The sequence below is a fragment of the Tenrec ecaudatus genome, chromosome 16 (assembly GCF_050624435.1).
Source record: "Tenrec ecaudatus isolate mTenEca1 chromosome 16, mTenEca1.hap1, whole genome shotgun sequence".
In the NCBI taxonomy this organism is placed as follows: Eukaryota; Metazoa; Chordata; class Mammalia; order Afrosoricida; family Tenrecidae; genus Tenrec; species Tenrec ecaudatus.
The window spans coordinates 50,534,658-50,646,819 of NC_134545.1; the positions used below are offsets into that span (position 1 = coordinate 50,534,658).

At 54.3% G+C, this 112,162-nt stretch overlaps 1 protein-coding gene across 1 annotated transcript; it reads right to left on the reverse strand.

Annotated features, from left to right (window-relative positions):
* Positions 1-292: 292 nt before the first annotated feature.
* PALD1 (phosphatase domain containing paladin 1) lies at positions 293-79,569 on the reverse strand. The gene is made up of 20 exons (XM_075534450.1): positions 79,333-79,569; positions 42,684-42,897; positions 36,483-36,585; positions 34,872-35,051; positions 33,744-33,908; positions 30,553-30,713; positions 30,296-30,371; positions 29,137-29,288; positions 28,878-28,977; positions 28,661-28,765; positions 26,147-26,242; positions 25,680-25,808; positions 25,169-25,285; positions 24,916-25,071; positions 24,483-24,665; positions 23,467-23,607; positions 23,173-23,244; positions 22,400-22,540; positions 3,701-3,856; positions 293-1,920 (listed from the first exon to the last, which is right to left on the reverse strand). Exons 2-20 carry the CDS (start codon positions 42,866-42,868, stop codon positions 1,771-1,773), a joined length of 2,568 nt encoding a protein of 855 aa, XP_075390565.1. The 5' UTR covers positions 42,869-42,897; positions 79,333-79,569; the 3' UTR covers positions 293-1,770.
* Positions 79,570-112,162: the final 32,593 nt, after the last annotated feature.

The following is a 112,162-nucleotide window of genomic DNA, read 5'->3' on the forward strand; positions in this document are numbered from 1 at the left end:
GGCTGCATCAGCCCCTCACACTCTAGGGTGAATTACATTGCTTTCCTCACCCGGCATGGCGCATGCGAAGGCCCGAGACTGAGGACGTGAGGAGGAGGAGGATGGCGATACCTGGAGAATCTCACCTTCTCAGAGAATGGAGAGCCTGTGTGAATCACGTGTTCTTGACCCACCCTTACTCTGAAGGAGCAGGGACCCACAGCTCGGGTCAGGTCTACAGCATCTGTGCCGCCCCTCTCCTCCCCGCCCGGCCCCAACAAAGACCAAACCAGCAATCAGCTCCAGTGCACGTATAGCCATTTTTTATGTTCAAAAGCTCTGTACAAAAACAACACAAACATAAAGGCATCCTCACAACAGCCCTGTGAGGTGGACAAGTACTAGCCTCCCATGTTGCAGATGGGAAACTGAAGCAGAGAAGAGCAGAGACCTGCCATGGGGCTCAGCACACTGGAAACTTAAGAACCTGCCCACCCTCGCCCTGCTCCCAGCCCCTCCTGGAGACCTTGTCTGTGAAGACTTACACCTGTTTAACACACCCATACCTGGCCACAGCGAGTCTGAAAAAGGACGTGAATACACAGTAGTTTTGCAGAACAGATTTGGCCAAGATTGGTCAAATATTGCCCAAGCATTGGTTGATGTGAACAACTTCTGCCCTCTCAAACACCTCCGTTTCTCTGCAGACGTGTGTGCCGAAGACAGGCTCCATTGGCTCCGTTGGCTCCGTGGGCCAGGTGACATAGGCAGCCTGCCACTCAACTCCTGTATTTCAGCTGGCACCAACCCTTGCCAAGCTGCAAGGGGGCAGGCTGCCGCAGTTGCTTGCTGCCTGGTGAGTGCAGCACCACCGCCTGGCCCTGTGGCCGCTGCCCGTGGAGGCAGCTCAGTGGTTCTCCCTCCTGCGACCCTGCGCCGACCCTCACCCTCCATCCACTCAAAGCCGCCCATCAACACCTCAGCAATCTTGGGGGCTGCAGTGGATGCGGCCTGACACCGACCGGTCTGGCCTGTAGGGGCAGGGCGGAGGTGCAGGCGACCCTGCAGTCTGAGGCTCTGGCTTCCCCAGCACCTGCTTCACAGACACCCAGCCAAGTGGGCAGGTGCCTTTACCAGAGCACCCCCATCCGCCTCTGGACATTCTTTCCTGCCCCACGTTTCCAGCTCCCCGAGAGACCCTCCCTGGTCCTGCCCGTCCCGGCAGGGAAAGGGAGGTAGGGAGGAAGGAGAAGACACAAAGGCCTTAAAGGCTGTCCCCATCAGGTCACGCAGCTGTCCATCCAGAAGTCTCCAGGTTGCAGATGAAGCAAGAACTGCGTCAAGCCGCCTTTCCAGTAACCCGGCCGGGATGCAGAGGGGAGAGGGTGAGGCAGCAGAGAGCAAGGCGCCTTGAGAGATTGGCACCCAGTCCGGGGGTGAGGGGAACGGGATCAAACGGAAGTGTAGGTTAACTCTACTAGGCCACACATGCAGTGAGGTCCCGGGAGGCCTGGTGCCCAGCCATCTGTGGGGTGCACGGACCTGACCATCCTGGAAGACCACCCATGTGTCCCTCCTGTCATTTACAAGGAATGACTGTGTGGGAGCAAAAGTTCCTACAAAGGCTCTTTCAAAAAAAGGGTTCCAACCCTATCCTGCTTTCTCTCCGGGAAGCTTGGAAGTGTCCTCCTCAAGTCCGGGCCCCCTTGGGCTCATTCCTGGGAGAAGCACCCGGGGCTCTGGGCAAGTGGGTGTGGGGGCTTGTGAGGAGAGGGAGGCGGGGGGCGCCTCCTACAGGGAGTCCTCAGAGGGGGGCTCGGGCCCCCAGCTCCATTCCTGCCACCGGTAGCGGAGCCTCGATAAGGGCTGGCCTTCTGTGTCCTCCAGCTCAGGGAAGCCCAGCTGGTTAAGGATCTCATACACTCCAGCCTTCGACGCCACCTGGGGGAAGAGCAGAGATGGGCAGCATTACACGAGGGTGGGTGCTGGCGGGCCCTCTCTGGCTGCACACCAGGTGGTGGGTTAACTCCTGTTTAACTCTGCGTCCTGATGGTGCCACCAGGAGGGTTACACAGCCCGGAGCACGGGCCTAGCCTGTCTGGGACGGGAACAAGCAAACAGCGGTGACACTGGGCAGCACAGCCCCTGAACTGGAGACTAGTTTATCTGATGTGTGGCACGTGGGTTAGGACGTGTTGGGCTGCTAGCCGCGGGTCAGCAGTTCAAAGCCACCAGCCGCTCCGAAGGAGAAAGAGCTTTCTGTTCTTGTAGAAGCTGTTGCCTCGGAAACCCAGGGGCAGTTCCACTCTGCCTTCGGGCGTCCCTGAGAACCAGAAGTGACCAGAGGGCAGCGAGTTTATTTTTCGGGTTTTGTTTGTTTGAGATCTGGGAGTCACAGCCCTCAGCAAGCGGGAAGAACTAGATGCATGTACTTAAACAACACTGTTGGGAAGGGCGAGGAGCATGGGCGGGCCCCTGCCAGGACACTCAGAGCATAGGCCAGCTCCCTCTCTAGGATGTTGGAAAAGACTACATGACTGCAGAAGCCAACAGAGCCCCTGGGGCGTGGGGAGGATGTGGGGGCACTCAGAACTGGCCCTGCTCCCCCATGGCACAGGCTCTCAAGCCATTCAGCCATGATTCCCCACCCCCAAGCAGAAACTGCCCCAGTTCCCTACCACGCCCAGCCCTGGCCGGGACTTGAGGATGGAGCTGAGCCTGGGTCTGCTCAGGAAGGGGGCCCTGATTGGACTTGGTGTGACCTCCCAGGTCTCTGTCTCCTCACTCCTCCACGCTCGTGCGGGATCATGTCAAACGCTGCCCCCTCCTAATGTCCCGGCCACTACCGCTTACAGCTGCACTGCAGTGGCAGCCCTGACTGCCACCTCATGGCCCGGGGTCCACCCCACCCCTGCCCTGGCCGTGCCCTCTCTTGGGTTGCTGGCCTCCCCACCACCTGTGGTCTGCCCACGGCCCCGAGGGGGCTAATTCTGGCCTGGCGAAGTCAGGACGGGCAGCTTCCTGGCGCATGGGTAATTACACAGGGCTCTGCTGAGAGCAGAAGGTGGCCTCTCTCTTGACCTGGAGGGACCAGGCGACAGTTGCCTCCAAGACAGAGCCCGGCCAGGCAGGGCAGCATCTTCAACAAGAGCAAGGGAGCAGTGGGGCGCCCAACCAGCTCTACCCTGGACCTGGCCAGGCGTCTGCCCGCTCGGCTCTCGGCCTGCTCCTCTGTAACAGGGGAGCATGATGTCGACACCCCCAAAGACATACCACTCAGCATGGGGCCCGCAGACAGCACCCTGCGAGTCTCCCAATGAAGCCCCCACAGCCATTTGTACTGGGGGCAGCATCACCGATGGGATTCCTATTGTAAAGCTGAGGACAGTGGGGTCGCAGGACTTCACCAGCTTGACTGCAGTGTTGCCCCCCTTCTCACAGGGTGCTGGCAAGGGCTCAGCTCCCTAACAAGCCTACAGCGCTCAGGGAAGGCCACCCCCTTTCTCCCCGTGCCCTGCCCCAGAGGGACCGGTCTGGCACTCCGCCAGCATGGCTCCATCCCAGTAGGCCGGTGTCTCCTCCCCCACATCGTCATTGACTCGCTCTTCACCCTCTGATGCTCAGCAGGGCAGATGGTTCCAGTGTACCAGGAGGCAGGAGCTCCCCCGGTCAGGAGGGAGGCCCCGCTCCACGTGAACCTACAAACCAGGGCCCCTCTCACCTCCTGCATCCAGGTACTGAAGGGCCTCTGCCAGGAGGCAGCCTTCTCCAGGTGGAGGTAGGCATTGAAGAGAATCAGGTAGATGTAGCGCTCCAGGTACTGCAGGCTCCTCAAATGCAGCCTCCGTGCCGCCTGCTCCTCTTTGGCTGCCTTCCCCTGCAAGAGCGGGCAGTGGGAGTGAGTGTGGGGCAGGCTGAATGGGACAGAGAGATGTCACGCTGACACCTGCCCCCACACCACACACGAGAGGGCACTTCAAAAAGCTCGCGGAGAAGTGGAATGGAGATAGAATGGACTTGATGCCATGCAGAATGCATTAGAAAGTAGATTCTTGCAGACACAGTGAAAATGTAGCACCGATCATTTGCTCTCCCTTATGATTCATTCAAATTTGTTCGAGTTTTTAGTATTTTCTGCTTTCTTTTTTGACTGAGGTTTTTATCTGTTTTACTTTGGTATTGCTGCTGGGGTTTCGGGTTTTTTTAATCATTTTATTGGGGGCTCTTACAGTTCTTATCACATGCTATACATACGTCCATTGTATCAAGCACATTTGCACATATGTTGCCATCCTCATTCTCAAAACACTTTCTTTCTACTTGAGCCCTTGGTATCAGCTCTCCCTCCCCCCACCCTGGTTTTCAGTTCTCATTACTGTTTTTCTCTATGTAAAATTCGGGAGAGGTAAACCGACCGGTAAGGACAGGCACTGGACTAATGCTCCCTGGGGCTGTGTCGAGGGAAAGCTGTGGGACAATGGAGAGCTAGAGATGACAAGTACAAGAAGGGGACGCTCTAAAACCGACTGGCGATGACGGTACAAGTCTATGTGATGTGACCGAACTATTGAATCGTATGATATGTGAAGTATATCCCAATGAAACTGTGGAGACTAGGAAACTAAATCAAGAGTGGAATTTCCCGCACACCCCATACATATCGCACTCTCCCACACCACACTGCCCTAGGCACAGACAGAGGTGGGTGGGAGGCAAGCGATTCAGACAGCAAGGCCAGGGTGTCGCCCTTCCCTGGGTGCCTGGATGTCAGAAACCCACCCCCGCCGGTGAGGCACAGGCTGGCCAGATGTTCTGCCTCCCTGTGCTCACCATGGGACTGTAGCCACCACCCTGGTACCCCACCCTGAGGGCGGCTGCTACACAGGAAGGCTCTGTGCAGAGGAGGTGTGGAGCGTGGCAGGACCTGGGACAGAAGGTTCTGCCAGGTTCTGACCCTGAGGGACGACCAAAACTGCCACCTCACCATCCGGGGAGGAGACACTGCCCTCATCCCAACCTCCCAAGGCTCCTCTCTCTCCAGCTCCTTCAGCTGCCCCCAGGGAGGGCGTGAGGGGTCTCCGTGGTGCTTGGAGGAGGCAGCAGGTTGAGCTCTGCCCCTGGCAGGGCACCATATCCCCTCCGCCTCATCTGTGGCCTTGAGCCACTTAGCCTGGGCTCCACTTGGCTCTGACCCATCAGTCTCGGCTTCTCACGTGGCTCAGGGCTCAGAGGCAGAGGGGCACTGTCCAGCCTGGTGACAGCCCCAAGCTAGGAACATGACAGAAAGGCCCTGAGGGCCAAGGGCCAGCTGGCGTGAGAGGAAACTGCTGGGGGGAGGTATCTCAGGTGTGAGGGGGACGGGGATGTGCAAAGGGCGGTCTTGTTAACAAACAAGCTTAGCAAATACTGTGAAGATAGACTGAACAATCCATCTCTCCACCTCTATGGGGCGGGCGGAGGGTGGCACATGGGGATTCCTGAAAGTCCCCGCATAGTCACTGAACATTCTGAGCAAGAATTCTACAAAAGAATCCTGGTTGGAAAGGGGGTGGGCTGGGGGTGGGGATGCAGTACAGAATTTCCAGTTCTCATGGAATCCAGATTTTTCTGCAGTCACTGAGGAAGGATGAACCCCAAAACGCCTGCCCTGAAACCAAGCAATAGATCAAACCAAACTCACTGCTGCCAAGTCGATTCTGACTCACAGGGACCCTCCGGTCAGGGCAGAGTTTCCCTGAGTTTCCAAGGCTGTAACGCTTTACAAGAGTAAAAAGCCCTGCATTTCTCAGCGGAGCGGCTGGTGATCTCAAACTGCGGACCTTGCAGTTAGTAGTCACCAGGGCTCCTGAAACCAAACAGCTGAGCTTCATTAATCAAGAATGCCCACCTGTGCATGTCTCAGTTTTCCCTCCATGAGATCAAAGGGACTCGGGTGCAGGGCATTTCCACAACAGGGAAGGGACTACTGGGAGGTGGTGCCTGAGCACACACAGCCTGCTGGGCTGCAGTGGGATGGGGGGGTGGGGGAGTGAGGGGCTCTGGGAAAGTTCTCAGCCACTGCCACAGAGAAGATACTTTGTCTCGGGGAAGAGAAAGCACAACACCACCCGTGGCTCTCCCTGTCTCTTCGTAACACCTCAGTGGCAAAGCCAAAACGTCGCCCAGCTCACCCCCGTGTGAAGCTAGCTCACACCGACCTAAGCGGGTCCCCATCACTCTCGAACTCAGTTGTGCAGGTCTGTGTCCCCGGTGGACGCCACGCTTCCTGAGGGCAGGGGGCGCTTCTCTCCTGTCATCACTGCCTCCCAGGGCCTGCCGTACCAAAGCCACCAGATCCGTGCACGAAACGGGACAGTCCATGTAGAAGGCATTGCGGCTCTCCGGGGGAGTGACTGCCTTCTATGCGAGTAGATATTGGATTAAAAAAAATTTTCTATTAAAAGATCATTGTATTTGGGGCTCTGACAGCTCTTTTAACAATCCACACATCAACTGTATCAAGCACATTTGTACATTTGTTGCCATCAGTATTTTCAAAACAGGTTCTTTCTACTTGAGCCCTTGGTATCAGCCCCTCTCCCCATATTGGATTTGTAAGAGTTTTTAAATTAGTTTTTCTTCTTAGCTGGTTAAAAACAAAAATAAGCTCTCGTGGTCATCTGGGTAGCCAGGCTGAGCAGCCCGGGAGCCACTGCAGGTTTGGGGGATAAGAGGAGGCTGGGGGAAGATTATGCTCCGTGGTGCTCCTCTGTGGGCCTGGGGACAGACAGCCAGGCTCTTGGTATGGGCTTCTCTGCCACCATGACCGATGCTCCCCCCGTGCTGGCACCCCACACCCCATGGAGGGGGAGTGTGATGTAGGAATCCCCCTAGCCTGGTGCGAACTGCCTCCTCACTCCTGCCCCCGTGCCTCTGGGAGCCAGGCAGCTCATCTCCACAGCAGGGCCACGGCTGGAAGCCTTCCACATGGACCTACACATCTGCCCACGTGTCTTCTGCTCAGCTGCTGCGGGAGGGGCTCCGGGTGGGCCCCGCCACCCAAATGGGTCATCACCGACCGCCCCATGTCAGGGCCCTGTCCCTGTCTGCCCCAAACAGCACTCCTTTCTCCCCAGAGTTCTATGAGTGACCAGGAAGTGGCGACGCCAGCCACCACGCCACGGGAAGGGACTCTGGGGGCCTTGGAGATGGAGGGGGCCTGGGCAGTGCGCAAGCACCCATCTCAGGGCGACAGGGTCCCGCAGCTGGGTCTGGTGCTGGTGCGGCCTCGTGGGCTGGCAGCCCCCAATTAGGGTGGTAGGACGGCTCAGGTCAGGGAGAGTGGTCACCACATACTGCCACCGACACACGGGGCAGCTCAGGCTGCCTGCTCAGAGGCAACTGCAGAGCAGTGCACCACAGCCTGGAGCAGGGGTCCTCAAACTGCGGCCCACGGGCCACATGCGGCCTGCTGAGGACATTTATCCAGCCTACTGTGTGTTTTTGCCCCATTTGTTTTTTACTTCAAAATTAAGATCTGTGCAGTGTGCATAGGAGTTTGTTCATAGTTGGTTTTTTTTTTTAACTATAGTCTGGCCCTCCAACGGTTCTGAGGGACAGTGAACTGTCCCCCTGTTTAAAAAGTTTGAGGACCCCTGGCCTGGAGGGATGCTGGAGAGGGCAAGCGTGGGGACAGGTGGTGGTTGGGGAAAAGGGGAGGAGGCCTGGTGGCATAGCATAAGCACCCGGCTGCCACACAAAACCCTGAGTTGGGAATCCAGGGGCCTGACAATGGCTCTGGTTAAGCTCACAGGCCAGGAGGGCTGGGGGGGCGGGGTCTCCAACACATCACACGGAGTGTGGGGAAGATACTCCTCTGACATGACACACAGGGTCGGGGAGATACACAGGATCGGGGGCTTCAACATGTCACACAGGGTGGGTAGGGGAATACTCTTAACACGTCACACGGGGTCAGAGGGGAATTTTAATACGTCACAGGCCTCTGCTGGCAGAGGGAGACCCGCAGGCAGGAAAGGGACCAGAGCTGAGGACCAGGCAGACAGAGCTGAGGGCAAAACGGGGCTGAAGGAAGGTCTGCGGACAAGGGACTGGGGGCCTGAGGTTGAGGACAGCCCTGCTGGGGGCTAACAGAGAGGATGGGGGGTGGCTTCAAGACCTATCAAGGAAGTGCTCAAAAAGACGAGAAAGAAGCCACACTCTTGTTTGCGCATCAGTCCGCAGACTAAACTGGATCTATTTCCGACTTGGGTCCTACTGTTTGCCTCATACACAAGTGTTGACCAGGCAGGGCGGGAGGTCACGTGCCTGCCCTGGAGCTGTCCCCGCACCCCTGCCGTGCGTGAACAGCACGGTGCTCCCAGGGATTTCAGCAGCGGTGGTCCGTGGTCTTTCAGAGGGAGACTGCCAAGCTTTGCTTCAGAGGCACCTCGGCGGGGACTCGAACCAGCATCAGCAGCTAAGCGGGTTATGCCTTTGTACCACCGAGAGGCCAGCCCATCCCTTAGAGGGCTTGCCCAGTCTCCATCCAAAGGCCTGGGGCCGTCTCTAAAGATGGCTTCTTAGGGAAAACACAAGGAGACCAGTGGCACTCCCAGCCTCACTGGTAAGAAAAGCTCTCTGCTCTGTGACCTCTTCCCCCTCCCCAGAAACGCTGGTGGGGACTCGTGGGCACAGGCTGACCGTTTCCTTCCGAGTCCTACCGGCAAGGGTAGAATTATCTCTAAATCCAGGCTGCTATAGCAAGGGGCCACCTGCCACTCCCTACAAGGTCCCATGGACACATCCTGCCTGATCACAGGTCTGCGACACGGGACAACGGCCCATCTTCCTAGCAAGGCCCTGGTTTCCCAAAATCATCCCATGTCGACACCGCGGGGAAGACCAGTCAGCCCGCTGCCCCGCCGGCAAAATAAAAAATAGCAGAGCTGTTTTTAAATGGCCTGGCAGGCCAGACTGTCATTAGCTGTGGTGTGGCTGAACAGAGCTTCCTCGCGCACGGGTGCTGAGCCCTAAAATAGAAGGGCCCCGGAGAGGTGGCCAGGTTCCTGAGCCTCGCAAGCCTCTCAACTCTCCAGGTTTCCCAACGAGGGACAGCAACACTGTCCATGCAGCTCTCCAACCTCTGACCTTGGCTGGGCACCTCAAGGAGGCCCTGGAGGTGGGCAGACTGTGCAGAGAGGACCTCCTGGGAGCCATGTGCTGGCCCCTGAGGATCAACTGTTAGGCTCTCATGCACCCCCAGCATCCCTGGTGGCACAGTAACCACAAGGTCTGTGGTTCAAACCCACTAGTCACTCTGCAGAAGAACGAGGATAGCCTTCTCTTGAAAACTGACAGCGCTGCTGGAAGCTCGATACAGGGTGGGAATCAACTCCCTGGCAGTGGGTGGGCTGTGGTGAGCAACCCCGCGAAGCAGTCCCACAGCAGAGCAGCAGACAACAGACGTGCAGGCTCACCTGGCCTGTCTCACCTGCTCTGCTCCTCCACGCAGAATCACCCTTCCCACCCTGCCCTCCTTGGCCTGGCCATGCGCAGCGTGTCCCTCCAAGCCTGGGACAAGGGTCCTACTGCAGCCCACACCCATACCCTTGCTCAGGTGCCTCTGCTCCCAGGCTGAGCCATCCAACTGAAAGGGCCTGACATTCCTCACTGCCGTGCCATGGCGGATGCTGTCTCACGGGGAAATAACACATTGGGGTAGACACATGCTTCTAGCTTTACGCTCCCCTCCCTTTCCAGTCCCCAGGGTCTGGAATGGGAACCCAGTACCTAGCAGGTGTGCAGCCAGGGAGCACTGACCCCCTAAGACACCTCATCTGCTTGAAGTATCAGCTCGATCCCAGATTCTATGCAGGTGCTGAGAACTTATGCTAAGCCCCAGACTCCGGTTTCCACGGCGGTGTCTCCCAAACTGTCTGCCTGATCGTCCTCCACCTGCCCCACCCACAATGTCCTCACCTCAGTGGCAACTCCAGCCTTCCCGCCACTCAGGTGAAACCCCAAGGCTCCTTTTTCAAAGAAGCCCACCCCACCCTGGCCACCCCACCCCGGCCACCGGCCAAGCCATCAGGCCATCCCAAGGGCAGTACTTCCAGCACCCACCCACCTCCCACCACCCTTACTTACCTCCCCCAGGTGCAGCCCACCATCCTCTCAGCTACGGCCCTGCTGTCAGCTCACCTACTACCCGTTCTCAGCACAGCAGACTCGGCTAACCGTTCCATCTGCTCAGCTGGTCAACGTGCCGCACTGGCTCCCATCTCACAGAGGACGGGCAGATGAACGCAGAGGCCCAGGGGTTCCAGCACAGCCTCACAGGCTGCCTCCCACCCCCACCCCTTCCTGCCCTTATCTCCTTTGTGATTCCCTGCTCACAAAGGCCCCTTGAAGACACACACGACAGTGCCTGCCTTAGGACCTCTGCACTCGCTGTATCCTCGGCTGGAAACATTCGTCCCAGATATCAGCCTGGCTTACTCTTCATACCTCCAACACTGAGCTCAGGTGCCCTCGCCCATCTTCTCAACAGGACCCTTCCTGACCACCCTTGTTAATTCCAAAAGCAAACCTCTTCAAGAAATGGTACTGAGGGCGGTGGGGGGCAGATAGAAAAAAAAATGGTACTAGAAAAAAATGGATTTGAATTTCCACAGGCAAAAGAATGAAGTTAGACCCCTACCTCACACCATATACAAAAAATTACCTCAAAATGGATCAATAACCATACTGAGGTTACTGAGCGAAAACCCTCAAATTCTTGGAAGAAAACAATACTGCCATCGAATGGACTCAACGCAGAGCGCAGAACTGCCCAGCTGAGCTTCCCGGGCGTGCTCTTTACGAAGCAGTGCATCTTTCTCCTACGGAGCGACTGGTGAGTTCGAACTACGGACCTTGCAGCTACCAGCCAAGCTCTAACCCATGCTCCTTCGTAAAAGAACATGGGGTAAATCTTCATGATCCTGGGTTTGGCAATGGTTTCTTGGACATGACAACAAAAAGGTGGACAAATAAAGATCCAGGAGACTTTACAAGAGCAAAGACTTGGGGGGAGGGGGACCCAAACACAAAACTTCTGTACACCAAAGGACATTATTAAGAAAATGACAAGACAAGGGGATAAAGTATTTTCAAGGCATGTATATAATAAAGACACCAACAGTCCCCGAGGGAGCCATACAAATACCCGCAAGCGCAGGGAAAGACACATCAGTCACACGGTCCACGCAGACACACGGGGCCACCGTGCATCCCCGTCCTGGGCTCCTCAGTCAACTGTCTCGTACGAACGGAACGGTGGTGGCAACCCTGCAGCAGGGCAGCCTCAAACACTCACTGCCACCGAGTCGATGCCCACTCAGAGCAACCCCTCACGACAGGGGAGCCCTGCCCCGTGAGGTTCCGAGACTGCGCCTCTTGATGGGAGGGGAAAGCCTCATCTTTCTCCTGGGGAGCGGCTGGTGGTTTCGAACGCCTGAGCTTCTGGTTAGCAGCCCAATGCATAACCACCACACCACCACGGCTCCTCAGCAAGCCGACTGGCGCCATTTTCCCAGCATCATGTGCTCGCTTTGTGTCTGTCACATCTGCTAATTCTCGCAGAAGTTCAACCTTCTCCATAATGCTGTTGCATGCCTAGTAGGCTGCGCGACTGTGGAAACCCAACTCACGTATGCCGCAAACATCACGCGACTCATCTGATTGCAATATTAGCTTTGGGCAGTCTGGAACGGAAGCTGAGGCGTGGGCAGGCCTGGGTGCCTGCGTACCAGTGCTTACGGCACCGCTGTTCACAACAGCCAGGCGGTGGAGCCGAGCTAAGTGTCCGTTAACAGACAAATGTGTGAGCTGTGGCCCAGTCGGGCAATGGAAGATGAGTCAGCCGTATGAAACTGGAGGAGCAAGGGACAGACGCCAGACACGGCGGAGTGGTACGTCTGATCCCACTCATGTGAATTATCTTGAGGCCAAGCAAAACGCGGGGAAACAGAACGCCCCTTCGTGGTGCCCTGGGGCTCTGAAAGAGAGGGACTGGGCAGTCACTGCTGGACACAGACGGCCCGTCTGGAGGAGAAACACCGCTCGGCGACAGCAATGGCGCAGGCACAACGCTCAGCGCAAGGGCAGAGTTCGTCACATGGTAACATGTATGGTTTCTGCTTGATACATTTTTACAACAAAAACATTACCACCTCTCATGCCAGGCCCACCCCACCCCCTTCTGTCCTCCACACCCACCCATTCTGACATGCCAACATCTTGACTTTCATGTATCTGCACATATCCCTGCAAAGACAAATCTCTCCAAGATAAACTCTCCAGAATGCAGGTAAGAACTCCTTCGGCCAATGACAAGAAGTGCGTCCGTCCACAAGGACAGGACAGGGCTTTTGTGTGTTGTTCCGCATCTCGGCACCCCGTGTAGGGCGGGCACTTAGTAGGTGTGCCCTGAGACAACACCCTGTACTTGGACTGACCCCACCATCGGGGAATGCAGGGTTCGCTGGAACTCCTGAGCTTCCCAAAAGGGGGAGGCTGAGGTCAAAGGGGTACCCATCTGCCAGGGTCACACTGACAGCTGTCAGCCGAGCAGAACAAGGTGTCTCCGGTCCACTCCTGCTAGGAACTGACCACTGTGCTTAAAGGCCTGGAAGCAGCCCAGACTCGGGGTGCGGGGACGATGGAGACTGAGAGAGAAACAAGAGGAACAACAGGACAGGCGCAGGGTCTGCATCAATCCACTCCAGACACCTCCTGTGGCCGACCCCCTACCCTTGGTCTGGTGACCCCTGGCCTCCTGCTGACCTAAGTCCCTGTGTGTGGGCAATGAAGGCCCTCGGAAGAGAGCCAGTTGCTAAATTCGGAGTCCCCTTGATCCCAGAGCTCAGGCCCCACTCTTCCCACCACTCCTCCCTGACAGAAAGTGGCCCCTAAGCCACTGGGGCCAGCTGCTGGGGGCAGTTTCCCAAGTCCCCACGAGCACCCTCCCAGGCCTTCCCGGAGCGCAAGGGTGCTCTCTGCGCCGAACCCTGCAAAGGAGCAAACGGCCCTCGGTCCACTGCAAAGACGGAATATTTGGTCATGTTTGTAAAGCCAGCACCAGGGCTTCTCTGCACACCGCTCTTCAACGGCTGGCATCGGTGGGCAGACGTGGGGGGCAGGGTCCCAGCCCTTCCAGGAGCCATCCCGCTGTCCCCCACTGGCACGCAGCCATGGACCAAGGCTACCTGTAGACAGTGCTTTCCTTTAAAGAGCCCGCTTTCCACCGCCCAGGCTGGCATGCACTGATGCCGGCAGCTCCTTGGCCACCTCTTCCTTTTCCTCCACCACAAAACCGCCCCTGGCACTGTGGCCACCGTGGCGGGAGGGAAGGAACAGGCCAAGAAGCTGGGAGTCGGGTCTGGTCCTGCCTCTGGCCAATCACAGGACTGCAGTGGGTCTCAGTTTCTCCCTATGCCAATCGGGTCTAACGGAACCTACCCTGAGCTCGCCAGAAAGACAAAAACAAGAACGCTGCTAGACGAATCACCGCTCAAAGCATGATAGTCTTTAGGAAATAAACCCCAATTTGACACCGGAGAAGGTTTTACATCTGTGTGGCGACTGTCCCCTCTGCTTTTCCTCAAACTCCAGGAGGGACAAAGCGGGGCACACTGGGCAGCTCGACACACAGGGCACTAAGAATCATCGTCAGCAGCCAAGGCCGAAGGAAAGTGCCGCTGGCATTAATGAGTCCAGCAGAGCTTCCTTCAGGAACTGGGACCTCGGTTTCGGTCCCAAATAGTTTCCCTTTCGAAGCACAACAGGAAACACCTAATCTACCACATGGTGCTGCCACCGGGGGCTGGCAGCCATCCTGGACGATCCTCAGCCTGGGCTCCGCTGCTCACCTCCAGCCCGACATAATGGAACGGCCGAGTTTAAAGCTGCTTCCTTGGTCCTTAGGGCAGTGGAGCAGACACGGCCTGTCCCCTCACACCCCGACGTAAGCCGGCTCGCGCTCAATCTTACGGGCACCCGGGCACACACTCCAGACTACAGCCCCAGAGGCTGAGCCCCTGGAGAGAGAGGCCTACACAGAGGGGGGCTCAAAACGTAACACACCAGGGTGCATCCGTCCCGGGGGGAAATGTGCCTGCAGCCTGGGTCCTCTCCCCCGCCCAAGGCACCAGCTGCGGTATCCAAGCCCTATCTGAGGCCCCATTCCCTGCCCTTCTCCAGTCAGCCTAAAAGTACTTCAAGGGCAAGGCCATGGCCTCAAGTTCTTATGTCTCGCACAGCAGGGCTGGAGGTGGGCAGCAGGATTGGAACTTGCCTCCTCCTCGCCTGGAAGCGCAGGCCACGTCAAAGCCTGAATCCCTCACACCCAGGCTGGGGTCCAGACTGAGCAGGTCCGTGCATCTAAGCGGACGGTCAGCCGGGGCTGGACGGTCTCTCAGGAAATGGTGCCCCAGCCCCTGGTCTCCAAGCAACTCCTTCCCTGAGGGACCCAAACCTCCACTCGCCACCACTTCGCCCTCAACCCAAGCTTCATCCGAACCCCAGAAACTGCCTCCAGTCCACCGGCCATCTGGCCAAGTCTGACTCCTGCTGGTCCACGTCTGCGGCAGGAGACCGTGCCCTCGGACGTCCACGGCCTGCTTGTTGGCAAGCAGGTCACCGGGGCTCTCTGCTGAGTCACGTCTGGCAGACCCAGAGCATAGCTACCAGGCGAGGACCCTTGCTGGTGAGAGCAGCTGGCGGCAAAGGCGAGGTAGGGACCTGGGAGGGAAACCAGGTTACTCAGCACCACGAGGGAGGCGGATCAACAGATACGGGTGCTCATGACTTGCATGTTGGCGCAGAGTGTGACCCATCCACCGTCCTGAGTCACGGCCCGGATCATAGACGTTCAGCAGTTACAGTTCACCTGCTGTACAGGCTCAGTCCCTCGGAGCCTGGCTTATGTCACCCAGCCTAGTGCTTTCAAGGTCGCATCACAACGCTGTCTCTCTTTATGCCTGCAGTCCTCTTCCGTGACTTAATCAGGGATATTGCGCTTAGAGGCAATGACGGTGAGGGTATGCTGGATCCTCGGCAAACATGACCGAAGGGCCCGTGAGCTCAAGCAACCTACGAACTTGCTGTTTCCTGCTCTACTCCGCTTGCTGGAAACACAAGCTAAACTGCAAAACCAACCCCCTACAGTCAATGCCATGTGTTACAGCGCAGAACGGCTCCAACGGGTCTTCCCGGGCCTCTCTCTTATGGGGTGTATGGGGTGGAGGACTTTGAACCACCAACCACTAGGTTACCCATGGAATAGAAACCATCTGTACCACCCAGAGACCTGACCATAACCATGGAGAAGCTGGCTTTACTCACTGGACTAGCCCCAGCCGAGGCCTGGTAGGACAGGGCAGGCACGCGGGAAGCATCTGTCGGAGCCACCGTGGTTTAAAGCACATGAACCTATCTCACTTGGGCGCCAGGGATACAACCCTGTGCACACACCAGGCTCCATCTACAGCGGGCACCACGCAAGCAGGCGCACCAAGTCCAGAAAGAAGAACGCCAACAAGAAAGCCTCACTGGGCTTCGAGGGCTTCTGGCAGACTCCTTCCTCCCCAGGGGTGAGCTTGGGGGATGGCCTAACGCTGTCTTCATTAACAACAAATGAGCCACAGGCGGACCCTGTCATGAGACCTGAAAAGCCCCTTCCGATCCCAACAGAGAAGTCCTCCCGCTCCTCCCTGCTGAAGACACACAGATCCATCATGGCCCATTATGGATGTGCAAGGTGCCGGCCAATCCCACAGGGGCCAGCAGGAGGAGGTGCACTATTGGGGGGATTTCAGGGCCGAGGGGCAGGAAGTCAGAAGCCATGTGCTGCATGCGGTTTCAGAACCCCATAGCAGCGGTTCGCAGGGGGAACATCAGCTGGTGGAATGTGGACAGGACCTGGAATGTCCCACCCACAAGCGCCCACCTGGTTCCCGCCCCGAGGCTCACCAGTTGTCACCTATGCGCGCAGGCAGCACCCTGCCCAGCTCGGCAGGACAGAGTGCAGGCTGCGCTAGAGGCTGCTGGGACCAGGCGCCGGCAAGTCAAGTCCACTCACAGGCTCTTCTTGACTGCAGCCTGCACAGCAGCAGGTCCTCCAAAAGCCCCTGGCTGGGTTTGGTTAGGGCTGTGTGCTTAAGTATGGTGGCATGGGGCTCCTTGGTAGTAGATGAGCTCCAGCCTTTCCCCAGGGAGTCCACTGGAGGGGCACCCTGCAGCCCATGCAGGCAGCTTGGAGGGGCCCCCAGATGAACTGCAGGGACACCCCACACTGGAGCCGGTGTGCGGCTCATGGTCGGCCTGCCCCAGCACATGTGGTCACTGCCCCCTGTAGACAGCATGACACGCCAGACCTAAACCCAGGTGTGCTTCTAGAAAAGTCAGGGACCTTCTTTTCCCTGCCAGGCAGAAGCACAGCCAGGTCCCCAGGCAGAGGGCTGGGTGCCTGCCTCTCAGTCCTGCTCTGCCACCCAGCCAGGCTGCCGAGGACTCCGCTTCCCTCGCTAGGCCTGCTCAGAGGGCTCAGTACTCTCCGATGGGGGTGGAGGGCGAGGGTAAAGCTACAGGGTCAGAACAGGACAGGACACTCTCCCCCACAACGGGGGGGGGGGGGTCCTCTGAGCAGCAGCCGTGTCAACCAAGGCGGTTTCTGTCTCTCAGTACACATGCCACTGTCCCCACCTGCACGCAGCCTGGCCCCACACAGCCCAGCACTGCCCACCAGCACCATCTGCTTGGGCGGGGAGTGTGGGACAACGTCCGTGTAGGGAAACGGGGTCTTCATGAAGTGAATGCTCCATACACACCTGAAACCCCTTCTCCTGTGACCTCAGGGGCAGCGCACCTGGCTGGGAGGGCCAGGCTGGGGTGAGCAGAGTGACTTTCTAGGTCAGTGGCCACAAGCTGGGTGGGCCACCATCACGTGCAGCAGAACTAGGTCAAGGACACCTCTACACTCTGAGCACTCAAGGGTTTGGGTCTTCTGTATCGGGCAGAATGGAAGCTGGGCTTTAATTAAAGGTGGGCTCTCTCCTCCCTTCCTTTCTTTCAGACAGACACCCAAAACCAACAGCCCAAGTCGATCCTGACCCACAGCGACCTATCCCGGGTTTGAGACCGTCACCTGACAGAGCGTCCAGCTTCCTCTTTCCAAACGTGACGCGCTGCCAACCCGGGAGACCCCTTCACCTTTCCCGGCACTGTGAGGGCGTCCCGCCGAGGCTGGTGGGCCCTGGGGCTCTACCCTGGCTCTGTGGCCTCAGGGGCCTCGTTCATGCCGCTTCAAAGTTCTAGGACCAGCACTTTACGATGGGGTTCCCATCACCCCCGTCACGTGTTGGCACAGGGCCCTAATTCCCCAGGCCCAGTGGTACAGCTGCCCTCCCAACCCCACTGCCTCGTGGCCTCATGCGGGCCTTCTGGGGCGGTAAGTCTTTACGGGAACAAGCAGCCTCACTGTTCGCACATGGAGCTGGTGGGTTTGAGTTACTCACCTTGAGGTTAGCAGTCCAAGGCTTAACCACATCTAAAGAGGCCTGGTGGTGCAGTAGTTTTGAGCTGAGCTGTTTGAAACCACCAGCTGCCTGTGGCAGAAAGATATGGCTTTCTACTCTGGTAACGAGTTGCCGCCTGGGAAAGCCACAGGGCAGGGCAGAATTTGGGGTTTTTCAGGAAGCGGACATACACCTGAGGAGAGGGCTCAGGGAGGAGGCCAGGGCCTTGTCCCCGTCAGCCCTGCCCAGCCCCCCAGGGAAGTGCCGGCAAAGCCCTGGCTGGACCACAGGGCTTCCTGCTCTATCCTGAGACTGCAGCCCTGCCCCCAGGCCCCGAGGCCTGAGAAAACAAAGCACTGACTGCTCAAGCCTGGTTCCTGACTCGGCCACTTCCTGCCGGCAGAGTCCAGCTGGGCCTGTGATGCCAACCAGGGCCTTGGCACACCGAGGGGCAGGGCCACATGCTGACCCGCAGCACAGGCGGGAGCACGGGCCACACGCTCTGAGCCGGCCCCGGCATCCCAGCCCAGCTCTGCTCACCATGGCAGGCCGAGCTTTGGGACAGAACCATGGGCATCACAGGCGCCATCAGAATCACAGCGTCGGAGCCAAGCGGTCAAAACCCTCAGGGCATACTGTCACCCTTGGCTGCCGCGTCCTACGGATCTGTGCGGCCTCCAGAGGCTGTCCATGCCCACTCACGGTGACCCCAGGGGACAGCAGAGGTCATAAAAACCACAGATGGTTTTCCAGGCTGATTCTCGGTGGAAGCAGGGCACCAGGCCACTGTCCCCAGAGCTCCCCCTCGGTGAGTGGCTCAGCACTCACCCACCGTATGTGCCACGTGCTGTGCAGCCAGGGCACCCCCCAGGAATGCAATGTGGAGGGTGGCGCCCCCAGCGGCCCTGTTGTCACCAGTCCCCGTCACGAGGTCCCGGGTCCGTGTGAAGCCCCCAGAGCAGGGGACTCCTTTGCCGGCTCCACACATGCTTCCTGGTAGATGTTCCAACCATGCTCTCAAGCCCCCTCCTGAGGTCCCTCGCTTGCCTGCCTGAGAAGGGCTGGGGCAGGGGCGGTGGGGGTGGGAGTCTGACTCTTCAGGGGCACCTGGCTCCTTGCCCAGCAGTCCTCCCCCAGCCCCTGCACCTAGACAGACCCCAGCTATGGATGCTGCACATGGGCACATTATACTGTGGACGCAGCCCAGTGAAGCGGCTGATCCCCTACCAAGCAAGCGGGTGAGATGGGGAGGGGGGTATCGGCCCCCCAGTGCCGTCAGCCCCTGCAGCCTCAGGGTCTTCCTAGACCTCCTGACCGTGGAGCCCAGGCCTGCAGAGCTCTGAGAGATGCCCTCCTGGGCGAGCTCACTCTTCTGGCACATGCTTCCCCCAGTCTCTTTTCCAAGTGCCCTTCCACTTGGTGTGTGTGACAAAGTCCCATCCCATCCTGGCCTCAGCATCCACTGTGGGCAATGGGTGGGGACCAAGGTCTCATCCAGGCCTGAGAAACTGCCCGGGGCCTGCACCTAGCTTCCAGTCGCAATGCCCTCTCCCCAGGGTCAGGGAGGTGTCGCCCAGCTGAGCCTCAAGCCTCTCAGCCCATTTACACACCCCCACTCCCACCCAAGACATATTATCCATGCACAATCAAAGCCCCTGCGTGGCAGGCGGTGCTGTGTATGAAGGTGTGCCAGGCCTCAGTGGCAGGTGGGGGTCCTCTGAGGTGGAGACAGACTGGAGCAGGGGGTGCTAGGCCTTCGGTGTAAATATTCATGACGCTGCATTAGGATGACATTGCAAATACACAGGCAGCAAAGGAAAGATTCTAAACTTCTGTGCTTTCGGCCCGGAACCCTGGCGGCATAGTGGCTACATGTCAGGCTGCAGGCACCAGCCGCTCGCGCCTCAGGAGGAAGAGGAGGTTTCTGCTCCATAAAGATTTACAGCCTTGGAACCTTAGAGGCGGTTCTGCTCTGTCCTAGGGTCACTATGGGCCAGAATTAACTCATGGCAGTGTGTTTTCCGGTGTGATCACAGAGGGCCACCCAGTAGAAATTCCTTTGGTCTCGAATGTACAGAATATTCGGGTCTCTAAAGACAGAAAGATTCATGGTCAACCCAGGACTGGAGAGGTTGGGGGTGGGGGGAGTTACTACGGCTGGATGGGATGGTTTCAAATACAACAGGGCAATGAGGCACCATCCTGAATGCATTAAAAGTGGCTGAGTATGCACTTCAGATGGGTGGGTTACACGGTATTCGAATGTGGCTCAGCAAAGCTGCTGTCTCTCTACCAAGCAAGTGGGTAAGGTGCTGAGGTCAGGTGGCCCCAGCAGCCTCGGGGTCTTCTTAGACAGCTAGGAGCTAGTGAGGTGGAAAGACCCAGGGGCCTGCCGACTCAGAACCATTGCGGGCAGGGCCCAGCCTTCTGGGTGGTTCTGAGTCGCTCCAGAGAGGGACCCTGCTTAGAGCACATGGTTCTCAGCCCTGGCTAGATATTGGCACCCCCTGCTTTGTAACATACCCATACCCCACCCCACCCCAGCACACTGCACCACCCTCCCCCAAAACCCAATGTCATGGGGCTAATTCCAACTCAAAGCGAGGCAGTGGAGGGGTTCAAGGCTGTATATCTTATGGAAGCAGACAGCCCCCTCTCTCTCTCCCAAGGAGGGGCTGGTGGGCTTGACCTTGCAGTGAGTGAGCCAGCGCTTACCAACAGTACCACCAGGCCTCCTATGCCTCACATCTGACCAGGAAAATCAGTCTTTGGGGGGATAGAGACCAGGAATCAAATCCAATGCCATATGATTGATTCAGACTCATACAGATCCTAGAGGACAGGGTAGAACTGTGGGTTTGTCCCTAGGGGGTTCTGGAACTCATGAAGCAGTTAGTTTCCAACTACTCACTTGGCCCACTCAGGCTCCTCTAAGCCGAGGCACAGAGGTGCTTAAAAAGCTCCCACTTGGATCTATTGTGCAGCCACACAAGGGCCACTAGATTTTGAGGCTTTCTTGGGCCCAGACTCTTCAGCTGCTTTAGGATTTTGGTTCAAACTCAGCTCACTGTAGCCACCTGGCGGCCTTATTGGGGAATAACGGCATCCTGTCTCTAGCCTGCACAGAAAGGGCCTAGGCTCTGAGCTGGGGCTCAGAGATCATCTGGCCACTGCAGAGATGAGCGCCACCGTGGCCTTTGAGATTCGGATGGGTGGGCCTTGTGGGCATCGTGAAACCACCCACACCCCAAAGATAGCCAGAGAAACCACTGTGGAGCAGATGCCCGGCCACACTCCACTGCACTTTGCACTCGTAAGGGAAGAGAGCCCAACTTGCCACCCAGCCTCCTCTCTGACAGCTGCCAACTCACCATGGAGCCACCAGACCACCAGCACTGCCCCCCTTCTCACTCTGCACCTCCTGCCTCCTGGCCTGAGCCCATACAGCCCCTCCGACTGCTCCCAACTGGGATTGCTGTAGGCCACTCCCTGCTCCCAGCTCCATGTGCCTCACGCAGAGAGCCTCCGCTGAGGGGGGTGGCTGTCAGCCCTGGAAGGGCTGGGAAGCAGTGTGAGGCTAACAGGGCTGAGTGTGTGGAGGGCTCTGGCCCGCGCAGTGCCGGCTGGGAGTCCAGAGTGCTTGGAAGCAGGGTTCGGCAGGGGCGCTGGGAGCCCTGATGACATAGTGGTTAAACCCTGGACTGCTACGTGCAAAGTCAGCAGTCTGGAAGCACCAGCCGCTCCACGGGAGAAAGACGGGACTTTCTGCTCCAGTAAACAACTGCAGCCTCACAAGCTCCCGGGGCAGTTCTACCCTGTCATATAGGGTCTCTATGAGTCAGCATCCTCTCGATGGCAGTGAGATTGGTTTTTGGAGTTCAAGAGTTAGTCTTGGAAGCCCACAGAGGAAGTTCGATCCTCTCCCACGGGGCTGCTTGGAGTCGGAATAAGCCCACAGGCAGGACTGAGTTAGGTTTAGACACAGCCGTGGAAACACTCAGGAGAAGTGGCTCAGCCTCAGCTCACTGCTGCCACCTTGAGGCAGCATGCAAGACAAGTCTATCTAACCACCTCCTTCCCATGCGGCATCTTCCTTATCTCTGAAAAACCCCCACCTCCCACCTCCCCCCCACCCCCACTTCCCCCCCCTCCCAAGTGACCTCTGACCTAAGACACAACCTGCCTCAACCTTCAGCCAATCAGCCATTGTCCCTGGCCATTGCTCAGCAGAGTATTCCACCCATGAGGCTTGGCCGAGGGTGATCGGGGTTCAGGTTCTGGACAGAGAGGGCCCAGAGCAAGGGTGGCAGCGCAAGCCCATAGGGAGTAGGGCCATTGAAGACACGTGCCCCTTGCCGGGCAGGGAAGAATAACCCAGTCTGCCAGACTGCCCGTGTTTTTCTAGATAGGCTGAAAATCCATTACATGAGGGCGTTTATGAAAGTCACAGGACTTTTGAGATTCAAACAAGCTATTTATTTGGCAACACATTCACTAGGGCAAAGTCCACCTGGTACTTATCTCCCCTCCCGGGGCAGCAGACACCCCGAGATTCTGAGCTGCCAGTCTGGCTGGTTATCCAGAACAGCCTATCCCCAAGGTGCCCACCTGAAGCAGAGAGCTAGTGCCTGGCCCACAGGGCTCTGGAGTCGGGTGTCCACTCAAAGTGGCCCCCACAACTCCTAACTGCTTTAAACACTGCCCCTCCGACCACACATGCCAGAACCAAGAGGGCTGGACTGGCCTGGGGGGTAGAGGGGTCATCTCCATTCAGGGGCCACCTGAACCTCTACTTCTGGAAGGTGAAGAGTGACTGAGAGCCGGCGACAGGGGCAGGACCTGCAGCGATCCCCGAAGTGGGGCTAAGGGCCCGTTGGGCTCACCTGGCGGTAGGTGCTGATGATGATCTCCCGAAGGTGGTAGTGCATAGGTGTCATGGTCTCGCTGACCGTGTCCAGTGCCATGTCCACCTCCTTCTTCACACAGTGCCCATCGGGCAGCAGCTGCACCACCTTCAAAACCACCTGGGACCCGAGTGGGGAGGATGAACAGTCAGAAAGCCAGCAGGGGTGGGGGACAGTGGTGACCGCCCCAGGGTACACAGGGCCTGGAGGACCAGCCCTGACCAGCACCCTGCCTGTCCCTCAGTCTGACAGCTTGAGGTAGTGGGGTGTGTGTGGGGGGGGGAGGGTGTCCTGGGCTTCTCGAGGCCAGGCTCACTGGGTGTTTCACTTCGTGCAAGAAAATCTATGTGGACTCAAATCTAGGAACATCCGCATCCCAGACGAGGGATGTGGGAGTGAGGAGAGGGCAGGGACAGTCCAGCTCGGGTCCCCCTGGGGGACCCCCTCTATGGAGTCCTCTGTAGACATGCTCACTGATACCAGCGCCCCCTCTCTTCGGGCACTCAGCCTGTGAAGGTCAGACTGGCCGCCCACCTGCTCCCAGCCCTGGCGGGTGGCAAACAGGGCTTACTGCAGACAAAGTGCAAGAAGCCATCTTTCACAGCCCCCTCGTACGGGGAGTGCTACCTGAGCCCAGGTCCCTGAGGCCCGCACAGCCTGACCCCTGCTCATAACCCCCTAAAACAACTTAACTCAGCCCTTCATCCCCTCGGACACCTGAGCCCCTGACTGGCCCGATAGGGAGCGCTCACCTCAAACTCGCCCTTGGTGAACTTGGCATCCGGCACGCTTACGAGCTCCTCCTCACCCACCTCGGGAAAGCCCTGTGGGAGACAGCAGCTGGCACAGGGTCTCCCACCCTAGCCTCAGCCCTCCCCTGCCACCAGGAGCCCCTGGCTGCGGGTCTGCCAACGCCAAATGCTCTCTGCCCAGGGGTGACGGGAGGCCCCAGGGCTGCACCAAGCACCCTCCTGCCATAGCCACTGTGCCAGGGGGCTGGACCGCCCCTGCCTGGGGGCCCCCCACCCGACTCGAGGCCACCATACCCGGGTGTGCCAGATGGCCAGCACGGCCAGCACCATGGCGGTCGTGGTCCGGCCCTGGCCACTCAGGCAGCTGAACACGAAGCCAGAGCCCGGGTCCTCGGTGAGGGCAGCCCGCAGCACCTGGAGCAGCCGGTCAAAGTCCTGGAGGAGGAGCCCAAGGCTGGGTGAGGGGCTGCACTGCAGACACTGCCCGGCCGCCCACCCAAATCAAACAGCAGCACCAGCAGCTGCCCGAGCTTCCCCGGAGGGGCCCCTGCTGGCCGCACTGCCGTGTACACCCAGCTGTACATGCCACCACAGGTGTGCGACACTGCCTCCCTGACCCGGGCACCGGGAGCCAGGCGGGGCACTCACCTGGCACAGCTGAGAGCATCCCCCACCCACCCCCGATCAAGCAGGTCAGACAGCAGTGCGCCACACTGGGGGGCTGCACCAGGACCCAGCGCAGAACCTGTAGGCACAGCCCCGCACCCACAGCCTCAGCTGCCCCCACTAGCCACCCACTTCACACAACCCAACCCAGGTCTCACCCAGCCTCGGGTCAGGGATCTCCGCAATCACTGTGCCAAAGAGCTACGAAGGCACACAGGCTACAAAGGGCACCAAACCATGGGCATGGAGACCCACCAGGCAAAGTGGCAGGAGATACAGGGCCCTGTCAGTCACGACCTCGTACAGGGCGCACTGCAGACTGAGATGCACACACACACAGAGCACCACCTCCCCAGATACACACACATACTGAGATACACACACACCACAGACCCAGATTCACACACACACACAGCACCACATACACACACACACAGAGCACCACACACCCAGATTCATATTCACACACACACATGTACAGCACTGCAGACCCAGATATACACGCACGCACGCGTGCGCATGAGCGCATACAAGCAAACACTAAGCCCGGCCAGGATGTGAAAGAACTTCTTAGGCAGGTGAGTTTGGCTGTTCTCCGCCTCCCCGAACCATGTCCGGGGGCAGAGGGGAGAAAGGACTCTCACCTCCTCTCGGGGGGCACAAAAGTCCGGGATGGGGACGCGGTGGTAAACGAGGCCAGGGCAAGCCGTGCGGTGCTGGCTGAAAGCCTCCTGCATGGTGAGGCACACCTGGAAGCGGGGGGTCCACGTGCCCGCTGTGCCCTGGGGAGGCAGGCTCAGGTGGGCCTTCAACTGGGTCTCCAAGTTCTGGGGGAGATCAGCACAGAGTCCTCAGCCACACGGAAGCCTCTGGGCCACCCCTGACCACTCACAGCCCATGATGGTCAAGGCCAGGCTCGGCTTCCGGTGCAGCCCTGCCCCTCCCTGAGCCTCAGGGTCACATCCTAAACCGGTCGCTCCCTGAGCCTGCACTTCTCAGGCCTGTCTCCCCATTTTTACATGAGGAACATGCAAACGCTTCAAGACCTTCCCAGGCCAATTCCCCAGAAGGCCTCACCTCCAGCTGGTCAGGGGCTGTGGGCGGCCCAGGCCAGTGCAGCCTGTGTGTCTGTCCGTCACACTCCAGCACAGCCTCCTCCCTCAGGTTGACCCACACGACCCGCTGCAGCTTCCTCTTGGCATCTGTCAGGTAGGCCAGGATGCTCCCCAGGGCCTGAGGGGATTGCAGGGCACCCAGTGAGACCGACGGGCTCGGCCCAGCCCTCCCCATTCTCCTGCAGAGTGACCCGGGCGCCGGGGCGGGGGGTCACCTTGGCGCTGGGCTGGGCTGTGCCATAGATGGGCATGCGGGACACACGTCGGAAGTTGGCCACATCCATCTCTCGGATGGTGCTGAGTGCGTCCGGGGAGACAAGATCGTCCACTCCCTGTGGGAGACCACCGAGTCTGGAAGCCAGCGCCTCCCATCGCAGCCTCGGAGGGGCCCAGAGGACCCAGCTTGGAGCTTGGGACCCAGCCCAGAGGAGGAGCAGAACCAGCCGGCCCTACTGCAGGCTTGGTGCCACACCACTGCCCTGGGGGACTGAGTGAGGTGCCCGCTCCAGGTAAGGAGGCTGTGGGCAGACACCGGAAGACCACAGGGCCAGGACTCCTTCCCCACAGCTCTCGGGTTTGAGGCTGAAGCAGAAGGTACTGGAAAAGCTTCTGAGACCTGAGGATACTCTCCCCTCCCTTGTGGAGACGCCATCTCCCCTTTGCCTCAGATGTCCTCAGGGTCCAGCCCCCCACGACACACTGCCCCAGGAGGGCCAGCACACTCACCAGGGAGCCCTTGGCCAGTAGGTCCCCAGGGGTCAGTGGCCCCACTGGGCTCAGAGTCAGAGGTAGGCGGTACAGCTCCGGGTGGGCACACAGCCAGCGGCTGAAACTGAGGGCAAAGGCCAGCGGGTACTGCAGCCCGAGGCAAGAGAGAAGCGGAGTTCAGGGGCAGAGGGCCACCCTGGACCTGCCAGGCTTGCCCGCAGCGGGGGGACCCCTGGAGGGAGAAGAGGCAGGAGGAGGGGACCATGGTAGTTGAAGGCCCCAAAGCCCAGGCCAAGAACAGAGACAGGGTCAGGAGCAAAGAGGGAGGCAGCTCCGGGACACCCCTCCATCTCAGCCTCTGGTGGCTTGTCCCCAAATCACCCATACCACCTCCCTGGGGGGCCAGCACACACATGCACCCTCTCTCCTCCTGGGTCCATAGGGAGTGGGAAGGGGGTCATGAGGCTGCTCACTCAGAGCCTGACCTGCTCGTGGAGATAGTAGTTAAAGAGGATCAGGTAGAAATATCGCTCTAGGCTCCGCAGTGTCCTCTGCCGGAGACCCTGCTGGCCACAGCTCCCCTGGAAGGAGTGGAACAGCATTCAAGATGGGGGCCCTAGACTGCCCGGTCCCCACCTCTGGAAGCCAGGAATTAAGCCTTAGAAGTCCCCCAAAGATGCTTTCTTTCTCTGTGACAACCCAGCTGTGCCTGGGTGAGGTTCTCCCACCCATCTAATCCCACTCTGTCCTCATTAGAGGTGACCTTCAGGTGTCTCCCTCAGGGTGCTTCCCCAAGGCTGGGAATCCAGTGCAGGCCCAGGCCCCCGACCTTATCCCACTGCCACCGGTCATCTTGGGGCTGGGCCCCCTCAGTGGGGCGGGAGCAGATGATGAACGCCCCTCCCCAGATGGGAGAATTACAGACCCGCCTGCCCTACCAGAAAGGAATGGGGGACACGGAATGGCTTGCTCCCAGCCAGAGTCGCTGACAAACAGCTGCAAGCCTCCCCAGACGATGTCCTCACCCCAGCCCACCACCCTCTGGGCTGGGGGCTGGTCAGCGCACAAATGCTCCTGCCTGCTGGATCACAGCCACCCTCTGGGGTCAACCAAGAAGGGTGCAGCGTCCCATGGGAGGCCAGGCCCTTGGGGATGCCTTACCCCACCTTTGGACTCTAGACCAGAGATGGGCAAACACCAGTAAAGGCCAGAGAGCGACTTGGAATCCCCCAGACCACTCACTCCTCAGCGGTAGCAGGATGCGCAGCCAGAGGCCAGTCTTAACAAATGGGCCAAACTGCCTGCCAATGAAACTTCAATGGGGTGAGTGGGACTTAGGCTGCAGTTTGCTGACCCCTAGTGGTGATCCCTTGTGCTGCGATCTGCATGGGCGGCAGTTCAAAACCACCAGCCGCTCCTCGGGAGAAAGACGGCACTTTCTACTCCGGTGAACAGTTACCGTCTCGGAAACCCGCAGGGGGGTCTCTGTGAGTCAGCATCGACCCGATGGCAGTGAGTTCTGAGTTCTAGGCTAGACTGAAGGGGAAAAAACAAACCCAAGCCACCTGTCTCCCTGCATGACGATGCTCATCGCGCGAGTACAGACCCTGGTGAGCAAGCAATTCAAGCGGCCGACAACAGAAGGCCGGCTGGGGAGCGCCCAGCGGGCAGCGCCCTGGGACACCCGCTCGGAGCCAGCTGTTCTTGGGGTAGCATTCGCTGGGCACCACACGGACTGAAAGCACTGCAGCTGTCCCTCAGAACCAGCCTGTGCAGGTGTGACTGCTCCCGCCCCCTCTGACAACTGGGGAGACCGAGGCCCACATGCTCACACCTGCCAGGCCAGTGATGGCTGGCCTATCCACACGGCCACTAAAAGGGCCCAGGGCAAAACCCGGCAGCGGCGATGTGGGGAGGACTGCCCCTGCAAAGCTGTATGACAGCTGGCCCTTGGGGTGTTGTCACGAAATGCCTAAACCGTTTGAGGGATGAGGACAGGCAGGACGCTCCTGCTTAGAGGGGTGCTCAGAGGGCAGGGCTTTCCCTTTGCTGGGCCTCCCCTCCCAATGTCCCCTCAGATAATATGGCTTCAACCTTCTCTTTGAAAAAGAAACAACTGCAAAGGAAGTAAGAGGCTTAGAAGACTCAGGAGCAGGATTCCAAAATCTCCAGGAATCCAGACTTTCTGGAGCCACCGAGGGCAGAGGAGCCCAGGGAAACCACCACCCTGGGATCATCTTAAATCGCAAACCAAAGATGCCCCCTGGAGTGGATCTAAAACCAAAGACCGGTGTAGCTCAATGAGTGGAACCCTGTGTGGGATCCAATTCACTGAGCAGATGGAGCCAGAGCCGGGGCTGTGGCCTGTCCATGGGGGAAGGGAAGGGGGAGGAGAGGGGAGGGGAGCATGTGACCCCCGAACGCTGGATTGTACGAGCAGGTACTGCTGAGCTGGGGTGTGTTCTGCTGTGAACCCCCAATAAAGAAGGTAAAAGGACCAGCAGTTATTTAAAATGGCAGGCTGCAGGCATATCATCCTTCCTAGGTGCTGTGAACCAACAAAGCCCCTCTCCTCCCCACAGCGAGGGGGCAGGGTCTGCTGGGAACACCGAGAACCCACTGGGAGCAGCGGCAGGGCCAACCACTGGTCTGCCTTCCCAGAGACAACAGGTTTATGTTGGAGACCGCCCTGAGCAGTCTGGGAAATATCTACAACCAGGGGTCCCCAGGAGGACCCCAGCCAGCACCGGACTCCCGCCAGTCTAACCTGCTGCTAAGGCGACTGCCCGGTCTAAGTACACTTTGTTCTACCTTGTCCGTCCTTCCTGCAAGCCCAGCTCCCTCCTGTCCCTGAAGTCATGGAAGCCACCGCTGCCGCCAGGGAGAGGCAGTCTGAAAGGACCTAATAAAACGCGGAGTTGGCGGCAGCACTGCCCACAGGAGCGGAGGTGCCAGTATGCCCCCTCACACACACACTCCTCCCCCGCCGGTGCCCTCACCTGGGCTGGGCTCTGCAGCTGGGCATCTTCAAGCTTCTTCCGGTTCCCCAAGACCACTTCTTTCAGATCATGCAAGTCAGCACAGGTGGTGAGGGCTCTGTCCACCTGGGACCCGGCCAGCCAGGGGAGAGAGGAGAGACAGCCCAGAGGACAGTGGGCGGTGAGAAGGTGGCGAGGGTAGGGGTCAGGACACGCCCCCTCCCAGCCCCTCACTCACCTCCTCCACCACCCTCCTTCCCTGGGGCACTGTGCAGAGAAAGCTCTGGATCAGCTGGAACTGCCCCAGAGACAGGCATTTGGTCTGCGCAGGCACGGCCCTGAAGAGGAAAGGGCTCAGTGCCAGGGGGCAGGGCTCCACACTGCCCACTGCCTCCTGCTCCTGTGACCACCGAGAGACATCCAACCCATCGCCCCCAGGGCATCCCGCCCCTCTGTCCCCAGCCCCCTTGAAATGCTCCAGGGTCCCAGGCACTCACTCTAGTCGCAAGGCAGACCCACTGCGGTGAAACAGGACCAGGGTCCCCAGGACCATGCCCAGGTTTGTCCGGCCCACGCCTGTCTGGCAGCTGAACAGGAGGGCGGGAGGAGGCCCAGGGGCACCAGGGAGCAGCAGCAGGCTGGGGGTCTCCTGAGGAAAGACCATGAGTATCAGGCCACACTGGGGACTAAGTTGGAGAGGCATCATGCCATCCAAACCACAGCGGGGGGTGGGGGGTGTCAGAAACATGGGACAGTGGGCATGTCATCAGACCCCACAGCCCCATCTGCCCACCTGCCCCCTGAGCACAGCCACAGTCCAGTTCTCTAGATGGCTGTGCTGGCCTCACAGCTACACCAGACTCAGGAGCCGTGGGGGGGCTAGGGAGGGGAAGATGAGGCAGGGGCAGGGTCTCTACCCACCAGGCACTTCACGGAGACAGGGGAGGCTTCCTGCTCCCGGAAAACGATGGTGTCTGAAACCGACACCCCTTTGCCCCCCAGGGTCACCCTGAGTCAGAAGGGACCCGCTGGCAGTGAGCCGAGTTGCAATACAGACACACTGATGCGCACACACATGTAGATGTGTCGGTACTCTCCCCGCAGACACGCAGTGCACATGCACGCCTGTATCCTTCCCGTTCACTGGTCTGACGTGCACACCTGTTCACCTCCCTAACTAACCCCTTCAGCATCAGCATGGTCTGCGGGCTCTGTGTGGCCAAGGCAGTAAGTGATCAGCCCCAGCACAGATGCAGAGAGGCGTGGCGGGCACAGCTGCTGTCAGAGCAGGTGTGAAGGGGTCTGCTTCAGATACGCCACCCACTGCCATCACTGTTGACCGCACACCCCCGACAGACACCCAGCCGTGCACACACGTGCCTCACACAGACAGACATGCAGACACACGAGCAGACACACAGAGCCACACAGACACCCAGACGTGCACATACACGCCTTACAGAGACAAGCACGCACGCGTGCGCGCGCGCACACACACACACACAGAGGAACAAGGCCTTCCTGTGAGGAAACCCCATGGCCTGCCAATAAAGAGTGTTGTCATGGAGAGAGTCCCTGGACAGACTGACTTTCAGAGGCACCTGCCCCACTCCACCCCCCTCATTCCCCACCCCCACCCTCCGAGCCCTGACTTACCCGGATGACATTGACAAAGGCATCAAACTGGGTTTCCAGGGGGGCCCCCTCCTCTGGTAGAGGCAGGCGATGGTACCTGCCAGGTGAGGGGGGAGGCTGCCCATCAGGCCGGCCACTGCCCCTGGGCACCCAATCCACCCCCATGCTACCAAGCAAAGTTCCCACTTCCACCCCTAGGGAGAGGGACAGTATGGGGGATTCGATCCAGCCTGCAGGAGGGAACAGAGCCCGCAGCAGGGGGCCGGAGCACGGATTACCTGTAGGTGGGCTGCAGGAAGATCGGTCGTTTGTACACCTCCTCAGTCACGTGCACGTCATCCTCACCTCGGATGGCCAGCGCATGGGGCTCCCCCCGCAGGTCGGCCGTGTTGTGGTACACGTGATACGTGTTTCCACTCAGCTGGGCGAAATCGTGGATCTAGACGGAGGTGTAGGGGCCAATGGGCCATGACAAACCTGCCTGGTGCCCCCTTGTCCCCTCCCTGACTGTCCCGATCCCCACAGTGACACGAGGACACAGGCAGGCTTCTGTCCCTTCCAGAAAGCTCCACATGCCCTGGATAACCTAAAGGGGTCAACTGACCACTGGTCTGAGGGCAGCAGGAATTAGCCAAGCACCTGTCTATAGAACAGGGATAACCGGAGGCTGGAGGATGGAGCAAAGGGCACATGAGGTCTAGAAGGGCCTCACCCCTGCCTGCTGGGCTCTGGGGCACCGTGGCCCCATGCCCCCATGCTGTGTCAGCAGGCTCAGTCACCCTGACAAGCCTCTGTGTTGTGGCTAAGAGGAGGAGGAGGACACAATGCAGAGTAACGCTGAGCATGTGAAACACTCGAAATCTGCCCTTCACGCGACAAACAGCCCAGGGAGCACCCCTGCGAGTGTCCGCGGACGGAAACGTCCTCTGCAGGTTCCCGGGACACTCAGGCCACTGGGACACACACACACACACACACACACACACACACATTCTCTACAGGTTCCCGGGACACTCGGGCCACTGGGACACACACACATACACACACACACACACACACATTCTCTACAGGTTCCCGGGCCACTGGGACACACACAAACACACACACACACACATTCTCTACAGGTTCCTGGGACACTCGGGACACTGGGACACACACACACACACACACACACTCACACACACACACACATTCTCTACAGGTTCCTGGGACACTCGGGACACTGGGACACACACACACACACACACAACACACATGCCTAATCACCAACAAAACTCTTCTGAACTCTCCAGGCTGGTGCCTCCAGCTGTCCCCTGATCTCCTTTAACTTCGTGACTTTAGTATGCCCACCTACTATATCACACACACACACACACACACACACACACACACACACACATTCTCTGCAGGTTCCCGGGGAGGGGAGCCGAGGGGAGGCCACAGGCTGGATTGGAGGGCAGACTCGGGACACTGGGACACACACACACACACACACACACACATTCTCTGCAGGTTCCCGGGGAGGGGAGCCGAGGGGAGACCACAGGCTGGATTGGAGGGCAGACTCAGGACACTGGGACACACACACACACATACACACACACACACACACACACACACACACACGGGCAACAGAGGTTTAAAAAATAGACATTTTTGGCAACACTATGCATTTAATTTTTTTACAAGACAACCTTCTCCCCTTCAGAGTACTCTCCATGACACTTCATACATTTGTCAAGTCTGCGATTCCATTCTTAGAAACATTTCTCAAACTCATCTGTTTAGATGACTGAAAGCACCTCCCTCATTTTTTCCTTTACCTCGTCTACACCATCAAATCGCTGTACTTTCATGTCCCTCTTCATTCACGGAAACACAAGGAAGTCAGGATGCACGGAGCAAGGTCAGGTGAGTAAGGTGTGTGGGGCAAGAGAGACATGCTGTTTTGTGTCCCCAAACTGGGACACTGAGATGGCCGCGTGAGCAGGTGCACAGCCCTGGTGGCAAAACCAGCCCCCCGGTCTGCCACAAATCAGGCCTTTTTTTTTTTTAATCAGACCTTTTTTGTCGCACAGTTACACAATCTCTTCAGAGCCGCTAAATGGAAAGCTTGATGAACAGCCTGACCTAGCAGAACCAACTCCAAATGGCTGTCCTGTATCCTTCAAGCAAAGCTCCCAGGTCCCTCTGGGGATCCTGAGTGACCACTGCCATCACCGTCTGGGCTGACTTCTCTGCCCAGAATACAGCTGGCCCAGCAGATCCCCTCAGAAGACACTGTGCTGACTGGACCTTGCTCTCTGGGTCCCCTGACAAATCCAAGTCCAACCCCCAGGGGCAAGCTAGTCCATAAGACTACCTTTGTTCGCTTTCGTTTGGCTTTGAAGCTGGCTGACTGTCAGGAGGGTTTGTGGAGCCGGAACCTAGCTGAGGCCAAGACATATGCTGAAAACCCAAACGGCCAAGCCACGCAGCTCCCCTCCGCCTCTACTGCACCCCTGCGTGCGTTTCTCTAGTCTCCCTCACTGCGGCCAGGCCCCTCCTTCACCGAGGCCGGCAGTCTTCCCTGTCTTGGCTCACTGTTGAGGTCTTCCTCAGCCTTCCTTAAAATGCCCTCCCCCTACACACTTCCATGGGGGAAAGCATTCCCACAAACATGCTGCCAAAACACCAGTGACCTGGGGAAACGGCCCCTTGAGTTTTATTTTAAAACTTGGTCTTAGCGCTGACCTCAATTTTATCTTTCATGGCACAAAAAACCCCAAAAAAAAACCCTTTTATGTGTGTGGGAAGGCCCCTGAACGAGACAGGGAGCAGCGTAGTCTGGAGAGAACCATACGTGGCCGCCCACTGATGGCGACACAAATGTCAACACGCTCCGTTTGGAACATGCCCACGTATATCTGGATGGGCGCTAGCGGTAACACCTCCTGACGGTGCGTTTCCATGCGCTGCCAATGCTTCCGTGAACACAGCAGCACACACGCAGCCAAGCTGCGAAAAGTTCCCAGACATCTAACAAACAGGGGCCCAGAAAGAACGACTCCGCCAAGACCCCCTTCATGAACTTCAGTCTTGGGACCTAGTGCTCCTTTAACCCCTTCAGAGCCGTTGGGAAAGGGGCAGAGGCAAAGGGAGCCGGGAACAGGAAGTGCTACTCCTGGCTGTCCAGTGAGCCCACCCTGTAGCCAGCTACTGACCAAGGTCGGGAAGGTGGGCGCCTGTGGGCTGGTTTTGGAAACCAGCCTACCAGTTCCACGCTGCCCAGCAGGGTTGCCGTGAGCCAGAACTGAGACAATGACCCTGAGTTTGGGTTTTTTTGGTTTTGCTTTTTGGTTTTGTGTTGCTTTGGTGGGCTGGTGAGGGCCACCTGGGCTGGCCCCAGGAACAGGTCTACAAAGCAGAGTTGGGGTTTGAGGCCCAATGAGAGCCGGGGTTCCTGCCCACCTTGCCAGGACCACCTCACCTCCTTTCGGATGGCCAGCTCCACGCTCTCCGCCCGGAGCCCGGGCCCGAGGGCCTGCAGGTTGGCCTGCAGGTCCTGCTTGTCCCTCGGCGTGTAGGGCGTGAAGTCCTCGCCGGTGCGCAGAAACAGCACGGGCTCCTCCCTCACACAGAGGATGAGGCACTCCTGCGGGGCCGGGGACAAGCAAGTCATCAGGGCTGGCCCCCAAGCCTCTTCATGGGTGGTCCTCCTCTCTCCAAGGCCCATCGCCCACAGTCTTTGAATCTTCCCCCAGGACAGAGCTCCACGCAGCTCCGCCCTCTCTGTCCATCGCCCATTCCAGAGCCCTACTTCATGCTAACATGCACATGCGTGTCCCATAAAGGACGAGCTCCCCGCAGGCTCACATGCATATACCCATAATTCTTAGTAGGGAGCTGAGTGCCCACTGAGTGCTGAAGAGATGAAAACCGCCACCACGGGGCGACCATTCATTCGTTCAGCAGTGCCCAAGCAGTGGGAGGTGAGGGGGCAGACCTGGCTCTCAAGGACCTCGCTGGAGAGAGGGGACCCGGGCACACTCCCACTCCCAGCTGGTTGCACCAAGAGCCTTCCACCCTCGCTACCATGACCGCAGGAGACTCTCAGCCTCTGGCCTGGGGACACAAACCAGCCTCGGCACCTGGCCGGGAACAGGGGCAGCTGCGAGCGGCACTGAGAGGCCAGCTCGCTGGGTCTGGGCGCCGAGCTACCATGCACAGATCTGTGGCCTCAGGCCCAAGTTAGTTATCTTCTCTGGACCCCGGTCTCCTCCTCTGCGAGAGGCGGGTGGCTGCTCCTAACTCACACAGGGGGCAGGAGGACGCGGCAAGCTGAAGCCAGGTGACAATTGAAAACTGTAAACAGGCTCAGCCTCTGGGGTCTCACCCACCCCAACCTGGCCCTTCGCTCACCCTCCTCCCCGCCCCCAAGGCCAGTGAAGCTGACTGGGTGGGTATGAGCTTCCTGACCACAGGGACTCCATGTCCACACAATACAGTACTGTCAACGTCCACCCAGAACTTCCCCGCCAGGCTGACCACCCTGCCATCCTAGGCTGAACACTGGCAGGATGGGCAGTAGCTAACCCGGGAGACAACTCACGCTTACCCTGTGTCCGTCCTTCCGCAGTGTCTGGAGGACCCGCTGGAAGCCCAAGAGGCTGGGCTGTCCCATGCCAAACACGGGAAGCCCACCCCGAGCCTGCCGGAAATTGGGAGCCCCACAGCTGCCCACTGTGCCCAGCACGTCCATCTTCTCAGCAACGTCCTGTACCAGGAAGTACCGGCCCTGGCAGGGAGGAGAGCCACAGGGTCACTCAGATGGCTGGGCAGTGTCTCAGTGCCCGGGACAGGGGGGTAGACATCCAGCTGCCTGCAGTCTCATGGAGTAAACAAGACAAAATATTGACCATCTGCGACCAGTGGAAGGGTGTCAGAAAGCACCGAGGAAGCAAAGGAAACCCCTGCTGAGGAAATCAGAGGAGGCTTCTTGTAGGAGGGGGTCCTCCCACAGAGGCGCCGGGCCCAGGAAAGAAAGCCAAGTGGGCTACTGCAGTGGAAGGAAGCCAGAGCTGGCTCAAGGGAGGGCCCACAGGCTCCCACTGGGGAAGCAAATGTCTCTTCCCCTGGAGGAGGCTCATGTAGAAGAGGCCCGACTGGGGATCCTAACTGGGCACCAGGAATGAACCGGGAAAACCGGCAGCTCTTTCCTCGGGGACCATTAGGAAGACAAGGGTGAAGCTTGGGTGAAGGGTCCCCAGAGAGGAAAGTGCTGGGCAGACAGCTGGGCAAGAGCCAAGGGAACCCAAAGAGTTCACTCCTGGGTGAAAGGCAACCCCAAGACCATCTCGTCCGTGCCCCTGCCCCCAGCGGGACCCACACCTACACTGCCTGGCAGGCCGGGCAGGGGACCCGTTCTTCCAGGACAAAACAGATGCCCAAGTAGGAGCTCATCACCATGACTACTCACTGAGCCAGTGGTCACTGGCTACCTTTTGAGCACCCACACGGTATCTCAGCCCCAGGTCCTGGGACTCCAGCCCTAAACATGGCAGATTAAAAACATCTGTCCTCCTCTGGGATGCGGTCACTCCAGACGGAACTCACCTCCTTGTTAGAATCAGCAGCCACGTCAGACCGAAAGGGCAGCATGTCCCCAAGGACGGATGAAGCTCAGCGGGATTGGAAAGCGGGAGGGATGGGAACAGGAGGCAGGAAGAAGCAGGATCAGGAGGGGACAAGAGGACTGGACATGGCGAGTCAGAGTGTGTATGGTTTGTTGAATGCAAAACTCTGGTCTGCTTGTAAACCTTCCCCTAGTTCACAGTAAACGGTTAAAAACCCCAAACTCTGCCCTCCCAGGTTTACTCTCTAGTGGACATTTGAGATAAAACAAACACACAATCCGCTAACTGTGGCAAGTGGTGCCCCAAGACAGACCGAGGCCGGGGAAGCAGAGGCTGGGGTTCCTGGGGCTGCAAGTGGGAGGGAGGGCCGTCTCTGTCCTCCCAGGTGTTCTGAAGTGGAAGTGGGGGCACGCTGAGGGCAGGCAGTGGACAGACGAGAAAGGAGCAGGTAGAAGGAGATCCAGAAATGCAGGGCTGAGAGGAAGTGGGCAGAGAGGTGAGGTGGTTATCCGGGGGACAGCGGGAGAGATGGGCAGAGCAGGAGGGAGGGAAGGGAGGAGAGCACCGGAGGGGTGCAGGGAACTGGACCTCACCTGTACCAGGTAGTGCTCCGGGGTGGCATCCGAGAGCCGGCCCAGCGTGTAATGGGCCTTCAGCGGCTCCTCGTGGACCTGGAACTCCTCCTTGCAATTGTACCTGCATGGGCGGGGAGGGCGGCAGACAGAGGTCCAATCAGGGAGGTCCCAGCCAGCGCTCCGTCTATCACAGAGACGTCACCCCACCATGCCACCACTGCCTACCAATACCCAGTCGACTCTCTTCAACCTGAGGAATTAGAAAAGCCCAAATCAATTGCCATCAAGTGCATTCCAACTCACGGAGACCTTGGTGGGGCTGCTTGGCAGGTGCCTTCTAACTCCTGTGAGTCTCTTCTAACTCCCATCGCCCCACGCTCCACAGAACAGAACACTGCCCAGTCCTGCGCCATCCTCACGGTCCCCGCAGTATTTGGCCCGCGGTGGCAGCCACTGGGTCAGTCCATCTCCCTGGGGTTTCCTGTTTTCATTGACCCTCTAATTTACCAAGCATGCTGTCTTTTCCCAGGCGGTGGTCTCTGCTGCTAGCGTGCCCAAAGTACGTGAGACACATGCTCAATGCATTCTTGCTTCTAAGCAGCATTCTCACTGTGTTTCTTCAAAAAAACACATTTTTGTTTGGTTTTGGGTTTTTGGCAGTCTGTGGTGATTTCAATACTCTTTGCCAACTCTTTGCCAATTCAAATAAATGCATCATTTCTTTGCCAGTCTTCTCTGTTCATTACCCAGTTTTCACATGCATCTGAGGCAACTGAAAACACGTTGGCTTGAGTCAGGCATACTGTGTCAGTCTGGGTGGACTAGAGAAACAAATTCAGGGAGACTCGTGTGTATAAGAAAGAGGTTTATATACCAGAGCAATTGAATATTGAGAAAACGTCCAGCCCAGTCCAGATCAAGTCCTTAAGTCCAACATTAGCCCATATGTCTGGTACCAATCTATAAATTCCTCTTCAGACGCACGCAACATATGCAATGATGTCAAGCAGGAAGATCACAGGCCAGCGGGTGGAAAGTCTTGTGGATCCAGTGGCGGTAGAAGCAGCTCAACACTGAGGTTGGTCTCCACGTGGCTCCTCCAGCTCCCAGGGCTCTGGCTGCATCAGCATAGTTCCATCAGGTTCACTGTCAGTCATGTCTCACAGTGAGTGAGTGAATCTGGCCTCCTGTGAGCTATTTATTCTGCAGAGCCTCCAAACGAGGTCATCAAGCTGCGACCTGATTGACAGGCTGGACTTGTCCCCTTCACAAGTTGTGTAACTGCCACACGTACCTTCATCCTCAAAGTGAACTTCTTTGTGCCCTAATACTTTAAAGAGGTCTTTTGTAGCAGATGTGCCCAGTGCACTAAATCATTTGATCTGCTGACCGCTGCTTCCATGAGCATTGATTGCGGGTCTTGGTAAAATGAAATTCTTGACGTCAATCTTTTATTGCGATGTTCTTTACTGGTTTACTTATGAGGATCTTTGCTCTCTTATTACTGAACTGTTCTCCATACTGAAAGCTGTAGTCTCTGATTATTGTCAGGAAATGCTCCAAGTCCTCTTGGCTTCCAGAAAGCAAAGAGGTGTCCTCTGCCTCTCTCAAGGTGTTAATGTGACGCCAGGCCCTTCTCCGTAGTGTCCTCCTTTGGGGGTACTTTTCAGTACACACACATGGTGAAATGATACAACTCTGATACACATCTCTCCCTTGTGTCGGAACGACGGTCTCTTGATCTGTGTCCAGGTTTCCCACGAGTACAATGAAGTGCTTTGGAAGCCCCATTCTGCCCAACCCCCATTACGCGGTGTGCTATGATCCACACAGGACAATGCATTTGCATAGTCAAAACGCAAATACGCATTTGCATAGTCAAAACGCAAATACGCATCACCCTGGCATGTTCCGCCTTCAGCCTAGATCCACCTAAACACCGGAAATGATATGGCTGTGCCACAGACTCTTCTGAATCTGGCTTGCGTCTCTGGCAGCTCCTTGTCAAAGTACTGCCACAACTATTTAAAATTAGATGCAGCAAAAGTTTATTTGCACCTATTAGTGATAGTGCTCTATGGATGAGCACTCTGTCGGGTCACCTCTCTTTGGGGCGGGCACAAACGTGTGCCTCTTCTACTCAGTTGGCCAGGTAGCTGTCTGCCAAATCTCTTAGCACAGACGAGCGAGAGCTTCCCAGGCTTGAAACATTTCAGTTGGTCTGCCACGGTCCCTGAAGCCTGGTGTGCGGCTAACGCCTCAGTGCCCCTGGGTCTGGATCCTGTGCTGCTCTTGTAATGTTGAATGTCGCGGTTCGTCTGGGCCAATGTAACTAAATTTCCAGGTTCTTCGTGAGTGCTTCTAGCACTGCATCGGGGTGTTTGGTTAAACAGTTTAATTTTTTTAGACAAAGCCTTCAGGGCAGCCCGGGTGTCTCCCTTCAATGGACCACCAGCTCTTGATCACACGCTACATCGTGAAATGGTTGTCAACCACTTCTTGCTGGTTCCACGGCTCACAGGGATTCCAGGGCTGTAATCTGTACAGAAGCAGACGGCCGCCTCTACCTCAAGCACTTAGTCAGAATGCCACTCCTTTCCAGTGGCACCACCACCCTGCGAGTGGCTACTAGCCGGCTGGGGACTACCAGTCAGACTCCCTTGCAGCCAGATGCCATCGTGTGGGTGAAGCGCTGGCCAGGGGGACAGGAGAGAGTGCCAGCCACAACTTCTAGACCAGTCCCTCAAGAGGAAAGTGCATACTCCGTATCTTGTATCATTCCCTCCCTGATTTGAATCTGGAAGTCACGGTGGGATGTCGAGCAGTTATTGTGGACCACAACATGAAAGCCACATGTTGGTGACAATGGGACAAGCAGCAGCTGCCAGGGTCCCTGGTGACCACAGAGCAGTCATAGCAACCTCTGGCCTGCCTCCTAGATTTCTACGTGAGAAAGATAATCAATCCCAGTCTTGTGTCAGATGCTATCGTGGGGGGTTCAAGTCCAGCCGGCGTCAGAGCCTCATGATCTAATTCCCAAAGAGCCAGAGGCAGAGCTGTGGGGCACAGGTCTACCACAACACACATGGTCGGCAGGAGTCAGTGGAGACCCGACGGCAACCGGCTCGTTGGAGGGTTACTTGGTTACAGCGGCTCAACCTATGAACTCCAAACCCGCTGCCATCCGGTCGATTCTGACTCACGGCGACCGAGTAGAACTGTCCCCGTGGGTTTCCGAAACGGTAACCCTCTGCACCTCGGTCCCTCTATCTCTGAGGGCTGTGGTCGTAGGTGTAAAGTCTACTCACAGCACCTCTTCCACCACACAGGGCCATTTCAAAGACGCCGCCTGAAGTAAAGCCGGGATTTCGGGAGAGGCTAAAGCAGAGGAAGCTTCAAACACTCGATTAAGCCTCAGCGTGCACTCCAGACCCAGACGCTACCGGGACTGAGACACATGGCCCAGCTGATGAGCTGGGGTCTGATCTTTACGAAAAGAAGGGCCGTTGAGACTGGTATCTAAGGACATAAACTTCCTCGGAAAATATTCAGCCAAAACAGACCTCAGAAACGGCCTCCTTCCAGCTGGCTCCTCTGCCGACACCTCACTGCGCAAACCCCCCTCAACTGCCGCAAAATTCGGCTATCTAAGGTGTGCGCTGAGGACACCGCATCAGACCAGGGGCCAGCCAGCCTTTTCTAAGAAGGACGGCGCAGTCATATTTTAGACTCTGTGGGCCACACGGCTGTCAAAAGGACTCAGCTCCACCTGGAAGCACTAGGCCACCAGAGAGATGTGTCGATGACCGGGAGTTCATGTATGTTCCAATGAAACTCCATCTACGAAAAATACATGTATGTACACTGAAAGTACCACGGACTGCTAAACGGATAAGCAAATCTCTCTTGGAAGACTGGCCAGAGGACTGCTTAGAGCCTGGGATGCAGACTCCACCTTCCAGACTTTGGGCATGTGGTCCCGAGAGACCAGTCCCTGCAGCAGGACACCTTGCTTGGGAAAGTAAAGGAGCAAGAAGCAAAAGAGCCTCAAGGACACGGATGGACATCATGGCTGCGGCAATGGGCTCAAGCACAGGAACAATTTCTGAGGATGACTCGGGACTGGGCAGGGTTTCGTTCTGTTGTGCACAAGGTCGCTGTGGGCTGGAAGCGGCTCCAGCACACCTAACCACACGATGCCGAGGACCAAGTCAGGCGGCTGTTTGCCAACTGCTACACACGTGTTCTCAAATTCTCTCAGGAGGAGCACAAACGGTGACCGTGTATAACTGCTAACCCAGAGGTTCCAGGGTGAGGTTCACCTAGAGCAGCGGTTCTCAGCCTGTGCTTTGGGGGTCGAACGACCCTTTGGGGGTCGAACGACCCGATTCATAACAGTAGCAAAATGACAGTGATAAAGTAGCAATGAAAATACTTTATGGTTGGGGGGGTCACCATCACATGAGGAACTGTATGAAAGGGTTACTGCATTGGGAAGGGTGAGAACCCGTGGTCTAAGCTCTCTCCGGCCTGAAACACCACAGCCCAAGGGGGCTGCACACCCAGGGGACGCCCCGCAGGATGCAGCGCGAGTTTGTAGGCGGTCAGCGATGGTCTGTCTGCAGCCACACCAAAATGGGAAGCCAAACTCCCAGTCATCCAGGCGAGTCTGATTCGGGGTCCCACAGAGCAGAACGGCCCCCAGAGGTCCCGAGACCCCATTCTCTACGGAAGCAGACTGACACGTCTTTCTCCCATGGAGGAGTGAACAGGTCTGATCCCCTGGCTTTGGGGCGTGCAGTCTGGTGCCTTACCCACAGTGCCACCGGACCTCTGTGAGCAGCACCACTCGGTGATGAATCCCTGACGTCATCCCTGATGGCGCTGATAAGGTAACTGAGCAGCCCAGGGAGGGAAAGACTTACCCACCCAAGGGCGCAAAGCAAGTCAGAGACAGAGCCAGGCCCACACCCTGTGTCCCCCAACACTCTCCCGGTCACCAAGCCTGGTTTGCTCGTGTGCCATTGCGGTGACTGGGTGCTGTCCAAGCTGATTTCAACTCCAGCAGGCAGAACTGCTGCTCGGAATTTTCCGGGCCGTAACCTCTGTGGGAGCAAAGTCAGTTCTTTCTCCCGTGGAGCTGCTGCGTGGATTCGGTCAACCTTCTGTCCAACGTCTGAACATTTATTTAACCGCTGTGTCCCGCTCCAGCGACCACATCTCAGCCTCTCGTGTGCACCTCTTCTGTCCCTGACCTCAGTCACTCCTGCTGGTTACCACTGTCCTGTCACCGCGGGGTCTCCCTGCCAAGCTTCTCCGTGGGGAACACAGTTCATGCTGAGCTCCCGTGTCCTGCTTCCTGCTGCCCTGGAAGGGCCCGGGGGGAGTGGGGGACTTCCCATAGATGTGATGTCACTAGCAAGGCTCCCGACTCACCGGGAGACGGGTACCCAATGTCCTTGTCATCTTCCTGCCCAGCACTGCTCTTCCAGCCAGGCCCTCCGTGTGGTTTCCGGGCCCACTTCCTCTAGACAGACACCCAGAGTGTCCAGGCCTCTCGGAAATGTGCTGCTGAACCAACCCGGAGACTCCTCCTTTGGGGAGGGCCCTCCCTGAAGGGCTGGGTGGTAGCCTCAATTCTGACACTAAGTTTCCCGGGGTCCGGTTCACAGTGGGAGCCCTTAATCCGGTTTTGAGTCTCTGCACGGATTCAGCCTCCAGTGAGTTCTCTCTGACCAGTGACTGACAGGCAACGTGGAAAGCCCTGCTCTCGCACAGGGTGTGTGTGCAAGTGGCTCCTCTACCACTCTCCCAGCCCATCTGGTACCTTTCTCATCTGACGTGGGATGCCTGTCCCGATCCTGGTCCCCTGTCCTCTGCACAGTCCCCCTGAGGACTGCCAAGAATTGATCTGCCATCAGCCGTGACTTATCAACATGGGATTCATCTAAACATATGGATTCTCTTGTCAAATGTTCACCCAGTGAGTCTTTTCACCAAGGACCCCCTCCAGCCCACTGCTCCTTCTCCACACACCCTGGCTCGGGAGACAGAGACCCCCCAACCAGTTTTGGTCAGCCCGTTGCTCAGGGCTCAAGCTCTGGGGTCTCCGTTTCTCCATCTAGGAAAGTGAAACCATATGAGGTGCTGTATGCTGCCCTCCCCCAGCCTGCCTTCCAGGGGACCCCAGGCCTGGCCCGCTCCCCGCTCCCCACTCACGTGATCACAACGGGCGCCACCTTGTTGGGGATGATGGACTTGGCCTTGCTGTTGTGCAAGCTCGTGTTCTGGAAGGAGTGGACGCTCAGCGAGTGCCGCCCATCCATCGTGCCACCACCTTGGAGGCCCTCGAAGGGAGTGCCCGCCGAGACCGTCTGCTGGGCGGTGCTGGCCGTTGTACCCATAGTCCGCGGGCAGCCTCAGGACCCAAGACCTGTGGGGGGAGAGGGCGAGTGGTGAAGGAGGTGGTAGAGGAAGCCCTTAGAAGATGCCGCCGCAGGAGGAGGCCTCGCTTACCCTCCCTCACTGACTCTGGACGCCCGCCTACCAAAGTAAGAGGCTGCCGTGCACAACAAGAAAATGGCACATTCATGACATCCTTAGATGTTCGGATATGTGCCTGGATGATAGATGACAGCACCAACACTGCCACTGGACTGGCGTCTGGGAAACCAGTGTTGCAAACATTCCATTAGCAGCGAAGCCTTTGACTTGAGCAATCTTTTTAAGTTAATAAATTTGATAAGTCACTCAACAGGCTTTCTATCTATTGACGGTACGCATCTTAAAACGATCCTCCGCTGTATTGTTTCAGAAAGATCAGGAGGGATTGACAAACTGAAATATCAAGTTCTTTCGCTCAGAAGAGGCGATGAAAATCACGCATTAGTGTTCCTTAATTCTTCATACATTCAGACACACACGACGGGTTGCCCTTTTCCTGTGTCACCCTATTTTGAGCTGAGACCCATTAAGAATGGATCCAGCTGAGAAATCAGTTCAAGTAAACCCCGAAATGCCCATTTTGTGGAGACCCAAACCCTGACTGTCTCCTTCAAGTTGACGTCTACATTTTCATCACGAGAGCAACAAGACATTGCTGAATGGTTTTCCAATCAATGGCTGATGTTGTTCATACAGTTAGCATTTCCTGGTCAGAACCAGGTCTCTAATTTAAACAGACAACATACAGGCTCGGACACTTAACTGTTTTCATGTTCACCAATCCTAACTGGAATGTGCCAACGGCTAAATCCATCCACAGCAAATCAAGAATTAAATTATTCTGTACCGAAAAACTTGCAAGCAAAATATAGAGTGCTGACTCCTTCCTGTGATTTTTACCAATAGCTTTGTACCCTAGAAATAAATTCTGGCTACAGAACCCGTTTACCTGTCAGAAGTTTTATCAAATGGTTCGCTGTGATGTTGACAATCGCTTGGCCCGTTTTCTATCTACTACTTTAAATCCTTAGAAACCATTCCACAAACCAGGATCTGTATTTTCTGTTATCTGTGAGGGTCAACACATTTGTGGGGGTCTGACAATTTCAGATTCTAATGTAGCCTCATTTTCTACACCATTATTGATTTCTTTATGACAGCGAGGAACAGATAGGGAACACGTTCTGTTTTACTTGTATTGCTTTTAGTAAGTTTACAAATAGCAAGGATTCCTGCCCTTTAAACGTGAGTGTCCCACGGAAGTCTCTTCGGGTTCTCTTACATCTAAAGAAGGAAGTTAACTTTACAGCTGTCTTTGGGGATTCGCAAATCCTCTTCTTTAAACTCTGGGTAGCTTTCCTTTTATGCTCCCGAGTTACTGCCATTTCATCTTCTCTCGACACCAAGTCATGTCATCTTTTAAACTAAGCTTTACCATAGCAAATACATCTGAATGACAAAGTAAATGTAGGCATTAATATAAAAGTTACATCTGAAAATTCGTACTAGAAATTTTGTTATTTTAGAATGTCATTTTGTCCTTGGGGTAGAGATCGCCTAAAGCAGCCGCACTAACGGGGCTCCCGTGTGCGGCACAGTGTTTCTTCGCGGGCCCAAACAAAGCTCCACAAATGGTTTTCGCCTTAAAATAAGTCTTTAAAACTTGCATGTGCACTTTCCGTCCTCTGATGCCACCCCTTCACAGTGCAGTGGGGTTTGCTGGCACCCAACGGGGCGGAGAGCAATCAAAGAGCAGGAGATGTACAAGGGCATGCTCAGGCTGAAGAGGGGCTTGGTTGTTCCTTGGTCCTCGAAGGACTGTGTGGGTCCAGATTTCCTTAGCGTCAGCCCTAAGGAAATGCAACACTGTGACCAAACAGAGCATAAGATGCGCATTTCGGTTCTTTGTGGAGCTGCTCAAAGCAAACCCCTCCTGGAGAGATGTCTGACAATAGGACCACCTCTCTACCCCCCTTCCCCTCCCCCCCGTTTGTTTTGTGAGTCATAACAAGGAACGTTGATTTTCTTTTTTAAAGACGGTCTGAAGGCAAATGGAAAATAAATGCATTTATAAAATCTGTATTAACTACACATTTTATTTATTTCCTTGAGGAATTGTTCAATTTCCTTTTACAGCAATAGGTAGATATTTTGATATAATGCCACTGTTTTCATAAAAAGCCCCTTGTTGCTTTCTTGGAAGTCTAGTTTAGAAAGGTACTCATTGTTGCCAAAAAAAACATGTTTTGCTAGATATACTGAATTTCACATCCTCTTAAAGTGCCCAATACCTGATTCTACAGAGTCATATCGAGCACCAAATAAAACAAAAAACTCACTTCAAGTGAAACTTTGTGTGTTGATAAATAATAATATTTCCAGTAGTGTAGGGTGCTTGCCATGTTATTATGCTACTATTATAAATAGTATTTTTATAGAATTTATAGCATAATTCTGTACATAATTGCTTTAGTCAAAAAACAACTTGACTAATTCATTGTGCTAATTGACTTGAGTTCCCTCACTTTTGCAGAGGGACTGGGTTCCCCGTGGACGTCCACTGAGACACGTGCACGAGCAAAGCCCTGTGTGGGTGTCGTGGCAAAGAGCCCCGCTGGTTGGCCCGGATGCAGATGCTGCACCAACCGGCTGATGCAGATTCCAACAGGGGGCTCTCGAAATGGATCAGAGACTGGCCCCCATGAATATAATCTGCCTGTGCTCAGTACCAACGGGGTTGTACATTGGGTGGGTTTTAAGCTGCAGATTGGGTGAAAGTAGCCAGAGTTAGACAAGGCCCTTCCACTCCCAGCTCCTGCTTATTCGAAAGAGACCTGCCCAGAGAAGGAGTTTCAATTACATGGGAGAGGGCCACGGGAAACAGAGGTCAGGGGAGGTGCTGACAACCTTGCCCGTGGGTGCCCTTGTGACCCTGTGTGAATTTTATTTCCCACCAGCAGTCTCAAACTGGAGCTGCCATCAATGTCACTTAGCGTCTGCCGAACGGCTCCCTCCTTCCGGTGCACCATTTTCCTTGTCCTTCGCGGTTTGGGATCTATACTGGTCTTTGCTCTGCACGACGGGTGCCCCGTCCTGCTGCTGGGCTGTCCTAAGCACGTGCTTATCTTGCTCGGTGGGTAATCCGTCCCTAACTGACAGACATGGAGAGCCACCCGGGCAACGGGAGGTGGCAGACGCAGGTGGCAGCGCAGACATGTGCCACGGTCTCATGGGAAGGCACTGAAAGGCCCCGGAGTAAAGTCCGGAGCTTATACGTCAGGATGTTACCTCTGAGGGATGCAGCCATTGACCATTTTTATCACTTCCTTTAGGCTCGTTTGTTGATGGTTAAGGTTTATTGTGCCAACCTGGCCAATACATGCATGTGGGATTCATTGAAGAGTGGAGAGATAAATGACTTGGTGAGCCTCGCCTTTCTAGTTCTCCGGTATCTTGCTTTCTGATGGTCGGACCAGGGTGCAGCTGCCTTAGCCAGTTCCTGCTTCAGCTGGCAAGGCTCACTTCCTGCAAGGCATCCCTGAGAAGCCACATGGACCTGCCCTGATGCAGCTCTGGGTGCTGGAGCAGCCATGTGGAGACCCCTGCCAGCGCTGAGATGCTTACACGCTCACTGATTCAGCTTTCCTCCTGCAGTCAGCATCACTGTGTGTGTTTTATGAGACTGAGGACTTTGTAGATCGGTGTTGGACCTATGGGCTAATGTTGGACTTATGGGCTTGGGCAGTACTGGGTTGGGATGCTTTCTTAATGTACACTTACTCTTTATATAAAACTCTCTTATATGCAGATGATTTTCTGTGGATTTGTTTCTCTAATGTACCCAGGCTAACACATTGTTTTCTGGTTTTTCTCATCTGAAGATGGTGTTAATACAATAAAACTAGTGTCAGAACGGTCGGGAAAGGAGGGGCCAGGACACATTTTAAAAGCCAGCCTCGGGTCTGACAGCTGGGAAGGGAATTGGCTGGGCATTCCACAGACCCACATGGAAGGTGAGGGACACAGGAGCCAGGCTTTTGGAACTTTCCAGGAGCTTAGACACTACTGGCCTCCTTAGTGCTGATGGCTCAGGAGCAGGAGGGAGAGGGGCCAATCTGTCCGGCCAACCTCCACCTGGACTTGCAGCCTCGCTCACTCCCGCTACCAGAACCGCAAAAACAAGACAACGTTCCATCCACCAGGCAGGTGTGAGCTGCTCCCCCCGGGGGACTTTCTGCTCCCACCATCCACAGTCCACAGCCACCGGCAGGAGCCAAGGCAGCGGGCAGTGGAGTCAGTGGGTAAGTAGGAAGCCAGGGTCACCCTGAATCAGAGTTCCCCAAACCCAGGCAGGTGCTGCCAGCCTCAGCTTCCCCTTCTTCGCGGCCAGCTTCTGATGTGGGCACTCGATCCAGAACCTTCCCAAAGCACCGGTAGTCCATCTCTCTCTGGTCTGGAAAGGGCGTTCTCTCATCTGCCCTGCCTTGACATCCCTGAAAACCCCCAGGAGCCAGTGCGACCACTTCACTGACCAGCACATATTTGTCTCCAAGGCCCCGTCCATCTCTACCACCCGCCATGCACTCTCTCTCTTGCAGGCCGAAGATGAGAGAAATGAGCCTCGGTTTTCCCAGACAGACAAATGGGAGGCCTGGAGAGGGAGCAGCACCCTCAGCCGGTCAGGAACGGGGCGAGAATGTTCTCTCCACTTCGCCAGCTGGGGCCTTCCCGAACTCGTTCCCCAAGGCTGTCCAGGCACCCCCAGCAGCCCAGAGCACGGAAGCCTGTGTGGGAACAGCCTGCAAGGAAAGGGGGCTGCGGGCCCCAGAGGCGGACGCACGAAGGATGCTAACAACTGGCCCCAGCTGCCTGGCCAAAGGGCGAGGCAGGCCCGACACCTTAGTCTCTCCTCCCCCGTGTGGCTCCCACGTGGCTGCTCTGCCTCTCTCAGTTCCACAGGCCACGACAGGCTCCAGCTGGCGTCCCCTAAGACAATACAGATGTGCACAGCTGCAGGGGCAGAAACAACGGGCTGGAAGGGGGCGGGGGGGATGGGGGAGACAGTGATGTTTTGAAAGTGGAGTCCTTAGGCCCCTCACTCAACAGCTCTCACCTGAGACCCCTCTCCACTACACCCAGCCTCAAGGGCCTTCATCCTGTTGACCCCATGCAGTGTGGGAGGCGCCTTCCATCTTCCAGTGGAGCTGGAGCCTAAGATCGGCAATTCTCATGGGCACCCTCCACAGGCCACTTACTACAAGGGGCCGTAATCAGCAAGGACACGGGTTGGGTGGGGTCCCTTGTGCTCAAGCCTGTGCCAGGGAGATACTGTGTCTGCACGGGGGATTGTGGTGAGAGGAGACTGGAAATATTGGGTGTCCTGAACTGTAAGGCAAACCCGCATCTCTTCCATTATGAGGGGTTCCCATCCTGGGAATGGCAGTTGTTGTCACCAGGCCCCCTGGGGACCAAACACACCTGCCAGCACCCATCTACAGCTGCTGGAGTGAGGGGCCTGGGCAGCTTCTGGGTGAGTCTGCACCAGATGGTCAAGAGGCCCCAGCTGCCAGAACAGGCTCGTACAATTGCATTGAACTGAACCAGCATGGAGACCTCCAGAGAACGCACCAAGAAAACGAGTTCACCTTGCACAGCGTGCTACGAGGAAGCCGTCTGTCCTTCCATCAAAACAGAAACCCTCGAAGGCCTGGCTGTCCAGCACGACCTCCACGACCCGCCCCCTTGATGCTCTCGGGCTCGGCACCACCAGCTTCATGGAGATGTCTTTAAAACGCAAAATGAACTTGAATTTGCCTACAGAATTGTCTTTTTAATGCCATAATCACTAAGGACAGGTAAGGAAGACTTCTAAAGGCTTGTGGGTAAATGGAATTGAAAGATAATGGCGTTTCCCCATGAACTTTGTGAAGGCCCTCGGAGTACTCAATCTCCTCATGGCTGGGAGTGGCTGTGGCACTGAATCCGACTTGTGGCAACCCACTATGTTACAGAACAAATCCGCTCCGTAGAAGCTGCCCTGTGGAATTCCCAAGGAGGGGTGGCCTTATTTCTTTAAGAAGGATCGAACTTCAAAGACTGACATGCTTGTTGCAACTCGTCTACCGACTGCCTGTTGCTGCGGCTGGAAGTCCACTGGGGTGGCCTGCCCTCGTGGTCTGTGCTCGGGCAAAGGGCTGCTGGAGCTGCTCCTTCAAGTACCGGACGGGGGACAGGTAGGAGGTCTGGGAGCAACCAGCTCCTTAGGCCCAGCACCAGTTAGCTACAGGTCCACGTCCCTTGCTTGGTAGAAATGAATCACCACCATCCTGGCCACAGGGTCCCCAGCTTTAATCCAAAGACCACAGAGCCACATCGTCCTTGTCCCTGTCCTGACGCATCCTGGCTTGCCACACCCTGCAGGTCTGGGTAGATGAAAGAATGGTGGCATTCCTGAGTCAGAATGTGGCTCTTGAGATCTGCTACTGAACGAGCTCTCCCCTCTAGCCTTTCCCCTTCTCCTGCTCTGTCCCTGCCTGCCTCGATCCCAGACTCTCGTGTCCTGCCGTGGAGAAGGCTGTGACCACAGGGACCTCGATGACAGCTGTCATCACAGCTCCCCAGGATGCAGAGGGCTAACCACTGAACACACATCAATGACGTCCAAGAGGAACAGCAATTTAGAGCTGGCCGCACACCTGGAGGTCAGCTGGTCCAGCCACTTTAGTTGAGGAGGGCTCAGAGAAGGGAAACTGAGACACAAGCAAATGGTCACTGGATAGAGCTGGCATTACAATGACTGAGTCGCAATGACTCTAGGCTGAGACTCTAAGAAGACTCTGCTCAGAGCACCCGAATCTTGAATTCATTGGACATTGCGTGAGTATGTCATTTCATTGACTAGTGCTGTCAAGAGGGTGTGATTCACATGCGCACCAGGTAGGACCCACTGGAGGACCCTCCCTGTCTAGTCTGAGGTCAAAAGAACTAGATGGCCCCCGCTACCTCTGCAGACTGTCCTGAGCAGTGGCACAAGAGAAGGTTGCAATGGGAGGAAAATGGGGAACCAAACTCAGATTCATTTAAAAAAAAGGGGCACACTTACTAAACTGATGGATCCACCCTGAGGCTGATCCTGACACTGAACCTGGAACTGAAGCCACTCCCAGAGTGGCCTTTGAACCAAATAACAGACAGTCGATAAAATAAACAGTAACACCAGTGGGAAATAGGCTCCTTAGAACAATCAACCAGACAGACCACAATGACGTGAAGGCAAAGGCGAGGCAGCAGGAGGGGCGGGGAAACTGGTGGCAGAATGCTGACACGGTGTCGGGACAGCAACCAATGTCCCCAAACCGTTGGTGTAGAAGTTGCTGATAATGGGGAAAGTGACTTGCTACGTAAACTTGCACCTAATACACAAAACATGTTCCAAAGTTTATATATAAAATCCAATAGACTGTATAAATTTCACAGAAGCTGTCAGGGCAGAAGACAGATGGGGAGCCACGAGGACAGGGGTAAGGGCAGGATGGACCTCATCGGGGCCCAGGGTACCGTTAGGGTGTTGCAAGTGGGCTGCACTTTGATCCTGGCAGTCGCCAGTCGGATGCCTTGCCAATGTTCACTGAGCGGTACACACAGAGAGGGTGAGTTTGAGAGTCTGAAATGTGCTTCAAGACGTGCGCCCCTCTCCGCTGCCCCAGTGTGCGCACCCCTCCAGCCACATCTCTGTGCTCTATAACTCGCCACTGGGCGGCCATGGCCAAGCCACCTCTGTGAAAAGGGGCAGCGGCAGTACTCCCCTCCGATGGCTGTCATAAGGCTTCAACAACACAAGCCCTTTCCCACCAACGAGCCCTGCTTTACTCACATCAGCCCAAAGGTGGAGGCGACCAAAGTGCCCACCAACAGATGAACAGAAAAGGTGATCTCTCCATACACAACAGAGCAAAATTCAACCAGAACATTCAACAGAGCAGAAAATGATGAGTGCTGGGGAGGAAGCCGAGAGACGGGAGCGCTTTGCCATTGCTGGTGGGACTGCGGCATTGGGCAGCCACAGTGGAAATCAGTATGGCGGCACCTCCATAAAGAACAGCGGATCCAAGACCGTATGTTCCAGCATCTCTCTCCCGGACGTGTACCTTGAGGAAGTCAAGAACAGAACACAAATACAAGCGCACCTGTGTTTACTGGAGCAATTTCCGTAATGGAAAAACCATGGAAATAACCAATACCTCCAATGATAGCTCAAGGGACAAGCCAGCTCTGGTACATTCCTAATAGGGGCTACTATGAATCAGGACAACTCTCTTAAACGCCACAAGACACAGACAAAGCTAGAGAACATTAGGCTTAGCAAACTTAGTCAATCTCACAAAAATAAATATTTAAGAACACCAAGAAAAAGAAATGTGGTTTATACACCAAAAGGTAAGTCTTGGATGACTGCAGGAAGGCCAGGGACTGGGGTGGGAACAAGGAGGGAGGAGGGGAGGAGGAAGGATGGGGAGGAGAGAAAGAGAGTCACCCCTCTGGATTGTCTAACAGGACCCGGTCCTGGGTTTCATTTCTTGAGATGGGCTGTAGAAATAGATAGTGTGTTTCCTTAAAAATTAAAAAATCCCTCCGGACTCCTTACCCCTCAAAACTACACAGTGGTCTGATTGGTTAGAAAAAATGAGGAAAACAAAAACTGAAATGGACGTGGAATCTTGAAAGACAAAAAAGTTACCCTCAAAAAAAACCATAAAGCAAAATGGCATTCTGTTTATTACACACCACATAATGAACCTGGAAAACTTTCTGCTGAGTGAAGTCAGGCACAAAGGGCAAATAGCACATCGTCCCACCTACAGAAAACATCTAAAAACACAAATACACAGACACCAAGAGATTTCGTGGTCACCAGGGGCTGGGGGTGGGAGCAACAAGGAGGCGTCGCTTAATGGACACTGAGTTCACAACCAGTGGTCCTCTTGCTGCCGAGATGACAAAGAAAAGGCGTTCACGACGGGCGCGCGCGCTACGCAAGCCCATTCGCTGCACGATCTGCAGGTGCTGCCCGCCCAAAGACAAGGCCATTGTGAAGTTCGTAATAAGAAACACAGTGGCAGACATAGCGGAGACATTTCCGAAGCAAGTATCTTTGACGCATTGCTTCCCACGCTGTGCGTGAAGCCACGCGATTGTGAGTTGTGCCATTCACAACAGGCTGGTCAGGAGCCACATGGTGGTCAGGAACTGGTCCACCCCCAGCCCCCTTTAGACCTGCAGGTGCTGCCCCACGACCTTCTCCAAAACCCATGTAAAGACTAGAAGCTGAAGAAAAACAAAACCTGAAGTGGAAATAAAACAAACGGTTCTTTAAAAGAAAAGTAAAGCCTTGGAGGGGAGGAATGAGGAGCTGATACCAAGGGCTCAAGTAGAAAGAAAATGTTTTGAAGATGATGATGGCAATGGGTGTACAAATGTGCTCAACACAATGGATGGATGGATGGATGGATGGATGGATGGATGGATGGATGATGGATGGATGGATTGTGACAAGGGTTGTACGAGCCCCCAATAAAATGATTTTAAAAAACCCAGAAACTAGTGATGATGGTTGCTCACCATTATAAACATAATTAATATCAATGACTTATGTAATATATATATAGATGCATACATACATGTGAAATAAACACATTTTTAAAGAGGTTAGAACAATACGCGGGGGGGGGAACCTTGGGGCACGCATCTCCGTGGCAGGAGAGAAACTCTGCTGGAGGAACATCTCACAGGGCCAGTTGAGGAACACACTCTGAAGGTCGGCTCAGTGCACAGTGAGGAGCGGTGGACCTGGACAGGGCGGATGGGACACAGGGAGAGAGTACCTTCTGGACCAATCAACACCCTGCAACTTTCCACCTTGGGGGTTTTTTAAATCTTGCTTCTTTTCTGTCTTTTTTCCTTCTTGCTTTTTATCTCAGATTGTTAAACTCCAACTATTAAAAGCCATTATTTTAATAGTTTTATTGGAATATGAATTCACATACCATAATTCAATGGCTTAAATATCATGAGTTGTGCAGTATCACCACAATCAATTTTAGAACATATTTTTCATTCTTGTACCCATTATTATTAATCCTATAACACCTGAAATTTTAATTTCAGGGGAAAAATTTTGTTTATATTCTTTACTTTCATAATTATTAATATATATACATTAATATATACATTTAATTAAATGTTACAAAAAGGTCACGCTCGGCGTTATAGGGTTAACTCCCCAAAACCTACCAACCACCCCTATAATAACCCTAAGGAACTATTAATCTAGTTGCTATCTCTATGGATTATTTATCCTAGATTTCTTATAAAGAAAATTATACTTAAAAAAATGACAAAATAAAACATAAAAACCTCAATCCAAAGAAAGTAGAAGATAATAAAAACTAGAACAAATTAAAAATGGATAGGAAACCAAATGATAGGATGTTACATTTTAACTTATCATCTGCAGGAAACCACATTCCAAAGCATTCTGTCTGAGGGCAGACTATTCACATCTTTAGTCAATGGTCTGAAGTTCAAATGTAAGATTAATCCACATAGGGACCCTACAATTGGATTTGGGGTTTTCACTGCCATCCCTAGTCTTCTGCAAACCAGGTGCACAGAATTTAAGCTGTAATACAATTCCTTCCTCTGATCTTAGATTTTAGTACTTATAATCCTTGGATCACATGAGCTAGTGGGCTCCTTTCATGTGTACTTAGCTGACACCTGACTTGACTGCTTGTTTTAAGACACGCCATTATGGCCCTAGATGCCATTCTTCCCCACAGCTGGACGCCATCTGATTTCTTCACTACACTTTGCTACAGCACCCGTATCTACAGCGATCACTTCATGAGCTCAAGTTACGAGAACGTTTCTGGCTCTTTGTCTGAACTTTGAGAAACTGCTTCCCTGATCCCTGCCTCAGTTTGTCTGCTGGAAAAATGGGCTGATAAAGCTGAAAGAACAGTAAAAGGGTTGATATTTTCATACATATATGTACCATATACAAAGCCCTGACCACAGGACCTGGCCAGCAAATGCTCAATCAATGTCAGCAGTGTATCAGAAGCTTCAGGAGCAAGGATTATGATAAATTGGACCCTGGCCCTGAAGGCGGTGTTCAAAAGGGAGGCATCCTGATGTCTACAGGTCTCACCCATTTGAGAGCGAGCATCGAGTGAGAAAGCAAATGGAGCAAAATACTAACAAGTGGTGAGGGCGTGTGCAGCTGTTCCCTGATTCTTTCTACTCTTCTGTGGGTTTCAAACTTTTCAAATAAGACGCTTGTGTGTAAAAATATTTTAATGACATTTCAAAGGAAAAAATAAACCACCACAACCCCCCTGTCATATAAAAAGCTGGTTTCCCACGTATTTCTCCTGGCTCTACCCCTTAAAGACTCAGAGAATTCATCCATCTGGAGGGAAAGCGCTTAGCACCCTCCCGGCCCTCAAGGACCAAAGGGGTCCAGGTCCCAGGAGCTGTTTGCTTGATCAGCCCAGGCTTGTGGTTTCTACTTTAATGAGCACCAAAACGCCCAGAGACTTCAAATACGCACCCAGAGACCTGGTTTCCCTAGATGAACGCAAAGGTGGCAACAGCAGGGCACCACCAGGGGAGCGGGGAGGGGCAAATGGCTGTCCTTCTGGAAAGGTGCCCTGCAGTTTCCTTAAGTTCTGCCTCCCTGCCCCCAGCCCTCTCCCAGCCTCTGGAAGCTGGGAGGGCGCCCTGGTGCCCTAACCCTTCTCCTGGGGCAGTCCTTCAATTTCTGGCTGTCTTGTCGTTCCCCCCCACCCACCCCCCCGTCTTGCCTAAGTCCTTGCAGCCTGTCCTCAATTCTCTCAAGTCTCCCAGCAGCAGACACAGAGCAGCTGCTTATTCTGACTGCTTGCCCAGAGCTGTCTCCCACTACCTCTGAGGTCTCTGCTCTGCTTCTCTGCTGTTCTAGGTGGGAGCAGCTGGTGCTGTGGCCTGAGGCAAGGCTGGTCTGCCCAAAGGAGATGTCCCTGAGTGAGAGGCCATCAGAATCCCCACACCACGTCCACCCCCCTTCCCCACCTCTGTACTTGGGGAACCACATGCAGAGACCTAAGAGGCACGGCGACAGAGAAAGCTGGGGGTGCACATGACTACCCAGGGCAGGACAGGCCCAGGCCGACATTCCTCAGCTCCCAGTGGCTCAGTGGAGCTCACTTTCCATCCCAATGGGGCATAAGGGACATAATGGGCAATTTCACATGGTGATTTCAAGAATCCTTCCACATGTGCCCTTCTCTTCCTTCCTCCATCCTGCTGCCTGGAACACCGAGGTGACAGCTGAAGTTCTGCAGCCATCTGGAGCCATGAGCACTATTCCTTGGAAAGGTAAGGAACAAGGTCCCAAAGGAATCTGAGGAGCAGGACCACACTCCTGGAACTAAAGCCCAGAGCTCTCTGGACTTGGGGCAGAGGGAGTACACTTCTATCCTGTCGAAATCCCTGTTCTTTGGCTGTTCCTGACGAAAGCACTGAATTATTTGCACCTCTGGTCCTTGGTGACCAGATGCCATAAGGCAACAGGTCAGAATTTCTTTCTCCTGACAGGACAGAGCCCAAATCTGGGCTGGTGAAACAATGCTCTGCAGGGGGCCTCGGATGGTATATCCTCCCACCCTGCTCAGCTCACAGGACACCAACAGCGAGCGCCAAGTACAGAACAGCACTGGGCCACCAAAACCCAAACCAAACTCACTGCCATCGAGTCGGCTCCGCCCTGTAGGACAGGGCAGAACTGCCCGTGGGGGGTTGTTTCCAAGTCTGTAACTGTGGAAATAAAAAGCCACATCTCTCTTCCATGGAGTGGCGGGTAGTTTCGAACTGCTAACCAGAAGCTTGGCAGCCCCATGGGTAACCACTACACCAACAGAGCTCTGTTGACTAGAGCAAATATTAAGCTGCTGGGAATTGAATCTCTGCAGCTGACTGGAGTGGCTTAAGCACTGGGCTGTTCACCACAAGGTCAGTGGTTCAAACCCACTGAAGAGGCTGGCTGCTCTGGGAAAGATTTACAGGCTTGGAAACCCTCAAGGAGCGGGTCGCTGTGAACAAGAATTGGCTTGAGGACAGTGGGTTTGAGTTTGTTTGATTTTCGGGTGGGAAAAGCCACAGACTGATCCTGGGCTTTGTACTCTCCCTGCCTGACATCCAAGACCCCCCCACATTCCAGCCTCATCACCGGCCCCCAGCTCCCCCCACCCCCGACACCCTCAAGGAAATCCCCTTCCAGGGCTCTCTGGGATACGGAATGGAGAGTGCCCCTGAAGAGGGGTCTGCCCCCAACCCTGACTTTCTCAGTGCCCACCCGCATGGCATTATCTCCACTCCGTGAGGGGCAGCACAAGCTCTGGTCTTCAAGGCTCTTGACAGCAGAGCCCTTGGTATCAATTCCAGTGAACAGAGCAGTTCCAAACCCAGCTGTCCTGCTGGCTGCAGACTTTGGGGGGAGGGCGGGCGACTTCCCGAGTGTCTTGCCCTGAGCCACCAAAGACCCCTCTTACACAAAGTCAGCTCTGTAGGGGCTGGTAATGCAACTCAATGCCTTTCCCTGCCTCCAATCTTCTGTCCCCGGCACCCCCCCCCCCACCTACCACCGGACCACCACCACCACCCACTTTCCAATGAGGCTCCCACCCCCCTTCTAAGCCTTCCAGGCACAAGGATCTGGATCTGCTCCCTTACCAGTTCCCTTGACACTCCCTCATCTCCCCCACCCCACAGTCCACTCTGGGTATCCCCTCCTCCCCCTCCAACACACACTGGGTCAAACCCACAGCAGTCAAATGTTCCAAACATCACTTTGGTGAGTGAATCCCACGTTCACAATTGCACTGGCCAAAGGAAGAGACAAAAGCCTTTCTCATTTAATAGCTGAAACACAGAGGCTCAAAGACTCCCCACCTACCAGCAGAGCCAGGCCTCGGGCTGCTGCCAGGCCCTTCCCCTCCCCTCCCCCACCCTGCCTCCACCCCTCACCCTCCCAGCCCCCCAGCTTCCCCAGGAAGACATCTGCAAGCTTAAAGCAGGAGCCCAGCAGAGAGCAGGGAACTCTCTCCCCGCCCTCCCCTGGCTCTAGAAGAAGCTGAACCCAGGGAAGGGGCCTCTTTCAGGGGGCAGTCTCACCCCCTCAGCCGCCAGCTGCCCAGGGATGAGTAACAATGGAGCTAAAAATAGGCCACTGAGTGGCCAGCTGCAGGAAACATCTGGCGCAGCTGCAGAACAGTGAGGAAGTCACCCTGTGGAGGGTCCCCCACTGTGGGGCGGGGCAGAAAGCTTTCAGGGTCTATGCCCAGGTCTCCAGCTTATGCACACTTGTCCACCTGCCCTGAGCCTCGTCCCCCACTTGCAAGGCATGCGAGTACCCGGGTGCACACACACACACATGCACACAAGTGACACATCTAAAGCCTCCTTGGACATCAACATAAATCTGGGACTCAGCAGAAGATGTCCTTGAGGTCCTTGTCTGTTCTGCTCATTTTACAGAAAGGGGGAAACAGAGATCCAGGGTAGACCAGAGACTTGCTGTGCTCACACAGACAGTGGGTGGCAGGACAGGGACTAAGAGTCTCTTGCCCCTTGTGCATCTGCTCCACTTTGCACACTCTCCTCGAGCCAGAGAAGACCCTGCCCAGGGAAGTGCTCCAGCTGGAGAGAATGGGGTACTTCACAGACCAAGTCTGGCTGGGTGAAGAACCACGTAGAAGCCAATGGCGTCCCTTAAGCAGCCCTAGCCTCCCACTGCGGGCTCTTGCTCCGAAGTTCCCAACCATGTGGTCTACATTACAGCCAACCAGACCTGCTTACAACCCCTGGAACGGGCAGTATTTCTGCAGGCCGTTCTGAGTAAATGAACACCAACAACCAAGTTGAACCTTCCTAGGCTGAGAGTGAAGGATGGGTTCTAATCTCACCATGGCAGAAATTGTCCAAATTATTTTTTAAAATCCTTTAGATATCTCATAAAAGATTAAGATTGGGTCACCTATCCATTGGCCAGTTTTTTCTCCAACAACGGACAGATGCTGTGGTAGTTATATAATCTGTTGTCAACTTGAGACTACTAAGAGTAAAATGGTGGGGTTTAGCCTGTCAATCAGGTCGCATCTTGATGACCTCAAGATGCTTCCGCTGCCAATGGATCCACACGACTTTCCACCCACTGGCCTGTGATCTTCCTGCACTTGGCGTTATTGCATGTGTTACATGAGTCTGAAGAGGAATTTACAGACTGGTACTCGACATATGGTCTAATATCGGACTTTTGGATTTGATCTGAACTGGGCTGGGATGTTTTCTTAATGTACGGTTGCTCTTTGTTAGAAAGTTCTTTCCTGTACACGAGAGTCCATGAATTTGTTTCTCTAGTCAACCCGGACTGACACAGATGCCATCTCTTGAGCAGAGCAGAAGATAAAGTTTACAGCCCACACATTGGTTTCATTTCTGCCCGCTTGTTTTGTCCGTCTCTTCCTCCGTCCCTCCCCTGCTCCCTCTGCCGAGTTCACACCTATCTCCCCCATTAGGGCACTTTCCTTGATCCTTTCCTCAGGGTCCCCAACACCTTCCAGGGGTCCATGAGGTCAAACAAGTACGAAGAGGATGCTATCTCTTTTCTACTGTGATGAATGTTATTTGCAGTGATGGTCTAAAATGGTGGGGGAATCTGCCTGGGTCTCATCCTAAAGCAGTTACCCAAACAGTGCTAGTAATCACCAAATCTTTGTAGACATGCTCTTGCAATGAAAACATAGCCCGATTTTACGTAAGTGCATCTTCAGGACCCCAACCAAGATCCCTGCACAGTGAACCTCCTGGATCCAGAAGACAAGTGTTGGCATCTGAGAGGTGGCAGAGCAGTAGCAGCAGCAGACCCAGGAGTCGGAACGTGAGACGGGTGGGGGATCTCCCAACACAGGGTGCAAGCAAAGCCGAGGACTCTTCTGCAGGAGGCAGCTGAGGAGTTGGGGAGCTGGGCTTGCTGACCTACGGAGGTGGGAGCTGAATGCTTTGGAGTTGAGGCTTCCAGTGGAGTGGCAAGCCTTTGGGGCATTTATTAGCAGCCCTGAAAGAACTCTGTGACATGTCCCGACAAAATAACTGTAGCCTGAGTATTTCTCATCTGCACTGCAACCTGTTGGAGCCTGGTTCGAGCACAGTGGTTACAAGTTGGGCTGCTAACTGCAAGGTCAGCGGTTCGAAACGCCCAGTCTCTCCTCCAGAGAAAGGCAGGGCTTCCTACTCCTGTAAAGAGTGACAGTTTCAGGTGGCAGTTGTACCCTGTCCTACAGGGTCACTATAAGTCGGCATTGACGATATGGCAGTGAGTTTGGGTTTTACTCCAAGCTGTTAACTGCCTTCATAAGCCCTTTGAGCATGGATACTGCGTTCCAGGTGGCCGCCGCAGGCATTCTCCAACTCAGCAGCAGAAAAAGTAGAAAGTGTTGCGAATGTTGGAACGGTATTTAATATCCATCTACAATTCTGTGCCAAAACGGGAAGTGCCTGTCTCACACCTGTCTCACACCTGCTCTGCTCACTGAAGCATGTCTCCGACTTGAGGAAGGGCACCTGTGAGTCCTGAGCTGGACCAACCACTGGTCCGTGAGCAGAACATCGGTCCGACCAGGCCTGGTTATGCAGATGTGGGGATGTGACACGGGTCTTCTCAAAATGGAACCCAGGGAGGCTGTCACTTTAATTGCAACCGCATTTGCTGCCAATGACAGTCTGAGCTTTCAAGCAAAGATAGAATTGTGGGACAAGTGGGGGGCTTGTCCCGGCCACTGTGAGTTTGGCAGCATCCCACCATGTAAAGGTTCTCTGGTTTGTTTTCAGTGATGATATTAGCATGTGTACTTTTTGTTAATAGGATACAATGTGCCCACATTTGAAAGATGTGCATGACTCCGAGACTTCAAGGGTTACAAAATCATGCCTGGATACAAAGGGAAAAGACTGAGTCAATCCTGGCTCCTGGTGGGCCGACACTTCCCCCAGGTTCTCAGTGGTGGATTTTTTCAGAAGTACATTGCCAGGCCTTCCTCTGTGGTCACCTCTGGGTAGATCTGGACCTTCCACCTTTCGTTATCAGCCAACCATGTTCACGGTTTACACCACGTGGAAAATTAGATGCAAACATACACAGAAGGTAAAATGTCTAGAAGGATAAATCTCCAAACAGTCATGGTAATGGTGACTCGTGGTTATCACTGGGGCACGGGGATCACATGTGAGCTTTCTGACTGGCATGCATATCTCTATTTTCTGACGGCCCGACAGTGAACACACCTTAATTACAGAAGAACACAAGAGCCGTTATCATGGTTCCGTATCAGCTCTGCATCCCCAAAAGACCCGGGCCCCACAGAGGGGACCACATAACCCGGGTGTTCCCACGGAGCAAAACTCCTTCCTGCAAAGAGCACCAGGCTACTGGAACCAGACCCTGTGCCGACTGGAACCAGACCCTGTGCCGTTCCCCGTGCTGGGCCCTCTAAGAGGCCCGGGCTCGCACCTCTTCCAGCAGATGGGGGTTGTTCGGGGTCACAGGGCTCCAAGTCGGACAGGAGCAAGTACCTACTCACTTCAGTTCTCAAACAGCCTACACACGGAACTCCCCCAAATTCCACATAGACAGAAATGCAGGCCCAGGGACAGGAGCAGTCCTGGCTGGGGCACCCATGCTCAGCTGCTGGAACTAAAGGTCAGAAATTCAAGTCCACCCAGAGGCACCTCGGAAGAAAGACCTAGCAACCTACTCATAAAATCCGGTCCCTGCGGCTGGCCGTGTGGAGCACAGCTCTCCTCGGACATATGGGATTGCTGCAAGTCAGGACGACTCAGCTCTGGTGAGGCGTGGCAGTCACATAATCTCCTGTCAACTTGCAAAGGGTGGAGGCCAGCCTCTCAATCAGGTTGCAACTTGATGACCTCATTTGGAGGCTTGAAGGAGATAAATAGCTCACTGGGGGCCAGATATTCATTTTCTCTCTCTCTCTCTCTCTCTCTCTCTCTCTCTCTCTCTCTCTCTCTCTCTCTCTCTCTGCTTCACTCCTGTTGATAAGTTGCATGGAGCTACGCTGATAAGAGCAAAGGCCCTGGAGCTGGAGGAGCCACGTGGAGACCCACGCCAGTGCTGAGATGCTGCCACCACCATTGGATCCATAAGACTTTCCACCCACTGGCCTGTGATCATCCCGCATTCGGTGTCATCGCATGGCTGCGTGAGTCTAAAGAGGAATGTATGGAATGGTTTTGGATACATGGGGTAATATCAGATTTATGGACTTGATCTGGGCTGGGATGTTTTCTTAATATACAATTGATCTCTGATATCAAGTTCTCTCTTACACACATATGATTGTCCCTGGATTTGTTTATCTAGTCAACCCAGACTAACACATTAGGACAGTGAGCAACTGACTCCACTATGACAGCAGGCTGGGGTCCATTGAGGCTTCCCTCGGGATACCCCAGGGCCAACCCCGGTCCACAGAGTCCCCACAAGTGGCATGTGGTCAGTCTGACCTCAGAGCCCCCTCCCCACCTTGCACCTCAGTGTCTCAATGTCCCCTCCTCCCGAGACCCCACACCCCCATCCTCACCAAGCCTCTATGCAGAAGGCAGGGCAGGAAAGGTGGGTGCATGCCCAGACAGGAAGCCACTGGGACTGCCTACATTCCAGAGGGAGCCCCCACCTGCTGGGGAGCTTTGGGGTCATGGGAGCCGGGAGAGCATTGACAGAAGGTGCCCGAGAGGAAGCGGGAGTTACTGCGGAAGGCCAGGCACACGGCAGAGCCCCGGCGGGGAAATGACTTCATCTCCCACACTGTCCTCTTCGCTTCCGGCCCTAGCAAATCTGGGAGGCCACACTTGCCAGGTCTGGTCATCCCACCCTGGCCAAGGCAAGAGTGCCGGGGCTGGCTCCGCTCCCTGGCCCACAGATGAGGAACCTGAGGCTCACTGGGGCGGACTTGCCAAAGCACAGGGCGGGGGGGAAGGGGGGGGGGGGCTTCAGGCTCTTTACCCACCAGGCTGGGCTGCCGAGCAGGGAGATGTTAACCTGGGTCATGAGCTCCCGCAGAAGCTGATGAAGCAACTGCACTGGGTCCCGAGGGTGAGCAGCATCTGACAGACTGGCGAGGAGGAACGGCATGCTGCGCAGAAGGAATGGCATGGAGAGAGAAAGGCCCAGGAGTGGGCCGGGCCTGCTCCAAAGTATCCAGACGCTCGGGAGCGTCCACAGCTTGCCTGGCAGTTCGTTGTATGGCAGTGGCTTGCTTGTCACTGTGATTCTGGAAGCTATGCCACCGATGTTTTCAATCCCAGCAGGGATCACGCACAGAGGACAGGTTTCAGCAGCGCTTCCAGACGAAGCCGGGCTAGAGACAGGCCTACAAGGCGCCTTCCTCTGCAGAAGGGAAAAGCATCCACAGAACCGAGGGCCTTGTGCCAAGTGTGCCAGGTGCTCCATCAATAAAACCGGGTTTTGAGAGTAGACTGCCTGTGGCCCCAGCCATGTAAATCTAACCAAAACACTTACCCTCTCTGCACGTCCACATGCATGAACTGAACACAGCAACCACATCCATCTGCGGCTGGGAGCATTAGCTGAGATAACAGCTCATTCCTGTACCCGTAAGTGCCTGGCACAGAATCAGCACTCTCACACGGCCTCAATCACACGCAAGAAGGTACTGGAGCCAGGTTCAAACTCGGGCCTCTTGGCCCCAATGTCCAAGCTCCCCCCAGTCCATCCCACAAAGCAAACCACGAATCCTGAAAGCTAGGCCCGGCCCAGGCTCGGCAGTCCCACAACCTCCACCCTGCTGTGGCCGGGGGCTAGTGAGCGAGAATGCCAGAGCTCAGGAGGGAAAGAAAAATATTTTGAAGTTTCTCTCTCTTCCTGTTGATCTATCTTCTCGGTCCTGAAAGTCCTGGCAGCTCTTTGGGCAGGGAAAGTCCTGCCAAGAGGGACATCCTGCCCTGTGGCCGCCTGAGCCAGGCCGCGCTGCCAGCCGCACACTGGGACATGGCAGCCCACTTCCCTGCAGGCCCCACCCCGCCCAGGAAGCCTGCTGGATAAAGGGGCTTTCAGCAGGAGTGGGGTGGGCGGAGGGGGCCTGACCCATGGAAGAGCGCCCTGCTACCACCTCCTCCTCCTCTCCCAGCTGGCCTGGGTCAGCTCCACAATGGGCCGTGGGGAGGCGACAGGAAGGATTCCAGGAACCAGAGGGCCCTGAGCGCAGGCTCAAGGTGGTGCTGGGACAGGCATACCTGGGACCCAATCCTGGCTGACCAAGGTCTTGCTGTGTGACCTTAGCAACATAACTGACCCCGGGTCAGGAGCTGAGTAAGGGCAGGGCTGGATGCTAGAAGGACCAGGGGTCAAATCTTTTATGACACTGTTATTGTAGTAAACATGTATGTGGGGAAGCACGTGTCACTGCAACATTTTTACATGTACAATTGCATGTTGCGCATACACCACCACTGACCACGTTTCTAAATCTTTCCATCAAAGAGGATCGAATCTCGGCGCTCCTTCCAACTCCTTTCCTGTATTCAATTCTGGTTTATCGCTTTTTTAATGACAAAAGAATTCTGTCCTTACTGCCTCAAGTCAAAACAAAAGGTGTACCGTACAGAAAGAACATTTTTGCCCTCATCTCCCTCCAAGGTAGCTGGTGGCACCGTGGTTAAAGCAGTCAGCTGCAAACAGAGAGGTCAGCAATGCAAACCGACCAACCACTCCAGGGCATCCAATGTGGCTAATCTCCCCAAAAGATCAGAGGCTTGGAAAACTCCAAGGGGCAGTTGTGCTGTCCCGAAGGACCCCTGTCCTTTAGAACTGGCTCAGGGGCAGTAGGTTCGGGTGCATCTCTCCAAGCCAAGCTCTTCCAGCTTCCTTCTACGGCCTGCTCTTCCACCCTAAGGATTGAGCACACGCCCCTTCTCAGCCACTAAGTGTAACTCGATGCTGTGTGTCTGTCGAAGGAGGGCATGGGACTTCACTGCAGCAATGGGCATCCGGCGAAGACTAGACAGCACAGCAGGGAAAGCTAATGGAAAGGCCGGTGACCCCATCAGCAGCACCCAGGAAGAAAGATGTGGCGGCCAGCTCCCGCAAAATGACAGCCTCGGAGACCCTGTGGCGCAGCCCTGCTCTGTCTCACAGGTCAGACCTATGAAGAGCTACTCACTAACCAACACATGGGCCAGATAGCATGTCTGTGTCCCTGCTGGCACAGGCAGGCGAGGCAAGAGTAAGAAAGACGCGGACAGAATGAAAGAAAAATGAGGAACGGGACTCAAAATCATAAAAGAGACCCAGCTCCCTGGTCTGGAAGGGGCTGGTGATACCCCACCTCCCCCCCGCCGAATGTGGCCTCCAGCCAGCCTGCAGGCCTGCAAGGGAACTCCTCCTCACCTCTGCACTAGGAAGCTCAAGCCTTCACCATGGGAAGGGCAGTGCTGAGTCAAGGTCAAGGTGCAGAGGGTTAGGAAAGGAGGAGGGGAGAGGCAGACGGAGAAGAGGGGGGAGGAGGGGACACAACGTGCGGGTGGAAAGTAAAGCCGCTGGTCTGCTCTGTAAGCTCTCTCACAACGAAGAAGCTTCTAGGTGTTGTGTTTTGTTTTCTTGAGAGAGGGGAAGCACCTTGGAGACGCTGTCCCGCTTTGAGAGGGTCCTCCCCTGAAGGCCGTTTCTGCAGGCAGGGAAGTTGGGTGCAGCAGGCCAGGCGGGGAGGTGCGGGGCAGCAGGCGCCGGTGGGAAAGGAGGTGGGACATGATGGAGGAAGTGAGAGGAGACTGTGGTCCCAGTGCTGTGCCAGGACGCCACCACAAGACCCTGGCACAGACGCCCACATGTGAAGCGGGCAGTGTCGCTCCCGTAGGACCGGGTACTGAGCACGTGCCACTTTAACACTGTAATGGTGTCAGCAGGCAGGTGCAGCGTCTTCACGCCGCCCGGCCCTGCTGAGGGGTGCCCTGTCTACCCCCTCTATCACTGGCCAGAGATGCGACTGAGGGTTTTCATTTGTGGCCCTGTGAAAACTCTCCATGGCTGGCATGTCAAACAGGGGTGAGGGGGGCACACAGCTCCTTCCCTGCTGGCTGCTGCCTGGTCTGGGCAGCAAACTCCAAAGAGAGCCCAACTGCCATCCTCCTTTCTAGACAAATGCAAGTGGCCCCCCAGGAGGGCTCGCCCACTACCCCACACTGCGCCAGCGCCTGGGTGCTGCTGAGACAGGGCTGTGGGGAGGAGGTGTGGCAGGGCTCAAGAGTGCAGACAAGGGGAAGGAAGCTGCGGGCAGGACTGTAGATGCAGACAGGAGGGCGCTATCAGGCTGGAGGCCGTGTCTCAGCCCCCGCTGCAATCTCCTCCGGAGAAGGAAGTGGCCCTGAGGCCCGAGTGCAGACCACTCTGAAAAGCCACACCAAAGACAGGGGAAAGCAGGCCCGGAGGGGAGATCAGCACAGCACGTCTGTGACCTGCCACGGGACGTGGCTGCCCACTTTCCAGGTGGGGAAGCTGAGGGAGCAGGGTTCTACAGTGAAGCCAGCACCAAACCACCTGCTGGGGAGCAGATTCTGACTCATGGCAACCCCACGTGTGTCGGAGTAGAGCCGTATGCTCCACAGGGTGCAATGGCTGATGGTTTCTGAAGTCGATCACCAGGCCTTCCTTCCGAGGTGCCTGTAGGCAGGCACGAACCTCTAACCTCCAGGTAAGCAGCCAAACACATGAAACCGCTTGCTCCACCAAGGACCCTTGAGTCCAACGAGCAGCAGAACCAGAAACGGTCCATGGGATCAGGGCAGGGCAAGGGGGTGGGGGGGAGCACTCAGTCAGCCCAATGATCCTTGTGGGGGCCACCAATCATCCTCAAGCACGGACGACCAGGCTGAGGCCCAGCCATACCGCCCCACCCCCTCCCCAGGAGGACTCCAGACGCCCAGAAGGGGACCAGGGCTCTGGCCATCCGAGAGCTAAAGCCAGGTATCAACCAACAGGTGTCAGTTTCCAGATCAGTGTGAGCTTTATCGTTTCTTTTAAATTGCGATATAATTCACATATTACAAGAGTCACCCATTTACAATGTCTAATTCCTCATTGCTGTCAATAAACTTCACACCTATAAAAGATGGAATTGCCAACAGTTGGTGAGAGAGATGCTCACCCGAATGACCAAAATTATGCAGAGTAGCTACGGAGGCTGCTGAAGCACCAACCAAGCCTCAGGGATCTGGCTCTTTGGGTGGGAGGGTTAGGGTCGTGTCTCATGGGACATCTCAGTTAATCAGTGTACTAATATGTCCAGTGCTTCTATTCTGCCTCTGTGGTCTTCAGAGCTTGTAGGCAGCCTTCCGAGACACAACAATCGGTCTCTCTTTATCTGGAGCAACAGAGGAAGGAGTCAGAGCAGAAGGCATAGAATAGGTGGCTCCCTGTCTCCATGAACAACTGCCTGTTGCCACGAGACCTGTTGCCACGGGAGGGTGCCCGGTGACCGTTACTGAGCATTCTGATCAAGGATTCCATAAAAGAATCCCAATCAAACGGGGAGAAGTGCAGAACAGAATTTCAAATTTTCATGGAGTCTAGACTTTCTGAAGCCAGGGAGGCTGGGTGAACCCCTGAAATGACTTAAACCAGAGTCATGCCCTGTGGTCTTCTTTCAACCAAAGACGGCCTTAGCTCAGCCAGTCGAGCAGACATGAACAAGTCTGCCTCGAGCATGGTGCTCTCTTCAGAACTGTCTGGGAGAAAGCTGAAGCAGCTGGTTTCCATGAAGACTGACCACCTCACACACCCTACGCTAGATAGAGGTCCACTCTGCCCCAGAGGGTCTCCCTGAGTCAGAGAGGAACGCGACAGCTTTCAGATACAAGATCAAGGTGACAACAGAAGTTCAAAAGCCTAGAGAGGAACCTTAGGGGATGGCGAGTTGACGTGAATGGGGGAGGAACCACTCAGAAAATGACGAGGAGAGAGGCTGAACGACTCAAGACTGTGATCAACGTGTACAGCAGAAGTGCTTCCATTCGCGGGTGTGTTTCTCAAAGGAAAAAGAGTGTGCCCTTCAGTAGAGGTTAGCCCCAATCTTCTTTGTCTCCGTGGACTTGCTATTGTGGACACCTCACACACGTGGGATCATGCACACTGTTCACGTGCGGCCTGGTTCTTTCTGTGCCATCGTGGGTGCATGGTTCACGCGTGCTGAAGCGCGTGGCAGCCCTTTCTTCTTTTGATGGCTCTCGGTAATATAATGCTGAGTGGAGGCACCGCCCGTTGCTGATCCGGTCATGTGTTTATAATGTGCATGGTTCAATCCCACTACTCTCCCGCCCTCCCTTACCTCAGCAAACAAGACCGCTGCCCAGCTCAGCGACATGGGGGGGTTTCCGTTTTCTGAGTGCTGTGCTGTGGACAAAAGAGGACTGGTGGCATAGCGGCGACGATCTGGGCTGCAGATCAGCAGTTCAAAACCACCAGCCACTCTGTGGGAGAAAGACGAGGCCTGTGGGAACCCACAAAGGCAGTTCTACTCTGCCCAACAGAGTCGCTAGTCAGCATCAACTCAATGACAGTGAGTGTTGTTCTGGGGTTTGTTTGTTTGGGAGGCGCGATGCTATGAACATGGACATTTGCTTTCCTGTCTCTTGGGCGTGGATATGGTCCTGTGGTAACTCTCAACTTAATTTCCGAGAACGCACCACACTGCTTCCCAGTGAGCGCCTCGCACCAACCTTGCTCCCCCAACCTCACGCTTTAGAGCCCCTTCCCCAACCCCACGGCTCCGTTTGTTGACATATGCAACATATTTTAATGCAGATGGTCATTTCTGTGTCTTTTGCAATTTTATGGGGATCTGTTCAAAGCCTCAAAAGCACAGGGGTGACTGCCCACCTGGTGTAGAGGCCCCAGCCGGTGCGCTGGGGTTCAAGTTTGCTCCGTGTTTACAATCCCGTCCCTCCTCGCAGAATGCCCAATGGCAGCTCTGCGCAGAGCACAGTAAGGCTGTGGCTGAGGGGGAAAGAGGGGAGGGAGAAGGTCACCCCCTAGCCCAGGGCCGCCGGGGCGCGGAATCCAAAAGCCCTACCTCTTTACAGTCCGGGCTACGTTCACAATGAGCGCATCTGTGTGCACTGGGACGTCCTGATTCCCGCATCAAGTGGATTTAATGCCCGTGACATGCAGAATAAAGGGGCCCTGGCGGTGCAGTGGTCAGAGCACCCGCTACCGCCTGAAAGGTCGCTGCTCTGAACCAGCTGCTCCTCGGGACGAGGTGGCTGTCTGCTTCCATGAAGATTTACAGCTTTGGGAACCCTACGGGGCCGTCCTTCGCTGAACCACGGCGTGAGTCGGAATGAACGCAAAGGCAATGTTGTTTGCATGGTTTTGACTTTGCTGATCACATTTCAACGATGTTACTGTTCCCCCCCATTTTGAGCGTTCAAGACCCCTTCCCAGTTACCAAACAATGCCTTATTAAACTAGACATTTAGAGATTCCTCACTGGCCCCAAACCCCTTTGCCATCCAATTAAATCCAACGACTCAGAGCAGCCCTACGGGACAAAGCACAACTGCCCCCTAGTGCAGTTTGGGTAACTGTGCTCAGATGACCCCACACCAGCCCCCTGGCCTTGGCAGTGTGGACGCCCCTCTGCACAGCATGCCCAAGTCAACAGGGGCAGAGCAAACAGGGAGCCCAGGGCCCACTCGCTCCTGTCGCAGAACACTGGCAGGTTAGTCCAGCAAAGTGGTAACATCCATCCAATTACAGTAACGTGGTCGATTTGAAATGCTTTGGCTTTATTCATATTAAATTTGTGTGTTTAGCTATGTAAAATATAGAACACACACACATCTACTGTCATCACACCCATTCCAACTCACAGCCACCCTCTGTAGGGTTTCTGAAACGATCCACATCTACCAGGGGCAGACAGCCTCCTCTCTCTCCTGAGGAGGGGCTGGGGGGCTTGAACAGTCGACCTTACAGTTACCAGTCCAACATTTTACCAGTCAGTGCCACCAAACCAAAAAATAAAACCAAACTAACTCACTGCCATCAAGTCGATGCAGGCTCAAAGTGGCCCCGTCTTTCTCACACGGAGCAGCTGGTGGTTTGAACTGCTGACCTTGCAGAGAGCAGCTCAACACATAACCAGTACGCCACCACGGTTCCTGAAACATGCAAGCAGCAGGAATTCAGAGCTAGTTGTATGCTTGTCCACACTTGAGGGATCTTCTAGGAGCCCTGGGACAAAGTAGGTTACTTGGCAGATGGCTAACCACAAGTTCAGCAGCTCACACCCACCAGTCATTCAGAAGTTGGACGATGAGGCGATGAGGTGGACCACGCCCGGAAAGACTTACAGTCTCAGAACCCTGGGGAGTTCTCAGTCCTGTAGGGTTGTATAAGTCGGATCGGCTCGTGGCCCTGGATTTGATTTGGGGTTTAAGGTAGAATAAAAACAATAAACCAACAAGGGAAACCTGTGAGGTTTGGGTTTTTTTTTAACCCCTTCAAAAGGGAGTGCATACCCATTTTTAATTTGTTCTTTTTTTTTTCTGCTTTCTTTGGATTAAGGTTTCTGTGTGTTCTGTTTGGTCCCTGTTGCTGCGAGGGTTGCAGAATGCTCTAGGTGTGAAATGTGAAATCCGGGATAGCTAAATCCATGAAGACCATCGCTAGATTAACGGTGTCTTGGGGCTAATAGCAGCGGAGGTTGGCGGGGGAAGGGGAGCTAACAAAACTAAGTACAAGATGAAGAAAACGTTCCAAAAATGACTGTGGTGATGACTGTACAACTTTGTTAATATGATCAAACCCTTCCATTGTAGAATGCACGGGAAGAAACCTGTCATTTAAAACCAGAGTCTACAAAAGACATGCTCTATGATTTCATTTCTATGAAATGCCCCATATAGGCAGATCTAGAAAATGAGAGAGAGTAGACCCGTAGGGTGGCTGGGGCGTGGGGAGCGGAGCCGCTACTAGGCTAGCATCTATTGGGGGCGATTAAAATGCTCTAAAGTTGACTGTGGGGCTAGACACAGGACTCCATGAAGACACAAAAAGCTAGTGAAATGTCTCCTTTCAATGCGAGAACTGTGCGACGACGTGTGAATTGTATCTCAATAAGACTTCTCCCAGGACAGGGGGTGGGGCAGTCCCTGGAGAAAGACATCATGCTTGGTAAAGGAGAGCCAGCAAAAATGGGGAAGGCCCTGGACGAGATGGACTGGCACGGTAGCTGCAACAATGGCCTCTGGTGGCCAAGATGGTGAGGATGGCGGCGCAGGAGCAGGCGGGGTGCTGCTGTGTTGTCCAGAGGGCGGCTACGAGGCGGGACCGACTGAGCAGCCCCTGACGTGCACAGCAAAGCTAGATGAACCAGGCTGGAGCAACACGATGGGGAAGCGGAGCCCTCCTGCGAGTGGACTCCCTCGCCTGAGAACACGCAAATGAAGCCCTTGGGGGGAAACAAGGCCATGGCGACTGAATGAAGGCAGGTGAGCAGCATCAGAGAGGGTTTGGGGATGACAGACAGGCGCTAACCCGTGGCTGAAGAAGTGGGGCGGGGCCACATTCATTCCCCAGCGCTCATGCAGCTGCACCTTTCGGATAGGTGAACTGCGCTGAGTGTCCGTGACACCTCCCGTGAGACTGTGACCACCTAAAGGCACAGGGTTCATTTTACGTGGGGGGGGATGCACATGTCCTGGAACTTAAAAGAGGTGATGGCTGTCCACGTGAAGTGTACCAAATGCCACTGAACTGCCACTTGAGAATGGCTAACTTCCGCTCAGTGAATGTCAGCTCACTCTAAGTAAGATATGGAGAGGACCTACCACCAAGGAAGAAGAGCCAGAGGTGGCATGTGCCCTTTGGCCCTAGGGTACCCACGATGAGAAACGCCTAGAATTTCAGGAAGATTGATGCCAAGACACATGGAGACACATGGGCCTACGGAGGCGAACAGGAGACTGTGAGCAACAGAGAGAGAAAGCCTTACCCTGGCGCGGGTGTCATGCATTTGGATTTCTCGACGCCGTCGACTTCTGTTTGTTACAATGCACTTGTAGCATTTCTGCTGTCGCCCATCCAGTCCACTGCCATCAAGACCATCCTGACTCTGTGCTCGTAAATAGGGCTTCTGAGACCATCAATTGCCACCATCAATCTTCATGGGAACAGTCTCATCTTTCTTCCAAGCAGCAGCTAGTGGGTTTGAACCACTGGCCTTAGGGTTACTAGACCAATATCAAACCCATGGCACCACCTAGGAAAGTTCCTAACCAAACCAAAAATCCAAACTCACTCACTGTCATGGAGTTGACGCTGACCCACAGGGACCACCCCCCCACCCCAGGACAGAATAGAACTGCCTCTGTGGAATTCTAAGACTGTTAACTCTTTATAGGAGTAGAAAGCCTCATCCTTCTCTAGATAGCAGCACAAGGTGGCTAAGAGGAACCCTGGCACCATAGTGGGTTAGTTGCTGGGCTGCTAAGTGTTTCCAAGTTCAGCAGTTCAAAACCACCGGTGGCTCCACGGGAGAAAGATGAGGCTACCTACTCCCATAAAGAGTTCATCTAAACAATGTCAGTGTAGACATGAAAAGATAATAATAATTTATAAATTATCAAGGGTTCATGAGGGAGGGAGGGAGAGTGGGTGAAGGAAGGGGATAAAATGAGGAGCTGATACCAAGGGCTCAAGTAGAAAGAAAATGTTTTGAGAATGATGATGGCAACATATGTACAAATGTGCTTGACACAATGGATGGATGGATGGATGGATGGATTGTAGTAAGAGCTGTAGGAGCACCCAATAAAAATTTGAGTTAGTCTAAGAAACCCACCGGGGCAGTTCTACCCTGTCCATAAGGTCACCATGAATTGGCAGTGAGAGAGAGAGAAAGAGAGAGAGAGAGAGAGAGAGAGAGAGAGAGAGAGAGTCTGCTAAGAGGTTCGATATGCCTGGGCTGCCCTCACTGTGGTCCCTCCTCGCCCCGGTCACCAACTCCAGATCTGACTGCAAGGGACCTTATTGTCCAAGTCCCGATGAGGCCATGAAGCTGCCATTCAAAGAGCCGTGCTGGCTGGTGAGTCACAGATGGGCTACTACTGGGTGTCTCTGCCACTTACTAACAGGAATATCACCATCCCCACCGAAAAGAACCTGGTGTTCTCTACAGCTGCTGAGGGACAGTGCGGTGGCAGACGCGGTGTGCACAGCAGAGAGGACACTTCTTGGACGGGTCACTGTGATTGGAATTCCCCCGGCCCCTCACAGACTCCCTCGGCTTGAAGTGACATGCCAATGAGCTCATATCTTTCTCTGCCAAAGATAAGGGCATAGGATGTGCGCGACAGATGTAGTCCAAGGACCACTTCTGGGGAGACAGGCACACGTGAGGATGAAAATACGGTTAAAAATGCAGAGAAGCATGCAGAGAAGACCAGGAGCGGAAGGAACCAGGGGAGCGGTTAGCATGGCTGAAAAAATCAGTCCTGACACAGAAACCGAGAGGGAAGAAGGCAGGGGCAAAGGCCTGCTGCTGAGCACCACCGAGAAAAGCTGCCAGCCCGAGGGAGCTGCTAGCTCACAGGAGCGGGCACAGGCGGGCAGCACCCTTCCTGCAGCAGGCATCTTGGACGTGCTTGCCAACAGCACACAAAAAGACAGCACCTGAGCTGGGAAGGGCCCGGGGGTCCTGGCACAAAGATGGGGACCCAGCAATAGCAGCCCACTTGGCAGCAGGAAAGAGAGCATTGTGACGCTTGGGAGCAAAAGGGCTTCTTGAGCAGATAATGGGCCAACTTAGTGTTTTTGCAGTATTCTGTCGACCGTTTTGGAAAAGCAAAGAAGAACTGATGCATTTGAATGACGGAGCTGGCAAAGAATGCTGAAAACCCCGTAGACTACTACGAGACCACACAATCTATCGCGGAAGTTCAGCTCCTCAGAGGCAAGCGTGGCGAGACTTCACGTCACGTGCTCTGGACAGGCTGTCAGGAGGGGCCCGGTCCTGGAGAAGGACACATCGCTCGGCAAAGTGAGGGCCAGCAACAATGAGGAAGGCCCTGCGGGAGACCGACTGCCACAGCAGCCGCCACAGTGGGCGCCAACACAGGAACCATCGGGAGGACGGCGCAGGGCTGGGCAGGGCTCCGCTCAGCTGCACGTAGGGTCGCTCTGGGTCGGAACCAACTTTACGGCCTCACAACAACAGTGGAAATGTAGTGGCCGTGAGCCACCAATCATTTCGTGACTGATCAGTTCCAATATACCGTTCACAATGCCCCGTGTCCAGTCTATCATTGTTTCAGCTGTACATGAAAGGGGGGAAGAGAGGACAATGCACTGATCGTTATAAAAACTTAACACTGGGGCGGGGTGGTGTTAAGGGTAAAGCAGGCTGGGAAAAAAAGTCACACTCATTTGGCAGATGAGAAAAATGAGTTCAGAGAGGGGGTCAGCTGACAGCCTAGGGCCCCATGTCTCCCTGGGGGATCGACAATCCTGGGGCCTGGTCTCAGGCATGGTCCTCCTCTCAGGAAGGTTTGGAAGCCAGCACATCCCCCAGGACTGAGTCAGCCAGGAAGCATAGCTTTAGGAGAGGCTCAGAGCCCTCTCACCAGAGGACTGCTCTGTGGGAGGGAACCCTGTCATGTAGGCGCTAGAGGCTGGGCCCTTAGGGAGCAGGGAAAGTGGGGGTCCCCCAGCAGACAAAAGGCTGGAAAAAGAGGGCTTCTAGGATGAACCAAAAGGGTCCAGGCTTCCTTGGGGGGCTAACCTCTTTGGGTCCCTGGGCTCTAAGAGAAGGGGAATTAGTGGTGCCCTACTGTCTTTCAAAGCACACACCTGGTCCTCCACTCTGGGAGGGTGGGACAGCAGGGACCAAGGTTGCCTAGGACACCCACCTCTCCCTAGGCACAGCCTCAACCCAGTGACCTGGCAGAGAGGCTGTGCTGATGGATGGGCAAGGACGGGAAGCTGCCATGGACCCACAGCCCTTCCAGCACCACACCCTTGATCCTCCTGGAATTTCCATGCCTGACTTCCCTGCAATCCTGTGGGGTCAGCAGTGACGCACCCAGGACCCAAAGCCCTAGACCACAACAGGGAGTCAAACACTCCTTACCACCTGCCTCAGGAGTGCAGGTGACCCCAGACACCCACATCTCTCTGAGTGCCCCTAGGCTAGACTAGGCTAGGGAAAAGTACTCCTTGGGAGCCAAAGCCAGTCCATGTGCCAAGTACGGGAAATACATAAAACACGCCCCAAGGTCAAGGTTTCTGTTCAAAGGCATTTCAGAGGAGGTATGCAAACAGCCTAGTGCTTCCCAAGGTGGGTGACAATGCTCCCTGGGGGGACTGGGACAAGCGGGGGGGGGGGGTGAAGAGGGAGCTGCAAAAGCAGATACCTCCACTTTATCCCAAATGTTTTTAATTGCCTAGGGGGAAGAGAGGACACTAAGTAATTTTTTTTTTCTTTTTCTGAAAAGAGGTAGTTGGCCAATTGAGTTTTGGAACCTATGTATAACTCAAGAGCAAAAAGAGGCAGGAGCCGTCCAGAGCTCCAAGCAGGAAAAGGAGGGGCCGCAGGCTAGGCTGGAAGACACTGAGAGCGGGCGGGGGATGTCACTGGAAGAAAGGAGGGTGAGGGTCCCAGAATCCCAGCGGGCCTCCAGCTGCTGTGTCCTATCAGAGTGGGACACAGGGATGGTCCCCGCACACAAGGTCCTTCCTGGCTGGTGTGCTGATCGAGGTCCCCTCCCTGGGACCCAAATACACAAAGCTGTCACATACCTCTGCCTCCACTCCCTGGAGATGTCTCACCTCCCACACCCCTCGCCAACTCCAGGCCATCCTTCAAGGCTCCCAGGTGGGTCGGGGTCGGGTGTACACAAACCAGGTCTCTCTCACTTCCTGGCAGGGGTGAGGCCACTGCACCTGTGGGCCGTCAAGACAGAGCCGGAATCCAGGTGGTGGTGCCATCTCCCCCGTGGCCCAGAGCAAGCATCCCTGCCTCCGGGACCCTCTGCAGAGAAGAGCCACCTCAAGTCTACTGGGCACAGATTAGGAGCCAGATGCGACCCTAACATGCCTCCATGCTCTTAGCTTCTTTCATCTCCAGACACCCCTGTACAGGTGTGGTGGCTTAGTGGTTAAGAGCTCAGGTGCGAATCTGAAAGTCCGAGGTTCAAACCCACCAGCCACTCCACGGGGGGAAAGATGTGGCATCTGCTTCCCTACAGATTTCCAGACATGGAACCTCTGGGGGGCAGACCAACTCTGGTGTACAGGGTCACACACTATGAGCCTGAAGCACCTTAACAACAACGGTTTGGGGTGCTGATATTTACTGTCACTAACTCTAAGGAGCCCTGGAGTGGTTACCAACTGGGCTGCGATCCACATGGTCAGAAGTTCGAAACCACCAGGCACTTCCCAGGAGAAAGATGGGGTTTTCTAATCCCACGTAGAGTTAGAGTCCCAGAAACTCAGCCACAGGGGTAGTTCTGCCCTGTCCTGTGCGGTCGCCAGGAGTCAGCATCGACTCGATGGCAGTGAGCGGGTGAGACCGTTACCTCTGTTCTACAAAAGGGAAGGAGAGTGAGTGGCCCCGGGGGCACAGCTAAGCGAGGGAAGGGGTGAAAGGCCAGAGTGCGCGGGTCCCTGGTGCTCCGGGTCTATTGGAGAGGATGGAGTTAGCTGTGGGCGAGATGATCTGCGAGAACAGAAAGTACTGAACCCCATCATGAAACCCCAATCTCTCCATGGAAGAAATGAAGGCCGCGGCTCCCAGGCCTTCTCTGGACCCAGGTCCCAGACAAAGAAGGCAGTGCTTCCTCTCGGGCTCATCCAGTGGTGGGCCCACTCCACAGTCAGCCTGGCTACTCCCAGGCCCATCCCTGTGCCCAGTGCCAGTTACAGGAAACATCAAAGGCCCCTCCATGAGCACCTAGGCCCAGGCTGCCCACTAGGAGGCAAGAGCCATGATTTGGGGCTATTCTTAGCAAACCACTGGCTCCCATCCCAGAGCCTGGCAGGCCTGTGCTTCCACACGCCCTGCCTCAAGTCACACAGGGACGAGGTGGGGCTGATGGGCAAGAGGGGGAGGGCGGGGGGAATAAGCCTTCAGCTTTCATGAAAGAGGTACCCTGGTCTGTCCAGCATCCCCCAGTTTGGCCAGTCTCCAAAGCAGACAAGTGCTTGTGCTTCTGTCCAGGCCTCGGCACAGGGCCACGCACCTGGCTGCAGAAGCAGCTCTGGGAGGGCTGAGCCTGGGGCTCTTTTGACCCACCATCAAATCATGAGGGTAGGTGTCCCCGCCCTTCATTTCAGAGATAGGGAACTTAGAAAGTATCGCCTGGAAGGTTACAGGGTGTTAGCTGCATCCAGCTGCATCCCAAAGGCCGGGCTGGGCAGAGGGAGTCAGAAGGTGGGAGTCCTTTGCCATCCAAAACCAGGGCTGAAGAGGGCCGTTCACAGCAGAAGGTAGGCACGCTCATCAGACGGCATTCCTGCTCTTCCCCACCCCGGAGCTTGGCCCAGCCCAAAGACCCTTAAACTTGGGTTCAAAGGAGAGTCAAGTTCCTCTTCTACCCTAGACCAAAGAACGCCGAAAACCCAAGCTCGCTGCCATCCAGCTGCTGCTGCCAACTCACAGAGGCACTATAGGACGGGGCAGGACTCGCTGCTCCTCAGAGGTTCTCTCTTCCTTGGAGCAGCTGGTGGTTTCCAACTGCTGACCTTGCCGTCAGCAGGCCAACGCGTCACCACTGCGCCACCAAGGCTCAGTTGGAGGGCACTATCTCACCCCATCCCCTCACTTCAGGAGTCCTTAGGAGACCCAGGAAGACGAGACTCAAAGGTGCAAGGAGCTCTGTTGGTGGAAAAGACTTTTGCACCCAGCTGCTTTCAGGTACCGGGCTCTCTACTCCCGTAAACTGCTATGGTCTCGGGGACCCACTGGGGGTTGCTATGAGTCAGCATTGACTCCAGGGCGGTGAGCTTTGAGGTTTTCAGGTAAGTACTGAGCTGCCTGCTAACTGCAAGGTTGGCAGTTTGAATCCCCCAGCTGCTCCTCAGGAGAAAACTAAGGCTCTCTCCTTCTGGAAAGCATTGCAGCCTCTGAAGCCCTAGGCTGGATCACTATGAATCAGAATGGACTCGCGGCTCCAACCCACCGCGCAGCACCATGGAAGCCAGCCTTCTGTATGACTAGAAAAAAGTAAACCAAAACAAGCAGCTGCCATCAAGCAGATGTCAGCCATTAAATACCCAAGAGAGTGCGCACAGTTCCAGTCTAAGCACCCGGAGCCACTAGGAGTCAGCATCAGTAGCCACAAGGCTTGAGTTTGAACTTAGGGGGCTCAGAGTATAACAGAGGATGCTCAACTCTCATCTTTAGAGGGGGGTTCCAGACACCAGGCCACACCACGGGTACCACCATCACTCCCCACAGAACAGCTTCCAGAGTAACTGAGCGACGGAGGGTCAGATGCGATCTCAGTCCACACCTCTGCCTGTGTCCTTGGCCTCTGCTGCCACAGGACTTGGGCACATCTGTGTGTCTGTGCCCCAGGTGTCCGTGCCAATGTGCCTACAGACGCCTGCCCCCTGCACATGATACACTAGGCTGCTAACCCCAAGGTCAGCAGTTTGAAACCACTGACTGCTCCCCAGGACAAAGATGAGGCTTTCTCCTCTTGTACAGCGTGAGTCTTAGCAACCCACAGGAGTAGTTCTAACCCGGCCTACTGGGTTGCTGTGAGCCGGAATTAACTGGACAGAGTGAGCTTTGAATGCATGTCTGTGTCTGTCCCTGGGATCCCGCCAGTGTCCCTGTGTGCCCATAAGTATCAACCATCTTCACCTGAGTGCCACCTGTCTGGAGGACACCCAAGCTCTTGCAGCACCATCCTGGGCTGAGGACAGCAGGCTAGGTCAGCAACCCCAGTTCCAATGCTGCGCAGAGCAGTGCCCAAGGCCACAGGCATGGGAACACTGCCACCTCCGCAGAGTTCTAGAGACCCGGAAACATCCAGGGGCCTGGGACGTCTGAAGCAGGGACAAAGGCCCAGAACCTCCACCTGGGGCTTGTCTGTACTCACAGGAAACAAGTGTCTGGCTTGGTGTCTCCCCTACTCCCCACTCCCCAGGAGGCTCTTCGGAAAGGAAGTGAGCACTTCCTCCTGTCTCTGAACCTCCCCAAGGCTTAGCTTGGTACCTCACCCAGCCCTACCCGCCAGCAGAAACACACTCCCTGGAGGCTGGGGCAGTATACATGCCTGTGTACCTCTATCTCCCCAGCACCCCCACTGTTCCCAGCCCTTGGAGGTGGGGTGTGGCCTAATGACCAGCAGGGTCCTGAGGAAGGTGGATCCTGGGCCAGTATATCTGAAACACTTGCATGGGGGCCGGAGAGCTGTAAGCCAGCTCCCAACCTATCAAGACCAGTATCACTTAGCAATTAAACACGCACTGCCTCTCTTCTTGTCCACGCTGGGGCAAGCCTGCTGCCACTAGCTTTCCAAGACTGTCCTGTCTTCCCCACGGGCAATGCCGTGTAAGGACAGGGCCCCCCAGTCCTGCGGCACACTCTGAGGCCAGTGCCTGGCAGTAAGAGATGCTTGGCCATGGGCAAGGAAGCCAAGGAGCCAGTGATGGCAGCTCTACTACGGGGCAGAGTTGACCAGGGCAGAAGCGTCCTGCGGCCTGTTAAGTTTGTTCCACGGCCCACTCCCCAAGAAACATCCAAACCTGTTCCGACCAATCTAGGCACTTTTTAAGTGCTCGGTGTGGGCTCGGTGAGGACGGCCTCCCTCACATCATTCTGTGTCCAGGCAGGACCCCGCCCTTCTGAACTTGAAAAGATATTCTCAAAGGGGCCTATGAACCTCTCAGAGGCGGGGAGAGGATACGTAGATGGGGCCACGAATCACAGCCTAAGCCCACGGAAACGTCTGACCTCAAGCGCCCGGGGAGCCCCTCTCTACATCACAAAACTGCTTCTTCGAGAGACGGCAGACCACGGGCCACGCGCCCAGGCCTAGCAGTGCAGAGTGGGGGTCTCGCGAGCCCGGGTCTACCCCCGACCGAGGGAAACCGAGGGAGAGGGCTCAGGAACCGCGGTCTCCTTCACCGTCCGAGGTCCCGCCTCCCCACGGGCACCCGCGAAGACGTGCACTTGGGAAGTCGGGGAGTGAGTGGTCCCAACACCGCGGCTAGGGGTGCTAGGGGCCGGGGCCGGGGGGTGCTCGTGGGCCTGCCCTCCCCTCGCCAGCTCGGTCGCGTCCATACCTGCCTGCCCGCGGCTCCGGGGGGCATCCGCGCTCCGGCAGCCCGCGCGCTGCGCCCGAATTGCGGGCGTCGAGTCAGGCAGCGACCGGTGGCGCCCCGCGCGGGCTCTGGCTCGCCCCTCCCAACGTGGCCAGCCCATCCGTGGGCAGACGCGGCTCTGGGGGCGGGCAGGCCGGCGGGCGGGCGAGGCAGAGGCTACGGGAGCGGAGCCACCCACCCAAGCGGGAGCCCGCGCACGCCGGCAGCTGGAGCCGCGCGCCCGGACCCGCGCGCACCGCGTCCCCCACGCCGAGGGGCGGGCCCGACCGGCCGCCCGCCCGCCAATCGCGGCGCCGCCGCCCGCCCGGCCCGGAGCCCCCGCCCCAGCCGCGGAAGGGCGGGGGGCTCGGACTTAAAGACACACTCACCCGGCCTCGGCCGGCCGGATGGGCAGCGCCCGGTCGCGGCCACTGGGCTGGGAGGGAAAGGCGGGCCCCACCTTCCCGGGCCGTGCTTCCTGCCTCCACCCGGACCCCGGACCCCGGACCCCTCCGCCCTCGCAGGGAGGGAAAGTTTGGGGCGCGGGTAGACTGCCCGGGAAACCAGTTCCTCTTCCCTTGTCATTAGCTCAGCGCCTTCTGGAAGGTGCCCAACCCGCCACCAGCCCCCCATCCAGCCCCCCCTTGCTGGAGAAAAAGCGACGGCTCTCGGCGCCGCACCCCCTGCCAGACGCCGGCTCCCCGGGGCTCGCCCGAGGGAGGGCCTGGCCCACACTGGCCACCAAAGACAAAAGGCAAAAAACCTCACTGCCACCACGCTACCCTGAAAGGAAGGACAGGGTGGAACTGCCACTGGGTTTCCGAGACTGTAGCTCTTCCCGAAACACAAAGACACATCTATCTGCCTTGGAGCGGTGGCTGGTAGCTTGTGGCTTTGAACGGCTGACCTTGTGGTGAACAGCCCAGCACGCAATCCCCGGCAGGCCTGGCCTACCCTGGCACTCCCTCATTAAAGCCAGCCCCCCAGCCTCGGTGGGCGGGATCCCAGGCAGGAATCTGGACTCCGGAACCCACCTCCCTCTGGCCTGTGCACCTGAGCCAGAAGAGTGCCCTCTCTGGGCAAGTTCATTGCACTGCCCGCGGCCCATCGACCAAGGGCTTCACCCAAGCCTTGACTTGGGATTTCCCCGGACACGCGCTCACTTAGAACTGGGGAACAACTCAGACGGAACCCTAGGAGAGAAGGGAGCCCCTCTGCCCACAACTCTGGCAGTGACCCCCTCAATACACGTCCTGTAAGAGGGTCCGCCCTCGCCTCCCTGGCCCGCAGGTCCAGCGTGCACCCACCCCTCCGCCCTCCGTTCATACGCCCCGTGGGCACCCAGGTGCGGTGTGCGGTCGGGGGACTGTCTGCCTGCTGCTTCGTCTTGCAGTGCTGGTTGAGTCCCTTCCTCCTGCTCCACAGGTCCCACTCTGGAAGTCCTCCTCCTCACCTGCACCGCTGGACTCACACCCCCCCCCCAGCCCCTCCCAGCCCTGGAGCTGTGGATGGCAGCGGTACTTGACAATCCCGGAAGGTCCAAGATGAAGGCAGCATGGTCCAAAAGACGCTGGCCTGGGAGAATGGCCACGCGGGCCTCTGACCTCTGTCATAACGACAAGGGGACTGGCTCTCATGTGACCATGTAACTCTCTGACCATGCCCATCGAAAAATGCACTGCCATTGAGACGATTCCAACTCACAGTGACCCTGTAGGACAGGGGGTACTGCCTTGGAGGTTTCCCACACTGCCACTGTTAATGGGAGTAGAAAGCCCGTCTTTCCCCGTCAGCCACACCGACCTTGCAGTTAACAACCTCCGGGTATCCGCTATGCCACCCTAGAGTTGCTTTAAGGGCTTATTTTATGAGGCAATGACTTTTAACAGCCCTATTTTATGGAGGAGGAAACAACGGAGGCCCAAGGAAGGCTTATCCTCAGCTCCAAGCCTCCTGCTGCCCCAGCTAATCTGTGTGAGGAAGGTCAGGAGTGGCCTTGGGGAACAGACCAGCCCTTCAGGGTCCGGCAGAGCCCGGCTCAGAAAGGGTTCACAGTTTACTGGCTGTGTGATCTAAACAAATGCCATCACCTCTCTGATCCCCAACCTCCTCATCTCTACAATGACCTCCACACACACCCTCCTTCAAAGAGGTGTTTGCACAGCCAGTGGGCGCTAGGATACGGAGACTGTTGGCAGGCTTTGTCCTTGTACACCATTCCCTTCCTTCTCTGCCATAAACCCGTATCCCACCATCCCACACTGAGATGGTCCAACGGGGAGTGCTTATGGGCTAGGCTGCTAACCTCCAGGTCAGCAGTTTGAAACCACCAGCCTCTCAGGAGAAAGGTAGGGCTTTCTATTCCCATAAACAATCTCAGAGACTCATGGAGGCAGTTCTACCCTGTCCTGTGAGTATCTATGAGTAACTAAGGGTAACTATGAATTGGTGCAGACTCGATGGCAGTGAGCTTGGAGCTTGGAGCCCTTGCCATCCTGAGGAGCCTGCATTCCAGGATATGCCCCCTGGAATGGTGATGACCAGGACCAGGTTGCGAGCACACAGCATGCACATAGGCACACACATGAACACACTGACTGCTTCAAGTCCCCTCTCCCTCCTCTGACACCCCAGCAGGTACTGTGTCCTTGGCTGCCTGTGAGCTCCTGGAGCCAGGTTTGACCACACCTTTGGTCCCCAGCAAAGTGGCTGGTTCAGCCTCATCCATTCATTTGTATTCGCCATGTACACACCAGGTGCTCTTTCTGAACTCAGCAGAAAAGCCCCAGGCAGAAGTGTCCTCTGGAGAGCCAGCCATCGGGGTCCAGCTGGTATAAGCCCCAAAAGTGAGGGGCTCCAGGCTCAGCAGTATCTCAGGGAAGAGCCACAGACTGAATCCAAACCATGGCTCTTGGCCTACCCCTCAAGAGGATCTGCCAAGTTCCCGCTCAGAACAGCAAGCACCTGCCCACTGGCCTGGGGCTGGTGCTTCCCCCAAGAAACATAAGCCTTTAGGAAGGACACTGGCCCTAGGGAGCAAAAGGGGCTGAACACTCACCATGGTAAGAGCTGACTAAAGTCTGCCCAAACTGCAGCAGGGGCTCCTTGGAAGTCTGGAGAGCAGAATTCTCTGAAAAAGGTATATTAGAAAGGCCCATACTCCCAGAACTGGACCTCAGAAACTAGACAGCTCAGGGCCTACCCCTCAGGACTCCCTGCTCAGCTCCCACCGCCAACCCTCAACCCATATGCACAAGCACCCAAAATACCACATCACCCTCTAAAGCAGACCAGAGTCCTGTGGGTGGTCCTGTGCTGATGGGTATGTGAGCTCACGGTGTCAGGGGTGAGAAGAAGCTAATGAGTGTTGGTGAGGGTGTCTGGCAGGCAGGTAAGATTGTGAACATATAGAGTGTAGCTCTGGGCAGCATGGACACACCCCCAAATCCACCACCACGGTCCAACGTGAGTTACTCTCGGTCCAGGAGATTGACCTGGGGTCCCCTGCAGGTCCACAAGGGACAATCCAGGAGATTGCCCTGGGGAGCGGGCTCCAAGTGAATCGCTACGCAGAGACAAGCTGTGAGCACCCCAGCTGCCCTCGTGGAAACACTCAGGCCAGGAATTATTTCCTAACAGGGACAAATGACTCGCCAGAAGACAGAGGAGCTGGGTCTGAGCCAGCAAAGGTGAAACGAGACGTGACAGAAGATTCTCTCCTCTGCTCCCTGTTCCACTCAGCAGCCACAGTGTGAGCCACCTGAGTGAGCCCTGGGGAGTGGCAACATGAGGGGAGGGAGCCAGCCTAGCCTGGCCCCACATGACCTCACTGGAGTCTTCCTGAATGGGTGTCCTGTGGCCAACAGTCTTTCCCCATGTCAGGTGGTCTCTGAGTACCTTATCACTGCTGCCTGAGTCCCATTAAAGGGGATCCTCTGCAGCCCAGGATCCTCCCCCAACCCAGCTGCCTTTTAGAGTCTAAAATTTAGACCCAGGGTTCCACGACCAGGATCTAGCCAAAGACAGTTGCCAGGGAGCCACTCTGACCCCTGATGACACCAGACATGTCAGAGCAGAACTGTGCACCACAGGGTTTCTTTGCGATGGCTGGTTTTTCTAGGAGTAGATCTCCAGGCCTTTCTTCCAAGTCGCCTTTGGGTCAACTCAAACCTCCAACTTAGCTGCTTAGCTGCTAAGCACATGAACTGTTTGCACCATGATCCAAGAGCTCCCAGGATTCGGAGTGAAAGACAAAGGTGGGGGGTTGGTTTGGTTTTGAACTCCTAAATCTTTTCATTTATTTCAAATTACATTTTTATTAAAGTATATTCAAAATTGGATTTGTTTCATACGATTCCATTTTATCTTTAAAATTTCTTAGCTCGGGGCTTGGCAAACTGCGACTCACAGGCCAAATCCAGCCCCCCACCTATTTTGCATAAATAAAGTTTTATTGGAACAAAGTCAGCCTATCTGTTTGTGTTTTATATAGACACGGGCTTTGCCTAGGACAGAGCTACAAGTTGAATTGTGCCCCACCCCAATCCCGCCAAAAAAAAAATTAATGTCGAACTTCTAACCCTGGAACCTGTGAAAGTGCCTTGTTTGGAAATGGAATCTTTTGAGGCATCACCTGCTAGCATAAGGTGCTACCACTCCCCGCCTCCACCCCCAAGGCAGCTGTTGTGGAAGTTACTGTTTCTCCAGCAGAGCTCACCAACTACCCAGCCCAAGCTAGCCCCAGTGAGGAGGTGCTTCAAGGCTGAGTTATAGATTCAGGTTCCACCTCCTTCAGCCAGCCTTCCCTGGCCCCTTCCCCTCCCCACCCTTGGGATCTGTCTGCTCTGGACTCCCTCCCTGCCCTGAGACCTAGACACCCCAGCCTGGCACAGAACACATTTTAATCACTGAGTTATCAGCAGGCGCATTCATTACTTTGCTTGTAACTACGGTCCGGGTTACTGCCTAAGAGGCCCTGGGTTTCTGGGTGGGGGAAAGCTTTTGGACATGATAGCTGTGCTGGTTTCGTGGACTTCAGAAACTAGAGGGCTTGGGATCTACCCCCACTGACTGCAAGCTTCCTCTGCAGCGGGAGAGGCAGTGCAGAGGACAGCCAAGCCCAGGGCCCATAATTTCTTTTTTAAACCAAACTGACTGCCATCAAGTTGATGCTGACTCATAATGATCTTAGAGGACAGGGTAGAACTGCCCCTGTGAGTTTCTGAGACTTTTATTCTCGACAGGAGTAGAGAACGCCCCATCTTTCTCCCGTGGAGCAGCTGGTGGTTTCAAACTGCTGACCTTGTCGTTGACAGCCCAATGCATAACCACTACTCCACCAGAGCTCCTTCAGGGACCATAGGTGGCTTGATTTGTCCCTGCAAGAGCAGCCTGGCAGATCCCACCCTCTGCAGCCCAGCCCAGCCCAGCCCACTAGAGCTGAAGGCTTTTTTTTTAATCATTTTATTAGGGGTTCATACAACTCTTATCACAATCCATACATATAGCAATTGTGTAAAGTACATTTGTACATTCATTGCCCTCATCATTCTCAAAACATTTGCTCTCCACCTAAACCCCTGGCATTAGCTCCTCATTTTTTCCCTCCCTCCACACTCCCCGTCCCTCATGAACCCTTGATAATTTATAAATTATTATGTTGTCATATCTTGCCCTGTCTGACGCCTCCCTTCACCCACTTTTCGGTTGTCCGTGTGCCTTGTAATTGGTTCCCCCTTTCCAACTCACCCTCCCTCCACCCTCCCAGTATCACCACTCACACCACTGGTCCTGGGTTCCCTGTGTTTCCGGTTCCTATCTGTACCAGTGTACATCCTCTGGTCTAGCCAGAACTGTAAGGTAGAATTGGGATCATGACAGTGGGGGAGGAGGAAGCATTTAGGAACTAGAGGAAAGTGGTATGCTTCATCATTGCCACATCGCACCCTGACTGGCTCGTCTCCTCCCCAAGACCCTTCTGTAAGAGGATGTCCAGTGGCCTACAAATGGGTTTTGGGTCTCCACTCTACACTTTCCCCCTCATTCACGATGATATGATATTTTTTATCTGATTCTTCCATGTGGACTTTGTTGCTTCTGAGCTAGATGGCTGCTTTTTTACCTTCAAGCCTTTAAGACCCCAGACGCTATATCTTTTGATAGCCGGGCACCATCAGCTTTCTTCACCACATTTGCTTATGCACCGAGCTGAAGGCTTTACCTCTGAAGCGTTTACCTCTTTCTGGTGGGTGGCTTAAGTCACACAGGGCCAGGACCTCCACCCCCTTCACCACCCCACCTTATCCTGTTCCTCCAGTCTCAGTGGACTTCCAGCTGGTCTCTGTGCCCCAAGAATAGGGACATCAGATCTCCAGCACAGCAAGCTCCTGGGTCAGGCTAAAGGGTTGAGCGGTCCGCCCGGAGCAGAGGAAGAACCATCTTCTAGTTCCTGAAGGGCCACCGGGAGACAGAGCTCAGGGGGAGCTGCTCCAGGGGCTGCACTCCAGGCGGTGACAGCAGCACCACCATCAATCTTTTAAGTCCCTGCTCTGTGCCTGTCCCTGGACTGTGCCACTCACAGCCCCATGGGAGAGGCAACAAGAGACAAAGTGTGCTCAAAGCAGGAGGTCGGAAGCTCTAAGCTGAGCAGAAAGGCACTCCCTTCCAGATCAGCTCAGGATGTAGTGGGTGCTGCCCCCAAGCCAAACTCAAACCCACGGCCATCAAGCTGCCTTACGGGAGCAGGCAGCCTGCCAGCCAGCTGGTGGGTTTGAACAGTGGGCCTTGGGGTTAGCAGCCTAACTCACAATCCATCAGTGCTCCATTGATGCCTATTCAGACCCTGCCACCTCTAGTCACGTGCAGTGAAGGGCTCCAGCTTCCCCGTCATACAGGCCTGAGCTTTCATTCCATTTCTGCTGAGTCTTGACTTGGTGGCCTCAGACAAGTCACTCAGCACTCAGCCTCTCTGAGCCTCTGTTTCCACATTTATGAAATGGGGACAGCCATGTCTACATCAAAAGGGGTTTAAGCAAATACATTTAAAGCCCCTAACAAACAGCGCTTGGAGAGGAAGCTCAGTCTGTGTCACAAGTGTGGTGACTGCTGTCATCCTTCGAAGGCCAGCAAGATCAGTGGTTCAAGTCCACCAGTCACGCCATGGGAGAAAAATGAGGCTGGCAGTGGTTCTCAACCTTCCTAATGTCTCAACCCACTAATACAGTTCCTCATGGTGTGGTGACCCCCCCAGCCATAAAATTATTTTCATTGCTACTTCATAACTGTAATTTTGCTACTGTTAAGAATCGGGCAACCCCTGTGAAAGGGTGGTTCGACCCCCCCAAAGGGGTCACAACCCACAGATTGAGAACCGCTGTCTTCAGGAGTAGTTCTCTTCTGTCTTAAAGGGTCACTAAAGTTGAAAGGGCTCGAGGACAGTGGATTTGGGTGTTGCCATCAAAGGTGCCATCTGAGGGTCCATCCCTCTGCCTGTGCCACCTCCTGCCTTTTCTAGCCAGCGCTGTTCTTGTGCTCCCAGCATGCTGAGCGGGCCCCACCCCCACCGCAGGGCTTAGACACTGGGAATAATGGGGATGTGGAAACGGCTGAGCACTCCCCCCCACCCCCCCACCCCCCCGCGCCTGAATGATCGGGCTGCTGCCCCTTGCCCCCCACCCTTTCCCTCTTTTCAATATCTCCGAGCTGTTGCCCAGTTGTCTCCAAGCAACACTGCCAGAGGCTCACAAGGATGCCTCACTCTGACAGGCCATTTGTGCAGAGGCTGCAGGAAGGTGGGGGCGGGAAGGGTGTCCTGGGAGCTACCGCCTCCTCTAGACCCCCCAGGGACATTCCTGTGGTGTTCTCCTTGCCCCCACAAACAGAGCCCGGGGCTGACCCTCACGGACTGGCGGCCAGGGTGAATGCCGGATCACCAGGACATTCAAAAAGAGGCTTCCAAACTCTGGGAAGCTGGGCCACGCGAACTGGCCGTGTTCTGGCAGCCTGGGCAGCCAGTCCCTCTGGGCCTTCATGTGAGAGGATGGCCTGGATGAGGAGTGACAAAGCGGCCCTCTCACCCAATTAGCAGCATCTCTCCCAAGGGGCCCTGGGGGCGTAGTGCGTTAGGTCGGCAGTTTGAAACCACCAGCCACTCCTCGGAATAAGACGGCGCTTTCCACTCTGGTGAAAGTACGTCCCAGCAACCCACAGGGCAGTTCAACCCGGTGTCGCTGTGAGTTGGAATTGACCCGACGGCAGTGAGGTTTTTTGGTTGTTTTTGTTTTTATAAGGTCCTCGACAAGATGGATCCACAGGGACTGTACCATGGGGCTCAATCATAAGAACAATTGTGAGGATGGCCCAGGACCTGGCGATGTTTGCTCCATTGGACCCAGGGTCGTTTTGAGTCGGAATCAACTGGAAGGTGCCGAACAGCGTTACAACCGCACTTTAGAGAAGGGACATCCCCCTGTCAGAGAGGGGAGGGTGTGTGTACTGGTGCGGTTAGTAACTAGTTGCACGGATAGATTACACGGCTGCTGCTGCTGCTGCTATGGTTACCCATTATGAAAAAGCAGTTGCTGAACACACTACCAGAGAGTCCTCGGAAAAGAGTGATAGGTGGGAGGGGAAATGTGGTCGTTACATAATGTGGTGTCAATTTGAGAGGATTACCAGTGAAGAGGTGGAGTCTAGCCTGTCAATCAGATCATAGCCAACGAGGCCTCTGTGTGGGCCTGGCTTTCTCCTGAGAATTCTGGGAAATATGGATTTTCCTTCTGGAAGACAGGAGATACTTTCTCTCTCTGCTCATCCCCTGGGAGACATTGCAGCTGACAAGACACATGGAACTACGCTAGTGCCCTGAGCTAAGGAGCCACATGGCCCTACCTGGATGAACCAGACCTCTGAAGCGGGAGAAGCCACATGGAGACTCCTGCCAGCGCTGAGATGCTTACAACACCACTGGATCTAAAGACTTTCTACCCACTGGCCTGTGATTGTCCCGCATTCCGCATCATTGCATGTGTTTCCTGAGTCTGAGGAGGACTTTATAGAGTGGTGTGGGACATATGGGCTAATATCAGACTTATGGGCTTGGACTGGACTGAGTTGGAATTACTCTTTATATAAAACTCTCTCTTATACACATGAGTTTCTATGGATTTGTTTCTCTAGTGTACCCGGACTAACACAGAAAAGAAGATACAAGAGAACAGCATTATCTGGTGATGTTGATGATGTTGATGATGGTGGTGGTGGTGATGATGAAGATGATGATAAGATTCCAGAAAGGTACTTCTTCAACTCTGCTCTTGAGGTAAGAAGGCAGGAATGAAGGATGGAAGTATGAAAGAATGGCTAGATGGAAAGATGAATGGGAAGAAGGAAGGAATCGAGAGAATGGGAAGGAGGGAGAAAATAAGAGAAAGGAAAAGAAAATACAAAACAGAGTCTCTAGGTATAAAACCAAACTCACCACCATCGAGTCGATGCTGACCCATGGCCATCCTATAGGACAGGCTAGCACCTGGCCCTGTGAGTTTCCAAGACTGTAACTCTTTATGGGAGTAGAAAGTCCTGTCTTTCTCCCACCACAGGCTGTTGCTGGTTTTGAACTGCTGACCTTGCAGTAAGCAGCCCAACATGTAATCACTACACCACTAGAACTCCTAAGCTGGGTGTGAGGAAGTAGAGATAGTATATATACAAGGGGTACCCCCAAACAACGGAATATTGCACTGGGTGGGGCAGGGCATTTGTAGAGCGGTGTGGGACACATGGGCTAACATCAGATTCATGGGTTCCCCTCAACCCCTAGGCAAGCACTGTGCAACTGGCTCTGAGTTAGTGTACTCAGTGGCATCACCTGGGAAGGTTCTCTCTGGTCACAGTGAATTTTTTCATAAAAGCAGTTTTACTCGAACCACGTTTTGTATGATGACCAATTTATGAGAACAGCATGTGGCTGTGAAATTTTGTTTCCTGCTCAGGGAAAATGACACAGAATCTGTTGTGATATTGAACGCAGCTTACAAGGGCAGCGCTATGGGAAAAATTCAAGTGTACGAATGGTTTTCTTGTTTCAAAAAAGATGAAATGTTGATTGACAATAAAACTTGTGCTGGACATCCATCAACTTCCCGAATGGACGAAAGTGTTGACTGGTAATGCATTTGGAGTTTGTTCTACCAGGTCAGACTATTAATCAAGCTTTCTATTTAGAGATTCTGAAAAGATTTCATAACTGTGTGTGACAAAAAAGGCCTGATTTGTGGCAGATGGTTTTGCCACCACGACAATGTACCTGCCACACAGCCATCTCAGTGCCCCGGTTTAGAGCACAAAACATCATACCTCTCTTATCCCATGCACCTTGCTCACCTGACCTTGCTCCATGTGGCTGCTTTTTGTTTCCGCAAATGAAGAGGGACGTGAAAGGACAGTGATTTGACAACATAGAAGAGGTGAAAAAACAAAACAAAAAACAAGGGAGGTGCTGTCTGTCATCCACACAGATGAGTTTGAAAAATGTTTCCAAGAATGGAATCACAGATTTGACAAATGTATTAAGTGTCATGGAGAGTACTTTGAAGGTGATAAGATTCTTCTGTAAAGGAAAAAAAAATTCTGGTTTTTTTGGGAGGGGGACCCCTTCATATACTACAGACTTGGAAACCCACCGGGGCAGTTCTTCATCTCAGAAGGTCTCTCTCAGTTGGACTGGACTTGACAGCAGGGCGGGTTGTGGCTGTCTGTCTGTCTGTCTGTCTGTCTGTCTGTCTGTCTGTCTGTCTGATGGTGCTTGTTCTCATTTTACACAGAGGAGCTTGCCAGCATTCTTCCCGCCTCCCGGACTCCGGAGTCTTCACTTGCTACCCTGCTGCCTGACTCTCAGCGCTGGGTCACCTAACAGATGAGTGAATGAGGCTGACTCGTGCCTGCTCAAGAATCTGCAGACAACATCACCTTTTCCCACCACATCAAATATTTGGCATCTGCCTCTCTCCCAGCAGACTCAAAGCCCCCTCTAGCAGACTCAAAGGGCCTTTCCACATGAACGACCCCGGCTGGAGATGGAGCACACAGTAGGAGAGGTAAGCAGGAGCTTACTTGTGCTTGTTGACTAACCTACAGCAAACAGTTTCACACGGGCCTCACCTCCTGACACTAAATCCATGTGAAATTATTCACTTGACAGTTGAATAAATAAGCACTAGTCAGCCTGCGCTCACCTGGCTTATTGGGTCATCAGCCCCTGCTGGCTCTAGGGGGTGGGGGTGGGAGACAGGAAGCTCACTCCCTCAGGAGGCAACTCTCTTCTCCACATTGTCCTGGTCACCCCTCAATCTCCAACTGATCCTGTCCCCCCCCCGCCCCCCCACCTGGGACCACCAGAGCACAGGTTCCCCACTCCCAGGGAGCTGCCTGTCTGAGAAATACCATCTTCCCATACCCCACCCCCAACCCTGAGTTCTTCCTCAGAGAAACACCCCAGGGTTTCAAAGGGGAACTTCAGGACCAGGAGAGGCCTGGATTGCTATTCAACTTCCAAACCCCCCACCCAGGGGTCTTTTTTCCAGGGCCCTCAAGAGAACAAGGGGGCCCTTTTTTCTCTCCCCTCTCAGCCCCTCCCCATGCCATGGGGGGAGCTGGTCTGATCTCCTGGCTTTGACTTCACACCCAGCTGGCAGCTCCATTTAAAAACCTGTGGGTAAGTCCCCTTGGGATTCCCACCCCACCTCCCAGGCTGCCATCTCCCCCCTTCAAGCCTCTGATGGGGGTGAAGCTGCTCACAGGTAGCAGAGAAATGGTTAAATGCCCATTGTTCCATCAGCTAGCAGGTGTGAGGCAGGCAGGAAGGGCCATTTCGGGGACCCAGACAGGCTGCCAGCAGTCTCACAGAGGTGACCAAGCCAAGCCATTCCCTCTAGGGCAGGGGTCCTTCTGGGATTCTTTTGATTTCACTTCAGATGGGTGTGTCTCTTCTCCCTTCCTCTCCTCATTTGCCCCACATAACTGAGGGAGGCTGCTTCCCACCCACTCTCCAAAAGCCGCATGGTGAAAGGTCTCCCCACATCCCCACCTGGCCAAGATGGGCTCTGAAAGAGGAAGACTAGTGTGGGGGAGGCAGAGAGCCCACCCAACCCCACGGAAGGGAACTGGAAGCCTCAAAGCCGCCTCTGCCCTTGCCTCCAGCAGCAGCCCCTTGGGCCAGCCTGGTGACAACCAGAGACTCTCAGCCCCAGCCCCCACCCAGATCAGAGCTAGCAGGGGCCCAAGCGGGATGTGCTTGCCCCAAGGGAACGGAGCAAAACAAGACAAACAAAATTACACACTCACCACCATCAAGTCGGTAATGACTCATCGTGGCCATTTAGCACAGGGTCGAAGTGCCTGCCGCTGTGAGTCCTGAGACTGTAACTCGTTACCGGAGTAGAAAGTCCGGTCTTTCTCCCAAGGAGTGGCTGGTGGTTTCAAACTGCTGAACTTGCCATTAGCAACCTGACGCGTAACCAGGACACCACTAGGCTCCTACCTGAGAAGTTCACCAGAAATGCCAAGGCTTTAGGGGTCTTGAACTCAGCCTACCCTGAGCAGCAGAAGACAAATGCAGGTCTGCGAGGGGAGGCGGGGTGGGGGGGTAGGGGGTGGGGGGTGGTGGAAAGGATTCTCAATGGGGTGAGCTGGGTCTCTTTCCCTGTTGTGCTTTATCCCACCTGGGGCCTGCCTGATGTGAGGAGCCCCACAAGTCTCCGAAAGGAACCCTGGTGGAATAGAGGTTACATGTTGGGCTGCTAACCACAAGGTCAGTAGTTCAAAGCTACCAGCTGCTCCTGGGGCGACATCAGGCTTTCTACTCTCAGAAAGAGTTACAGTCTCAGAAACCCACAGTTGCGTAGGATGCTTTTCCTCCCTCCTCAGTTGGTCTTGGCTCAGATGTGGCCCCTTAAGAGAGACCTTCACAACCACCGCAGGTGAAGTGGTCACTCAGCCTCCCACGACTTCAAAAAACTCATTGCCATCAAGTTGATACTACTCATAGCAAACCTATGGGACAGGGTAGAATTGCCCACGTGAGTTTCCAAGACTGTAATGTTTTACAGGAATTGAAAGTCCTGTTTTTGCAAACACATAGTAAACAAAACAAACTCACGGCCTTCGAGTTGGTAGCTGCCTCAGAGCAATGTTATAGGACAGGGTAGAACTGCCCCGGTGACTTCCAGAGACTGTGACTCTTTACCAGAGTAGAATGTCTCACCTTTCTCCCACAGAGCACCTGGTGATTTCAAACTGCCAGCCTTGGGGCTCTTAGCCCAACTCATAAACACTACACCACCAGGGCTCCAGCATATAGTAGGTACTCAATAAACACCTTTGGTACTCAATAAACATAATGTTCACATAGTGGTGAAAGGAAATTCACTTTCTCTTTCTTCATTCACCCCACCAACCATTCACAAGATGACCATTAAGTGCCAGCTGCAATCTGGACTCCCAAAGAGCCAGCCCAGACCATCCTAGTGGGGCGTGAAGCAAGTGCCCACTCAGGGCTGGACAAATGCCCAGAAGTGAGTGGCTGGCCCAGACTCCCTGTCTCTGGTGCCAGAAGCCCACAGCAGGCTCTGGTGTGGCCCTGGCTGCTCAAGCCAATTGAATATCTGGGTGGCAGGGGGTCCTGTGTCTTGGAAGGATGGCAACTCACTCTTGAAAGCCAAAGAACTTGGCCAAGACTAGCCACTGTCCCTGTCCGTGTTTGAGGGCCTGGTCCCTTGCTGCCATGGCAACCTGCCCTGCCAAGTCAATGGCACTGAGTGCAGGAGGCAGTGGGGCAGGAAATGACAGGAGGACGTCTGCCAGGTTCCCCTTTCTTGAGACAAGGGCACTTGGACCTGCCTGAGCTGCAGCTGGGAGAGTCGTGTGTTGCCCCTGCACCTTCTCTTGTATGTGTGCATGCATGTGGCTCATGCAAGGGAGAAACCTCCCTGCCACTGAGTCCGTTCTGATAGTGACCCTAGAGAACAGAGCAGAATTGCCCTATGGGTTTCTCCAACTGTACATCTTCATGAGAGTAGAAAGCCTCACCTTTTTCCCCTGTGGATTGGCTGGTGGTTTCGAACTGCTGACCCTGGCAGCAGCAGCCCAAGATGTAACCACTAGGCCACCAGGACTCTTGAGTCATGTAGAAGCATGTACAATTGTCCCAGTGTCCCAGTGCCCAATCTCTCCCTGAGCTGACTTGGGAATACTTGTCAAAGGACCCCTGGTGGTGCTGGTGGGTAAGCATTGGATGGCTCGCCTTAAGGCCAGTGGTTCAAACCCAACAGCTGCTCCACAGGGGAAAGGTGAGGCTCTTGTAAAGATGTGCAGGCCTGGAAACTATATACCCAGGTGGCTGTGAGTCAGAATGGATCAGGCCGCAGTCAATTTGGGATTTGAGTAGGCGTTAGATAAAGGATAATCTGGTGATCAAATAAAAGCCGTCACTTCCCGGATGAGGAAATGGAGGCAGAGCGCCCTTAGATGAATTGCCTGAAGTCTCTCAGTGAATGGGCAGCAGGACCAGGATTAGAACCCAAGCACTCGGACTCCAAAGCCCTAAGCTTAATGGCTATGTGCACAGCCTCCCCACAGGACCGGGCCGCCCTACACAAGCCATTCCGTTTCTGCGCTCTGCAGGCCCTGAGGCAGAAGAAAGGCTCCCAGTGGTGGCCAGCCCCGTGCAGGAGACGGGATAAATACTGAGGACACAGAGCTGGACTTCTCAAAGAGGCAGGGAATGCAGGGGGAGTCCCTGGGGCAGGAAGGGAGTTAGGGTAGCCTGGCTTTGTTCTTAAATAAGAAGCCTGAGGTGGGCCAGCCTGACCACAGGAAATATTCTACAGCCTTAGAGTGCCACCTGCTGGACAGGTGGCCCCAGGACTGCCTCAGCCTCCACTCCATCCCTCACCATTCATCCTCCCAGGTACCCGCTGTGCTGTGCTTGGCACCCCATGGGTGTCATGGAGGGGTGCAGAGCAACGCCGATGGACCCCTCTGGAACGTGCAGTCTGCTCAGGGATGCCCATGGTGTCCGAGTGGAAGCGTGCTTCCCGGGAGTTTTAACGGCTCGTTTTTTGGAAGTAGATAGCTGGCCGCCTCTGGGTCGAGGTGCCTCTGGGTAGAGTCAAACTTCCAATCGTCTGATCACCAGCCAAGCATGCCACCCATTTTCACCTCCCAGAAACCCCAGGGGACATGCTATTGTGGTGAGGTGCCCTGGACTCGATCCCTGTGTACAACAAGATCAAGCACTGCCCCATGCTGCCCTGTCTGCACTACCAGCAGCACGTCCCAGCCAGATGCTGCAGCCACTGTGTCCGTCCATCCTCTTTCCCACTGCCCCTCCACTTTACAAAGCATGATGTCCTCTTTCCAGGGGCTGGTTTCTGCCGACAACATGCATGCCCAAAGTCCAGGAGACAGAGCCTCGCCATCCTTGCTGTTCTCCTTCCAAGACCGGTCTGTTTGTTCTTCTGGTAGCCCATGGTACTGTCAGTAACCACGGATACACGCAGGTCTCTATGTGTTTGCCATTTCACATAAATGGGATGGTATGGCGTTTGTCCTTCGTGTTGGAGGGGGTTGAAGAGGGGACAGCTGGAGGAAGAAGGCCAACAAAGAGGTCGCTGCCACTGTGCAGGGGTTCGAAACAGTGGCTTGGACCAAAGCTATGACAGAGAAGATGGAGAGGTGGGCATGAGTGGGTTTCTGGGTTTGGGAGAACCGTTTGGGAAGTAGGATCAACAGGGCCGATATTGGATTGGAGTTTGGGAAGTTGGAGGAGGAAAGGATGGTTGGTTTGATGAGCCAGGTAGGGGGTTGGCTGAAGTGGGAACCCTGGGGAAGGAGCAGATGAGGAGTCCAGACCTCGATGAGCAGCGTATAAGTCCAAGGAGCGAGCCCAGGGAAGAGGCCCAGGTAGGTGGGTGGAGGCAGGAGACCCGAGCTCAGAATAGTGGTTTGGGGGAATTCATCTTGGTTTACAGCTGCAGGCTGGAGGAGGGCCTCCAGGGAGAGGGAGCAGGAGAGGAGGGGAGGAGAGGGGATTAGTCAGGATGGAGTTCTCAGGAGCTCCACAGGGCGGAGGCCAACAGGGCTGAGCAGTAGTCAGGGAACTGGAGGGGGTGGGGTGAAAGCAGAGAGCCTGAAAAGGAAGAGAGGTGGCGCCCTGCACCCATGTCAAAGGCGGTTGTGAGGCCACGTAGGACACCAATTTGGCAACAGGAAGTCATCATCCACCCAAAGCAGGGTGAGCCCATGGAGGAGCTGGGTGAAGGACAGGAGGCAGTGAAGACAGCATCATCAATAACTGCATTGAGAAGAAGATACGGGAAACAGAAGGGCCGGTGGGTGTGTGGTGTAAAGATGGGGAGGGCAGTTGAAGGTTGCAGGGAGAGAAATGGAGGGGGGGGGGGAATGTAGCCAGAGTTGCAGACTTTTCTCCCGCTCCCTGTACTTTACCCTCATTTCTGCTGTCGCCAGCTGGCCAAGGGCAGGTGTGCGTGCATCAGACTCTTTGGAGTTGGGGAAAGCTGAGAATCAGGCCAAGGTCATGTGGCCTCTGGACGGAGTCTGGGTGCCCTCCCTCTGGCCTGACTTCCTCAGTCCAGCAACCCCCTAGCCTCAACCTGTACAAAATGCAGGGTCCACAGGCAGACCAAGGGACCACTAGGGGACCCACTTTTGGTGGAACTTGAGACTTAGCCTCTTGAGGGAGGGGACTTTTAAAGAAAAGATTACAGTAATACAACAACAAATAAAATGACATATACAGGTAAACAAGCGGCCATCTACCTCAGAAGCAACAAAGCCCACATGGAAGAAGCACACCAGCCTGGGTGATCACGAGGTGTCAAAGGGATCTGTTATCAGTCATCAAAGAAAAAATATATTATCATAGTGAATGAGGGGGGAGTGCAGAGTGGAGACACAAAGCCCATTTGTAGGCCACTGGAGATCCCCTTACAGAAGGGTCTCAGGGTGGAGATGAGTCAGTCAGGGTGCAATGTAGCAAGGATGAAACATACAACTTCCCTCTAGTTCCTAAATGCTTCCTCCCCCCCACTATCATGATCCAAATTCTACCTTGAAAGTCTGGCTAGACCAAAGGATGTACACTGGTACAGATAGGAACCGGAAACACAGGGAATCCAGGGCGGATGATCCCTTTAGGACCAGTGGTGTGAATGGTGATACTGGGAGAGTAGAGGGAGGGTGAGTTGGAAAGGGGGAACAGATTACAAGGATCTACATATAACCTTCTCCCTAGGGGACAGACAACAGAAAAGTGGGTGAAGGGAAATGTCAGACAGGGCAAGATATGACAAAATAATAATTTATAAGTTATCAAGGGCTCATGGGGGAGTGGGGAGCGGGGAGGGAGGGGAAAAATGAGGAGCTGATGCCAGGGGCTTAAGTGGAGAGCAAATGTTTTGAGAATGATGAGGGCAATGAATATACAAATGTGCTTTGCACAATTGATGTATGTATGGATTGTGATAAGAGCTGTATGAGCCCCTAATAAAATGATTTAAAAAAGAAAATAACAAAACTTCAATGTACATACATATTTTAAAAAGCTAATTGCATATACAATCTTACACAGTGATAAACAATAATTCATGATCTGCAGCTCTGTAAACTGAGCAGGTGGGCATGGCATATGGAAGTACCAAACTCAAACCAAGCCCACTGCCACTGAGTCAGTGCCAACTCACAGTGACCCTGGAAGGACAGGATAGAAACCTGCCCCTGCAGGTTTCTGAGACTGTAACTCTTTAGGAGAGTAGAAAGCCCCGCCTTTCTCCCACTGAGCCACTGGTGGTTTTGAACTTCTGACCTTGCAGTCAGCAGTCCAATGTGCAACCACTGCATCCAATGTACAGCCATATTCGTCTATAGGTCTGGCAATGGGCATTTCTACATACATATTTGTATGAGCTGCAGATCATAGATCCATGTCTATCATAGAGCACATGGGGCACAGTCAGAAAACGTCTTCGCTATCTATAACCAAGAGCCTTGTGGGACCATGTACTAGACTTAAGAACTCACGACTATAGGCTCAGGGGCCATCTAAGTCCATTAGCCTACCCCAGCCCATCCCAAAGAGCGTAGGTTACATGCTGCTGTGACTTTACATTCTACTTTTGCTTCTCGCTGGAGCAATGAGTGAAAAAAACCAACCATTCAAGGAGCCAATTAGACCAAAGGACTCACTCACTCACTCACCTCCAGCCAGTCCATGCTGACTCACAGCCCCCTGTGGGTTTCCGAGACTGTAACTGTTTATGGGAGTAGAAAGCCCCATCTTTCACCCGCAGAGCTGCTGGTGATTTTGAACTGATGACCACGCGATCACAGCCTGACACGTGATCACTACACCACCACATGAACCATAGCTTCCACTCACCTGAGTCCAGAAGCAGATGGTACCTGGCTATCCCGACTGTCAGCTCTGGCCTGGGTGCTGATGGGTCTTTTTATGTTCAGCTGTGGTTACGTTCAATTTGTAACAGTGAAAATACACCCTGCATATCAGATACTTACATTAGATTCATAACAGTAGCAAAATGACAGTGATGAAGTAGCAACAAAATAATTGCATGGTGGGGGGGGGGTGGTCACCACCACATGAGGAGCTGTATTAAAGGGCCGCAGCATTAGACCTAGAGGGTAGAGTGGAATTGCTCCCTGGGGCTTCTGGGACTGCAAATCTGCACTGGAGCAGACAGCCCCTTCTTTCGCCCTTGGAGTGGGTGGTGGATTTGAACTGCTGATCTTGCAGGTAGCACTCAGCACTCACCCACTGTGCCGCGGGACTTCCTTAGCTAACCAAAAGGCATGTGGGAGCAAAGGAAACACCCTGCTCAGAGCAATCAACTGTGCATAACCAAAAAAAAATGGCAGCCTTCACCCTAAAGTAAAGCTCAGAAGGCTGAAGGGGGCAGGGAAGCTGGGGGCATGGAATGGGGTCCACAGGGGGAAAGCGGAAGGGGTAGAGCACATCGAGGCGATTGCGACCAAGGGGCCAACACTGTCTGTGCATAAACTGTTGAATGGGAAACTAATTTTGCTTGGTAACCTTTCACCTAAACCACAAGAAAACGTTCAAACACACAGAGATTAAGAAACTCAGTACAGAGGCCTTGGCACTTCATTGGCCTCAGGGAAATGCCACCTCCTGCCTCTGTGACCTTGGGCAGCCGGTGTGCACACCCTGGTGCAGGGTCCTCTTCTGTAAAGTAGCAAGGGCACTTTGACCTCTCAGTGGGATCCCTGAGCCAAGAAGTCAGCGCACCTCTGGCTCTGGGGAGCGCATCCAGGTGGTCAGAATAAACTTGGCTCCTCTGCAGGCAGGGGTCCAGAGAGGAAGAGAAGCCTGCCCCTCTTCCTGAGGCCAGACTCAGGGACACACCAACTCCCACCAGACCCTCCCACCCACGCACACCTCCCCCTGCACAAAGCACCGGCATAGCAGTGAGTATGACCAGCTCATCTCTCTGCCCACCACCCACCCCTCCTCATCCTCTCCCGCCCCCACCCCCAGGCGCCCTACAGGGTTCCAAGGATACAAAGTTGGGGGCCTGCACTTGGTCCTGAACTGTAATTCTTCCCCAGCCCCACCTTTGCTAGCGCTCTCCTGTTTAGGAAGCCCACACCTGGGTTCTGCCTGCCAGTAGCAGGAGATTCAGGCTGGTCAACATTCAGGACCACTGAGGTAGTGAGGAGAGGTGCTCTGGTGGTAGTGGTTATGTGTTGGGCTGCTAACCGTAAAGTCGCCAGTTCAAATCTACCTGCCACTCTGGGTGAGAGACAAGGCTTTCTACTTCCATAGCTACCATTTGTTTTGTTTTTTTCGAAACTCACAGGGGCTGTTCTCCCCTGTCTTATAAGGCCCCTATGAGCTAGCATCACCTACTTGGCAGTGAATCAGGGAAGGGGTGGGCTAGGTGGGGGTGGGGCTTGTTCAGCTGACTGCAGAGCTGGGTGGTAATCTCTACCCCTACCCCATTCGTGGGCCCGCCTCGTTGCCTACAACTGGGTTTGGGAAGCTTGTTCTTGGGATCCCACAGTGGGAGCTGCCCGTGGAGCACCGCCTAATCAACTGCTGGAGGCACGGTGGGCACCCCGGGCAGCGCCCTCCAGCTAGGAGGCCTGCCCCGGAGGCCGCCAGACAACCCCCACAAGGTCCCTGGCCCTGGGACACTCACCTCCGTCTCCCGGGTCTGCCGCCTGTCCTGCCTGCGCGCAGCCGCCTCCACCGGCTGGCCTGTGCATGTGTTCCCACGGGGCAGCCGCCTCCACCGGCCAGCCGGCCGGCCGCCTCTCCCCACGGGCCTGGGCGCCACCCCACACGCGCCCTTCACCGGGAAAAGCCACAGCTCTTTAGAAGCAAGAACAGCCAAGCCAGCGCGGGGCCCCCACTGCGGGGAGGACACAACTGGACTCCGTGGGCAGGGCTCTCTGCTGGCCTCGGCCACATCCGCAGGAGGACACGCGGGCTTCCAGCAGAACGCAAGCTCTCTGCCTGCGAAGAAAGGGATCGATCCTTGTCTGCCTCGGTGACCGAGCATCTGTTGTGTACAGAAAGGAGCCCTGTGGCGTGGGGGGGTTACGGATTGGACTGCTAACAGCAAGGCCCACCCCTTAAAGATATACAGCCTTGGAAACCCAAAGGGGCAGTTGTTCTCTACCCTGCAGGGTCGCTGAGTGGCCGTCGGCTTAATACCTGAGGGTGAGTGGTGTGTACACTGGCAGTGCAATGGTTAAACGTTCCACTGCTAACGGAAGCGCCTGCGCCCACCCATCATGCCATGAGAGGAGAAAGACCTAAACATTCCCAGCAAAACCAAAGCACTGCCATCGAATCCACAGGACTGGGTAGAACCGCCCCCTGCGAATTTCCAACACTCTAACTCTCTACTGGAATAAAAAGGAGGCTGGTGGTCTCAAACTGCTGACCTTGAGGCTAGCAACCCAACACATAATCACCGCCTCACTATAGCTTCTCATCCGAAAGATTACAGCCTAGAAACTGTGTGAGTCCGGGTGGACTAGAGAAACAAATCCAGGGAGACTGGCATGTGTGTAAGAGAGAGTTGTATATCAAAGGGTAATTGTACATTAAGGAAGCATTCCAGCCCAGTCCAGATCAAGTCCATAAGTCCGATATTAGCCCATATGTCCCATAACAATCTTTAAATTCCTCTTCAGACTCACACAACACATGCAGTGGACACCGAATGCAGGGAGATCATAGGCCAGTGGGTGGGAAGTCTTGAGGATCCAGTGGCAGTGGAAGCATCTCAGCGCTGGCGTGGGTCTCCACATGGCTCCTTCAGCTCCAGGACTCTAAAGTGGCTCCATGTGTCTTGTCCGCAGGAATGTCTCACAGGGAGGAGGTGTCTGTCCCGCCTCCAGCAAGCTACTTATCTCCTTAGCGCCTCCAAATGAGGTCATCAAGTTGCGAACTGATTGACAAGGTAAACCCCACCCCTTCCCTCTTAATAGTCTCAAATTGACAACAGATTATGTAACTACCACAAAAATCCTGTAGGGCCATGCTACTCCATCTAATGGAGTCACTATGAGTAGAAATGGATTCCAAGCCTACCAACAAAAACAACATTGTGCCCCACCCCCAAGGGGGGATGAACAACAGAAACGCAGTGATGGGAGATAGATAGACAGATAGGGAGATAGGAAAATAATTTATCAAGGAGTCATGAGGTTGAGAGTGGCGGAGGGGAAAAAAAAGAGAAACTGATACCAAGGTCTCAAGTAGAAAATGTTTTGAAAATGATGATGGCAACATATGCACAAATATGGTTGATACAATGGATGTATGGATTGTTATAAGAGCTGTAAGAGCCCCCAATAAAGTGATATTTTAAAAAATTCAACATTGTCTCCCACAGGCTACCAAGCACAACTCTGCACACGGGGCGCTGAAAGCCACGGTTCCAAGGGAGCCCAGAAGCCCCTGTTAGGAGGTGGGTGGTAGATAGTAAAGGCCCTGAAAAGGGAGCTGATGGGCTGGGGAGATCAAGGCTGGCTTCCTGGAGGAGAAGGAAGGGACCTTAAGATAAAGAGAAAGCCCACCCCTGACCCAAAGAACTCACTGCACTAGTTCGTTTTAAGACTATTTCAGAAAACCAAAATGCTACTTAAGAATGGTGTCCAATGTAGCTGCCCCTTCCCCCAGAAGAATTTATTTCAGAGGACAGCACTGAAGTGGCAGGTCAGGGAGAGGGACATGTCTTGATCAGAGCACATGGGAGCAAATCAAGGGGGAGGAAGAGAGAGTGGAAAACATCCTGGCCTACCCATCCTGAGGACCATATCCCTGCTCAGAGCAGCCAATGCATATGGCCAACCCTACTATGAGACACAACATCCCTCGCTGACCCATAGTCCTACAGGGGACAACACTGGAGACACAGTGTGGGAATTGTGCCCGATCTGACCCCATCACACCAAGGCGAGACACTAAGGGTGTGCAACAGAACAGCAAGGGAGCAGAGCAACAAAGTCCCTGAGGAATACCAAAAATAGTCTTTGAGGCCAGGGCGTGGCACCCCATCAGACTGAACCAGAAAACACTCCTAAAGGTCAACAAACAGACCCTGAACTATTTATAGGCTTTTTTTTGCCGTTGTTTTGTTGTTGTTGCTTTATTTTGCTCTCTCTTGTTTTTGTGCACAGTATTATCTCTTCATGTCTATCTAGGTAAGAGAGGCAGGATAAACTATCTAGAGGAGAAAATAATGCGGCTCTGGGGGTAGGCATGGAAAAGGAGGAGGTAGGGGAAAGGAAGTGGGTGCTAACAAACCCAGAGACAGGGAAACAACAAGTGGTCCAAAATCAGTGGTGAAGAAGGTGTAGAAGACCTGGTAGGACTTGATCAAGGGCAATGTAACCAAGAGAAATTACTGAAACCTAAATGAAGGACAAACATGATAGTGGGACAAGAGGAAAGTAAAAGAAATAGAGGAAAGAACTAGGAGGCAAAGAGCATTTATAGAGGTCTAAATACAGGCGTGTACATATGTAAACATTTATAGATGATGGGGAAATAGATCTATGCATATATTTATAGTTTTAGTATTAAGGTAGCAGATGGTCAAGTACTCATCAATGCAAGAACACTTTGTTCTATTAAACTGACATTCTATGATGCTCACCTTCCCAACACGATTGCTGAAGACAAAGCAGGTACATAAGCAAATGTGGAGAAGAAAGCAGATGGTGCCTAGCTATCAAAAGATACAGTGTCCTTGATACAATTGATGTATGGGTTGTTATAAGACCTATAAGAGCCCCTAATAAAATGATCTTTTAATTTAAAAAATTAAAAGATATAGTGTCTGGGGTCTTAAAGGATTGAAGATAAACAAGTGGCCATCTAGCTAAGAAGCAACAAAGCCCACATGGAAGAAGCACACCATCCTGTGTGATCATGAGATGTCCATAGGATCAGGTATCAGATATCAAAGACCCAGAACAAAAAAATCCTATCATTGTGAATGAGGGGGGGTGTGGAATGGAGACACAAAGGTCATCTGTAGGCCACTGGATGTCCCCTTACGGAAGGGTCACGGGCAGGAGATGAGCCAGTCAGGGTGCAGTATAGCTCTGATGAAACATACAACTTTCCTCTAGTTCTTTAATGCTTCATCCCCATTCCCCCTATCATGACCCCAATTCTACCTTTCAAATCTGGCTAGACCAGAGCATGTACATGGGTACAGATAGAGCTGGAAACACAGGGAATCCAGAACAGATAAACCCCTCAGGACCAGTAATGAGAGTAGTGATACCAGGAGGGGAAGGGGAAGGTGGCGGGGGGGGGAACAGATCACAATGATCTACATATAACCCCCTCCCCAGGGGGACAGACAACAGAAAAGCGGATGAAGGGAAACATTGGTCAGTGCTTACACTGACAAAAAAAATTATAAATTATCAAGGGTTCATGAGGGAGGGAAGGTGAGGGAGGGAGGGGGGAAAATGGAGTTGATACCAAGGGCTCAAGTAGAAAGAAAATGTTTTGAAAATGATGATGGCAACAAATGTACAAATGTGCTTGACACAATGGATGGATGTACAGATGGTGATAAGAGTTGTACAAGATCCCAATAAAATGATTTTTTTAAAAGAAAGTAAAAGAGAAAGGGGATAAAAAAGATCATTCAATTGATTCTCACTCCTAATAACGCCATTGGGTAGAACTGCCCGGGGGGTCCAAGGCTGCGATCCCATGATGGCAGGCTGCTGTGTCTCTCCGCACGGCCAGAACAAGCCGCATTTGCTTTCAAAAGGCAGTGGAAAGCAGGCTTGCTGTCCTGGAAGATGCTCCGGTGAGAAGCCAAGCAGCGGTGTTCAGGACAGCTCCCAGGCGTGCTGCTTCTGTGAAAGACGCACAGACCCAGAAACACCGGTGAGGGGCTCAGCGAGGGTCACCCCTTAAAACTCACGCTGGTGGTTTCTGTGTCTGGCACATGACATTATAGGAGGGTTTCCTCTTCTGTGTACTACGGTATAGTCTCCATATGTCCCACAGTGAGTGTGCATACATGTAGGACTCAGAGAGGCACACCCCAGCAGGTGGAAGAACAAGAGTGGGGTTTGCTTCATGGGTGAGTGCGGCGGGAGGAGACAGGGAGCTGCAAAGCTCCTTACTACAGGAACCCTCACTAGTCAGGGACATGTGGGGGAGCACCCCAGCGCTGGAAACAGGTCCATGGAGGCCAGGTAGCTCCGGCAAGGTCTCATGCTGATGAGAGGGAGCCTGGAGGAAGACCCCAGAGTCCCAGCCTCATCTGCTCCCCAGGCCTAACCGGTACCGATTTAAACAAACACATATACCCTATCCCACCCCCGACTCCTCACGCACCCCCCAGCCAAGGAGTTTTCTTGGCTTGGCTTCCCCAGCAAGGCCCTTCCAAATGTGTGTTACTCGCCCTTCCGCCCCTCCAGCCTTACAGGCAGCCCTGCCTAGGCCTCTGGGACAGGACCAGACAAAGCAAGTGTCCTGAGATCTTCGAGCTGCCTTTGGGGAAGCCAATTCACAGGAACTTCAACTGCAGGGAGGGTGGGGAAGGGGAGCTGAGGGTGGGGGCCGGGAAGGGCAAGGGGAGGTCTGCTTAGGTAGGACTGGGGTTCTCCCCTGAGAAGCCAGCCAGCAAGATCCACTCTGGAGCTGAGGGGTGTCGTCCTGAGCTCAGGCACTCTCCCCACTCCAAAGGCCTGGGCTGTCTGGTTCTGAAACAACAGTCTTTGTAGGGCAGGGGTGGGGTGGGGTGCGTGGGCGATGAGTTAGGCTTGGAGGCAGAGGGCAGGACCATGGGACTCCCTGGGTGAGTGGGTGGTCTTATGACTTCACAATAGCTCCAATCCTGGGCGCGTGATCTCACACTTGGAGACCCAGTTCCTGCTCCCCACAGATGTGCGACAGACAAAAATGGGCCCGTGGGCCTGGCACAGAGCTGCCCTATGGGCCTGCCCCTCCTCCTGCCCCAAGTGAAGGGAAAGAAAGGTCCAGAAGGGAGCCCTGGGGTCTTATCTGATTCCCCCCCCCCCACTCCTGAAAATAACAAGTGAGAAATGGGAGGTTAGAGTAAAAAATAATAATAACAGGGGTCTCCAAAGCCACCTCAGTCCACCAGCAGGAGCTTGACTTTAGCAATCGAAGTCTCAGTCTTCACATCAATAAAATGGGAATGATGATACCTTTATATGAGTCAGAATTGACTCAACCGACGTGAGAGGTCCTCCCTGGTATCTCTGCCTCACGTTCTAAGATAAAAAGGAGACATGTAACTAAAGCCAAGGAGCCTAGTGGTTAAAACACTCCGCTGCTAACCAGAAGGTCAGGGGTTTGAGTCCACTAGCTACTCAGAGGGAGAACGATGCAGCACTCTGCTTCCGTAACGACTGTCAGCCTGTATTGAAAGGTAGGTGGTACTGTATTGGAGGGGGAAAAGAGTGCTCTGAAGTCCGTGCCAAACAGTTGGAACTTACTGCCTTGGGCATAGTGCTTGCTCATCCATTCCTTTACAGGGTGCCCTTTTAAATAACTGGCTCCAAACATAAAAAACAAACAAACACTAAACTCACTACTTGATACAGTAAAGTTTATTGTGCTAAGCTGGCTGATAAATGCATGTGGGTGTAATTGAAAGGTAGAGGGATAAATGGCTCGGTGAGCATCATCTTTGGAATTCTTGGGTCTCTTGCTTTCTGATGGTCAGACCAGGGTGCAGCTGCCTTAGCCAGTTCCCTGCTTCAGCTGGCAAGGCTCACTTCCTGCAAGACCTCCCCAAGGAGAAGCCACATGAACCTACCCCAATACAGCCCTGGGTGCTGGAGACGTCATATGGATATCCCTGCCAGTGCTGAGTTGCTTACACATTCACTGATTCAGCTTTCCTCCTGCAGTCGGCATCATTGCGTGCGCTTTGTGAGATGGAGGAGGGCTTTGTGGATTGGTGTCGAATATATGGGTTAATGTTGTACTTGTGGGCTTGGGCAGCACTGGGTTGGGATGTTTTCTTGATGCACACTTAACCTTTATAGAAAGCTCTCTCTTATACATGAGTTTCTGTGGATTTGTTTCTCTGAAGTATCCAGACTAATACACTACCTTCTAATTGATTCCGACTCATAGTGATCCTATAGGTCAGGGTAGAACTGCCCCATGGGTTCCCGAGACTGTAACACTTTACAGGAGTAGAAAGTCCTGTCTTTCTCGCACAGAGTAGCTGGTGCTTTCAAACTGCTGACCTTCTGGTTAGCAGTCCAATGGGTCACCCACCAGGACTCCTCCCACACAAACAAACAACAAGAAAACCCACACTCACTGCCGTCCAGGTCCTTTGGACTCCTGGCTCCCCTCTAGGACTTGCAATAGCATTGCCCCTTTGGTTTCTGAGACTACAGCTCTTTGGGGGCAGAACGTCTCCTCTGCCGCGTGGCTTCGAATCATGGCTTTGTGCTTGCCAGCTCAGTGTGTAACCCGCCACGCCACCCTGGGTTCCTGCAAGGGTCAAATTGACAAGAGCAATTGGCAAAATGAGGTCGGAAGTGTAAGGGGCAAGGTGCTCACACCAATGGGGGGGGGGGGGAGAAGCCATTTGGAAAGAGGAGGTGAGACTGGTCACACAATCCCGAGTTGTAGCGGTCTCTAAAGTGGAGTCCGGTTTGCTGTGTGTATGTTTTCAACGAATATTTAATACCAAACAAAATGAATCTGATCAGGGCAATTTATTCCTCCATGCTTCTTTACCAAAAAAGAGAAAGATTTTCAGTCTGGCAAACTGATGGGGCGCTGTAGTATCATTACATGTTGGGGCCAACTCGTCGACAAGGGGCTGGGGCTCTAAGGCACACAGCCAACACTGTGAGGATGAAATTGGTAACAGCTGGCTTCATTCAGGGTTTCCATCCTGATAAGGACGCATCCTTGGCACAGCTCCATGTTACCCCCAAGTCCCAGGTGCCCAGAGTTCCAATAGTGGTTGGTTGGTTGGTTGGTGAGAATGTATTCAAGTTGTTTCCAGTGAGTTATCTGCTCACAAAGACACTTCCTGTCCCATTGAGTTAATCATATTAACTCTCCTGGCTTCCCTGCATACCCAAGCTGGTATGTGCATCTCTCCCAAGCTGCCTTTGAAGTCAGGGGCCCTTTGATGTGGGGGCGGGCTTGGAGATCCTGTGAGCAACCTTGGTCAGGGCTTGGGGCTGTGGGGGAAGCAAGCCAACCCTTTAAATCCCCCAGGTAACCCAGGTGCAGGTTTGGAGTCAGAAAGGCCCTCAAGCCTAGCACTGCTGGTCCCTAACTGTGTGACCTGGGCACGGCAAGTCCCTGAGCCTCTCTGAGCCTCATATTTATAAAAGACGACAGAGGACCTTCCTCCTGGGCTTGTTGAGAGTCACAGAGAGAAACAGAGAGAGGTTGAGTGGTTTCCCATCTTAGCGAAGTTTTACTAGAAATATATTCTATCTCGTGTACAGTATTTCTACTTCAGGAGAGCAAAGACTATAAATTTGCAAAGAACATCACAACTTAGTTACATTAATGTCTCTTACACTTTCAAACTGAAAAACTCACTGCCATTGAGTTGTTTCTGACTCTCAGCGACCCTATAGGACAGGGTAGAACTGCCCTTGTGGGTTTCTGAGACCCTAATTTAGTGAGTGTAGAAAGCCTTGTCATTCTCCTGTGGAATGCCTGGTGGTTTCGAACCTTCAACCTTGTGGTGAGCAGCCCAATATGTAACCATTATGCTATCAGGGCTCCTTAGTTTAACATCTATATAGTAATATATGTTTTATATGGTTTAATACATATCATTTATATAGTGTAATATATTCATCTATATTTCAAATACATTTGTTTAAGTGATCATGCTTAAATTAATGTTTGCAGCTTTAGTGAGGTGTAATCGATACACAATAAGTGCACATGGTTTAAATGCAGAAGTCAGTAAGTTTGAAATATGTATATGTGATAAGCATCACCGAAATCAATGTAATGAACATATTTGTAACCACTCCCTCTTCTCCCAGGAACCCATTAATCTGATTATTTTCTGTTGCTATACAGAATTTTATATAAATCAAATCATACAGTAGATCCTATTTTTCATCAGGCTCCTTTCTTTATGTACTTATTTATTTTCAAAGTTTTATCCTTCGATATGTAAACCACTTTTCTTTGTTTTTCCTTTTCTTTTAAAAATTTTAATGAATCATTTTATTGGGGGCTCTTACAGCTCTTTAACAATCCATATATCAATTGTATCGAGCACATTTGTACACATGTTGCCATCTTCATTTCCAGAACGTTTTCTTTCTTCTACATGAGCCCTTGGTATCAGTTCCTCTTTGCCCCCTCTCCCCACAAGGCTCCTTCAGCCAGCGTCAGTATTTTGAGATTTATCCTTGCTTTGTTCATGTACCAGCAGATCACTTATTTGTCTTGTTTAGTAATATTCCAATGCATAAATAAGCCAAAATGTGTCTATTTGTTCACTTGCCGGTGGACATTTAAATAAGTTTTGAGTAATATATTTTTAATGCAATGCTTTTTGAAGGTGGAAAATATTGATAGGACCTAAAATGTCTTATTGAAAACTCACAAATGTAAATAAGTGCAGAAAATATATTTTGTTCATTGCTATCATGTTATAGTCCTGAAGTTTTTTAAACTTTAAAAGTGCAGCAGAAAAGTGTACTAAGACTTTAAGGACACGCTTCTTCTTCTTTTTGGAAATATTTTCACGTCACCTAATACAATGTCTGCAGCAGCATATCAATTTCCCTGTCTTTTAAGAAATATCTTGCAATGTTGATTTACCTGCTGCCTTTTCTTTACTTCCCTACAGCTGCACTTTGGGTTAGAAAGAGGCTCCTAAACACCACAGCCTTTGCCAGAGAGCCATTCTGACTCACGGAAACTCGGTCAGCACAGTGGGCAGGGCCCTGAAGGTTTGCAGAACCAGCCATCCTTCCGGAGGCTGACTGCCCTGACTGCCGCATCTCCCTCCCACGGCGGGACGGGTAGGTTAAAGTCACGGACTGACCTTAAGCTGGTTGTAGAGCGCGTCAACCACAGTGCCCACGGGGTTCCTTGAGAGAGAGCATCCTTTCAAGCAACCCCCAGACACTTTTTCATTCCCCCTGCAAGTATTTTATATACATCTTTAATGGATAAGGATATCTATTTCATTTTTTAATTATGGTAGATAGATATAACAAAATTGAAACCAGAAACCCACTGCCGTGGACTCCCAGTGGCCCTGCGTGGGGTTTTGAAAATCTTTAGGGGAGCAGCCAGCTCACCCTTCTCGCACGGACTGGGGCTTTGAACCACGCGTCTTGTGGTTAGCAATCTCACGCCTACCCAGCATGTCCATCACAGCTCCATTCACAACTCTCAACTGCCATCGGGGACGATTCTCTAGGACAGGGTAGAGCTGCCTGACGAGTGACCAAAGCACTCCCCAACTCAAGCAGTTTCACACGTACGTGTACATAGATACAGGTCAGCGACACTGATTTCATTCATCTTGCAGTACACCCACTGCCGTGATCTCTTTCCAGATTATTCTTGCCACCGCTAGTAGCAGCTCAGTGCCCTCACTGGCTTTTCTAAGAGCCCTGGATGATTAGTACCATCAGGCACCTTTGGGAGACACTGAGCTGCCACGGCGTGTAAATGTCCTGTGCTCCTTTACAGAGCTATTAGCTCAGGCCCTGCTCCCTGCCTCCCCACCAGTGACCCCTGGTGGAGAGGCAATGGAAAGGCAGGAGGCATGCCTGGGCTGTGGGAATCTCAGTGCAGCTTCTGGGGCGGTGGAGAAGGCATCCTCCTGGTGGTCTCTTTGTTTGTTTCACAAGACCCTCCCATCCCGCGGGGGTTCTCAGGGAGGGCTGAACCTTCACCTCCTGACCCTGTGAGAAGCCCAGCAACTCTGGCCTGGGCTCCACCCAGGGGGGCTGGAGAAGAGCCAGGCCACAGGGGCTAGAAGCAGCAGGCAATTCAATTCGGAGACAGGCCCCTGGCCAGCACCAGCGGTTTGATGTTGGGTGGGTCTTGTCTGGAGGAGGCTGTGAGGGCTGCCGCCCTGACACAGCCCCAGCAAGGTCGTGAGAGAGGTTGGAGGTGGCCCAATGGGAGCGCTGAGAGGAGAGGGCATTGTCTTGCTGAGTGACACACCCCCTGTGCACCCCAACAAATAATTATGGACTGTTTGTGTTAGTGGGTCAGCATGGACATGGTGGAGGAGGGCGAGCTAAACACTGAGGATACAGTGGTGGACCAGGCAGATAGGGGCCCTCCTTCGGTGTCAGGAAGTGGTATAGACATGTATGCATCTGAGTATATAAATAGACATCATATATTAAAGATCATATTACTGTATATCTAATCTATTGCTTATATCATACATAATTACACAATAAAACATACAGTTAAAAATACATATAAACAAGGAGCTGTAGTGGTTACGCAATTGGCTGCTAATTGCAAGGTTGACAGTTTGAAACCACCAGCTGCTTTATCCTCCTGGAAAGCTGAGGTTTTATACTCCTGGAAAGGGTTACAGTCCGAAGTCGAGACCATAACTCTTCATGAGCGTAGAAAGCCTTGTCATTCTCCTGCGGAAAGCCTGGTGGCTTCGAACCTTGAACCTTGCGGTTAGCAGCCCAATATGTAACCACTACAGCGCCACTAGGGAGCTTTAGTTTAATGTATCTATTAAACTATATTTTATATGGTTTAATATATATCATTTGTATGGTGTAATATATATCGGCCACAGGGTCACTATGAGTCGGAATCGACTTGATAGCAGTGAGAGCCTAAACTAAACCAGTTAGCTTCTGACTGCGACGTGCCACAGGGGACACAAACCAGCTGATGAGACGGCGTGCCAGGAGGCCAGTTTGGAAAGGTCCCTCAGCAGTGACTGTCAGGACATAGTGGTGTCTGGCTGGGGGGTCTGAAGTTCCAGTGACTCAGGGCCCCTTGCAGCTGTACCACTTGCCAGGTGCTCCACCTTGGGCGAGCCACCCGGCCGCTCTAAGGGTCACCTGTAAAATAGAAGCACAGTGTCAACATTCCATCTGCCCTGTTGGATCGATGCTGTCGTTGTTAGGTGCCCTGAGTCCATTCTGACCCACAGGGACCCTGTATACAACAGAGGGAAACACTGCCTGGTTCTGCGCTGTCCTCACAATTGTTCTTATGGGCAAGCCCATTGTTGCAGCTGCTGTGCCCCTCCACCCTGATGGGAGGGGTAAGCTAAATCATGCAAGTGCCTATGGCAAGTACTGATTAACTAACAGATTATTTCTATCTCATCCAACCTGGGCTAAAAAAGAAACCTCACCCCATGAGTCAATTCCAACTCATAGCGACCCTAGAGGATGGGGTAGAACTGCCCCTGTGGGTTCTCCCAAGGCTATCACTCATTACGGGGGTACAAAACCTTACCACTCACCCTTGGAGCGGCTGGTGGTTTCTAACTGCTGACCTTGGAATTTGAAGTCCAAATGCATAACCACTTTGACTCCAGCCTCCTGCAACCTGGGTCAAGCACCCTTGAAAACCAGTTCCCATCTTATGGAGTTCAATTCATGGAGACTCCACCTGTGTCAGAGTAGAACCGCACTCTATAGGGTTTGCAATGGTGGTTGATTTATCTCGGGTGGATCACCAGGCCTTTCTTCCAAGTGTCTCTGGGTGGATTCAAGTTGCCAGTCTTGTGGTTCGAAGTCATGCATCAGCTGTTGGTAGCCCCCAGGTTCCCACAGTCCATGGGCTAGCCCTGTTGGAAGGAGGGGATGTGGTGAGCCCCACCCAAGTACTCTCAACTTCGCTTTTCCACCTTTTCCAGCCAACACACAGCAGGGTTCTAACTCACCTTTGCTTGGGACCGGGAAGCTGGGTGTAATCCATGAAGGAGCGCCAGGGACAGTGGCACATGGTCGGGAACAGACCCTTTGGAATGGCAAACTGGTGAACACACCCCCTGTGAGTTCAGGAACACACTGGTGAGAGTCCAGGAACATGAGCCACATCGAAATGCAGGCCAGATCTCCTTTCCCATTGAAGCAACAAAAGTTAGACAAAATCTCAAAATGTTTCCTTGTTGGCAACTAAAATGAAATCGATTCGAAATGCGGCAGGGCAAGGGGCAGAGGGAACGCTGCTATTTATCATGGAGGTTTGCAGCCTCCGTTTGCCCGGTGGGTGCTCACA

What these genes read in the sequence shown, in the direction of transcription:
- PALD1 (XM_075534450.1), bottom strand. Translation starts at nt 42,868, where the DNA reads ATGGGTACAACGGCCAGCACCGCCCAGCAGACGGTCTCGGCGGGCACT. An exon ending in CGGAGCACTACCTGGTACAG is followed by an intron (nt 35,052 to 36,482) that starts GTGAGGTCCAGT and finishes CCTCCCTGCCAG; the next exon opens with GGCCGGTACTTCCTGGTACA. An exon ending in GAAGGAGGGTGGTGGAGGAG is followed by an intron (nt 28,766 to 28,877) that starts GTGAGTGAGGGG and finishes GCCGGGTCCCAG; the next exon opens with GTGGACAGAGCCCTCACCAC.